We start from the raw sequence: 112,701 nt of genomic DNA on the forward strand, positions 1-112,701 counted from the left end.
AAAAAACTCTTTTTTCTTTTTCTTTTTCTTTTTCTTTTTTCTTTTCTTGAAAAGGGAGAAATTTTTCCTTCTCTTTTTTCCTCCCAAACGCACTCCAATTATAATCTCACAAATAATTATATTTATATTATATAGTGCTGCTTGCTTGATGAATGATAATTATTTTCTATAGTTTCTATCACTGTTGTATTTTCCATAGTCTTTTAATTTTGAATATTAGACGTTTAAATTATGGCAAAAATACAAAATTTACGAGGTAGGTAGTTTCGGAATTTAAATATAAATTGTAAATATTGGCATGGCTCCATAGTTGATGCATTTTTTTTAGATGCGAGGTTCAAATACTCTTCTCATATTTGTTCTGTTAATGACAAATAAAATATATATATTTAACAATTATATGATCGTGTAATAGAATGTGTTGGTAGATTTGATTAATGGATTTGTGAAAAATTCATTTGTTTTTATTTATTATTATATTGTGATAATGTAATTGGTATTTATTATTATATTGCGATAATGTAATTGGTTGAGTATATAGTGATTCATTATTGATGGAAGAATTTGTGTGAAATACTATAATTAATTCTATAGTACCTCATTATTCATAAAATGATATGTTGCTATAGCATATCATTTATCATCTACTTACATTAAGTATGAGATATGTAATTTGAAATTATCATTATAATAATAAAAAAAAAGATTATCTATAGTATGTTTTGCATTATAGTTCATATATCTCATTATATATATTTATTGTTTTGTTTTAGCTTTCTTTCATTCATAAACTAATTTTCAAATTTCTCATTGATAATAAAATTGCTATTCTTAAATAATTTGCTATCACAATTTATACCTTTCCTATTTTCCATAATTATAGGCTTTCACGTGGCTGATTAGTACAGAAGACAGTAACTGCATGTGATCCAGGTGGTTGTATCTTCTTTATTTTAAAGTTTGTTTTTATTGTAATTTGTTTTTGTCTGTTTTGTCTGCCTTTGACCACCTAAGTTGAGATTGGTTAGAAAAAAAAAGGAAAAAAAAATATACAAAAAAATATTCAATGAAATTCAATAGTGGTTTCACTTTCACATATTATTTTCAAGATATGATTTACTTTTATATTTGTCTATTTTAATAGCCGGTAATAAAAAATATATGCCCTATAAAATGTATTTTGTTATATATATATATATATATATATATATATATATATTTTTTTTTTTTTGAAACCAGAAACATAACCAAAACACAAACATAAGTGAGATTGAAGTTTTCAAGCTTGGGTCGACCACAAGTAATGTTTAAGTATGTGTGAGATTAGATACCTTTCAAATAATACAACTTATAAATGTGGGGACGTCTACCTTCCAATCCAAGTACTGAATTTGAGTACGAGGATATTATATTTTATTGTTAATTAAAGTGTGGTAATATATTATAATATAATAATCAATTAATTGGGTAAGTAACAATTAAGAGGTAGTATTTTGGATGTTTATGAATATATTAGTTAATCAATTTACGTAACTATATACGTAGATACATTTATATAGTTAACTTATTATAAGATTAGGAACTGCAACATCTTTTTGCCTCTCTTTCATCTTTCGATGAAAGAAAGAATAATCTTGTATCTCAAATGATTGGGTATAAAGGGGACGTAGTTGGTTAATTAGGTTAAAAGCGTGAAAGTTATAAAAAAACAAATATAATTCCCTTGGAACCCATTCAACTCGAGTGAAGACAAAGGATAATGAAATTTTATGATTAAGGACAAAGTCTAAAAATATAACAAGTACTACTCTAAGCTATATACAAGTCTCATGATGTAGGAGGGGGACTTTTTAAAAAATTAAGGACGCGGGTGATTAAGCTAAGATCAGCCTATATGTGAAGCTTCTATATCTTATTTATAGCCTTGTATTTTTTTTTTGAGATAGCGGAGATGAAATTTCTCTCAGAGAAAAAAAAATTATACTTAAACTCATCCAATCAATATTATGATTCGAAAATCCTATGCCTATGCACACTATTCTCATTTACTATGATTGCATATGTTTGTTGTTTAGTTTCAGTTTTATTTCCTACGCAAATCCATCTTCAAATTGCTCATTAATAATAGGATGAATATTCTCTGCTCTCCCAAAAAAGAAAAATAAATAAAATAATGATAATAATAGAATGAATATTTAAGCATTGTATATGGAATTAAATACCGTTCAAGTAATAAAATTTTTCAAATTAGGAATTTAAACTTGAGGATATTAAATATTGGTAGAATATTTTAATAAAGTTCATTTATTTATTAGTAATATTTTAGCTAAGAAAAGTAAGGCTAGCTATTATGATATGATATATACAGTTTACTCTTTCATATTTTTTTATTTATGAATTGTTCACGTCGCTAATCAATATAGTTATGGAAGACAGTGATCTGCATGTAATCCAATTTGCTATATCTCTCTTATTCGAATGAAAGTTTGTTAGTTTTTTTTCCCTCCTCAAATTGGTATATATATATGTCTCACCTATCAAATAAAGCAATGTGTGTTGATTTATAAATCAAAGCTAAAGGAAAAATATTATTTTTGTATTTTATTTTTATTTTGACAAAGGTACAACTTTAACAATGTATTTAATATTATATTATTAAAAAAAGAAAAGAAAAGTTTCTTTAACAGCTAACATTTATGAATGATTATCTGCAAAAAGAAATTAAAACGATGAATGATAATTATCTTCTGTAGTTTCTATCTTTTTTCCATAGTTTTTTTAAGACTTTAAGTCTAGTACTAGATGTCTAAATTGTGGCAAAAAATTTAAATATAATAGGTCATTGGAAAAGTTTAAATATTATATACTTTTAAACTTTAAAGTTTAAAGTTTAAATATAATAAGTTTAAAGTTTAAATACAAAGAAAACAAAATGTTTATTTAACATTTACTTAGCAACCTGTACAAAATAAATTAAAGTTTATACAATCTGACTAATAAAGAAATAGGCTGGAAAATAAATTTTATTTTTTTATTTGAAAATGAAAAGTATAGCTCAAACACAGCTTAAAACAACTTATCAGGTATAGTTAAAAGTCATGAGTGAAATTACGGGAAATAAAGTGAAATTTGTTGTGATTAAATTAGGTTTTTTTATAATAAAATTAGGTATTTGATATAATCCTCAAAAGAATTTAGGCATTTGGCAGAATCTTTTGAATACATTTTATTTACTTAAATTAAAGTACGACTCCTAATAACTTGTAGTTAATCTTTCAGTTTTTAATTTACGAATCTTTCACGTGGCTCAATCACTTATAATTACTCTTTTTGTTTTTAATTTATGAATCTTCAACGATGATTGATCAAAATAGTTACGAGGAAGACAGTATTCTACATGTAGTCCAGGTGGTTGTATCTCTTTCGATGTTTAATTATTATTGTTATTTTGTTTTTTCAATATCTTTAAAAGAGTGTCTGCACCACTCACCTCAAGTTGACAAACCTCTCTCTCTATATATATATATATTAATCAAGGTAATGCATGGAAATCAACCGTGGTGTTCACGTAACATTTTCGAGATATTTTTATTTTGGTGAAGGTTGCTACTTACAGAAAAAGAAAGGAAAATGTTTAAGGTATGCGTGGAATTTAGCTCGAGGGTATTGGGTGTTTGACATGATCTTTTGAAGATATTTAATTTACTTAAATTAAAATAGCTATTTGCTAATATCCTATGTAATCTTCTACGTATCTGATTAATACAGTTATGGAAGAAAATGAAATCTAAATGTAACCAAATGGTTGTCTATGCCTTATTTTAATGAAAGTTTGTTAATTTGTTAAGGAAAATGTTTAGAGTTTGTTAATTTTAAAAAAACCTCCCATCCATGGGGGTACACGCACGACTAACAAGGTTTATTTTTATTTTTGTTGACATAAAACAAGGTTTATTTAACATTCTACTTAAAAGAAAAGAAAATAAAAGAAAATGTTTATTTAACATTTATTCAGCAATCAGTACAAAATTCAAAATTTTGCAATCTCTGTGATTTTGGAACTGAAGGGTCCAACTCGTGGCGTTGGAAGCACGTTCTGTGTTGATTTGTTTGAGACAATTTGGATTTGATGATAAAATATCGGCTCATCCAAGGAAAGGATACAAATTCACGGGTTCATGGATTTCAATATTCGACCACTGCCAGTAGATCAAGGAACCAGCGAAGTCCAGCCGAAGTGCACGTGGGTCGGAGCCCAAGCGCCACAAGGTTGCCGATTTCCGAAGCCCCAATGCTCCGAAACTATAAACTACGAATGCCCATTGCAGCCAATTCACTGTTCACTCAACAACCACTTCATCAATTCTCGTCTCGCTCCTCTGGGTCCCCGAAAATGGCGAGTAACGAGAGCAGCAAACCAGAAAATGAAGATCAATTGAAGGCCATATTCGAGCAGAAACGGACCCTTCGATCCAGCGTTCGAAAAGCCCTCAGAGCCATGGATCCCTCCCTCAGATCCCAGGAAGGTACCAATTGCTTGCTTATCTTCGTCCATTAACTTTGCTCCGATGGAAATGTCAGTTCGAGTAACATCGTTTTGATATGATTCTGAATCAATGTTTCCCCTCTTTCATTGGCCTTTCTACTTGTTTCTTAGACAATGCGATTCAGAATATTATTTTGGAAGCTCCGTGGTTTAAATCTAGTCAGAGATTGTGTGCTTATGTTAGTTGCAGTGCCTTGAGAGAAGTTGATACGTCGAGACTGTTATCAGAGATTCTGCAACACCAACCAAAAGGTGTGTTCTTATTAGCACTTATTACATATAAGATATCTGAAATTCCAAGGGATCCATTGGGAAACTTGACGCAATCAAATTAGTAAGACTCAACAAAAGATTTTATGTTTAAAAGTTTACATTGAATAAGAAATACACACATGATAAGTATTTCAGTGAAGTTCTTTAGTTAAATTTAACTAATTAATGTGATAAAATACGAGTGATTGATTGATGTATTGGTTCCGGATGCAGAATACATATGTGGAAGTGTTGTTACTTGTGATGCTAGCAACTTCTATTTTCTCTTTTGAACAAGAAACTGGTAGTTATTGATTCTGTCATGCTTCTAGCTGAGCTTTGTTAATGTTGACATTTTGCCTTTTTTTTAAAATTTTTTTTATCTGAAGATGGTTATTCGAAGAAGATTTATGTCCCACGTGTGGAGGACAAGAACAGTCACATGCGGATGTTCAATATTTCACGTATGGATGATCTTATTGCAAACTCAATGAATATCTTAGAACCAGCTCCAGTGGACGGTGATGGAAATGAACGTGAAGATGGTAACTAGACACTCTACCCCTCGTTTCGCTCTCTCTCTCTCTCTCCCTCTCTCTCGTCTTTCATTTTCTATCAGTCCCCAGCTTAAAGAACATGCTTGTGATTTTTATGATTAATGTACAATCTACTCTATATTGCATTGGGAAAGTGATATGCACTTGACTTATATAGCACTAGCATAGAGATAGCTTCTTAAAATATAACCATTTATATTCATAACATCACTGATATATATTCTTTCATGCTTAAAAAGGAATAGTTTTTCATTAAAGAAAGAACATTACTGATATACTATCTTTTTTGGTTTGGTCTCCCCTAATGCAATTGGATGGCTTTGCAAATAACTCCAGATCATTGTCTTCTTACCACTTGGGACCAGAAATATTTTCTGTTTATCACCAGCAAAAAGCCTGGTTATTCTTTATTGTCTTCGATGGTGTCAATAGATCTATTAATGTCCAATGTGAGCCTGTTTAAAAAAGAAAAAAAAAATTCATTGTGAGCCAAAACTTAACTATCCGCGATTTGTATGTTTGATAGATTCCATAGAATCATTGCCCTCTGAATACTTGTCTTTAGTGCTTTTCTGTATTTTCTTCGAGCTTAAAGACGGGTCATGGAACTGTTATTTCATTCTTCTAATGTTTTTTGAAACCCAGAAGTCTTTAACTTATTTTGTTGAACTCCTTTTATAGCCTTGTTAAGTTTTCCTGGAAGACTCATTCTACTGATATCATATAAACCACGGCTGTTTAAGCTTAGAAATAATTGGTCTAACATAGTTGTTTATGATAGAAATGAAGAGCACAAATAAGGAAGGTGTTCAGCATACCTCGACCATTGAACTAGGCTGTACCATGACCATCTTATCTGTTATCCACATGCCAATAGAAAAACATGAAATTTTATGTCATTTTCCCCTCAGGGTGGTAGTGCTTAGCCATAAGTCGGCTTCTGCACTGCATATATTATAACAGAACTCTTTTGGTGATATCTACCAAATGTTATCGTTAACCATATTATCTCTTTTCTCTTCTTCTTTTTCTATCTTCGAATAAAAGAAATGGTTTAGCATAATCTCTCTCTGCATCTTGAATGTAACAACGCTCATATTTAAACATCCGTCTTTTGCAGTTATGCAGACAAATGACCCCATTGATTTATTCCTCTTACCAGGTGAGATTTTCATTACCTAATTGTTGATTGTTCCAGTTGATTTGTAGTTATAAGCCAACATAAAATCACTTATCAATATGTTGATGATTGCTACCAGGTCTAGCATTTGATAAATCAGGAAGGCGCCTAGGCCGAGGAGGAGGGTATGGATTTGCATTTAGCCTTTTTGAGGTTTCTTTTTGCCACTGTTATTACTGAACTTCTAACATATTTGGAGCTGATTTGTGAAATTGAAACAATCTGTATAACCTACTACGTCCTACTCCAAACTAATCTTACCCTATAATTGTTTCGAAAATAGGTACTATGATACTTTCCTAAAGAACTACCAAGAGCTTGCGAAAGTGCGGAATTGGAAGCAGCCCCTCCTTGGTATGTGTTTAAACTCTCTCTTGTAGTAGAACCTTGCCTTAGTTTCTTTTTTTGGCTTACGTTGTTCTCTGCGACCTCACTTAACTCAGTTGGCATGATTTTGCAGTTGCACTGTCCTATTCAGTGCAGATAATTGATGAAGGAGTTATACCACTCACTCCAAATGACGTTTCAGTAGATGCTCTTGTATCACCATCTGGTGAGATTCCCACCAGCTCGGCTGGACTGGACAAGTAATTTCTTTCATCCGAAAAGTCTAAGGATCGCTAGTTGTTCCAATTTTTTCTCTGGTTTCTTACTTCCTACTCGTCGTATCTTCGCAGAATAAGAGTGTGATATTAGACTCAGAGAATCAATCCTGAACGATGCCTTATTTGATGAAATCCTTGACAAGCTGGAGCTCGGAATCCTCGAAGCTGTTACATTATGCGTACGCCTTTCCCCTCTCTGCTTTTCAGATAAGGCATCACGAGGAAGTTATGGTTCCTCTAGCTTCCAACTGTGATATAACTCTGAATGACATGTAAGTTAGTTGATTTGTATACGCATGCTTTAGGCAGCATCGAGGAAACTATGATGTATTATTGACTATAAAAAGACTTTTTTTTGGTTGTTTTCAAACAAATAACTGGTCATCTGCAAATACTTTCATCATCTGGAATAAACGCGTTGGTGGTGTTCAGAAAATGAAGGTGCACTTGCTCTTAAGAGTTGTTGGTCATTTGTAGACAAAGGGGTCTTTGATGCTTATGTTTAAAAGTTCTTTAAGTTTCCTTTAGCTTTAAAGTTCAAAGTTAGTTAGTAATGCGTCGGCCTATCAGTCCTTATCCATGTTCCTGTCTGCTGGTAAAAGAGTTATTCGTTGTTGTTTGTTTCCTTTTTCTCTTATTTTTAATAAAGAAAAATATAATTATAATTATGTTCGGTGACTATTTTTCATTTTTTGTTCATGTATTTTTATTGAAAGAATACACGGAAATATGTTTGGGGATCATTTTGTTGTTTCTTATTTTCTACCCTTGTAAATTAAGAAAAAGTAAAAGTTTTATGTGTTAATTATATTTTAAAATTAAATATTCAAAATGTTTACGTTATATATATATATTTTAATGTTTGTCATGCATTTTATAAGTTAATAACGATAAAATAATACTTTTATTGAAAATGGAAACAAAAAAATAAATTTCTTGATTGTGTTTCCAAATTGTTTACACAATTTTGAAAATGTTTCTTAAATAAGAAAGGAGAAACAAGAACATTACTAAATGTACCCTATAAAATCGAGCCTAAATTTCCAACGTGGATTTGCTTATCATTGTGGTATTAAAGACATGTTGACATTTATATCGACATTTTCATGTATCAATGGGTTATACAAAGACATCGACTCGAAGAGTAAACATTTACATAATATTACATAAAAATCGACAAATTATGAAAAATATAACAAAATATCACTAATTTATATATAATATTAATATTCATTACTTTTAACTTATGTAGAAATGACAAAATGCGTATGCGTTAATTTAAATATTTTCTTACAATTTTTTTTTAATTTTTATAATTGGAAATATCAATTGATATCGATTACAATTTTTTTTTTAATTTTTATAATTGGAAATATCAATTGATATCGATATTGAGAGGTTGAAAGTATAATTTCTCATCCTCTTATTTATTGTACTAAAAAATATGTTATAAAATCGAAACTTGTCAACTTTAGACGGAGTGAGCCCGATAACTCTCTGCAGGTATATGTCTGAGGAATTATTTTCATGAAAATAGTTATTTTTAGTATTCATTTAACCGCGAATATGGTTTTTGTTGTACTTCTAAAAAGGAAGCAATGCTCCACCCTATATGTTGTGCTAAAAAATAAAATTCTCCTTTTAAAAAATTTAAAACTTTTTTTTTTTAAAAATATATAGTAAACTTCTTGCTGATATGCTTTCGGAAGGTTTTACGTTTTAAGAAAACAGTTTTTAAATCTTAATCAATTTTATTTTTTCTAAATCAGATTTTCAGAAACTATTGTTTACTTAATTTTGTTTTCAATATTGTTTACTTCGTAATTAATTCATAAAGTTGACTTGTATTTTATTATGTTTTAAAAATTGTAGGGATTTCTAGATGAACTCGTCACAGAGGGAGAGTTCTTTACGTAGGAACACAATGTTGATTAAATATCATGTGTACATTAATATATAAAATTTATAATATGTTTGATTGGCGTGTCTTTGTAACTAAACTTGGTATAATTCTTGGTGGTGCATAAAAACGAAGATGATCCATTGCCACAAAATTGACTGATTAAATGTGTAATCAATATCAAATTAACAACATATCCTTTGAATTGTTTGTTTATAAGTTTGTTATAATTATTTTATATAGTTTTTAACCCATATGACAATATTTAATTTTTCTCATTCATGAACCAATTGGCAGCTTAATTTCAAGCTTGATAGTAACATATATGTGAATTTAATCACCTTGACCTGGCCTCTGGGGACCTCTGCCAATGAAATTGCTTATCAAGCTAATGAATGACCATGTCATGAGTGGTTGGCCTGTTGAATTAGCAAAAAGGGGAGGGAAAAATTTTGATTTTCTTCTTAAATAAAAAATACAAACTTGGACAAGAGATGTAAAAAAGTTGGGATTTAACTGGGTCAATCCGTAAAGCTCCCCACCTACTTCCTTAAAATTTAGTTTCTTTCTCCAGAAAAATGGAAAACTTGGCTTTATGTCTCCAAACCCAACTAACCTTCACAATTTTTCTGGATTAAGACTTTGATAATCTTGATTTTTAGCTTTTATTATTTGTAAAGTCAGCTTAAGGAGGCTCCCAGACAGATTAGTTTTGTCTATATCATAATAATTTTTCCATTGACATGTTGCTTGAGGAAAAAGAGTTGAAGATGTCAGCTAATCCAGGAGGAGGAGTATTTAAGAGGACTCTGTACTGCTCTTAAACCACCTTCATTAGCAAGCTTGAGCTAACCAGACAAAACTGCTTGGCCACCATGATTGCTTTCACAAGCTTACCTTTGAACATGCTTGGTTGCTTCATTATATTGCTGCTTCTTCCTTCTCTTTGTTTGTCAGCTGACCCCGATCCGTTGCAGGACTTCTGCGTTCGTGATTTAAATGCGACCATATCAGTCAATGGTTTCCCTTGCAAGCCAGTATCAGATGTTACTTCGGATGATTTCTTCTTTGATGGATTGATCAAAGAGCCTGACACAAATAATGCCTTCGGTTTCGGGGCCACACAAGGAAACGTTCTCGCATTTCCAGGACTCAATACACTCGGGCTATCCATGAACCGTGTCGACTTTGCTCCTGGAGGAGTAAATGCACCTCACTCGCATCCTCGTGCCTCTGAAAGCGGCGTCATTATTAAGGGGAAAGTTCTTGTTGGGTTTGTGACAACAGATGGTGTGTATCATTACAAGGTTTTGACTGCAGGGCAGATGTTTATCATTCCCAGAGGACTTGTTCATCTCCAGTATAATGTTGGAAGCAGCAAAGCAACTCTGCTCACAGCTTTCAACAGTCAGTTACCGGGGGTTGTGGTTGCATCTCGAACTTTGTTTGCTTCGAATCCTTCGATCCCTGTCGAAATTTTGAGCAAAGCTTTCCAAGTCGATGAAGGTGTTATCAACACCATAAAGTCCAAGTTTGCTTAGTTTCATTCTCTGGTTCTGTTCTTTTCTTCCTTGTCATTATGTTTGCACTTGCACAATAATCTCATTCACAGTCCTGTTATGTGAGTGAATGAGCTCTACTGCTAGAAGGAAGGCATGTGATAATATTTTATATTCTTCATTTATTGTTGATACTCTCTCTTCTTTCTGTTGTTCCATGAAATGTCAAGATATTACAACAGATGTTAAATAATCAAATAATCTAATTTATTTGCTCATTCATCAAGTTTATTCATGGCAGCAAATAAAATATCTTGTTGTTTTATTTAGAGAAAGTTCTCGACTGTCTGTGTCTTGTATGAAACTATGCTCAAACCGCACTGATCATAGTTACGATTAAACAGAACTTCCCAATTTTTTGTTGTGTACAAAAAGTCTGCAAAATAATGTGAAAAAAATGGAAACTGTATGAATTTAAAGAAACCAGAATTCTTCTGTTACTCAATTTAAGAGCAGTAAGGGAAGCTTAGTATGTTCTCTCCAGTACAACTGCAGTACACATTACTAGTTAGTAAGACACAAATTGGAAGTAGGTTCAGTTTCTGCAGATAATACAAGTATTTGATACCAAATGATCAAACGTATAGAATATATCTAATGAACTAAATAAGGGAGCCAAATTAATCTTGACATTTGATTATAAGATGCCTATAGAGGTCTAAGATGTTCTTTCAAAACTTCCACCAATCTGCATATGTAACCATTCAGGTTGTGCACCTTGAGTATATTCTCTTGCTGCTTGTGAACCATATAATATTCCTGCTGTATCGTATGGTTGATTGACAATCTGAAAACATCAGATGAGAGAGTTAGGAAATAAGAATCTGTTTTTTCTTCCTTTGTTTCCTGTTTGTTTATACATATAATACATGAAAGCCCAGTCTACATAATACTCGAAAATAGTTCGGAATAGTCTCCCTTTTTCTCATTTCAAAGTTTCAACAATAGTATTTGAATGTCAAAATCTAACCCACATGGAAGTTCTTCTGGAAAGTGACAAGTATTAGATGGAGTGCCAAGAACAAGAAAGCATGAGAGTTCACTAAAGCAACCATTTATTGTAGCAATTTATACCATCAACCATGACTCTCTTTAATCCCTTCTTTCTTTTCCTCCATTCATGTGGGGAATAGGAAGGAGTTTTGGAGGTCCTAAAAGGAAAAGAGATTTCAGTTTAAAACCTCTGGTACTCTTTTATCCAACCAGAAAGGTTTTGGATGAAGCAATTTTAACTAAGAGATGAAACCCTTCCACTATTTTCTACAGCATATCTCTCCATCACCAAGACTATGGTTTAGTGCAATACAAACAAAGTTGGTCAGAAGTATAACAAAGACTACTGCAATACCAACATGAAACTACACCGTGGAAACGGGCACCTAATACCTTAATTAACTAAATATATCATATGCCGTCATGCAGACAAGAAAACACCTTTAGTGGAAAAAATTTAAACGTAGAGGATATCAGACTAACAGCAAGCCAAATTCCTGTGACAGATGGCTCAACTATGTCTATTTCCTAAGTTATTTAGAAATCTAGAGGTTTGAGGGTGGTTTTATATGCCCGCTTAAATAATTTTGACACGTAAAAGGAAATGAGAATCAGACTTACATTTTTTACAGTAAAACCTTCAATGCCAGAGCTTATGTTCATCCTGGAATTCACAGCTTCAAGCTTCATGGAGAGGAACTACAAATTTGAGCAAAATATTCAAAGCTCAAATTAAATAAGGAAAAAGTTCGAAAAGGAAAAAGAAAAAAGAACACATCAATGAGAGTAAGTACCTCGACCTGCCGTTGCAATGATTGGATATAATTTATTATCTCATCGAGGACAAGTGCTTTTCCAATAACCTAATGGGTAGAAAGTATGCATACATTTGCAAGGAAGATATCAATGAAAATAAGTTATAATTTGAACTTGATTTTTCAATATGATTGCATCCAAACTCATCATTTGTAGCCGCAATTCAAATAGCTTGAAGAAAATTGCAAAATCCACCCTGAACTATTAGGATAATCACAATTTAATCTCTAGATTTCTATTTGATCAATTTGATCCTTAAACATGAATGATTGTTGCGATGTAGTATGTCTTCTTCCTGGGGTTAGATAAATGTAATTTCATAGTTAGAGAACTTTGCTCTCGTCTTTTACTTCTCTTAATTTTATTAGCTACTCCCGACCTATTCTCTTTGTTTTCTCCATCTAAATCCTTAAATTTAATTTTAGCTTTGGTCAAGGACTGGAAGTAAGAGAGAAAATGAGTTTGGGGGGTATACAGACCATAAATCTCTCTTCTTCTTGCACAGTTTGGGTCGTAGGAAGAATGAAGGATGTAACAGATTTAAAGGAGAGCTTATTGGATATAATGGTGGGGGCTATATTACAACTATCCTTCATGTTTAGGAGTAAAATTGATCAATCCCTCCACTCTCTCACTTCTACATCTTACATCTATTAAATTTATCATTTTTTTTTTCTGTTGTGGAACTGCAAACTGAGAGAGAAGGGGAGAGAAAGAGAAGTCCTCTTTGTCACATAAGCTCCTTCAATAAGTTTTCGGGTGTTTAACAGTAGAAATGGCAGGAGCTAAATTCCAATAATTGTTCATCTTTAAAATTGATCAAATTAAAAGTTCGAAACTAAATTGCACCTACTCTATCTAGTTTAGGTTGTTTTTGCAATTTCTCTTGATAGTTGCTTGCAGAAAAAATAACAGATAAAGAGTACCTTGTTACAACCTGGAACCAAGTCCTGCAAAATTTTCATCCTCTCACTGATCTTCTCTCTTCTTGCCTGCACAAATGGGTATAGTAAGACAAACAGGCAGCAATTAAGAGGAAGTAGGAAGGCATAATGGACAGATGAACAATCCAAATCTCCACCAGAAACTTGAAGCTGTTAGTCAGAATGCTAAGAACCGTGGCTGATAAATGATTGAGATATTCAAATCTCCAATAACTGAGAAAAGTGCATTACTCTTTCTGCTAAACTATGACTATCAGTAGCTTGGCCCCTTCTTGCTCTCACATGGATGTAATCTTTTGGTGGTTCAGAAGGTTTCGGGCTTTGATCGATCGGTTTTTTACTATCCGCCGAGATAGGTTCTACTTCAGCTTTTAAACCACCATTTTCATCTCTGGATTCCAATACTTTCATCCGTTTACCATTTGAGTTACTCTGTACGAAATGAGAAGTACAACATCAAGTGGCGATCAGTACCTCAATTTACCAGGTATGCAAAGTCAATATAAGGTAAATTCATTAAATATGCAAGACTAAGTGCTTTAATGTAGTTAGACAGCATCTAAACATATGATCAGCCGTCCAAGTTTTGAAAACCTGCATACATTATTATTAGGGGACTATCTTGGTAGTTAGTCTTTGCACAGAGCAATGATAAAAATGGGTAATCAAGATTCGCAGCTGTTTTCTCTTCCTTGGAACCTCCTCCCATTCAAAAAGAGAGAAAGAATTTCACCTTTTAAAAGTGAAAACCGAACTCACACTGTACAAATTGGACCAATGTGATTTTTGTTTCTTTATATCCGAAATAGACCAAAACTGAGTCAACGTAGCCAAATTGAGAGCAAAAGGATCGAGGAATAAAACCAAGTACAGAAAAAAAAAAAAATCTAAAACCAACCAATTGATTAGCACTGCTGGTGGAAACCATTTTGGAAGACTCGTCCTCCGAGCTCACGTCCTTCCTCTTCCTCCCACCGCCGACACTCTGCTCCGTCACCGTCGATTCCTCCATTGACCCGTCGCGATTGGTGGAAGTCTCGAGAAACCCACCAAGATTGTGACCCAAACTACCCATCCGGAGCCCCAATGCACTTCCGGCTTGCTCCCCGACGAAAGGCCAAATCGCGGCCAAGCTGTAGGCAGATGGGTTCGCAGCGGAGAAGGACGATTCATTTACAAGTGGAGGATCCATTTCCGGCGACCGGAGTCCCACAGAAGCAGGAATTGGGTAGGGATCAGAATCCGATTACAAATGTGGGAACCCAGAGAGAAGGGAGAGGCTTGAGTTTGAGCTATGGGTGCGGAGTTACCAAATTCGAGTGGAAGGTTTAGGTAGCTGAGAGGTTATTTATGAAGGTGTTTGGGGGTGGGAAGGGGGTAGCCTTTTCAGCAGCAGTGGAGAACAGAACACTGTGCTCTCTCTATCAATAACCTGTAATTTTTGACCCAACGAAGAGTGAAAAGATGGAAGCTTTATGAGGCCAAAAACGATTAGACAACCAAACCACCCTTTCATCTCACTACTTTCACATTTTTCTTGTAACAATTTTTTATAAAATAAATATTACAACCAGAAATATAATCAACCATTTTAGGTTGGGATCCGGCTGACAACCATCTTAATTGGAATATATACCATGAGTTCCGAGTGTTACAATTGAATGTTTGAATTTCTTCTCGTCAAACAATGGATAATGCACCTATTATCTTTTTTTAAGAGGGTAGTTTAGAGGATTGAGAAATCTTTAGAGACTATTTATTTTTTAGAAAGGTAGACGTTGATATCTACAGGTGTTTGTTTGAAATTTTATGTCTGTCGTCCTCAGAAAGTCACTTTTATTTTGTAGGAAATTTTTTTAGAATGTTCGGAAATATTTGGATTTATTTTATTGGAGATGTGCTAAATTTAAATAATGTTTTAAAAATGTCCGAATATTCATATAATTTATACATTTATTTAAATGGTTAGATTCCCATTAGACAAACAGTCGTTTTTAATTGTGGAGGTGGGATGCAGCGGAAAATTGGCATGTGAGTTAGGATCAAAATTTCTTGACTCTTTGCCTAAAATGTGTTTGTGTTCGTGATTGAGCCTTGACGATTAAGATCTAGGAAGTAAAGAAGTCCCATGGGTACGCAAATGTCTCGCCACGTGAACCTGGAGTCCGTGGAAAAAAAAAAGATTTAGCTCACATTTTTTTTTTCCAAATCATTACATTTAAACATTAACTAGAAGTCCTAATTACTTAAAGTGAATCCTTATCAGATAAATGAATATTAGTGAGAACAACACATTTCTTAAATATCATAGGAATACTTGTAAAAGAAATCATAGGAGTAGACTAATAAAGATAAACTAAGTAGGAAAATGAACGGGTGATCACTCATTGTATGGATGTGTATGGTCAAGATCTTTTCAATTTAGAATATCTAGAGTTGTAAGACAACATAGTAGGTCGACGTCAAAGATGTTCAAGACGAGAAATTATAAAATCTCCATAAAAAAGAAATTGCGTCTTGAACTAAAATAAGTGATATGTACCTTATTTGAGTCAAGTGTTGCGAGGACATGAATTCCGTGCTTCTTATCTAGGCGCTGAGAGAGAGCTTTCAAGTCTGAGAAATATCCATCGCGGCCTAACTTAGATTATAGAGAGAATGAAGTTAAGGGCACTGTCAAAGGCCTAACTTGGTTAGCACATAAATGAATATTGAGCCAAGCAGAAGTAAATGATACCCAGAAAGGGTGTTTTCAGAATGCCTTACCAAGCTTTATTACCCCACTTCCCTTTTCCAGCTTCATTACCCTCTCTTTTTTTGCTCTTGAGAGTGACCAATTCCTCTCTTTCCCCTTCTTTTCCTTCTGCAAAACGTGTTTATTCTCACTTCTTTTACCCTTCTTTTTCTTTCTTTTTACCAAAAAATCCCTTCTCTAGCCCAAGGCTGGATTCTCGAGTGGTAGCTCGAGTTTTTATGGTTTCAAATGAATTCTGTTGTTTGTTATCATGATTTGAAATCGTAGGTCAAATTTTTATGACTAAAACGATCGAATTTTGCAAGATTTCATAGGATGTAATTTAAGTAAAATTATTAATTATTTACGTATGTAGGGTTCGAGCAATTATGGCTTTCGTCAAAGGAGTGAGGAATTAGAACGAAGCTTGAATACTGATGGCCACAATTCTTAGCTGTTATCGATCTCCAAGATGTCTTTGATTGAATCTTCACACCCGATCCATCGTCTGAAGTTCCTACATACACTCTCGAAAATTGAAACAGTCAGTTTCACGGTGTGTGTGATTGGCGAGTCTGTCGTTTCCATGGTTTCCCTTAATCCTATCTTATTTTAACTTTTAAGTAATAAATTAAGATTAAAACCTTATATCATTATTTTTTCCTCCTTTTTAAGTGAATATCCAAATAAAGACATAAACGAGATATTTTCAAATTGCATAATCTAAAATCATTTCTTGAACTTCCTTAATAAGAGACTGAGTTATTGTCTGGTATCGAGATGAACCTATTGGCTTGGATAATTGAATAGAGTTATATTTACGTTAGTCATAGTTAAAAGAAATATAGCTTCATAGTCAACAATAACAATGAATAACGGAATAAAGAGGGGTCTTTGATATATCACAATAATTGGCAAGTGTCTCAATCAACTTAAAATCGAACTATTTGGCAACCTTGTGAAAATAGTAATACAAGTGAAAGGTGTTGATATTGAAAGTGGCTTTATAAGGGTTTTAAGTAAAAATGGTAAAAGTTCATTTTTAGGTAAAGTTTCCAAATAAAGCAAAATCATTATCATTCCAAATTAGATAATAATAGACTTTAAAATTTAGACCAAAGTCAGAAAGTTGGTTTTGCACTTGTTTTCTATTAGGAAACTTCCAATTTAATGTTATAAAAATAAACGCAAGCTTTTTATTCATTAGTGATCTTTCCCCATCAAACTTGTGTTGTCTGCTACTTGTCACTCTATTTTCATCTTACAATATTCCCAACAAATTCCAAACACCAACCATTTTTTGGTATCTTCAGGCCCAGCCCATGTTAGGCCCACCTTCACTTTTAAATTGGGTTCAGTAGTAACTGTATGGCCCAGAAGTCCAGCCCAATTCCAATATTTAGGCTGTTTAGAAGTGTTTTTTTGAAAACCCTTCAATATATATATATAGACATTTTACTTTTTTTTCTTAGAAAACTATTTTTATTTTTTATTTCTGAATTTTAATCTAAACTTTCAACATCATGTAATTAAATCATGAATTTAAACAAGTGATGAAATCAATTATTTTTAAAAAATAAAACATAGAAGAAGTTTAAACTATTTTAGACCCCGTTTACTTACTAGTAAATTAGGATAATAAGGTCAGCATGAGCATAACTCAAACGATAATTGACATATACTCTTCTCCTCGAAGTCGGAGGTTTAGAGTCAGAATGTTATTTTCTTTATGCTGTTTATTACAAATTCTAATATTTTATAATGAAATTATATTAACTAATAAAATTTGTATAACTTTTCATTAAAAGAAAATTTGTTAATAGTATAAATAAATAAAGAGAGTAAAATTATAAAATAAGTAATTATAAATTTATAGGTCTCATTAACAAAAGAGAGAAAGAATAAAAATGGTAAAGTAGTTATTGAAAAGATCTACAATCCACAGGAAATGCGAATGAAATAAAATTACCCTTTTTAAAGAGAGTGACTCCTAAGTTTGAGATAAACGCCGTTAAATTCTAACGAAGAAAATGAATATTTTTGATCATAGTCTTTCATTCCTTGGAAGAAATTTGAAAATGGTTAGGTTTGGGAGTGAGGAGCAGGAAGGTAAGGGGTGAGTCAGGGTCCTTGGGTGGGCCGTGGGCATAAACATAGGAATTAGGATAGGGTGAATAATTGGAGGGTACCCTATGCCTTATTATTATTATTTTTTTTACTACGAGAATTCGATACGAGAATTAGAATTTGTTGGAGGTGAATGCTCAACTTACACGTGACGTGTTATGGTTGGATGTTCAACGATACACGTGTCACCCCTCGTCAGTGTGTACTTACCTCGGTCATGTTTTCTCATGCCGAGCCGACCTTATTTAACGGTCGAGCCGACCAAATGCATTACTTGGACCACTTCGACTCAGCCTGTTCACCGATAGACTCCGTGACATCACGCCGTACTTCACGACAATCTTAAAGAGCCATTGAGGCATTGTCGGGAATGTTGTCGGGGACTTTACCTGTAAATAGAACCATTCCACTCCGTTTCAAGGTACACGATTAATCCAATTCTATTTTGCAGGTCTTCTGCATGACATCTGGAGCTCTCTGTTCACCTCGTCCTAGCCAATCCGAAGTTTGCGGACTTGGTCGACTTCTTATCTAACTAATATTTTGATCACACATATGTACCTTAATTAATTGATATATATTCAAGTTTGCGGGTCCCAATACCTATTCCCTAGGAATAGTAACAATCAAAATTCAAAACTTACTATTCCCACAACCTAGAGGTTGTAGGGTGCTCTCTTCCTTTTCAATTTTCAGTATCATTGACTGTTGCTTTGGAATCTTCTTTCAAACATATTATTTACCAATTACAATCACTCTTCTTCTTTTAGGAAAAAAAATGGTTATATAATAGTTAAATTATAATCTATAAGATCTTTTAGTAGTGTCTCCTTAGACCATGTTCTAAAACAAAAATGTCTAATTCTAGTTATAAACTTTTAAAATGATGTCTATTTGAATCTATATCTAAAAAAGTTGAATATTGGATACTCGTGAACTAAAAAGATATAAAAAAAAACAAGCTCAAGAGGCATGCACATTAAAATAAAAAAAATTATTAAATACAAATTAAAGTTTGAATCTATTATAAATTTGTATTATAAAAAGAAAAGAAGCTATTTTCAAATGAGCTCCCAAATAACCAATTTTGAAAACAGATTACATTTTTTCTTAACAAGCATAAAAAAAACATGTTTTTGAGAAGAAAACAAAAGCAATTCCAAAAAAAGAAAAAAAAAGTCTTATCATCTGCTGCACACCCTTGTGTCCTAATTCTGAATAAGAGAATATAAATCCAAAACCCCAATATTAATGAGGTGGGCCTTCCCCTATGCAATCATTTTCGTCTGAAAATGAAAGTGAACATGAATCTCATCTGCTTCAGCTCAGCCATGGCCATGCCCTTCCATCCTCTGTTTCACCCATAGCTTTTCTCTTCTCATCAAATCAAATGTGCAGGTAGGTTTTTAAGCAACCATCGCCAAACAAGCTTCGAACTCGAAATATGAACATCAATGGCGGAATTTTAAGCAGACAAAAGAAAAAGAAGATGGAGGTTAGAGAAAGATAGAGGAAGAAACAAAAAGCAGAGTGCTTCTGCTCTGCTTAAACATAATCAATGTTTCTAATTGGCCCTTTGAACAGTGGTTTTGAAGAGCAGAATGTAAAGCTTTTGAGCCATGGAAAAATACAGAAATCCACCCACTGAATGCGTCACAAATGACCCAAAACTCTTCCCCACAATACAGTGCCACGCCGGCCCGTAAACCCCATCGAATTCCTGCCCAAATCAGCTGAACAAATCTAAGTAAAAACAACCCTCCATCCAATTCAAAAACAAAAACTAGGGATTTGTATTGTACCTTCTTGAGAGTTAAGGCGAGGGATTTGGAAGTGAACTTCTCCATACTGTCGTGGACCCTTTTGGCGCAATCGACGGCGTGGATCTGCATAAACGGCGGCATATCGGCGGAAACCAATCTGACCCCATTGTTGGCGAACACGTCCGCAAGCTGAAGAATCGGCGAGCCTCCGATGGATCTTCTTGTGCCGCTGCGCGATGAAGACAGGGAAATGGAGAGGCGGCGGGTGAGATGTTGGTGTTCCTGCAGGAGCTGTTTCATTTGCCTTTCTTTGGCGGTGATACAGTTGATCATGCGTTCGAAATTTTCATCGGAATCATTGAATCTCTCATGGGGGTGTACGCGGACTTTCTGCACGGTTCTGGGGCCGACCATTTGGGGCTGAGAATCAACTTTTGACAAGTTCAAGTTGTGTAGGGCTGTGTTGGGGAGAGGGTGATCCAGTTTTGGGTGAGGAGCGGCGGCGGCGGCGGCGGCGGCGGCGGGGCCTGATAGTGAGAAGTGGTGGTGGTGGTGGTGGTGTGGAGTTTTTTGATGAGAAGCCATGGAATTGGATGGGAAGTGTGGTGTGGGGGAGATGAGGAGAGGAGATCTGGGGAACTGTTGGTGGTCAATCTTTGGCTAAAGCTGCTGCTTCTGCAGACAAAGAGGCCTGTATTCATCCTGACCACTCAGAATTTATTACTTTACTCATTTACTCTTGTGGTTGAATTTGTAATTATATTTTTGGTTTCTTAAGTTTACTATGGTCAGAGGTGTCTAGTCTAGTCTAAGGAAGTTGTTGGTCCTTTGGAATTCCACATTTTCAAAAATTTTCAAATTCTATTGTACCCATCAAAATCTAACTTAAAACTTCACCGAATAAGATGAATGGATGAGGATGATGTCGAGGACCGACGTGAATTGAATTCTGGCAAGTTATTGCGGTCTGAAAAATGAGTAGAATACTCCGACGCTCATATTAGTTTTAAGTTCGAGTTAGGCATACTTGATTGAGTGAATGAATGTGTATTTATAGAGGATGAAGGGTAGTTACCCATCTCGTCAAATGTATAACTGTTTTCCAAATAGGTGAACTACTCCTTCCTGTTGACAAGGGTGGCTCGCGACTCGCCTCCCAACAATTAACAGTCTTTTCAACTCAGTTTGAAGTTAAATGGGTTTGTTTTATAGATTTTGGTCACACATGTGATTAAAAGGAATAGAAGGATAATAAAATTCCATAGCTCATGGGATATTTTTATCATCAATAATAATTACATGTGTGTTTTGTATATATTGGCTAAAATTCATCTCAAAGCCATGAAATAAATGGAGATAAGCTAGAAATTCGTTATTAACTCATTTTCACAACATAAAGAAGACAAGTTATTCATTTGGAAGTCGCTATAAAATTTGCTAGGTAGCTAAAACCATTGATCAGAAAATTCATAAGTATCCTCCTTTTTTTTTTCTCGTGTAAAGAAGAATTTCATAATTATCTCATATGAGTTATCATATTAAGGGTTAATGAAGGGAAGTCGCCGATTTAGAATGGTGCCTACGAGTAGGACGAGTAAGATCAATCCACAATTTACAAATTTCTAACTGCTTTTAGACAATTTCAAAATCGAACCTACTGTTCACAGAGAAACCAGAAACCATTTGCCTGAAATGCAATTCCACTAATAGTTAGCAACATATCGTGATCGAATATCATGTAAGAAATTACCAAGAAATGGCAAAGCATGTATGAAAAATCTTAAAGAAATGGCTAAGCTTCAATCTAAACTGTAACATGAAGTCAACAAAGTATGGTTCAGACTAAGGACATTCAATCCCATTGAAATTCCTCATGTATACAACGTCAACTCTTATATCATATTTCCAGTTTTACACTAGTGCTACACTGAACAAAAGAAAAAAAGAAGCATTGGTAGGATGATGTTAAGAGTTATCCCAAACGCCAATATGCTGCTGGGTGCATCATCGAACCTAATTTTCACAGGAGTATAGCTATACATCATGAAACTAGTCTTAGACCTCACTTTGCTCCGCTGAACCAGGAAGTCGAGAATCAAAAGGATCTAGTCAATGCTAATTTCAGGGATGACCTCTAATTCCATGGGCTAGGTTGCCGAGCATCTCTGAGAACCGAAGTGCCCCCAGATGCTGCAGGAGAAGGTGAGGATGCAATGTAGTTGGTTCCAGATACAGATACCGTGGGCACAGTTGGAGGATGCCCAGATTGCCCGGTCGGAGGAAGGCATGATGGACTCCCGGTAATGCCAAAATTTGCTCGAGATGGGTGTGAACCCTACATATATAATGTTATTTGTGTCCCACTTCACTAGTAGAATTGTAAAAACTGATGTGCATTGGATTTTAACACAAGGCACAAAGAAAAGGAGATAATATAAGCCAAAATTTTCCGATACAGTTCCTTAGGAGACATCCAGACTGCTTCCAGACATAATTCACAAAGAATTCTCATAATGAATTCTAAAGCACCATTAAATATTATTTATGTCTCACTCATCACATTTCTAATAAAATATGTTGAATTTATGTTTATATTTTTTTTTCCTTCATTCCAGATTATGCTACAGCTACTTATTAACAGTGTAATATGTCATGGAAGTTGTTTTCATCAGTACACTGTTACCCTAAACTAGACTAATCCCATATTAATAGCATAACATGTCATGGAAGCGGTAATCAAATTCCTGTAAGTTAGAGTGAGAAATATTACCACATTGGGTTGGACGTGGGAAGGCCTTCTAAGAGGAGACTCTGAGGATGGTGACATACTGCTAGTCCGAAGCATCTGGCGAGAATGAACATTATGGTTCAACAGATCATCAGCCTCTCCACCTTCAGTATCTCCACTAGCATTCACTTCCGAGCCAATCCTAGGAGCAAGTTGCCTGGTCATTGACCCAGTATCAGCTGAGGCGTCAACTTGAAGGGGAGCAGAAGGGCGAATTGCTGTCCCTAGCACACTACTTCGCCTTTCTAACTCCTCTTCTACATGCAAAATCTGTCAACCACCACAGAGAAAATGGCCTAGTTCACTTCTCAATCCGATAGGAAGTTATGGGGATTTAGTGCCAGAGGTCAGGGTAGGGAAGGGGACAAAGTGGAAGAATCAGGAATATACCTGTTTTAGCACTTGCACAAGATTATGTTTTTTTTCATTCAAAACTTTTAACTTCTCCTCAACTTCCTTTTTCCTATTCTCCTTGCCATCCAACAAATCCTCCTCCTTGTTTGCCTAGCACAGTAACACACATAAATGGAGAAGGTAAAAAGCAATAAATGGAGAAAAATGTATTAAAAATATTATTGAATACAGAAATGCTGAAGAAAAAGAAAATTCAAGGTTGGCATTCAGGCATTCGATCCCTATATTGACTACAAACAAGCTTCAAAGGTCTTCCTTCAATGCCTCAGTTAAAGAAAACAGGAACCCATTTTCAATATGCAACATTCTTTATTTTACTTTCATTAATCTTTTCTTTCTTCTAACTACAAGAAACTCAACAAAATGTACAACATTTGCATATAATTTGCAGTAGATGTCAAACAGCCCCAAATATCAAAAAGCCTCGTGAAATAGCAACTCTATTTTCCATCCTCATACAATTCTGAAACCAATTGACACTTGTAGTTGTAACAAAACTAACTCTCCAATTGAACATTTTGTCAAGCATAACACAACCGCACCAAAATTCAGGAAGAGCAAACCAAACTCTATTACAACTTCATTAAAATTCGAAACCGGGTAAGACCAACGAGACTTCAAAACCCGAAACATATACGATATGAACAGACAACAGACAAATTGAAAATCGATAGAGCTTGTCATAACCCATACCTCCTTATTAGGGTTTTCTAATACAGCAGGATTTTCATCTTTTGCATGCGTCCCACCATTCTCCACTGGATCAAAACCTTTCTCAGTAAAACAAGGCCTCGAGCCATTCACAGAATGAAACCCATCAGCCGATTTTCCCGTACAATCATCACCAATGTCCGACTTCTTTCTCTCCTTTGAATCCCCAGAAGATCTTTCACCACCAACACCGACTCTTTCAATTTCCAGCGGAGCCTCAGGCGCAGACCCATTACTTCTGGGTCCTTCACTGTCTGGTTTAACAACAGAATTCGAATTACGATTAGGGTTAGTGGAGGTGGAGACTTTAGCGGGAGCAGGAGAGGAGGGCGCGAGGATGCGAGAGAGGGCTTTGGAACGACGCTGCAAAAGGGATTTGAAGTCTCTGATAGAGATGTTGTGGGTTGGCATAAGCCATCGACGAGGAACATCCGGGACCCGGTGGAGGTTCCCTCTGTAAAGGGATATGGCCACCATGGATTCTTCTCGAGCTCTGATGCTCGGATCCCGTTTACGACCTCCCTCCGATTTCATAAGTCTACAATTTTATCAGTAACCAAAAGTCATAAATAAGGGAATCCCTATGGATTTCTGAAAAGTGACTCCCTGCGGCAGCGACCCACAATTTCTTCATTGGATTTTTAGGATCGTTATTATCGTTTGGGTTTATAATTTACACTGCTACTTCCTATTCCTAAATTCATATAAACTTTTTTTTTTTTTTTTTGAACTTCATACAAAAATTTGCTACATATTTTTACTACCAAAACTTCTTTGATATTTAACAATGTCGTGCGGGGTAAAACCAACTTGCCATGTGGCAAACATTTCTGAAATGGACCAGATCGTCAAGCCTAAATGAAAAATTCAGGCACTCCCACCATCTACGCACCTTAACGACGAGATTGATTGAACGCAATCAACACCACCATCAGGTTGGTCATTCCATGACATAAAGCAAGAATCCAAGAGCCACTTACCATGTTCCGTCTGCAGGTATAGTCTATAAAAGGACAAATGACTACTACACTTTGGTATATTTTAATTCCTTCTGAATATCTATAATAACTTTCGAGTTCTACTACTAACTTAGGTATTATTGATCTCTCTATTTTGCTAGTGACTCACATCTCAGAAGGGATAAGTCATTTAAAATTTATGCATGAGTAAATAATATTGTAATCTTCGTCAGTGTTAAGTAATTAACCTAACTCAGTAGTAATTGACACTTATTTTATTTTATTATTATTATTCATTGGGGTTGGAGGTTAAATCTATTTGAAAATAGGAAGCAATGGTAACCATTTGAAAAATGAGGGAAGTAAAGATGGAAAAATAAAGCCAAGAAATTGATGCAGTGCTATTGCCACAATTTTGCAAACACTTTGACCACTAAAGACTAAATATCACTCTATTCGTTATCTTCACCAAACGCATTAACTCAATGCATTTTCCCATTCACCACCAAACTTTTATCTATTTCCATCTCATTGAGCTTCTATCAAAATTGTTTGCATTGTGTATGAATCTCTTGATTTCTTTTATTTTTATTTTTATTTTTTTTAATTTTTAACGTTGCTAAGTTTAGTCTTTTCATGTTCATTACATATACGGTGTTTACACTTTTCTGAACTTCTTTTAAAAATTTGACTTAATTAATTATAATCTAGATTATATTATAGCTTAATTATAATTTTAAATTAACTATTAATAAATATATTTATTTACATAGAACATTCGTACAAAAATTTCAAAAAATCTAAAAACAAATGGCAGTAGGTCCATTTTTGAATCACTGATTATTACCAACATCATCACAGGAAGGAAAAAGAAAAAAAAAAGAAAAGAAAAATTGACAATTACTAGTAAAGTGGTTCCTCCAAAAGATTGAGGAAGTCAAAGAAGATCTTGTCATCTTGATGTAACAAAGTTTCTATGAATGTGCTTTCACCAGAAGATGGAGCTTCAATCTCAATATTTTCAGCCAAACAATCCATTGCTTCGAGTCTGTTGTATTGGTATGCAGAAACCTCTCTGTTCACCTCTCCCTTTGGTATCTCATTTTCTGTTTGGTAACCGTTTTGATTGAGTGGAAACTCAACTATGTTTTCGAGTTCTCGAGGCTCGGAAGTTAAAAATGCGTCTTCGAGAAGAAAATCCTGCCAACTGAAGGCCGAGGAAGATGTTCTAGAACTAGTAGAAGAAGATGATGAAGATGGTGGCAAAGAACCTTGAGCATAGAAATGGGGTTGAATTGGTTCATTGTAAGTGCAATGTGAGGCTTCTGTCACCAGCTGCATTGCTTGCAGCTGAGCAAGAAGATCCAAAGAATGGTTGTTATTTAACTGGTGGACATTGCCATTCATGAACTTGTCAAGGACAGGCTCGGTTTCGGGCAAAAGCATTGCCGGTGGCGAAAAAGCGGCGTTGATGCCTTTGAAGAGCTGCTGTGCTGAATTTGGATGTTGTTCTGGTTTCATAAAGGCTGCAGTTTTCAAGTCTCTACTGAGAGACCCAATTCTCTTGGTGGATCTTGGGAGGCCACCAATGTTCCCATAATCAGCTAAGATTTGAGAGAATGGCTTGTGAGTAACCGGATCGATTCCCATTTCAGAGAGCTTCTTTCGCAGTTTCGTGTTCCAGTAGTTCTTCACATCGTTATCTGTCCTTCCAGGAAGTTGCTGAGCTATTATAGACCATCTGCACTCACACACGAGAAACACAGACCGGCGAGATCAGTCATTAGTCCTGTATCAGTGAAAACCGATGATCATGAAACATTTGGAAGCGTTCAAACGAAACCGGAAACACAACTTAATGATACGTTGAGAAACCAAGGGGAAGTTGCATATTTTACAGGCTGCAGACCAATTTACCTGCTACCAATTGCAGCGTGAAGCCTGACAATCAACTCTTCTTCTTGGGGTGTGAAGTTATGATGCTTAAGATCAGGCCTCAGGTAATTGGTCCATCTAAGTCTGCAGCTCTTCCCACATCTCCTTAGTCCTGTGAAAGAACTCAAACACAGCATCCAAATTCACAGGAGAGTGGATTCATAAGCATCAATGCAAAACTCCAAATGGAACTTTATAAATATATGAATCAACCAAATCATCAGAAGTTTCAAGTTTTTTAACCTGCTTTCTTTGGAGCAGAGGTCCAGTTGCTGGTCCCATGCTTCGAGACGTATGCGAGTATTTTTGCGTCTTCTTCTGCAGTCCAGAGACCCCTTTTGAGGTTTAACTTGTCACAGGAAGGAACTCTCACCATGTTTATCAGTTCATTTGGAATCACTTCGAAAAATGTAAAGAGAAGAAAATTTATGTAGTGAATGAGGAGATGAAATCAAAGCAACTGAGTCCTTTTGACTCGAAAATTTTCTTTTGAAAATGGTCCTTAAAGGGAATTGGAGGAAGAAATGATATTGTTTAAGAGGTATGATAAGTGTGGAGGCAAGAAAAGCATGGACCTGCTCCCATTAATAAACTAGATCAGCATGATGGGTGCCGCATCTGCATCAACAATACAGTATAAGAAGAAATTAGAAATAACGATCTCTCTTTTTCTCTTCCTGGCTCTCCACCATATTCACATGCTCGGCTTCAAGAACATTTCGGTCAGGTTCGAATCCGGTGAGTTATTTGGTTAAGCATTCTTTTAATTGCTCATATTTAAAAAGTTAGTCATGTCAAAGGAAATGAACTTCTCCTTAGTTCTTTTTTGATGATCACAAGGTAGACAGAGTGATTATTTTAAGCACAAAGCTCAACTCATTGAAGAAGTTTAAAACCTGAAAGCCACTCAAGATTGCAACCATAGAAGCATGCAGTTCAAGAATTAAAACTAAATCCCAATGTGAAACTGCAGGCTGATGAACTGATCCTGTAAAATGGAATCGATTTGTGAGACTTGAAAATTTGATACAAGATTTTTCTTAAGAATCCGTTCATCTTCATCACACTTTAATGCTTGCTCCTACAGATGGACTGTACTAAAGCTGTTGCTCATACTTAACATGCACTTTCTGGTTTAGAAAAGAAATGACAGAGGAAAATAGAGGAAATATGTGAACAAAAAGTAGTTGGGGAAGCTAATAAGTCTCCAATACCAGAAAAACAACCCCAAGAGCTGTTGGTTTTGGCTCTCTGTCTTGAGCCAAAAGCAGTCATAAAGCACGTGGCTTGTGAGATAATTCTCACATTGATGCCTACAAACAGTCCTCTTTGATTCTATCTTTCACCAAGCTTCAGTCAACTGAATCCAACCAAACTCGTGAATTTTCATTTTTGAAGAGAAATAGAAACCTTTATAGCAGATGTTTATGCCATGGGGACGCCTTTAGATTTCAAATTTGTTGTCAACTCTTAACCGTGGAAAGAGAGAAAAAGGAACTCCTGAGAAAATCCCAGGATTAATGCAAGAAGTCTAAACCTCCTATAAAGGCTGCTGAGTTTCATCTTTTAGTGCTCTCGATACGTTATTTGAGTGCTCTTGATATGTTGGCTCCATACCTTTTCAAGTTTTCCATCTGGTTCTCAACCTCAGCTAGACATCACAACAAAAAGGCATATCATTACAACTCTACTGTTTCTTAGAGCTTATCGACACGGTTCAAGTGACTCCGTGTATTAGTTCTCCGTGTATTAGTTCTCGTACTATTGAAATGATTTTATCAATCATCATTGATCAGTTCATTTACTCCGATCTCTCATTCAAAATATTTCCTCTCCTTCCTCAACCAACGTGCCTTCTATCAACAAATCAAGTAGTTTAGACAGAAGATCAATTTAGATAACTTCAGAACATATAAAGATTAAAAATCTGTACAACAAACAAAATACAAGGATGGCATCTTACACAACATCAGAAAGACAAATGCACAAATGCTAAAAATTAGCTAATCATTTGAGGGAGGATGGTTGCATTACAATAGAGACCAATATCTGCAAGTAATTAAAACAGACCCATCCAACCCATTATGTAGAGGGGCGATTCAAAGTCAGTATCACAGTAGATAAAAGCTTATACATCTAAAAGCCAACTCTTTCGGTTACAATATTAGTCAAAAGGTTATTGTACACTGATGGGTAAAGCTATAGAAACACCAAACAAATTCCCCTTCCATCTCTATTGTTGGGTTTTCATTGAATGTGGACATTACTAAAAAATGGACTCCCTACTCTATCAACTCATCATAATCCTTTTGCTCCTTGCTGCAGATACTGCACCAAGGCGACTGCTTGAATTAGCCTGGGGAAGAACTCCGGTGCTAATATCTTCTGCAGGCTTACCACAAAATTTATAGTTTACTATCGTACACTTGGATTCGGCTTGACGAGAGAAAACTATAGCGATTGCTATCAAGCAAGTAAATGAAGGATACTAGAAATCGTCTGTATCATCTTTCATTTCTGTGCTTGGGGCATCGTCAAAACCAGAGCCGGGAGCAAGCTCGTTTAGGTCAAGAAACCGTCTCTCTCTTGCACCATCGGTTTCGTCTTGGTCTGGGCTATTCGATTTCTCAGGAGGATGGTTTTGCTCCTCTATATTCTCTGCATAAACCTCATCAGGCTGATCAACTTTCATCTCGTGGTCCTCGTCTTCTTCTTCGTCATCATCATTCTCATTCTCAGACCCTTGACTTTCAACCAAATAATCCCCATTCTCACTAGCATCTGTGTGCTCATCAGATGCATTAGTCTTTTTAACTTTTTTATTCTCTGGTTCAGATTCTGACAGATCATACTGTCCATAATTTATTCTGCTTCGAGTCGCCCTTTTACTACGTCTCAGACCTGACTGAATCTCACCAACAGACCTTAACTTTGTTTCCCTCCTCGTACGTCCTGGCATTTTTCTTACTTTTCTTGGCTGGTCGCTATCTTCACTGATACTCAAGGACTCTTCTTCTTCTTCCTCCTCTTCATCATTTTCTTCCTCATAGTGATACTCCTCATCTCCTTCAGAGCTACTGGATGTTTTCCTCCTCTGCTTACGTTTTCTTAGATACTCCTCATCATACACTGCTTCACCAACTATGTCATCATCACTATCAAAGTCTGCATCATTATCTGATAATGCTTCCACATAATCCTTTTCTGAATACCGTTGCGGCCTTTGTCTTCGTCTGTTGCTAAATGTTAGGTCAAGAAATAAGGACATGGAAATACTTTAGGGCAATAGAAACATAAAGCTTGCATTTTCTATACCTGCGATCCAACTGTGGATCGGACATGTGGTCTTCTTCGGCATCATCATCATAATCAGGTGACTTGGGAGACAGTGGACTAAAATTGGAATTTTGAGATGCATATGATGGACCGCTCCATTTTCCGTTCACAGAAGGTTCGAGCTTTACAGTAGCTTCTCTTCTATGATTTGGTTCTGGAGATGACTGCTTACGCCTGACATAAGAACAGCGATAAGGTAATGCAAGATAAAGATATTATATAGCCTTGAGAAAGATGATGCTCCCAAAGTAAAGGAGAAAGATAATCAGATATTAAATCCGTACTTGGTTGTCTTGATAGCCTCATTGATTGATCGGTCATAATCATCTGCAAAATGATTCGAAGTAACATTCTTTACAATGCAAAATAATATTGGGATAACAACATCAGGATCGTTGATAATTCCCCACAGTTTGTCGTATTAATATCAGTTTTAGACATAAAGGCCATTCATAGTAAGTCATCTCATTCATTCTAATAACAAGTCATTAGTAAAAGAAAGCCGTTTTATTAGCTCCAGAACTGTCTGATGTCAAAGAAAACAATTTATGAATATACCACAGCTTTGAAGGCTTAATAACAGACTAGAAATAGGATGAAAAGAAACAGTAGGATATAGATAGCAGCTACAAGATATTTAGTTGTAAATGTTAAAAATAGAGGAAAATATAAACCAACGTTTGAAAAGGCTCCATCAAGAAGACGACAATGAGCTCAGGAACAACAAAAACAAATAAAATGCGTGTGCTCTTTTTTCCCTTGCAGTTGGAGGGAGGGGGGGGGGGGGGGGGGGGGGGGGGGGGGTAATACAGTAGCTTTACGTTCTTCAATAAATTTTTGCTAAAAAAAAAAAGAACTAATGTTCAACTTCAAAGAAATGGGGAAAAAATGAAGGAAATATGTTTCCGAACTTGATTTTGTTTCTTCAGTTCTTAGAAACTGAACACTGACAACACGTATCAGTTGAGTTTTTTTCTTTAATTGAAAATGAAAATGCAGCTAAATTTGTAAGAAACCCCACAAAAAGCTACAAGCAAAAGGAAAGAACAAAGATACAAAGATACAAAGATCAAACTAAATTTTGCATACCAAAAGTATATGTGACAGGTTTTCTGTCACGAAGCGAGCGCCCTGGAGCAAGCCCATCTACAAGTGCAAAATTATCCAAGAGGAGAGCTTGCCTATGCTGTTTTTTCAGCAACCTTTCTTTTCTCTGTTAAAAGAAATTAGTGCAGCACTTAGCAAGGTTGTTGGTTATATGCAATAACGGGCGACCTAAGCAAAGATCTGAGAATAAAATTAAAATAAGACATTCTGATTAGGAAGACCAGATATCCTGATAAACAGACAAACCGAGTACCTTGTGAACCTTCTCAATCTCAGGAAGCATATCAATCTTCAACTTTTTCCCAAGTGAAGCCTCGGTTCGATTTTTACTTGTAAAAAGCTTTTCCTGCAGCATCATAGAGAGAAGTTCTAACAAGAGATTGGATCACGGAGTTCAAAGATCCAGTATGAGGCAGTGGCCAGAAAATTGCTATATTTCCCAAGCCAAATGAAAAATAAAATAAAATAAAATGGAAAGTCATACAGAAAAGAAACAGAAAAGGGGGAAAAAAATCAAAGGGTGACAGAAACTTTTCATACATATCTCAGCCCATTTATATCAGTTACCTAAACTTCTAATGAACAAGCATCCGCCCCTCTTCATGGACCCACCTATAACAAGCTAACTTTTTTACAGCAAAAGCTACCCACGGTCAAAGAGTTTGAAAGTTTTTATTGCACAAAACAACCGTTAGATGGTATTAACAAGAACAGAAAAAGTAAGGGACAAAGCTCTTCCAATTAAAAAAAAAGGAATAATACCAAGAAGTTAGTAATGGATAATCACATCATCAACTTGGTGATTTTCTATTCTAAAGAAGTCTAGAAACATATTCTGCAAACAACTTTTTCCCCTCTTTCCCTCTGTCGTTGCATTATTCCAAGCTTCTTTTTCTTCAAAGAATAATCACCAATTTGACCTCGTAGTTAACTAAACAATGAAGAAAATAGTAGTACATATATTCTAAGAACTTAGTGTATGAAATATATTCAAAGAAACAGCTAAATATGTAACCAAAGGAAACAGAAAATTGCTATAGAATTTCCAGGTCTTCAATTCTGTTCTTTGGAAACAAATTTTAAAATGATTATTGCCAAAAAGATCTTAAATTTCTAACTTTGAAATTTCTAATTTTGCACACCTTTATCAGTGATCCAGAGCAACCACAGGGGCCACAGTCCATAAATATATTGCACGAGGATCGATCTACAAAGAACCCAACCTATAAACCAGAGTTTTCTTTCAACTAGAACTAAAACACTAAAACAAGTTCTTAAACATAAAGATACATTCTTTTCGAATTATAGTTGCTTTTTGAAAATTTTCACTCAGTTACATCTTAATACCAACGAGTTGAAGAAATATCATTCGAGCAGGGAAACCAGAACCAGAAGGCAAGGATACATCAAAACAAAATACCTCAAAATACAACTATGAATAAAGAAAACACCTCAATTTTTTTTAATCCCACCAAATTTCTTAGAATTTGACTCTCCCTCTCTCTATATACATAAATAACAAATATATGCTTACCCACTTTGGATGGTTAATTCCCACTCAATGTTTTCCCACTTTGTCAACATAAGATTAATGTTCAGTGATATGATCTTGAACTATATTTAGGTATATTGAACTAATTGGATTGAGTTTGGGAGAATCTTCTATAACTAAAGTCCATAACTCTAACACACAGAAAATACAGAAAACACAGATTGACAAATCTTTTTCCTTGGGGGGTGGGGGGGTTTGAAATGTTTTCCATGGGATGCATATGCAAGGATGAATATTTTAGTGACTCACTGATACATCTTGAAATTCATCAAAATTGGTTGCAACTGTTTCCCACTGGTATGTTATACAAGGAAGGACCTGTGAACCTTTGGCCTTGGCTTTTTTCAACTCAACTTTCCTAATCTCACGGTACAAACGGTGACCAATTATGGGATCATCCTCATACCTGCAATATCAGTTGCCACATGGTCAACACATAGAATAAACACATTAAAAAAATTCAGGATCTTTTGTACCATAAAAAATATGCCAAAACATGAAGAGGTTAAAAGAAACTTAACTACATTACCAGAAATAAGTTCCATGTGAATCTCCACCAATTCGTTCTTTACGAAATGCTGAAAGTTGAACTCCATGTTTTAGTGAATTTTCAATATAGCTCCGGATATCTTCTTGCTGCAACATTTATCTCTTGTCAAACTTCAGCAGTACTAAAAATTTATAACTGACTATAGGACAAGCACATTAAATAGCTATGATGCCGGAAATGTAGGATCATAAAATGATATGTTCAAATAATCAAAAGAGCAAAAAATGAATAACTATGCTTTAAACACTGATCATTTGAGAGCTTGGAGAAAAGGGCAAAAAAGGGCAATAAAACTTGATGTTATTTGCTGTCCTGATCTATTTGAAAAGACAAAGAATCCTGCCATATATATAACTAAAAATTTCTCCTAAAAGATCAGAAAGAAAAATGTCATGGTTCTCAAGTGAGCTCTCACTCTGGAACTACCATGTTGCTGGTAGGATGTTGCTTCCTAGCAGTGCAGCAAACATAAAATAACTCTAAACCAACAAATAAATACTTTCCAAGGTACTGTCACACACTATGTCAACTTCACAAAAGCAAGTGTATAATAACCAGGACCATCAAAAAGGTAAGGTATTTATTAAGAAGACAGTACCTCAACTCGAATGTCACATAGTGCTTTCAAGATGACCACACGAATCCCAGGATCAAGAGTTTTATAAACTTCAACTTCAACTCTGAAAACTCACAGTGATTAGACACATGAGATAGAAGCACATTATGTTTATGGGCAGAAAATCCATGGTACTCACCCATGTGAAGCAACAATAGGCAGATCGCCTTCAGCAACCTGCACAAAAAACCAAGGACTGCGCGTTAGATTGGAAGCTGGAACAATAGGATTCTATCACAGCCACCATACAGGAATATACAGCTAAATACAAAAAATAGGGTAGATACCCAGTGCCACCAGTCTCGCAATTTTCTGCACAATACAGTCACCCATGTATCACGAGTAAGGGCCATTCTTGTAATAGGAGGAATCGCCTGAAGAACACATAAAGTCAGAGTTACAGGCAGCTTATTACAGTGAAAATATAACAGTAATAACATACACGAGTTTCTTTTTTGGAGCAAGAGAAACAATTCTCAAATGAACTAGCAACATATTTAAGTCAGCACTAGAAGTCTTTGTAACAAGGTTAACAGAGAAGTGCAGTAAACAACTTGATCTAAGGATAAAATATTTCATTGAATATCACAGAAAAACAAGCTGCAAAAATAAAACAAAAAGGTAACTTTTTCAGATAGAAGCAATGTGATGCTTAGTAAAGGAAATAAGTACATCTCAAAGATGTAATAATTTTGATAAATTGACTGATTTGATCTTTCTAGCAAATAAATGAGGATGAATAATAGGCCAGCTAAACCTCCACCTATATAATAAAAGTCAAGAAAACTAAAGTTCATTTCTTTTGATGGTGGGAGACTTGAACACAAGACCTGAAATAAGAGTTTTAAGCATGCATGTCAATGGGTCATGAGCCCCACTCCAACAATTAAAGTCATTTCTAAAACCTAAAACTAGAATGAGCGGCTAGAGCTTACTAAACTTTATTGGAAAGGAATCTAAATATTGAAATATCACCTAGCAGGCTAGCAGCCAAACAAGAAAGGAAAAGGTTTAATTCACCTCACACATTAAAACTAAGTGCAGCTGTGAGCAAGTTATTAATTGACATTGTTTACCACTCAAGACGACTTCTTTCCTTTATTTATTTAAAAAAAAAAAACAAAAGAGAAAAAGAACCACACAAGCCAATCATGGAAGATTATCCCGAAACAATCGGACAAATACACACACAAAGACAAGAGGCATGATTCCATTTGATGCACCAATTGTTCAATCTCCAAAATCTTGGAGAAGCTGTAATTCTTCAACACATCAGAAGCTTGCAACAAAAAATGGGATAACTTGTCATCTACAATACACATCCACTCGACAGTTTCAAAATTTTTAAAAATTTACAAGGCACATGAGAGCATTTTACCAACCAAGTCTAATCATTAGCATAAAAGCAAACAACAACGTAACACTTAAAAGTTGTTTATAATCAAACAAACGTTGATCATCAAAAATAAAATGCCAAAATCCAAAGAAGAAAATCCAACAATCTCATAAGTCATACCTGACTAGTCAAAACACTTCTTTGTGCAAAAGATTAATTTTCATCATAAATAGTTCAAACACATTTCAGCCAACACACACACACACACACACACACACACAAAAACTCTTTCTGCAAATCTCAGAAAACTCAAAAGTTTAACACAAACGAATAATTAAAGAGAAGAGAATCTTAAAGCAACTCTAAGGACTAAGGAGGAAAAGGAACCATCTCTAAGCACATAATTCTTTACCGGAGGAGAACCTGCTATTGAATGTCTAACTATTAATCACAGAATCTTGGAGTTTCTTGAGCTTAAAATCTAAATTAGGTGCAACTCTTATATGAGAAAGGAATAAATTGGGTTAACTTTTCTTTCAAATAAATTCTTGGTTCGGTAGTGTTGCAGCCAGAATAAATTGAGAAACCAACACTTAGAACTCCCACCAAACTTCAAATTATCAGAACTTTTAAATGATATGGACAAATTAAAGAGCACTTAAAAAAACTTGAATCCAAAAATGACAACGATAAGGGGAGCAACTGAAAAGTCAGCTAAGCTACAATGATGTGCACCCAAAGCAAAAAATGACCAACAGAGTGTGGATATGGAACCACATTATTTACAAACCCATCGCATTTTTCAATCAGAGAAGCAACTCAAACCACAAACTCAGCACAAACTTTGCAGTTCAAATTCAAGTTCCAACCTTTAGCAATGGAATGTGTATGTCACTCAAAGTGTCGTTGGGAGTAATCAAGGCCGTCTCGAACTCCTCTACTGTGAACTCACAATGAATATTCAATAGTGGCCAAAAGACCTGCAGCTCGCAAAAGCAAAAATTGAAGTCTCAAAACGCAACAATATGCAAAATTTTGTTAACGGAGATTAAACCCCCAAAGCTTACATGCAAGAAATTGAGTACGGACGCTAGTTCCCACTTCGACCGGAGGTTCCAACGCGGCAACTGAGAGGGCGACGGCTCCTCAACCAGCGTGGTCACGATCTTGCTGCATTGCTGCTGCTGAGGCGACTCGTCGTTTTGCTGCTCCTTTTTCGGCTTCGGCTTCCGCTCGACGACTGTCTGAGCCGCCAAGAGCCGCTCCGCCGCCCGAATGGTGCAAGCCCGCGAGGGTCGGTTTCTCCTCGCCGTGGGCTGCTCACTGTTAATCGTGGTCGTGGTCGTGGGCTCGTTCTCGGCAATAAGGTCATCGTTAGCGGTATTGGGGTTGGGGTTGTCGATGTGGGAGAGCGGCTCAGGGGAGGATCGGTCGCAGGGGATCGGAGGAGGCGAAGAATCTTGCGACATGGTCGGCGAGATCACGAACGACAAAGCAAGTTTTAAAGCAGGATGATTACATGTAAAAGATCCCCAGTTGGGTATATTTGCATTTGAAATAGGAATGAAATTAGTAAGAACAAAAAGGGTCAGTTTTATTTGTTAACTGAGAAACCAGGAAAACAAAGACGAAGATGATGGAGGACCAAAGGTCCAAACCATCATTCAAAAAGAAAAGGTTAGGTTTTTGTATATCTATTCTAAACAACGTATTTACTTTCTTTCTTCCCTTTTTTCCCCCCCACTTTATACTGACTACGAATTGGGGGAATTTTATCAAAGAGAAGAAACTGAAAGTTGGGAGAGAAACAAAAATGGAGGAAGATGGAAGAGAGAGAGATAGAAGAGAAGGACACTACCTGGAAATTGGACACACAGCCTATGGATTTATTTTTAACCTTCCAGTAAATATGTTTTCCTTAATCAGTGTTTCAAACAGCCCCCTTCAATAAATCTATCATAAAGATCGAATTTTTATGTTCACCAAGAGCCAAACGGATTTATGTTTTTTGTGTAAGGACGTAAAAGAAAAGGGAAATAAGATAATTTTAGGGTTTTCCTTCCCCCCACCTCTAGTCTTTTGATGCCATTGGTAGGTTACTGTTTGAATGTCCTTTCTTCACCCATGAAACTTGTTGATCCAACAAAGTTGAAGACTTTGGCTTTGCTTCAAAAATTAAAAAATCAATTTTATTTTTCTCTCAGGGATTTCTGAATATCATTTGCAATTTAAATGGTCAATATGGCTCTGGATTTTTCTATATTTGCCTTCAACTTTTTGTGGGTATTTTATTTTGTAGTGTAAAGTTTGAAATCTGTACTGTTAATAAGGAGTTCAGATGCTTAATAACTCTTCTGAGCAAAAAGCCAGCTGTTTCCTTTAGTAAAGTAAATGAGTCAACTTTGTGCTAAATTATGGCTCCAGTTTTTTAAAATCAAAAGGGATTAGGATTTACTTAAGCAAGATGAATTTAATATGCCTTTGTTTTGGAGATTCTTCCCTTTATGTTGGAATTATATTTGCTTGAATATAGGAGGTGCTCCATAGCAGTCAGATTTTGCTGTTTCTAAATCTGCAATCGTTGAAGGATGTCACCAAACAATTTTAAAATTTCATTGGAGTTTCATCATGAAGAGCAATGAAAGCCCAATACCCACAAATTGAATCAGCTTTCATCATAAATCATGAGTTTAAATCAAGCTTTCTACATGATTATCCTTTACTTCTTTGTTCCAAAATAATTAAACTGGTTTCTCTTTCACACCCATGAATGATCTTACGGAGAGGTACACTTCAAAAGGATTGTGCAAAGTGTGTTAAATGCCATTTTCAGGATCAGTTGCCATGGCCACATCTGTTGGTTTCAATCAATGCTGATGAATTTTGGTTCCAACGATTGACTATTTCGTTGTTATCGAAGTTTCTCATTTGCTTTTTGTTTTTCTAAAGAGGTTCGAGGTAAAATTATATGTCTTAACTAATTGAACGTTCACTTTCATTTGGTATTATCGAAGTTTTCCATTTGTTTTTTGTCTTTTTAACGAGGTTCGAGATAAAATTATGTCTTAACTAATTGAACTTTCACTTCTCATTGGTGGTACAAGATCTGGAGTCTTATTTTTTTTTTTTACTTTAATTTTTGTGGCTCTGAGTTATTTTGGCAGTCAATCATTCACTCTCTTTCGTTTGTCATTTTGTGGATAATGTACAATGTGAAAGTAACTCGTCCATAGGAAACAAATGGAATTTGATTGTGAAACTTTTATAAACGGTTGCTTTATTTACCCATCACCTCGTGCAGATTTCATATTCATGTATAGTATGCATAATACATATACACATTTGTATAAGGTCAGACTTCTTCACGTTATCAGGCAGTAGAGTCGCCAACTATGTACTTTAGACGGTAAAACGGGGAAGGAAGACGTGGGGCTCGAAGAACAACCCGAGCCGTGTAGTGAACAGGCTCTGCCGATATTCATTTCTTCCCCTCATATTACAACTAGAAGACTGCCGTAGCTTGAAGCTTTTCTTATCTTCTGTTCAACTCAGTGAATAAATGGTAAAGAATCCCAGAAGAATAGCCGTTATATTTTGGTCTATTGAATTGGAAGAATGAATCTCCTTTCTCTTGCAATTGACCAACACACTGACCCTCTATCTTCCATCAAGTGAACTAAGAGCTTTCATATCCTCCATAGAGTCATCCATATCGGCTGATTCTTGAACCGCGACAGCAGATGTTGTAGGATGGATCATTGCTACAGTAGTTGGCGAAGATGGTTTAGCTTTTGCTTTCAAGATAGGAGTGTTCCTCTTGGTCGAACAGATGGCGGGACCTGAAACCAAAGCTGGAACATGAAACCGTAGGAGGTTCAACTTCAATGACTTTATAAAAGAGGAGGGAACATAATGGGTTTAAACGGTTCCTTGTGCTAATGTTCTAAAAATTACTGTCAACAAAACCTTCTATATATATATATATTATTAAATTCAAATAATATACTGCACAGAGTAACTATTAAGCATATAAATAATCCACACTATAACTTTCTTATATATAAAGTAGCTATAAAAACAAACATAAAGAAGAAAAAAAAAAAACAAAAGGGGAAAAGGAGCTAAAATGAGGAATAAAGGACGTGGTAGGGAGTGTATATAAACGATATAAGAAAAAGGATCACGAGGTCTGAGAAGAACTAAAAAGATTTTTACCTTAACGAGTAAGACCACTGACCGCCTGACATGGTGTCGAGCTAAGGGTCAAAGGTGTGCTCAAATGTGAGCCCCAATAGGCCTAGGCTCTCCTTCAAACTAGTCAGCAGACAAGAAGTTGAAGATGAGTGACTGAATGATGAGTATAATATAATCATGCATGTGCAGCACTTGAATATAAATCCATTAGGAATTTAGCGAAGACGGGCATTAATCTTCATAGCTATCCTGCCAACTAAAATTTTAACTCGTACCTGCCGTTGGTTTGGGAGTGAGCTGAGATAGTGGCATATGCATAACAGTAGATGTGGCAAATTTGATATATGATAGCTTCTATTGGACGCACGGCGTAGTTCCTTTTTCTAATTTCTTTTAAACTCATCAATGATCTCATCAGGCAGGTCCAGAAAGATTGAAAACAGTAATATCTACTAATAAGGTTACAGAATAAGATATCCTGCAGCTAAAGTAAGAGACATCAAAATCTCGAACATAAATCCATAGAATATGTGATAAATCAATCCATAAGTTGACCATAGGGTCAATAGCTCAACCACCTCCTTCTCACTCCAAAAAATGGCAAACTAAACTCGGGTTTTGGGATTCTAGTATAAATGCAACTCTTGAAAATCTGAAGGACAAAACCAAGATACCTAAAGGAGTATATTCTCGAACGTATTAGAAACTACAATCTTATTACCATGACAATTGAATCTCGAAAGATAGAAAATGGTTATAAATATCTGAAGAAGATTCAAGGATAATATTATCCTGCACTAAAGTAAATGACATCAGAATACCAAAACAGAATTCTATAAGTTAAACAACAAATCAGTAGCTCAACCACCTCTTCCACAGTTGAAAAAGAGCAAACTAAAATATAAAGGGAGGAAAACAAGTAGAAGTAAAAATGGAACTCTTGGAAATCTCAAGGATAAGCCGAGTTACCTAGAAGTACACAAAATTAAAACCTTCTTTTTCTTTAATGCATCTACGAATTTAACGATACTCTCAAACTTAGAAGGGAAGGAAATAGAGAGCAACATCTTTCACGAACTAGCTCAAGAGCAAAGAACTAGTTCAACCATATAGAAGTATAGAGCAAAGAACTAGTTCAACAAGATAACAAATCCTCAGTGAATATGTGGAGACTAATTTTCTGTTTGCCGGGGGAGAAGGGAAGGAAATAGAGAGCAACATCTTTCACGAAATAAAGGCATAAAGGTGATTTTGACAAAATGAATAGGAAAACTGCATAGTAAAGGGGCTGAGAGAGAACGGCTCCAAACTGTGGTGACCACCTATCTACGAGTTTTCTTGCCACCAAATCTGGTGATTATCCTTTGGATTGAAAACATTTCCACAAGAAGTATTAACAAGTTCCAAATTTCTTAAGGAAACCTCATATTGAATCTAAAATTCAATTATGACCCATTGTTATGCTCAAAATCCAGTTAGAAGTATTAAATTTTTTGTGCCAGTCCAAGTGATTAGTGCATAATAATGATAGTAACAGAAAGTTTTATTTCATCACATATGGATAAAAGTAATTATAGAGTTACCAATATTCGTCGTGTTTACTGATGTAACAAACAACAAAAGAGAGATAGAACTATTGCTTTGCGACCATTGGAGATTAGTCATTTCAATTCCTTATTCTAAGCTCCTAGTACAGCCCGTAGGTTTCCTTATCTTCCCTCCCCTGGACCCCTGGCGGTCTTCCATCGTTAACTGTTTCTATAAAACCCTCCTATTCCTCATCTAAATCTAAAAGCGCACTATAAACCACCATGCAAAGTTAACGAAGAAAATATTTCATAGTATTTTCTCAGCAGCAGAAGAAGTTACAGCAAAGTCAGAGACGCTGACATATGTCTGTTGTGAGAAAGACGGAAAGGGAAGACATTATAAATATAAAGAGAAATTTTAATCAATAAATCCTCTCTCAGTTTGAGTACTGTGAGGTTAAAGAGCACTAACTTACTAATAAAGCGGCTCAGAAGCAACAAATGTGTATTATTCTCACACTACAACCATGTACATACAATATCTTCTACGTACAAGATACTCTAGGAGCAAGTTTAAGTTGCCACAAGAATCGGCTAACGTATCTAGTATAATTAGCCTGCAGGTTGAAAGAACACGAAGCAGTAGCACTAGTGCTTCAATTTGCGGATTTCACACAAGATCCTGCAAAGATAACTGAAAGCAATGGATCAGTGATGGTAATTCCCACTTGGGGAGAAGGGAAAAAAAACTCAACTTTTCCCATTTGGAGCATTGATATTGTGTTAGGTTTAAATAATGTTCAGTTTTGCAACCTGAACAACTTTTTAATTACACAAATTTTTCTTTGTTTATATATTAGACTGAGCTAAGGAGGAAAAATAAAATCGATCATCCAAATCAAACAAGGCCATCACAAGCAAAATCCAATCCTTTCCGATTCTCCAGTATATTGATGCCCTCTCTAAACCAGGCCACATTGTACATTCGTATATTGCTATTTTTCTTGGGAGGTAATAGTGCCTTCATCTCTAAGCCATACCAAATCACACAACAAGAGGAAACCTAATTCAATCCTTTCCTCCCCCTTAAGAATGTTAAATCATTTTTTCTTATTTGTACTGAAAACTTAGAAATAGATGATTGTGCAATATGCCTCAGGCATGTTGACACAAGAGTTGTTTGCCCTTCAGGCGTAATAAATCAACCTACAACAATGTAAGAAAGGAAGAATAAGGGCATATTGGCAATTACCTTGCTAGCAGTGACCAGAAAAAACCTCCGCATTTCACTTTGTATGCACCATGTGGTATTTATTCCTTTATCCACTTGAAGAATGTTGCAGCCTTCTAAAAACCACTTGATCGTAGAAACTTCTTCTCCAGAAAAATAATCCGAGGGCTGCCCAAGAGCCCAGAAGGGTGGCAAGAGCCATAATCAGAAATGATAACATGAAGCAGTTTGTTCCAGTACAAGTGTCTCCTTCACCTGATGCTTCCTTGTCATATATATACCCAACAACTCTAACTGAAAATAAATAAGATCCAATAGGGCTCGCTATTGTAATAGCATTGAATATAGTACCCATGTGTACAACACCAAATATTTCAGAAGTAATTGTTGGCATTAGTGACCACTGAGAACCATAACAAACACCCACTATCACCGAACCAGCAAAAAGAGCACCTGGCAGGCCAGAAGCAATCACTACATGTCCAATGCTCATGATTGTCAGAGTGAGGAACATGAATAACGGCCTAGCCCATCCTCTTGCATGTAGAAAATAATCTGATACATATCCAGCTCCAAAACGACCAAAAAAGTTCCAGATGCTCCACAATGAAACCAAAGTACTTATCTCCAAGCTTGTGTAACCAAGAGATAATCCTATCTGGCTGATATTATTCACTGTAGCTAATCCTGTTCCCATGCCGCAAGCCGTTGCAAAAAACAAAATCCAAAAGTCTATGGTGTATAAAGCTTGCAAGAGGTTAAGGTTTTCTTCAGATTCCCTTGGCCATTCATTGTCAAAATCCATGATCGCTTGATTGGAGTGACCAATCAGTTGGTCACTCTCGGTAAGAGAAGAGAGCAAAATATTAGTGGATTCTGTCTGCTGGGCTCTGATTGCAATATATAGAGGAGATGCAAGCAACATCAAAAGTAGAACAAATGCAGCAACGTGTAGAGGGAATTGGAAGGTGAAAATATGCTCTAGAACTATCTTGAACATAAGGTAAATAGCAACTAGCAGAGTGATTATGGATAGGGTATTGAGATGCTCTTTCTCAATTCCATCATTTGTATTGTGAATTCTCACAAACCACATGAACAATAAGGAATTAAGGGTGGGTAGCAGTGCCAACATCAGAATAAACGAAGTAGGCTGTTCATCAAATATAGTCTCGTATACTTGAATCAATATTGCTCCACTCAAACCAAGAAACCCCTGACAAAAAAAAACAAAATTATATTGGGTCCAAATAAAATCCAATAATTTTCAGGTGAGATCCCCAAGGATCCAATACCATACCAAGTAAGACCTCACTCAAATTCGAATTTGATTTCAAAAGAATAGTAGGACAAATGAAAGTACGACCTACAAAATATTGCGAGCATCACCTAAGATGATATAATTCTTCTTCTTTAAAGGTTAATAAAAGATTTGAAGGTCAACAAACTAGCAATCCAACTTCAGGTGCTCAAAATAATGGTTCTAAGCTCTTTTTTCAGAACAAATTTATGAGAAAATAAAATATGAAAGCTATGTATTGGACACAACCCATCATAGTTTTCTTCAGAAAACATAATTCAAAACTTCATACTCATCGCTACTCCGTATGTAATTGAACTTCCTCAATCTGATTTGCAGACGAAACGAACTCCATAGATCAGGGCTGAACGTCATAATTACGTATTCAAGATATATAAATGAAATAATGTCCAAGTTTATCGAAAACCATAGTCATGTCGATTGAATTTCAACGTCGATAAGTTTTACCTTCATGATTCCGACAATCGTCCCACTATAACTGGGAAAATTACGAACGCCAGTGACAACGTTACCCGTGTTGAAGAAGCTCTGAGCATGAGCAGCCACCAACATGAAAAGGCACATAGCGGGAACCGGCGGCCGAGGGAAGAGCCCAGCAACGGCAGCCCAGATAAGGAAATAACCCAAGAAGCACTGAATTGCACCGGCCAAGTGGACAATCCACGGTCCACGACGACCGCCATCAGCGGCGGCGTAGTAGTAGAGAAAGCCTGAAAGGACGCCGCAATTGACACCGATGTCCTTGAAAACAGAAACAATGTCCAAAGTGGACTGATCGTAGCGCTGAGTGGACTTGAGGGTTTGCGAGTAGATGGAGAAGGTGTAGAGAGACCCACTGGTGCATTGAATCCATACGCTAGCAACTGTTGATACCCATTTGTTGTTTAATCTGGGCGTCTCCATTTCCAATTCCGTTGAATTGCATTTGCTTTGTGCTGTTCATGTTCCGGTTCCTCTTCCTCCTCCATGTTCGTCGCGTGACACTTGTCAATCTCTCGAACTCTCGATTCACAATCTGATTCTGCCCGAGTCATCTCCGCATCGTCTGATTCGACCGAGTTCGTAAAATTTCCCGCGGGTAACTGTGCCATGGGGGACACACAAATTTTCCCTTTCAACCGATGGTGGGATCAATATCAAGATGTGAATCATCTTGTCTGCTCTGAATTCGAGAACGAGGAAAACGACAAAAAATAAACAAGAAAAATATGTAGTTTCTTTTTTCGAAAAATATGTAGTTTTTTTTTTTTTAAAAAATCAAATTTGTGACATTCTAAAAAACTAATATTTTTTAAATACATATACAAATATATATATATATATATTTTAAATACATATAATATCTTTTTCATCCACCATAATGTTCCCTTAGTTATAATTAAGAGTATGATTTTAATGTCTTATATATACAACAATTTTATTTTTTTAGTATATATATTTATACAATAGTAAGTTTGTATTTTTTAATTCAGCTATCCTGAATTAAAGTTTAGTTTTAAGTTTAAAACAATGAGATGGATACAATTTTATGATAAATTATGTAATATAAAAATTAAATTCGAATTTTTAAAATTATAGCAACAAAATTAAAAATAAGTCCAAATTACAAAAATCTAGCTAAAATCAACTCAAATCACGTCACCAGATTTGTAATTTAACCATGGTAGAAATACTATAAAACTATATTTAGCTCCTATTTTTTTAGTACATTATGTGTTTGAGGTGGGAGATCGGTAGAAGGTCGAACTCACAACCTCTTAATTATAAATATATGTAATTACTGTTGGAATAGGCTCGCTCTAACATATTTAACTCCTATTTCTCGAACTCAATATCAAATTCTTTATATTTCTTAAATATTATTCGCTTCAACTCTCAAAATATTATCATTGTTAAATTATAAGTTTAGCTCCATATATTTTTTTTTCTTTTTTGAGTACTTAGCTCCAAATTTTTTATACATTGTTAACCTCTATCTATTATTAAATTTATAAACTTTGTCATGATAATTGACATCTACTCCTTCCATCTTCAAATCCTGTACCCCAATTTATTGAACTTAACAAAAAAAAATCAAAACTTTAAAAACATATTTTACATCTTAATTACTTAATTTTAAAAAAAGCTGTGAAAATTTTCATTAATAAAAATCTTCACCGATTTAACAACTCAAACCTTGAATCGCTCAATCATCCAATACCTCACACCTTACAAACAACAGACTAAAAATATTAATTCCGAAGAAGAATAAGAAAATTCTATGAAAAAAAAAATCCTTTAAAAAAAATTATATGAACAAACAACCAATTTCACTCAACGCTTCAGATTTCATCTAATCTTTGAGCCTTCTCTGCACAAGAGATTGATAGAATCTCCTGGTCCGGAAGAACAGAACAACAGCAACAAGAAAACCCAAGAAAGCCACAGCAGCCATGACCAGAAAAGATGTCATAAAGCAATGTTTGCCGGAGCAAGAGTTGTCTCCGGCGGAGGCTCCGGCTTCTCTGTCATATGTGTACCCAATAACTCTAACAGATAGAATATAAGATGCAATCGGACTGGCTACAGTGATGGTATTGAAAATGGTACCCATATTCCTAATTCCAAATATCTCCGCCGTAATCGCCGGCATCAGCGACCACTGAGAGCCGTAACAGATCCCCACGATCACCGATCCCACGTACAAATTCCCAGGGAATCCTGAAGCTATGATGATATGGCCGATGCTCATGGTCAGCAAGGCCGCCGCCATTAAAAATGGCCGCGCCAAGCCTAGTTGCCGGAGGAGAAGATCAGAAGCATAGCCGGGCCCTAGACGGCCAAGGAAATTCCATATGCTCCACAGTGAAACGAATGCGTTGATTTCGACTGTTCCGTAACCCAAAGATTGGCCCAATTGATTCATGTTGTTTATGGTGGCTAAACCAGAACCCATCCCGCACATCATCGCAAAAGATAGTAGCCAGAAGTTCACTGTGCCGATTGCCTCGATTATATTCATTTCTCCGTCTGAAACAATCGCCAGCTGATCATCGCTCTGAACTTCACTAGGAATTTGACGGTATTCGACGGAATCGTCGGCGTTTTGAAGGAAAACGGAGTCCTCTGTTCGTGCTCTGATTGCGATTCCGAGAGGGGAGGCGATTAGGGTTAGGAGTAGAACGAAGGTGAAGATGCGAGCCCAGATTGGTAAAGTGAGGGCGTTGTTCAAAATGATGAGAATAGTGAGATAAGCGGAGATTATGAGAGCAATTGTTGAGAAGGAGTTCAAATGGTTTGATTCGTTTCCGGTCTCTGTTTTGTCGATTACGACGAAGGCCATGAGAAGAAGAGTCGAAAGCGCCGGCAAGATCGACAGCAGCACAAGATTGTTGGGAATGACAAATATTAAAACTTTTTGTTGTCCCACATCGGAAGAATAACCTTTTGGGAAGTTGGTTTATAAGCATTGACTCAGTATTGAACTTATAAACTTGGTGTGAGAAAAGTCAAGACTAAGGCCCACACGTGCGCCGTCGTCGGGCTCGAGCCAAATAAATTTTTATTTTTTATTTTTTAAAAATTCAATTCTATTTTAGACTACCGCGTCACTATAAAAAGCTCACTCCCCTTCCATTTCAGATCATCACATTCATCTCAATCTCCACTCAATTCCTTCACTTTTCCACCTCTCTCAACTATCTTAACTGAGCACGAGATTGATTCCACTCCTATTTTGACGAGTGCACGTCTGAATTGGAGGTTGTGTTAACCTTGGGGAGCATACCGGCAGTAAAACGATTTAGCACCGAGGTCGTGCCGATTTTGCTTTGAAGGTAGTGATTCCGCCCACGGCACAACGTTTTTTACCTCCTGGTTCCTATTTTGTCCTTTATTGTCCAACAGTTGAAAGCAAAATCCTACTAATGGCTGCTATCCGATCTGGGAAGGTCCTACCGGACTTGTCAAAATTGGAATCACTCGACGGATCCAACTATCGCCGATGGTCACAGAAGTTATTGATCTTCTTTGAGCAGTTGGAGATCGACTACATTATCACTGCTGCTCAGCCCGCCGCCGTTACTACCGCTGCCACCACTACCGCTGCAGCTGCTGTAACTGCAACTACCGTCACCGCAACCGTCACTGATCCGCCTGCCGTTGCTGCTGCCACCGTTTCAGTTTCTGCTGCTGTTCCCGGGACGTCTACTACCATCGAAGCTGACAAATTCGAGAAAGACAACAAAACGGTCCGTGGGCATCTTCTCAACCATATGAACGACTCTCTCTTTGATCTCTTTGTAGTCCAAAAATCTGCAAAGGTCATTTGGGACACGTTAGAATCTAGATATGGTAGGGACGACGCTGGCAGAAGGAAGTACGTCGTCGGTAAATGGCTTTAATTTCAAATGTCGGACGACAAACCGGTGATGGATCAGGTTCATGAGTACGAAAACCTAGTGGCAAGTGTGTTGTCTGAAGGCATGAAGATGTGCGAGATTCTTCAGGCCAATGTGTTGCTCGAGAAATTCCCTCCTTCCTGGAGTGATTATCGCAACCACTTGAAACATAAGAAGAAGGACCTGACTCTGCAAGAGCTGATCAGTCACGTGCGCACGGAGGAGGCCAACAGGCTAAAGGATAAGCTCTCTTCTCAATCTCTATATTCAGTTAAAGCTAATTTAGTTGAATCTTCTAGTGCTTCCAAAGACAGGTTCAAGAATAAAGGGAAGACAATTGCAAGGGATAGAGCTGAAAAGAACAAATGTCTCCAACCTAAAAATCATGGTGGAAGAATCGAGAAATCCAAACTGATCTACTATGTCTGTGGAAAAGTCGGGCACAAATCCTATCAGTGCACTCAGAGGAAAGATAGGAAAGATCAAAGGGCTACTCCACAAGCCAACCTTACAGAGACGGATGACATCATTGCCGCTGTGGTTGTGGAAGCGAATCTAGTAGAGAACAAATCCGACTGGATTCTTGACACATGAGCATCTAGACATTTCTGCTCGAACCGTGACCTCTTCCATGACTTCCAGGACTCTGCCGACGGTGAATGTGTTTTCATGGGAAACTCTGCCACAGCTGGAGTACTTGGGAAAGAGAAGGTTCTCTTGAAACTCACATCTGGCAAAACTTTATCATTAAGTAATGTGTTGTATGTTCCTTCCCTGCGTAGGAATCTGGTGTCAGGAGGTCTACTGAACCGAGCCGGACTTAGGATTGTGTTTGAGGCCGACAATGCTATTATCACCAAAAATGGTGACTTTGTTGGTAAAGGCTATTTAGCAGATGGTTTGTTTGTTCTCAACACTACTTCTTCAAATGAAATTAATTCTAGTTCTGCTTACATTGTTGAGTCTCTTGATGTGTGGCATGGTAGATTAGGGCATGTGAATATTGCATCAATTAAAAGGCTTAGGACTCTAAATTTAATTAATGCTTCCGATCTGCCTGAAACTACAAAGTGTCATGTCTGTGTAGAAGCAAAGTTTGCTAAAAAACCTTTTAAACATGTCACTGCAAGGTGTACTGAACTCCTAGAATTAATTCATTCTGATTTAGCTGATTTCAAAAACACAACTAGCAGAGGTGGAAAAAAATACTATATTTCTTTTGTTGATGATTTTTCTCGATATACGAAAATATATCTCCTAAAATCTAAAGATGAAGCTAGTAGTATGTTTTTGAAATTCAAAGCTGAAGTAGAAAACCAATTAGACAAGAAAATAAAAAGGATAAGATCAGATAGGGGTGGTGAATATAGTGATAATTCGCTTAGAGATTTTTGTGAATCAAGTGGAATTGTACATGAATTTACTGCTCCATATTCACCTCAACAGAATGGAATAGCTGAACGGAAAAATAGAACTTTAAAAGAAATGATAAATGCAATGCTATTAAGTTCTGGTCTATCTGGTGATATGTGGGGGGAAGCTGCACTTTCTGCATGTTTTATTCTTAACAGGGTACCTCACAAAAGGCTAGATAAGACACCATACGAGCTCTGGAAAGGGTATTCGCCAAACCTGAGCTACGTGAAGGTGTGGGGGTTCTTAGCAAAGGTGGCATATCCAGCATTCAAAAAACCTACGGTTGGATCTAAAACTTTTGATTGTGTTTTCATTGGTTATGCTCAAAATAGCTTTGCATATAGGTTCATGAGCTTGAATGACAAATCAATATGTGAATATAGAGATGCTATATTTTTTGAAAACATCTTCCCTATGATTAGAACTGATGGTGAATTTGGTGGGACATCAAAAAACTACATGTATATCGTTGCCCTCTACTTCTGTTGATATGCTAGACTCTGAAACTAGATCTAATGATACAATAGATTTTGAACCTAGGAGAAGTAAAAGGCAAAAGGTTAGTAAAAGTTTTGGACCTGACTTTCTAACTTCCTATATGGTAGAAAACTTTGACAAGATAGATGATCAGTTCGCTTGCATGTATTTGATAGACGAAGATCCTAAAACCTACCAAGAAGCTATAAATGCCTTAGATTCTAGCCTATGGAAAGAAGCTATTAAAAGTGAGCTAGACTCCATAGTTATGAATCAAACCTGGGAATTGATAGATTTACCTGTAGGAAACAAACCTATTAAGTGTAAATGGATCTTTAAAAGAAAAATGAGACCAGATGGTACGATAGAAAAATACAAAGCTAGACTAGCAGTTGTAGGTTACACACAAAAGTATGGCATTGATTACTTCGATACGTACTCTCCTGTAACCAAAATTGCTACGATTAGATCTTTGATAACTTTGGCTGCTATTCAAGGCTTAGTAATATATCAGATGGATGTAAAAACAACTTTCCTCAATGGTGATTTAGAAGAGGAGATTTACATGACACAACCTGAAGGTTTTCTAGCTACTGGTCAAGAAAATAAAGTTTGCAAGCTAAAAAAATCTCTCTATGGCCTAAAACAAGCTCCTAAACAATGGTATGAAAAATTTAATGGCACTTTGGTAAACAATGGTTATAAAGTAAATTGCTCTGATACATGTGTTTACTCAAAGTTGTTTGGAGCTGATTGTGTGATAATATGCCTGTATGTTGATGACATGCTCATTTTTGGTTCAAACTTAGATATCATTAATGAGACCAAGTTACTCCTTTCTTCACATTTTGAAATGAAAGATTTAGGAGAGGCTGATGTAATACTTGGTGTACAAATAAGGAAAAATGATCATGGATATTCCTTATGTCAATCACACTACATTGAGAGAATGCTGAAAAAATTTGATCACTTTGATAGTTTATCTGTAAGAACACCTTATGATGCCAGCATGAGTCTTAAAAAGAATCAGGGCGAGAGTGTATCTCAATCCGAATATGCAAAGATTATAGGTAGTGTTATGTTTCTAATGAATTATACTAGACCTGATATTGCATATGCGGTGAGTAGATTAAGTAGATACACTCATAACCCAGGTAAAAATCACTGGACTGCTCTACATCGATTGCTAAGGTATCTTAGGGGTACAATGGATTATTGTTTGCATTTTAACGAGTTTCCTGCTGTGCTAGAAGGATATTGTGATGCAAACTGAGTTACAGATAATGATGAAGTGAGTTCCACCAGCGGGTATGTGTTTACTTTTGGCGGTGGAGCTATCTCATGGAAATCAGCAAAACAGACATGTATTGCTCGCTCTACCATGGAATCTGAGTTCATAGCACTTGAACTGGCAGGTCAAGAGGCTGAATGGCTGAGAAGTCTTCTTGGAGATGTGCCACTGTGGGGGAAGTCCGTACCTGTATCCATACATTGTGACTCACAAGCTGCCACAGGGATTGCAAAAAACAGTGTGTACAATGGCAAGAGACGTCACATTCGCCTAAGACATGGAGCTGTGAAACAGCTGTTGAAAGATGGAATTATATCCTTGGAGTATGTGAGGTCCGAGAGGAACTTAGCAGATCCTCTCACTAAAGGCCAAACAAGGAGAGTAATTCTGGAGTCCTCAGGATGTATGGGACTCAAGCCATGATGTTTTCTCACTAGCATGAATCCATAGCCCTTCTCTTGGGTGGTCCATGTATGGACTTGATGGATGTAGTGAGCAGATGTGAATCCATAGCCCTTCTTTGGGTGGTTCATGAATGGACTTGATGGATATGATGAAACACTATGAATCCATAGCCCTTTTTGGGTGGTCTATGCGTGGACTTAATGGATAATATTCAAAGTCTTCATAGCTCAGTTTTGAGTGGTTTATCTATGATAGATTTGATGAAGCAACAAACGTGACTGTGAAGGTAAGGCCACCTTCTATGAAAGAGTAGAGTTGATGAGTCTCTTTCTAGAGCTTTCACGATGACCCAAGGTGTATGTGCATGACCATTAAAAGCACTTGACAACTATCGCGGAATCAAAATCGAGGATTCACACGTGTTGTGGGGGTCTCAACTATAAATACTGAAAGTTCAAGAGGTAACTCACTTTCATTACTTAGGTTGTTGCTCTACTTCACTATGCATTAATTCAAATCGAAAGATATTAATGCTTAAGTTATTTATCCTTTGCTCAGTTACTACATCCTTCTTCTTACTCATTACTTTTACTATGTTGTCATTCGTGGGGGATTGTTGGGAATGACAAATATTAAAACCTTTTGTTGTCCCACATCGGAAGAATAACCTTTGGGAAGTTGGTTTATAAGCATTGACTCAGTATTGGGCTTATAAACTTGGTGTGAGGAAAGCCAAGACCAAGGCCCACACGTGTGCCGTCGTCGGGCTCGAGCCTGATTTGTTGGATACTTAGATAGTTGGCACAACGTTTTTTACCTCCTGGTTCCTTCTTTGTCCAACAAAGATAAGCTACTGGGTCTCTGTTGCAGAATGTATTGGAGAATTGGATCAGTACTGCTCCATAAGACCTGCAAATCCCTGTACGGGGAAATCAATTCAATTTTCAGATACTGCAATCGGAGAAAAATTCGGATTGGGGAATTTTCAGAGAGACCTTGAGAATGCCGACGATTGTGGCACTGTAGAGCTGGAAGTTATGGACGCCGGTAACCACGTTGGCGGTGTTGAAGAACACCTGGGCATGGACGGCTAAAAACATGAAGAAGCACATCGCCGGCACCGGTGGCCGGGGGATTAAGCCGGAGACCGCAGCCCATATGAAAATGTATCCGGCGAAGCACTGGATTGCTCCGACGGTGTGGATGATCCATGATCTGCGGGGGCGATTGTTGGAGGCGACGGCGGAGTAGAGGAGGACGGCGAGAACTCCGGCGGTGGCGCCGACGTCCTGAAGACGGAAACAGTGTCGAGAGTGGACTGATCGTAGGCCTGGGTTGATTTGAGGGCGGAGGAGTAGATTCCGAAGGTGTATGATGGGCCGCAGATGCATTGGATCCATATGCTGGCAACCGTGGCGATCCATCTGTTACTCAGAGAATGAACTTCCATTTCAACTTCGAATTCAGAAACTGTAATCTCCTCCTCTTACGAGTTGAAAAATGGAATCTCTGAAGGGATCTTCACTGAAAATGAGTTCAAGTTATACGTTCAGTTCAGGTACTCCCAGAAGTTCTAATAAATCACCAAGTCTTTTTTTGGTTTGTTTGAGACGTCTGGGTCTTTTCTTAAAAATCAGTTATTCGAGCAATTTCAGTGAACCTGAAATTATCTTCTTTAACCTGCTCTCCGTCACAAAGAAAGAAAAACTTTCTTTGCTGATAAAAAAAAATGAAACTTTTAATTTTTGGAAAATAATATGCCACAGTAATTTTGTTCTCGTATTTATAAAATGTTTCACAACTAAGTGAGAAATGAAAAATAGAATTTTTTTTTTTAAGATTGATGAACTATAAATGATGTTGAAGATAATATCTAGTAGTGAAGTATTTTTTTTTTAATCTCTATCCCAAACAAATAAACATTTTTTAGAACAAAAAATTTACAACCTCAATTTTTTTTTCCTTCTCATAACTAAAATTTACGAATAAAAAGTATAAAGAAAATTGGAAGAGAATAAGTACGATATTATTGTAATTTACAAAATAATAAGTAAAGTATAAAAAATTTGGACCGTAATTAGTTAGCAATCAAGATTTATAAACCTAGAAATTAAAGAAAAAACTACGTCCTAAATTCTAATCCCACAAATTTGTTAATAAATCCTAGATCTTAACAAGTAAAAAGGGAAAGAAATTCCGTTAGAGGGATGTTATAAAGATTTGTCGACATCTACAATCTTTTCATCCATGCTGGCAATCACATGGGGTTATAAGATTTAAAATAAAATATATCAGAATATTTAAATATAAGGAGGCATTGAAGTCGAAGTATAATATAATAATTAAAAACTATTCCACGTTGTAAAACATATTATATACACCTTGCTTCAAATAAAATATACAAGGTAAGCTTCACGTGATATAATTAGAATATGATAATTCTAAATGATTTGTGACGAAAATGTCCTTAGTTTTTTAATGACTACGAAAAGTTATCTTATATGGTTAATGATTTATATATTTGATTTGATGTTAGCTACGTCACTACAAAGTGTGGATTAGATGACATCCCTTTGACATTTGTTTCTAAAAATTGTTTTTCAATTATGTGATTTATATAATGTAAATTTTGAAAATTATATTTTTCTATTTTTAGTGTTTGATTTTAAATTAAAAATTTTAAAAGATAGAATTATATTTTTTGGAAAAAAATACAAATTACAAACTCATTTTTTTAATTAAAATAAAATATGTATAATATAATATGTCATAAATTATATAATAGTACAAAAATGGGTTATTATTTTAGTTTTTGTATTTTTAATTTTGATTTATTTTAGTTCATTTTAATCCTATACTTTTAAAAGGTTTTTTTAGTCTCTCTAGTCTTGGTCTTTATATTTTTAAAATTATAATTTTAGTTTCTACTCTCAAAAATTTAACACAAATTCGTAATTTACCAAGCTCCCCTGAATCGCTATAAATTTATCGTTAACATCAGAGAAGTACAGGAATTTTAATAAAAATATGAAGAACCTAACATTTATGGCTAATTTAGTAATGCTCCAAATTATTATTTCTCGTTTCAATTTTATTAAGAAACTTAAATCATTTAACAACTAAAAGAAACAATAAAAACTTATTCCTATTTCCAATTTGTTCCAAAACACAAATAAAAATGTTGTTTTGCCATTCTTGGATGGGCCATGAAATTCTCCTTTTTCTTTTCAAAAAATGATAAATGAAAACAAGAAAAGAGGAGGTTACCGAACATATCTTTAACGACTCAAATTAACATAATGTTTACAAAGTATACGCACTAAGAATAACGAATTGTAAAACCTTAATAAACAGATTTCTTTACACTCGGCAGAATCCTCCAAGAATTCTATTAAACCTACAAGCAATATCTGATCCTCTTTCTCTCTTGTTCCTTTCCTTTAACTGAGGCGTTCAACTCTTCTTTGAAAAGCCAGCCGGTAAAATCTCCTAGTCCGAAAGAAGAGAGCAGCAGCAACAAGAAAGCCCAAGAAAGCCACGGCGGCCATGACCAGAAAAGATACCACAAAGCAGTGTGTGCCGGAGCAGGAGCCATGTTTTCCGGCGGCTTCTCGGTCGTAAATGTAACCGATGACTCTAACAGAGAAAATGTAAGACCCCAGAGGGCTGGCTATGGCTATGGTGTTGAAAATAGTACCCATATGCTCTAAACCAAATATCTCTGAAGTGATTGTGGGCATCAGTCCCCACTGTGAGCCGTAGCATATGCCAACAAGAACTGAACCCACGTACAGATTTCCAGAGAAACCAGAGGCGATCACGATGTGGCCACCACTCATTATGAGCAGAGTAATTGCCATTAACAATGGCCTCGCCCAGCCATATGAGTGGAGAAGGAAATCAGAGGTGTAACCAGCTCCAAAACGTCCAAGAAAGTTCCATATGCTCCACAAGGAAACGAAGGTTTTTGTCTCTGTTACTGTGTAACCAAGAGATTGTCCAAGTTGGCTCATGTTGTTTATGGTGGCCAATCCGGAACCCATTCCACACACCATGGCAAAGAACAGCAGCCAGAAGTTTATAGAACGTATAGCTTCCAGGACATTCATGGCTCGAGGGGCCCTGGAGTTTGAAACAGCAATTTGCTGGCTCTCATCACTTGCCAATTCATGATATTCCAGAGGTTCGTCAAGAACAGGACTTTTTTCAGTGTAGGGTGAAGGAGATGACCCTCCAAAGTCCTCCCTCTGAGCATTAATGGAGATTCCAAGAGGAGCAGCAAGGAGAATCAAGAGTATGGAGAATGTCAAAAGACGAGTCCAAGATGAAAGGGGGAAAGTGTTTTCCAGAATGATGACAATCATTAGATAAAAAGCAAGTATCACAGCAAGTGCAGACAATGAGTTCAAATGCTTCATCTCATTACTAGTCTCGGTTTTGTCGATTCTAACAAACCACATGACCAGGAGGGAAAGAAGTGTGGGCAAAACAGCCAGCATGAGGAGAAGATTGCTTGGTTCTCCATTACAGAATGTGTTATAAACTTGGATTAACAGTGCTCCACTAAGACCAAGATATCCCTATTCAACAAAAATGAGACACCAAATTCAACACGATCAATTCATAAATAGCATATTCCAGACCCAAAATCTGGGGAAAATCCTTGGAATCTGCTCTCAGATTCATCAAGGCAAGCACTACCATGTCAAATAAAAACCTTGATACTATTCAGATGGTGGGATCCCCAGTTTCCCACAGAACAAAAACTGGATTAGACGTGGTGATTAAAAGTTATGGTTAAACTATCACTAAACCAAAAGCTTAAGCTAATAGACTAAGGCATGTGATTAGAAATGAGTACAAAATCCAACAAGTGAATATCCATATTAATTAAGAAGTAAGTAACATCAGGTTGAACACAACTTTTTGATACTTGGTAAACTAACTTTGGATTAGGTTTTACTTTTAAGTTAGGTTTAATCTAATACATTAGGGCATAAAATAGAATATGGACCCTTGGGTTGTTCCTTTTTGTTGCGTTGCTTAATATACACAAGTTTCTTATCAAAGAATATGACAGAGAAGAACAGGGCAGGAAAGAAAGAAAATGAAAATGGATTCCATGACTCATTTCATTTCTAAGCTCCAAAATGAAATCTCTTGTGAAGTATGCGGCCAACTAAACAGTTCATCTCTGTAACCTAAACTCCAATTCCAAAACTCCCTTAGAAAGAAAAACAAGGGTTCCGAAACGATGGGGAATTCGAGATAAAATCCAGAGCCCCAACAATCGGCATATACTTTTTAAATTTGAGATTCACAATCAAGAGAACTAAGGTTTGTGTCAATACCTTCATGATTCCGACAATTGTTCCGCTATAGTGCGCAAAATTGTGCACGCCAGTGACCACGTTCGCCGTATTGAAAAACGTCTGCGCATGCGCAGCAAGAAACATAAAGAAGCACATCGCGGGGACGGGCGGGCGATCGATCACTCCGGAGACCGCCGCCCAGATAAAAATATATCCGACGAACCACTGAATCGCTCCCCCGGCGTGCACGATCCATGGGCCAGACAGAAAGCGAGCCGGGGAGCTACGACGGGGGGTGGCGGGAGTGACGGCGGTGTAAAGAAAGCCAGAAACAACGCCGGCGTTGGCGCCGATGTCCTTGAAAACGGAAACGGTGTCGAGGGTGGATTGATCGTAGCCCTGGGTGGATTTGAGAGCCGCGGAGTAGATGCTGAAGGTGTAGGATGCGCCGGAGACGCACTGGATCCAGATACTGAGGGCCGTAGCAATCCATTTATTGCTCATAAACCCTATACCTGTACCTTCCATCTCCGTCCGCGAATTTCTTCTTCTTCTTCTCTGATTCTCCTTCTTCCCTGTAACCAAATTCGGATCATTCCCGTTTTGTAGCCCTGATATTTCTTCCGGAAGAATTCAGGATCGGCGTTAATTTGCTAATGTGGGTCACGTTTGGCGGTTGTCAATATCATATCTGTTTTCTTACTTTTTCCGGTAATCTTGGTGAAATCAATCCTATCCATCTTCTTCCAAACTCTCGACAGAACATAATTAAATAACTTAACTCAATTGGGTTCTCTTCTTATCCTTCAAAATCTTCATTAACTAAATTTGTTCTCTTTAGTTTCCGCATAATATTGAATTTAGTTTTGAAATTTTTAATTTTATCTCTAACATTTATTTCAATTTGTCACGTCATTTAGTTAGAAGTAACAAATCATTTTTTATGTTTTCTATTGGGTGGTTGTTGATTGTGTCAAGGTTCAATGAGAGATGTGACATTTTTTAGGTAAAAAATAGTATAGATACGATTTATGAGATTTAATTCGATCATAAAGTCTAAGTTAAACTTTTAAAACTCATTTCAAATTACGTGGGGAGATAGGAAATATCGATGTGTTAACATCTTTCCGTGTCTGTTCTTGAAGCTCAACTATAAGGTGACTTGTAAGCTCGTTAAAATTCCACTTGGTCAAAGGTAGTGTCATACTCCAATCTTAAGTAGTTGATAGTCCATCTTTGTGTAACAGATCTTCGACAGCATAATTGAACTATCAAACGTTGTTATCACTCGAGTCTTTATAAATAAAAGCATCATTCTGATTCAATATACACAATTTGAACATTGACTTGAGATTTTAGATTGACTTCTTATTGATTCGAGCGTCGGAATGTTTGCTTCTTTTGTATAGGTCTTTCTCCACTAAACTTGCTTTGCAAGCTCAACCGTACCAAATTCTACCAATCTCTCAACTAGGTCGGAATTCACCCTAAACAAAATTGAACATTTAAAAATTACAAACTAAATTGAAACTATATACAAACTTGTTAATTTAAAATCCAACAAATAATAGGGTGAAAATAGGATTAGAAAATTTAAATAACATAAAAAAGAATTAAATTAAAAAAACATTGAAAAATAAGGACATTCCTCGCTTTACCATAGTTATATTAGTTTCATCCACGTAAAGGAATTAGAGCATAATTAACATATTTTAAAAATTATTGTTCAAATTGTCACTTATATTTGAAATTTAATATTCTGAAAAAAAAAACTATCATCTAAGTGTAAACTCAAAGTTCAACTCACATGCGATAAAAAAAAAAGTCCAAATCAATGAGTAATCTTCTTTATGTCATCACCAATAATTAAAATATATATATATATATATATATATATATTTCTACGCTATTTTTTTGTTTATAAAAAAATTAATAGTGAGAAGGAAAAGACGCGTAAATATATGTGAGTATTTTCTAAATCAATAACCATAGTTAACCCTTTGAGATATATGAATAATTTCCACTAAAGCATGAAAAGTTTATTTATTCAAGCCATAAATAATTTTTTAAAAATATTAAAAATATATATATAAATACTGACTTTATGTTATAAAACGAGTTATTAAGCTAATAAGTACAACGGCATAGAAACTTAAATGAGTCAGGTTAGGTTAAGCTGTATTGATTGACAAAGTGAAATTGAAGCGGTAAGTTAAAAGACAAGAAAAGCTTATGGCTGGTAAGTTGAATTGAAGTTGTAAGCATCATTTGAGGTCCACATCTATGGGATATAGTAAGTGTTGATTTACAAATTATATTTTAAAACAAATCAGAGTGGCGCAGCGGAAGCGTGGTAGGCCCATAACCCACAGGTCTCAAGATCAAAACTTGGCTCTGATAAATTTAATAATTTTGTTTTAATTTACCAACCTTTAAAACACATAATTGGAATATAATCCTTTAAACACAAAATTCAGTTAAAGTACTCCAAATCAATAAAATATATATATCAACTTGAGTAGCTTAATAGTTAAAGCATCAGAAATCAAAGTAATTAGGTTTTTTTTTTTTATAATATTCATATTCACAGTCACACTTCATGAAAAGTATTATATATACCATTTATTTTGAAGGGACCATTGCATTTTAGAGTAGACTATATTTATAAATAATTTTCACAATAATACTTAAGTTACCCAATCAAAGTTTCCAAAATGAATAGGGCACACAATGGGCGAGTTACCAAAACTGGGCCCAAGCAGAGGCCAAAATGGGCCTAGACCTACAAATGGGCTCAATCGAAAATACCACGCAATGGGCCAGTAGCCGCATCGAATTCAAGCCCAAGCGTTTTTTCAAACAAGAAAACTTATTTTTAATAGAAAAAGGCAATCGATTTTGCAAATTTTAAAATACATCCCTGACTGAAAGTTTATAGGCTAGATTTATTCTTAATTTAAAAAATATAATATATTCTTTTCATTGAATTAAAAAAAAAAGTGAGTAGAGCACACTTTAGCGAAGAAACTAGATTAATATGCAAGCAATAAAGGGGATTATAAAAATGAAAGGGGGGGCGAGGCACGGGAAGGCACGCGCAGAGCACGTGTGATGCGATTCCGACACACGCAGTCAAATCTGGACAAAGACTGACGTGGCACCACCGCACGTGATGACAAGGTACGGACGGCATGAACTAAGCCTTCTTCCCCTCTCCCCGACCATTTTCTATTTTTGTAATTGTTTTTGTTATTCACTAACGTTAAAAAAGTCTCCGTCCAAACCAAAATGAGTAACCACTTAATCTCCACGCTCTTCTCTTGCGAGTGGGTTTTCTTTTTCCTTCTTCTTTTCGAATTATTATTATTTTTAAGTTTAAATATATTTTATATTCATGGATTCATCTCAAAACAAATTGGCAACGAAGGGAGTAACTCATGTCCTATGTAAGGTCTCTTTTCTTTTCAATGTGGGATCCTTATCACTGTATTTTTCTAAATGTCCGTTTTGATCTGTATACTTTTAAAAAGTGACTAATTTAATTATCTAATTTGACACGAATGATATACATAATTGAAACTCTTAAAATACAACTATATTGCAAAAAGAAATTAGATAAAAATGAAAATAAAGAAATCAAAATGGTCACTTTTTAAAAGTATAATAACCAAAACAAAAGTTTTTTTTTTAGAGTAAATAGACTTAAATAAACAAAAATTGAAAATTTATGGACCAAAATGGACATTTTAGAATCACATAGACGAAAAATGAACAAAAACAAAAAATACAAGTACCAAAATAATATTTAAATTTTATTAATGAAAGACAAGTTTATTTCTTTGTTTCTTCAAGATTAAAATATATGGTAACTCCTTTTCTTTCAAGAGTTGAGGTTTGGACAATTCTTATCGTTGGGATGCACATAATTAATCGTTTAATAGAAATGAAGGGGTCAAAATGAACATAGTTCAATGGTATTTGACATATCTCCAACCAAGAGATTGTGAATTCGATCCTCATCCTCACATGTTGTACTAAAAAAAATTTAGAAATTAAGAGAGAAACTAAATATATGGGTAATATCCTGAAATTGGATATATAGATGGGAAAGTTTGATGTCTATTGTAATAAATAATTTTCTTTTTTGAACGTGGGAGCTCACATTCCCTCTATTAATTAAAACAAAACTTTAAGTAATAGATTTAGAACCCTTGACTAAGATCTACAATCCTAATAGTAGGGGAGATAAAAGGGAAACTTGGGGAAGTTGGGAAATATGGGGAGAGGAAAATTTGTTCTAACAAATGAAATCAAAAGAAAAGATATTTTGTCACACAAATAATAAACAAATTCAAAATGTTTTTTTTTTATTAATACCATGTCTACCATCAATATTATAAAACTAATAAAGAAAATCTAGAGACCAAATATATACCAACATATATACACAAACGACCAACTTGAGAATAATTTCCTTTAAAAAAAAAAAAAAAACTTGAGAATAATTTAATAATGGATATAGTTGTTATATACAATATATTAAAGTTTGAAATTTTAAAGGAAAGAAACATAAAAATCAAAGATATTTGGAGAAATTTAAATCTGTAATTTTTAAAACAACTAAATTCATTTAAACATGGAAGTAAAGACAACATAGATACATGCCTTAATTAAGCAGCTAGCTTAGATTGGAACCATTTAAACATAGCAGAAAACAAATCTAAACACAATAAACATTATAATATGATTTTTCTCTCATTTTTTTGGGACAAAGTACGTAGACGATTTCTAAAGTATTAAAAGCAATTAATCAAACAACTTATCCCGTTCTCATTTAGAAATTCATTTGATATATATATATGTATGCATATTTTAGAAAGAAAAGTTTGATTTAAATTATATAATTGGAGTTGTTTCGTTAAACAATAGAGTAGGTGTGCCATGGCAGAGAAATCAACAAATGTAGTTAATTAGAGGCAAACACATCATTTAGATCTGCACCAAAAAGCTTTATTAATTAATTGAAAATTAATACAACCACCCAAATTCAATGTAACTTAATTGTTTAAGACACTTATTTCTATTAAAAAGTTGTGAGTTTGAATTTTCCACTCCACGTTTACTAAAAAGAATTAGACGTTAAATAATTTTAGGGTATTAATTAATTACTATATCGTGATGAACTGATTTTACTTGAATCTACGGTGTTAAGGACAACGATACCCTTGTATCTCCAAATATCTTCTCACAGTTTCCAGACCAAGGCTCCAGACACAATATAATTCTACGAGGCTCATCACTCCTTTATTATTTGACACTCAAGAATTCACCAGTAGAACTGAGATCTGACCATGGCTCTCGTTGGTAGGGTTTTACAAACCCAACACATAGAAGTTGAAAAAAGTTGGTTTTTATTAGTTGAGTCTACATGTTGATTTATGTTGGAGAGTGAAGAATTAGGGCAGGCGCTCCAATGGAGGAAACCTAGGGTTTTGGGCGTTAGGTATAACGTCTCCATCACAGTGTGTGTGTGTGGGCAACCAATCCATTTCTGAATCAATCAAATTAGCTTCAGCTTCCATTAAAAAAACCTTCGAACTCTTTTTTTTTTTTTTAATAAATAAATAAATAATAGTTTCAGAGTCCAGAGAGAGAGAGAGAGAGAGAGAGAGAGAGAGAGAGAGAGAGAGAGAGAAGACTTTGGGGGATTGGAGATTTCTTCATAAGCTTCGATTGTTGTTCATTGGTTCCTTCCGGATGCCAAATCTCTCATCCTCCACTTTCATGGGCGTCGTCGCTACCGGAACTTCTTCTGCTTCTGCGTTGTATGGACGGCGCCGCCGCCGCCTCTCTTGATTTCTCCTCCTCATCCCACGGAGAATTACAAGCTCATGATGAAGCGCCGGCGGCGGCGGCGGCGGAGTCCGAGTCCCTGTCCCTATCCCGCGTTCCGCTCGCCGACGCTCCTATTCTTCTGCTTATTAAGTTCCACGGGGCGCTGCGATCGGAGCTCGCGGATTTACGGCGCGTGACGGCGGCGGCGGCGGAGCGTGGGAGTTACGGGGGCGAGTTCGTGTCGGGATTGATACGGCGGGTGGAGTTTCTGAAACTTGCTTACAAATATCATTGCGCCGCCGAAGATGAGGTACGCTGTGGATGCCTCTACTTTCATTCCATCGATGATCAATGCAAGAGAAGTTTTAACTGCTCAATTATGCTTACATTAACATTCATCTTGGTTCAGTTCTCATTTTCATACCTGAATAGTTAAAGTTACTCCATTTTAGTTAATTAGCTCATTTCTATTTTAGTTTTTCAATATTTAAAAATATCTACTTTAATTTCTAAATTTAATTTTGATTAATATTTTACTTTTGAGAAGTATAAATAGAGATGATATCTAACAAAAAAAAAAACTATTTATCTTTATTATCTTTTAATTGTATTCATTTGCATGTTAGAACTCTCTTCTTTGTCGAGTAAATCTTTCTAAATGTGATTTGCATTATTCCTCTCATTGGATATTGTACTGTCATTTTATTATATGAGTGAGGTGGAGGAAGGTCGGCTTCCCCATCCCCACAAATTGAGTTCACAAAGAATTGTTCCTCATTTATTCTTTTTAGAAATCTGGTTAATTTTCTACTGTCTTATCTAAATTCTTAAATCCTCGCAGAGAATATCCATTTATAAAGAGAAATTTTAGGACTTACTAATTCAAACAAACATGTATAACTTCTTACTTTTGTCCAAATATCTTATAAAAAAAGTTTGTCTAAATAAACTAAAATCCTCAATCCCATGCATGCCTCAAATGGGGATTCTCTGCCATTTTGGATAGGTCCTTACGAGGAAAAATAACCCGACTCCCTAAATATGTATAGTGTAGCTTCAAATATATAACATGATGCAAATATGTATTCAATCGCATATGTTGGTTGAGTCATGGGTGAGAATTGAGCCTAATAATATTAAGCTGCAAAATAATAGTAAAGATTAAAATTTAAAAGTTCAATAACTAATATATATATTTGTTTTAAAAGTTAAGAATTATAATATAAATTTTGAAAGAGACTTCGACTATATAGGGTGACGAGCAAATATGAGCGAATATTTGAACTATATAGCCTGGTGGGATGAGTATTAGTGATAATTATTAGGTTGTAAAATAATAAGGATAAAAATAATAATTAATTCAAAAACTAAAGTATGTATTTTAAAGCCGTCAAAATAATAGTTTTTTTCTCTAATTTTAAATACTAAAATACATATTTTTAAATTGAAGAGTTGAAATAAAATAAATTTTAAAGTTTCGAGAAAAATGAGATTTCTCTGAAGAACTGGAAATAATCACAGAAACGGGCCAATTGGGAAATTCACTTTATTATTATTATTATTTTTTGCAATTCACTTTATTTTTTCTGCGTAACAAACGGATAATTTTAAAAAAAAGAGAGTTTTCTGTTGAGCGTTTTTCTTTCTTTCTTTTTTTTTTTTTTTTGGAAGTAACTTATATGTTGAATTATCTTAGGTTTAATAATTTTGCTTGGTATACTAAAGAAAAAAAAACTTTTCAAATGATGTCCTTTTATTTTCGGTCATATCGATTACACTTTTTTTTTCTGCGTTAAAACATAAAATTTATAAAACTGATTGATTTTTATTTCCTTTACTTGTTTCTCAAACAAGATTGTATGAGTGTTTAACAACTATTTGAATATAGATTTGATTTTATAAGAAACCCATATTTTGTTTAATAACTATTTGTTCTTTGAATAATGTGTTATCCTTGTCAAATTCTAAAAACTTTACGGAAAGTAGTAGTTCCAAAAATAATTTTAAATAGCGAAAGCAAAAAGAAAAAGGTAAAAACATAACATAATTGGGAGAAGATAATCTAAATAACAACCAGTTTTATGGTGATTAAATGGCAGGTTGTGTTCCCAGCTCTTGATCTACACACAAAAAATGTAGTCTCCACATATTCCCTGGAGCATGAGAGCATAGATGGTCTTTTTACTTCCATTTTTGAACACTGTGATGAGATCAATGTAGAAAATAAAGATATTTCCCAGCCATTTCAAGAACTAGTTTTCTGTTTGGGCACCATTCAAACTACCATTTGCCAACATATGATCAAAGAAGAAGAACAGGTATTCTAATTCCTTCATCCTCTGTCCAAATTCATAAAATATATATCAAACACTCACAAACTTTATGGCAATTCGTCGATATATTATGAGTTGCAGGTTTTTCCATTGTTGATGAAACAATTCTCTGCAAGAGAACAAGCATCCCTCGTATGGCAATTCATTTGCAGTGTACCAATGACACTACTGCAGGAGTTTCTGCCATGGATGATGTCTTTTCTTGCATTAGAGGAACGACTAGAAGTCACAAACTGCCTAAGAGACGTAGTGCCGAACGAAAAACTACTGCAAGAGGTAGCCATGAACCGAGTTTCCCATCTTGCTGCTACCAAAAGCATCACCGTTAACAAAGCTCATATTTTTCCTTGTGAAGGTGATAATGTCTTGGCTTGGGAGCAATGAGAAACCTTGTAAAGAAGTAGAACCAGAAGACATAAAGTGTGTTTCCAACTCTCAGGACAGTGGACAGAACCCTGTTGATAGCCTCCACCTGTGGCATGGTGCCATTATGAAGGATCTGAAGGAAGTTCTAAAATGCCTATTTCAAGTGAAGAGTTGCACTGAAACAGCTCTTTCTAACCTTGATTCCTTAGTTGTCCAAATAAAGTTCCTGGCTGATGTGATTCTTTTCTATAGGTAACTAAAGTTATCTTCAGCCACTTTACACTTTATATGACTTTACCTGTTTCTGATGAGGCTTTCTGATTCGCAGAAAGGCGCTGGAGAAATTTTTTCATCCTGTATTCAATCGACATTCCGATGCCTCCCCAATCTCCTCCGACCAATTGTTTCTTAATGACAGTCATATTGAAGGCTTACAACGGCTGCTGCAGCAAGGTGCACAAGATACTATACCTTTGAGCAATTTCTTGGAGAAATTATGCTGGGACGTGGAGTCGTTCATTGTACAAGTCAGCAAACAATTCACTTTTCAGGAAACAGAAGTATATAAACTTAGCCCAAGACTTCACTTTTTTTTTCTATTAGTTATACTTAGATTATGAACATTGATCAATGACTTCAACTCAGTTCTGATGCTTGCTTCTTGCAGTTAAATAGCCACTTAACAATTCTACTTTCCAAAATGCATAACCTTTGTAACTCTTTTTCAGGTACTTCCAGTGATCAGAAAGAGCTGCAATCATAAAACACAACAGCAGCTCCTGTACATGAGCCTTCGTACCTTGCCGCTTGGGCTATTGAAGTGTATTGTAACTTGGTTTTCAGCTCACTTATCTGAGGGAGAATTAAGATCTATACCTCACGTCACACCAAAGGGATATTTCGGTGTAAATGATTCACTTGTTTCCCTCTTGCATGAGTGGTTTCGAATTGGCTACTTAGGCAAAACATCGGTAGAACAGTTCGGAAACGATTTGCAGAAAATTTTCCAGACCAGAAGCTATTTTTTGCATGAAGTGGAACAAGTGAAGGAAGCTGTTGGAACTTCATCCTTGAGCTCAAATATTCACTCTTATAAGGGGTCAAACTCTGAGCAAATGGAACTACTTTCTACCAACAACAAGAGCTTCACGTCACCTTCTTCATTTGGTGTTTCTCATACTGCTTCAGTGTTTGAAACATCTTATTCTAGTGGAATCAATCTGCAGATACATTTTCCAGGAACAACGAAGGTACCGTGTCCCTATACCAAGCATCTCTACGAAGAACGCCCGCATTCTGCTCTTAATCAGCCAAAGCCAATAGATCTCATTTTTCTCTTCCACAAAGCTCTCAAGAAAGAATTGGACTACTTTGTTCTTGGTTCAGCTCAGCTGGTTGAAAATGTTGGGATTCTGACAGAGTTTATAAGGCGATTCAAGTTGGTAAAATATTTATATCAAATCCATACGGATGCTGAGGACCAGATTGCTTTTCCAGCTTTGGAGAAGAAGGGAAAGTTCCAAAATATTAGCGGTTCCTACACCATGGATCACAAACTAGAAGTACACCAATTCAGTAGAATATCCTTCACTCTTCATGAAATGTCTGAACTGCACGCTCCAATTTTTTATGCACATGCCAACCGAAAAATATTTAGTCACCAACAGCTCTGTCTGGAACTCCATGATATGTGCAAATCTCTACATAAGTCACTCTCTGACCACGTCAATCGTGAAGAAATCGAGCTTTGGCCCCTCTTTAGAGAATTTTTCACGATTGAAGAGCAAGAAAATCTTATAGGGGCTATACTTGGAAGAACAAAAGCCGAAATTTTGCAAGACATGATACCTTGGCAAATGGCATATTTGACACCAGACGACCAGCATGACATGATGTCTATGTTCCATCAGGTAACAAGAAATACAATGTTTAATGAATGGTTAAGAGAATGGTGGAAAGGTTATGACCATGACCCTAAGAAGGTGGCAGCAGAGGTTACAACTATTACTCCCTCATTGACATCAGATCCCTTGGAAATCATCTCAAAATACCTATCCAAGGAAGCAACTGATGTATGTGAAGAAAATATTTTTGGCAAAACCATCAGCTCAGCACAGAAGGAATGGCAAAGTCAAGCTACTGATGTTGACACGACAGTTAAGTTCAATTTGAATGATGAAACAAAAGATCTTGATGGCAATCAACAGAATGAGACATTATCAGAATGCACAAAACTCTCTTCTCAAGGAGTTGAGAGCAAGGGTGCTGATGTTATTATAGACGATATGACCGAAACGGAACGACCTAAAGAAGGTAAGAAATTGAGCCAACACGACCACCTTCTTACAATTAGTCAAGGAGATCTGGAGGCAGTAATAAGAAGGGTATCCAGAGACTCATCCTTAGACTCCAAAAGTAAATCATATTTGATACAGAATTTACTCATGAGGTTGGTAAGAGTGTTCATTCAATTTCAATTAGTGGCAGGAGAGTGAGTACCCCTTTCCCCAAAAAGAGTAAAACAAAGCTTTAGAAAACAACCAATCCATAACTAGATACGCTGAATTCTCCTATGGTCTCTTTATTTGCTGATGAAATTTGACTCAAAGTTAACTATTTTGATATTGTCTCAGCCGTTGGATTGCAACCCACCAAGTTTCCCAATTAGAGACAAATGTCACAACAGAGAGCCAAGGATTTTCAGGCCAATATCCATCTTATAGGGATTCCTTGAAGATATCATTTGGTTGCAAACATTACAAAAGAAACTGCAAGCTTCTAGCTCCATGTTGCAACCAACTATATACATGCATACATTGTCATGACGAGGTTACCGATCACTCATTGGATAGGTACGAATGCAATACAACCTATAAGATCGCAATTTGCTTCTTATTTCTTCAGTAGAAAAGGGATCCTTACATTCTATCATTTTGACATTCATCTTCAGGAAATCCATCACAAAGATGATGTGCATGAAGTGCTTGATAGTTCAGCCCATTGGCAAGACATGTTCAACTGTCTCTTGTGGTAATTTGTCAATGGGAAAATACTTCTGCAAGATCTGCAAATTATTTGACGATTCGAGGTAAGTTTATCTTATTGACATTATTGATTTTGTTTGGTATCATAAAATAGGATCAAATAGGTTCCTTCTCATTGTAATACATCATCTCCAATACTATCACTTCCACCAACTTCATTCGTATGCAACTATATATCCATAGTCCTAACACAAAGCAACCGGTATTCTATGTTATCTACATTAAAATTTGCTCTGAAATCTGAATTTAACCATTCTCATGTCATAGAACACACCTTTCAAAAAGTACAACTAGTAAAATTTTCTACTTTATTAGCCTTTACAATTGTCTCAGCTATATTTTATCCTTCATAGTTCATAGCTACCTGTTTAGGTGTAGGATCACATGAAATGACTTACATCTGCCATCTTGTTACATTTGGGCTAGATCATTAAAGCTTGGAGTTTTTGATTTAGAATTTGTTGAACAGAGACATCTACCACTGTCCATACTGTAACCTATGCCGAGTGGGGAAGGGATTGGGCATTGACTACTTCCATTGCATGAACTGCAATGCCTGTATGTCTCGTGCACTTTCAGTTCATGTGTGCAGAGAGAAGTGTCTAGAAGACAACTGCCCAATTTGCCATGAATACATTTTCACATCCACGCTTCCAGTAAAGTCCCTTCCATGTGGCCATTTGATGCACTCGACATGCTTTCAGGTACCCTCTCTGTCTCATAGGTTTTCTTGTTCTTTCCAATGGGAAATGTCTTACGATGAAATATTTAATGAACTTTCTAACATTCTGCTGTCCATAGGAATACACCTACTCTCATTATACCTGTCCTATCTGTAGCAAGTCGCTGGGAGACATGCAGGTTGGTTACAAGCTACGGCTTAAAAAGTATTGTAAAGCTAGCTTCTGCCCCAACAGATGGGGTTTGAGATCTTTCTTCTTCTACCAAAAGGCATACTGTTTAGCTTTTCCTTGAACTTAAAAACCCTTTTGTCATGCAGGTGTACTTCGAGATGCTGGATGCATTATTGGCTGAAGAGAAAATTCCAGATGAGTATTCTGGGAAAACTCAGGTTTGTCTTGTGTCCAACTTCATTCCAAACTTATCCATTAAAAATCTACAAACTCCTGGAGATGGAGCCCCGACCTAAACCCATGTAATCAATCGACCTAGATTATACAGATGAATGTGAATAATCTTAATCTAATGCTTCAGTTCAGAAATTTTTAGTTGATTGATAAGAATGGGACCTAACAATAAACTTTGGAATACCCTTTCCATGATGCTCTAGCTTTTCAGATGTTTCACTAGAATGTGTACTGACAGAAAGATGGAATGGCAGGTAATACTGTGTAATGACTGTGAGAAGCGTGGAACGGCTCCATTCCACTGGTTGTACCATAAATGCCCCTATTGCGGTTCGTATAATTCTAGGGTTTTGTAATTCCACTATGGATTTTGAATAATCGATCGATTCTTTCCAAGCACACTTGTAGAAGGGTGAGCTTGTCTGGAGTGAGACATAAACAGATTAAATGAAATAAAACATGGCCTGGTCGTCATGTACAAACCATCGAAGGAGATGGGGGTGGAGTTGCAATATTTTAAGCAGACCTAAAGCTTTTATCCCAACGTATAGTTGTCAGTCTCTGAAAACAAATATTTCCATAAAACTTGCAAGCTACAGCATTAAACAAGTTTCACTTAATATGGAAAAATACAAGTATGCAGTACACTCGCATTTTTTTATGCACAAATGAAGCTTCAATAATTGCTTTGAATAGATAAATCTGAAATTAAGACTTGGGGACAGGCAGTTAAATGTTGAGGCATATTTATTTCTGCAATCTCATACTATGAGCCGCAGCATGCATAACCATGCCCAAAAAGCACAATCAAAGCCAAAACATGAGTATTTGAAACTAAATTTTATGGGAAAAAACTATTTCACTGGTTAAAAAGGATGTTATTGAACATCCAAAGCATTACAAACCTCCAATCTTCATTCATAAGCAGTCAACTAATATTGATGAAAAAGCATTTACGATCTTAGATTAGACCTTTTTTGGTTTAATTTGTTATCATTAGATACAAAGGCATTGACAGACTACCTTTTTGGCTTTTTCAACGACTTGAAATAATTGCCAACGTTGATTTTATATGTATAGGGAAAATGAGAGATTTCCAATAAACCTAGGCAACGCCAAATGCAGAATAAGGAAACTAGAAGTTTAGTTCATTTGATCACCATATCTGGAGACAAAATAATTTCACTTAAAGTGACCATAGCAGAGGCCCGAGTGACTTCAATTGGAACTATACAACACCTAAAAACTGCAGAAAATTAAACGAGGAAGATTATAGCATCTAGCATTGTCTCTAACTAGACTCTGTCTCAATTGTTCGCTATATTGGTCTTCTCAACAACCAGAAATCCTTACTCTTATGATACAGCTATAAAACCTCCTAAGTAAGATATCACAAAAAAAACACCCATTCAATACTGTTCTGTACCTTCTCTAACAACCTTATTAAAGGATTGAAGCTAAGAACGAATTCCAGAGGCAGAAACTTGGGTGCTCTATCTCACTTTTGGCTCTCCAATCATCTGGCTCCCTCAATTTAGAAGAAAATCTATCATACTTACACTATTCTCCTCGAGGACCAGATCTTCTCCAAAAATTCGTTGATTGTATCAGAAAACTCAGATTTATGTTATGACCCGATCAAAATTTTTCTTTTGAAACCAATATTACACGTTGTACTGTCTGAATTCCGTGGATGTAAATTGGCTGAATTCCGTGGATGTAAATTGGCAAGTCTTCCCTATAAACACCTCCTTGCCAAGGCAGAAATCAAATGCAAACCGCGTTCCACCAGTACGGCTAATGAGACAGTTCCAAAATATCATTAATTTACAGCTTCAAAGAAAAGAACCTGCGGTTGCAAGTGTCCTCTTTCGCACATGGTAAGAACATCAGCCCAGTCACCAATTACCTAGGCATGAGCACAGGTTATCACATGAGAGGAACTACAGCTGCATCCCCCTCCACCCCACCAGGAAAAAAGACACATGCACACATGCACACTGAAAAAGTAAAATGAGGCAGAGGAGAGTAAGAACTTACCTTAACAGTTCTATCATCGTACATTATCCAGCATTTCTTGTCATTACTGTAGGCAAAGCAATGATAGTGTTGACCATAATAGCAAACCTACATAGTTGGGTGTATATTAGAGAAATGATTATTCAATAAACTGAAGACTTCATATTTTGGCAAATTCATAATTAACAGACCATATTTAAAATGACACGCAGACCAAAATCTATTCCAGAAGCACCAGTACTACCTACTCTCCATGTTAGAGGATAATGGTCAATGTTGCTTTCTTAGTAAGACAATGTCTATACTTATAGGCAAAAGAGAATTTGCAGTAGTTTTTTTACAGTAAATCTTGCTCCAAAAAGACCGTTTATTATGGTCCAATACAGTGAAAGCCTTAACTTCTGAATTTTGGTTTGAAAGAAACCAAAGGATCTTTGAAGACAAGAAAAGGGATTGGCTTGAATGCTTTAATCTAGCTAAGTCTAAAGTATCTCAATGGTGTTCGATGTCACCCCTTTTTAAAGATTATTCTTCCAGTAGCATATACTTCTTAGGATGCTTCTTATTTCAATAAATGGACTATCTTACTCCCACTGAAGTTTGTATCTTCGAACATTTTTGTTCCATTTTCGTAGATCAATGAAAAGTTCGTACCTTGTTAAAAAAAATGTTAGATTACTTGTTTGGTGCATTTAGGATATTTGGAGATGCTAAATTATTGATTTCCTAAATTATTGATTTCAAGTTGCAGGATACACTTAATGAATAACAAAATATAGATAAACATGTTAAGAAGAACATTCTAGTTAAAAATTAAGAAAGAATAATAATGAAGTTAAAATGCATCAAATTTGAACAGTATCCATGGCCCATCTTTACAGAAAAGTAGTACAGGGTCAAGGGGGAAAATGGTTTGAAAAACACCACAAACGTCCTTATTAAAAATAAATGCAAGAAACCCAGGTGTTCAGAATGTCTATGAATGCCTAGAAATACTCAAAACCCAGGGTTATGATGTGTTTCAAACAACGATGAGTGTTAGGAAATCCAAGGTCATGGTGAATAAGGAATTAAAATATCATACCCATGAAAGCTCTCCAAACTATTAAAAGAAACAGGCTCCCAATAAAACACTGTGACGTGTACAAATAATTTCAACTCTAAGAGTACATACACAGATACAAATTAACAAAGAGGAGCACATACCACCGATACCAAATTATGGGTATTCTTTGGATCTAGACCCCGATAAAGAACACTGATGTCTATCTCAGTACTTAGAGCAGCTAATGTTGCTGTGATGTCGTCAGCACTCTCACAGGTGTTCTGCCAGCCCAAGACTGCAATACCAAAATTATAAACAAGTAACATGTCATAAATACATCAAGGGTAATGCAAGGGAGGGAAGCAGGCTGCGTAGGAGGAGTCTGATGAAAACTATTTGAACTCACCTGTGGTGAACACATGTGGTGGTGCAGAAAGAAAGTGATGAATGTAATTGAGCTTTCCACAACCACCAACATCCAAGTCACAAGCAAGCTGATGATTCATTTCAACAACATTTAGAAGTTCATCGAAGGAACTTTCAGTACACATAACCTGAATAGTGAAGAAAATTGAATTAGATAAACGGTGTTCATTAAAAGAATACCATCGGTAAAAGAATGATCTTCAACAACAGAGTAATGTGGATGTGTTACCTTCATTGTTCGAAGGGCACTAGCATTTATATTGTGGAAGAACGAAGTGTACTTCAAATGTCTAGATTCCAGGCCACAACTATAGCAATTCATTCGTTCAAAAATGTCCATTCCAAAGATGGAATGGACCAAACAAGTGTCACTTGCACAGTCCCAAGATCCCATGCAATTGCTTTCTACTGATTCTGTATCAGAAACGCTCGAACTAGGAGTCAATGACTGGTGTAGGCAATCAAATATGACTGCCAGCACCTCAGAGGCATCATTCATCTGGCCCTATACAACCACCAAAATTTGGTTATAGCTTTTCTCATAATGAGTACAAAGTAGAGTAGATGTCCTTTCTTTTCTTTTCTTTTTTTTTTCTTGGAGTAGTAGGCGTCAAAAACCAGAGGCATGCAAAACTACCTCTTGGAAGAAATTACTATCCGGACAGAGATTGCTTAGAGCTATTCTCAAAGAAGTGGGGGCAACTGCTTCTCTTCTAACATCTGCAGATGCCATGCTCAAGGCAGCAAAGATTTCATATAATGCACAAACAACACAGGGATCCCCAACATGAACATGCTCAGTCATAGATCTCCTCAGGAACTCTTCCCGAAACCGTCTTAAATGCCATAAGGACTGAGCTCATGGAGAAAAAAGCAACATTTTAGAATGCATGCAAGAAAGAGCAACAAAGAACTAGCAAAGTGAAGTGATTTGCAATCTTATTTTGTAACGCACCCACCTGAATAATCACATTCAGAAAGCAATTATATTCACCAACTTCATTCTTAAGTCCTGTCCCAAACATATCTGCTCCCTGCACATTTTCTACATTGAGTTCATTCGATGGAACGCCATTACTATCTACTTTACCACAACTAATCAATGGTATCCTGGAACTTGAAATCAAGGGTAATTTCTGCTGTTCTTGAAACGTATCTGAGAAAACATTAAAACTACAATTAGAAAGCATTACAGGTTGAAGCAAATAAAGACTAAAACCTAAAAAGTTACAATACCTTTTATGGTATTCTTTAATTATTAAAAACTTTATAGTGTGATAATTTTGGGACAGAATCATACCCCGAATCCAAAGAACTAGAGTAGGAAAACCAGCCAAAATTTCTGGCATCAGGACGAGGACCAAACACCACTAAGTAGCATGGTTAGAATACCAATTTGGTCCTCCTATACTTCAGGACTTGTTCTAAGTTGCTACATTTTCAAATATTCAAATTTAGTCTCTCTACTTTCAATAAATCTTAAATATTAGTCCTCATTGTCCATTTAAAGTTACTTTTATCTGACTTGGCAAAATAATAATACTAATTTCATTAAATAAAAGGCACAATGTGGATATGTTTTCCAATTTTCTAGAGGGATGACTTCTAGGGACTAAATTGTTTTAGCAAAACTTAACCATAAACTAACGGACGGGGACCAATTTCAAGGTTTATTGAAAGTATGAGACTAAATTGGACATTTGAAAGTATGAGGACAATCCCAAAGCATAGGAACCAAGATGTTATTTTAACCTAAAAACATAGACCATGGCTCTATCAAAGCAATAATAGAGACACAATGGAGCTATATTACATTCAAAAACAGAGGAGCACATCCATGATCCACAAGCAAAAATTGTAGGAAAAAGGTATCCCATAAAAATTATGGTTTTTTAAACAGTTCTTCCTGCCAAACCAAATCAAAATCACAAGAGTGACGCAATGACTAAGAGAGAAAAGAGAGAAGACACGAGAGGAACCTAACCAAGGCTCTGGCGTACGGCCTTTTTAAGATCAGCTTGAAATCTTTCCTCATCATCCTCTACATGATGTTGTCTCAAAGTCTTTTTACTATTATCTTCAGAAAGTGGATTAACTGATTGAATCAAAATAAAAGAACAATGATCAGTCCAGTATAAACCCCCCCCCCCCCCCCCAAAAAAAAGAACAATGATTTCACAGATTTACACAGACATGCAAATGATCGCGTATAAAAAGCAAATTTTAATGATATTCTGAAGTTGAAGCTTGAATCGTTGCTGAAGTCTATGTTTTATTGGGAAGAGGTTCGTTTGCGAAGAAAATTGGAGCTGCTTTCTGATTGGAAGTTGGAGTTCAACTCACTTTTTTGCGAAGTTCAGAATCTCTCGGCTTGATTTTCCAATTATCACACAAGATGGTTGTTTGGTCTCATGGCTTCCTATGCTCTAGAAGTTTTATTGGCAGCTTTCTTCCCAGTTTTAAGGATCCTGCAAACTTTTTTATCTTGCCTCACAACCAAGCTTGATGGTTTTTATTGTTTGTTTACTCTGTATTCCTGTTTTCTTGCTTATTTTTCTTTTGGCTACTTTCACTCCCATCGGGAGTTTATTTCCTGAAACATTGTATTCCTTTTCATTAAATCAATGAGAAGTTTGTATCTTGTTGTTCAAAAAAAAAAGCAAATTTTAATGATTACAAATACTTTTCATATCTTCAGTGAGTTAGAAAGAGAATATTACTAGTACAAACATATCATGCAAGGAGAAATTGACAATAGACCTGAATTAAAAGAATATATATTTTTATCAATGAAATTTGTTTTGGGGAAAAAGTAGCTCCGTTAAATTAAAATTAGAATCCTACATCTTTCATGGCAAAGAGACTTAAGGGGGAAAATCCAAGAGGAAACAAAACATTAGAACTGGTGACATTTGGTCGATGAAAAAACGTCCGTCATGAAATTGGATTTCGATTATTGACAGTTTCTACTTAATACACCCAGCATTATTCTGTATGAATCATTTAAAAAGGATACAGCCAAAGACAAGTCCATCACCCACAATCCCCATTCATCGATTGAGGAGAAAATGAATACTGTATTTTGAAATGGAATAATATGCACTCACCACTATCTGCTAGGAAATTGCTATGATATCTAACTGTCTCATTCAATCGGCTGTCAAAGGCTGCATTATCCTTATCAGATGGTGAAGGCTGATTTCCATCTACTGGTTTAATAGAAACCTTGTGCCGTCTACCTTTCCTTCCCTTCCGTCTATCAGAAGACGACAGACAATTCTCTAGAACTCCAACATTGGATACACCTGCTAAAGAAAAAGAGAATGATGAAACCAACATTGAAACCATAAAAGCTTGCTACCAAGTAACTTCCCATTAGTGCATACCACTAATCTTTTGATCACCTGAAGGAGCATGTGACATTGCAGGACCGTTCCTAGACAAGTCGGGAACCAAATCATTTTCTGCCAATTGATCCTAAAATAGCAATTTATAAGATCCTCTTAAGTATTTTATCAACTTTGTACGTTGAGTATATGTAAAACCAGGGAGTTTCTCCATAATTCATTTAAATAACCAAAAAGGAGAAGAATATATATAACAATAGAGACAGAGTAAAGAACATTTACCACCACAGAGAGCTTAAAATGCTCATCAGCACCCTCAACATCAGGGACAAGTCCCAAGAGATTATCATGTATTGCCACAGCAACTTTCTTCTCTGGATTTGTCTGGGCAGATTTCTTTTGTAGTTCAGCCAGATGCTTTTGTTTGGCCTCATTCTCAATTCGCCTTTGATACTCCAAAGTCTCTTCTAGCTTTCTTTCATCGGCTTCCAGCTCAATTTTGCGTCTAAACTCTTCCTCCTGTAGTCTTAAAGCATTACCATTCTCAAAAACAGCAATATCCACCTCTGCTGCATCACCATCAGATGCAACTTGAAAGGGACTGCAGCAGAAAATTGACCAGACATTCATCAAAACAGAAAATTAGCTAGAAAGTTATAGACCTTCTGATATTATAATAAAATTTTTTTTTAAAAAAAAAAAGACACAACAAAACAAAACAAAAAAAAACAAAAATGCCTATAAACGATTAAGATATCCTGCCAGTCGGGAAGTTAACAGTAACACTTACTCTCCATCTACATCTTCATCATGAAGCGCATCCTGCTCAGGACCACTGACTACCTGCAGAAGTAAAAAGTAATAAAATATCATTAGGCACCAAAAACAACTAAGTTACAAAACAAAAATTATTAATCTAAACTTCAAGTAGAAAAATGACAGACAACCTTAGAGTCCTTGGCTTTCCTAAACTCCTTGTTCCTTTTCTTTTCCTTCGGCTTTTCATGTGCATGTCTCAGATTATCACTTCCTCCTCTCATACCCTTTTTTGAATCCAGTGCTAGTTCAGCTAAAAATGCTTCTCTTGCAGCATCAGACTTCTTCGTGGCATCTTTTTCAGCTAAATCTTCTAAATGTGCCTGAAAAATAAAGTTTTGTATTATAATTTGTCATTTTAGTCCCAAAAGGCATAAGGAATATGGGAAAATTTTAACCTATTTGATACAGACCCTCAAGTATGAGTTCACAAGAGGCAACAATATTGATTGATAATCATGTGCAGAAACAGGTTCCAGCTTAAGTTCCAACTGTTGCATTCCAGTAACATTTCGCATGATGCGTGCATCAATTTTGCTAATCTGCATGATCAAATAAAATAAGCAAATAGCAAATATTTCAACATTTTATATGTAAAGCATCCATAATTGATAAATAAACCTCGATAGATAACTGTTCTTTCTGTCTCTGGATGGCAACTTCGATACAAGTATCAACTTGATGCAAATAATCCTTAGTCCTCCAATCTTCATCTTCACCAGATTCCAGATCACATAACTGAGAAGGCATGCTGGAAAAAGTTTCCCCATATCCATATTGATTAACATTCAAAGCTTCTGCTTCTTTCAAAACATTAGTTATAGCATCTAACTCAAACCTACTGAGAAACATAACGTCATTTTCAACATCAATAAGCTCTTCTCTTCGTTTCCTCAGGACTGACTCATAACTCTTGGGGATAAATTCAGTCACAGCTTCCCTCTTCTTGCCCTCTTCAAGGCAAAGATCCTCTAATAACTGCAATGCTTCCTCATAGCTCAAATGCTCACATTTTCTCTCACAAAGGCTCTGTAGATGCAGAAATTCCTTTTCAAGCATTTGAAGAATTTCCATTCCTTGCTGTATCTTTTCTTCCTTTGTTTGTGCCCATGATGATAACTGTTCCCCACTAGAAAGACCTGCATATATCCATGATAGAAAAGGATCAGCATCAGAAAAAACCCCATTTGCAGTAACATCCTTAGCAGTTGGAACTGGAATATGATCTGTGGCTGCAGCCTGACCATTGGCATGAGTGAAATCAGATGACAGAAAACACTCATTGAGGAGGAGCAGTGACGCATCTTCATTGAGAACAATCTTCTCTTTGACCTCAACAGATTGTTTATCGTTCTTTGAATCTTCAATTTGACCGGTACTTTTATCAACGTATCTACCAAAACCACAAGAATGAGATAGTTCTTGCAAGAACTTGAAGATTTTCCTAAGCTGAGAAGCACCAAGAAAGCAGATGCATAGTGGTGTTTGGTCCAGTCCCTGGTTCAGAAGATGATATCCAGAAAGACCTTGTAACTCATCCATTGTAAACTGTATAACCTTGTTTAGATGGCTTGCAGCAAGATATTTATGTCTAATAAGTAACTCAAATATCGCATGAATTTTCTCAAGAAGCTTTGTTCGCTCTGAATCATCAGATACTGGAAAGCTATCAGATAAGGAGTATGATGTCACAGAACCTTGGTTTTCATGACAGGCCTTAAATCCATTGTTGCCAACTTTCTCGTAAACATTGCACTCGTTTAAACCATTCCCATAATTGTGTTTCTCTGGGGAAGAATCCCATGCATCTTTGAAACAGTCATCACTGTCAGAATGATGCTGCAAGCAGATATCTTCAACCAACTCAGAATCCTTGCATTTTGTTTGATCTGTGAGCATTTTAGCTGCAGCTGAAACATCCAGTGCTTTCCAAGAGCAATTAAGAAGCATTTCAGCCCACTCATTGTCAACATTCTGTGGCAAGATAGACTGCATTTTCGGCAAAAGGTTACCCATGTGCTCCTGAACCACATGGTGCATATGAGATTCCGAATCCACAAATTTCTCATCACATCTGCAGCAAACCCAAAATTTCCATGTTTTATTGGCATCACAAAAGGATAAAGCTTCTGAAATAACTTCATTCGCTGAAGCATCCTTTGAAGAACTAATATGAGTGTTAAGATCACTTATCTTGATCTTAAGGAAATCTTTCTTCGATTCCATACTCATGGAATTCCAAAAAGAATGAACCCAATCCCTCCTTTCAGCTGAAGATCCATGTTTCCGTAAATTTCCATGTTTCCGCCGTTCACCGACTCTTGTACCAGACCCTGACGATGAATCCAGGGTCCGATCAGCTTTGCCTCCTTCATTTTGCATTTGAGGTGTATCAGACTTCTGTTGCAAAAGCCTTGCAGCAGCAACACGGACTTCAATCTCCTTCCTCCGCTCCTCAGGCGTTTTAGTTGCCTTCTTAATTTCGTTTGCCCTTCTAGCCTGAACCAACCTGACCTCCATGGGGTCTTCTGTCACTCTTCTAATCGGAATCAACCTAAACTTCTCCTCCCCGTTACCCAAGTTCTTCATCCAAGATGATATGGAGTAGATATTTGACTTTTGAATTAACTGCCTTAATTCAGTCTGCACATGGGCAATTCGTGCTTCTGCAGTAGGTATCTTCTGATTCTTTTCATCCTGCAAGCTCTCCTTAGCGGGATCAATTGGATTTTCAATGCCAAGGGCCCGTTCACACTCTTGCACCACCTCCTCGTACTCCTTCGCATCATTGGCAACCTCGTACAACAAATTTGCATAGAAATGGGAAAACTCAATCGAGCTTGGTGAGAGCTCGACTGCTTTACGAGCAGACTCAATCGCATTCTTCAAATGCCGCTGCTTTGTATTCAGGTCATCAATAATCGATGCTACTTTTACACAAATAGTGCCCTGAACCCGATGAATCAATGCAGAGTGAACAGAGTTCTCGTTTCGCGAGCTCAACTCCTTCATAAGCCTGAGTGCCTTAGTGTGATTCCCACGCCGAAGCGCCGTAAGAGCCCGCTCGCATTCGAGCTTAATTGTAGAATAAGACAAGCCGTCCGATTCATTACCAAACACCGACTCGATCCTATTTTGGTTGTGATTACTTGACTTATCGGGAACCGAGCTTTGGTCGGAGTTCGCTACACTTGGAACATCAACGGCGACTCCTCGAGCCGCCGGAGATTGTTTGGAACGCGGATCAACAATTTTCTTCTTACGCCCCATCAATAAACTCTACAGCAATCCAATCGACATGCATATATAAAACCTGTATACACGTCTCTACGATACAACAACGATAAGCAAGAGTAAATAAACTTACTCGCGGATTGAAGCAAAGAGAAGATGGGGGAAGAGGATAAACAGAAAGTCCTAGACGTACGGTTGCCGGAGGCGGATAATGGGGGGAGATTGCCGTCGCCGGAGACGAAGATGAATCATCGAAGAAATCAAAAGGGGCAAAATGGATTAGGCGGGGAAGGCAGTAGAGTGTTCGCTCTGTGTGTCACACACAGACACCTACCCTCGGAAGCGGGGAGGGAGGGGCTGATATTTGATGAGAGAGAGAAGAGAGAGAGAGTAAAAAAAAAAAAGCAAATGAGAAGAAAGAAGATTAATCAGAGAAAATATGTTTATTTATATCCTTTGGAATCCGGATTATGATGTAACCCTCCATTAATACTTGATTAGTCTTGAAGCACAAGTAAATAAATTTTGTGCCATGGCTTTCACTCTTTTTTTTTTTTTATATAGATATATTTATGAGAAAAAAAAATGGATGAATGATTTTTATAAATTCTACTTTTAGTGTAATGTTAGCATGTATTAATGTTTTTTTTTAAAATTCATAATTTATTTGGATTTAAGACGAGGTCATGATCAAAATGGAGGTGATTGAAGTTTGATTTTGATTTCAACTTTTCTAAACATAGACTTCAACCAACGAGGTCAATAACATATCGCATGTTTAATACAATTAATTAATTTAGATTTTTAGACTTGGTTTTGAAACTAGAATTCCATCATTTCTCTCTCTTTTTTCTAATTTTATAGAACAAGAAATGGAAATGATGTTTTTATTATTATAAAATATGTATTATTTGTATACCCACCTTGTTGTTTGTGACGTGAGCGTTGCATGATAGAAAGACAAAAAAAATTGTTCACATTCCAATAAGAGGTCACTTTTAAAAAAGTAAAGCTTGCCAAATTCCACTCTAGAAAGTTGTGAGAGAGCCTTTTGAGTTTTTAACATCATTGTTGTGCTTATAACTTGAATATGGAGATTTCTACTCATAAAGACAAATACATACAGATGGACCTGATCCAGCAAGTAACCTAAAAACAATCCATGCTCTGCAACAAAATTTGAATTTTGGCCCATAAAGAGGAGAAATTTAGAGTGCGAGTTAGAGGAACTACTACAACAAATGCATCCTCTCCACATATGATTGGTGCAACCATCTACTAAGAGGCTCACCACACCCCACAAAGCATCCAGAATTGCCATTTTCAGTGAAGAAAGGGAAGCTAAAAATGTTCAGCAGGTCCTGCACTGCCTGCCTCACTAGAGAAGATCCAGTGACTCTACTTCGCCGACCCCAACCGGTCACGATATCGATTCGACTGGGACTGACACCGGAATGAAGCATTTGCTGGCGAAACCAAGCAAGAGTCCTAGACAAAGCTGTCACCGCGGTGCCTTCCGACATAACGTGCAAGTTAATGAGCCAATAACAGTTGCTTTTCTCCTTCACGGCATCTGGATAGACATTCTTTTGCATAGCAGCCTCCCAGACGCATCCTGCCTCCTCCTTGAGTCCTGATTTATGAAGAAAATCTACAACTGCATCCACAAGTCCCCGCTTGCTCTCTCTGTCTTCGCTGTGCATGAGGTCCAAAAATGTGTTCATGTGATCTCTTACATTTTGACCATTAGGTCCAGCCGATGGCAACGACACCAGGAATGTGTGTGCTGGGTGACCTGTTATTTGCATCAGCTCGCAACAAAACCCCATGTCGTTTGTCGACTGTGCATCAGTGCAACAACTGAGAAGCAAGGTATAGGTTTGTAGAGAAGGTTTTAGACCAAAATGCAGCATGGACTGTAACAACTGATAGGCATCTGATAGTTGGTGTACCCTAAGAAAGGCGCTAAGCAAGGAATTGCAGGTAGGCACATTCGGCTTTAAACCAGCATTAAGCATAACATGATACCATTCCCATGCCTTTTGAACATTACCAGACTTTCCCCACAAGTCCACCAATAGACCATAAACAGGCTCATCAGGTACCCAGTTCTTCTTTTGCATCTCAATAAATATAGATTCTGCCTCCTCGAGGAAACCACAATGGCCTAATACTTCCATAACTATGCAGTAAGTCACTTTATCTGGCTCAAAGCCTGATTGTTGCATATCACGGTAAAGCTTCAATGCAATCTCGTAATTCCTTGCTTTCGCTTGAAGAGCAATCATGATATTGTAGGTGACCAAATTAGGAACACAACCCTGATCAACCATCCTACAGAACAGCCTATGAGCAGCATTTAAATGTCCAGCTTTTCCCAAGCAGTTGATCATAACACTGTAAGTAAATGTGTCGGGAGTGAGGCCAGCCTCCTGCATCCTCTCATACATGCCCATGGCAATATCAAGAAAGCCAGACTTCGCATGAATGTCAATGAGCGTGCAGTAGGTGACTCGATCAGGTTCACATCCTGCTTCTTGCATTTGTTTGAATACATCAACAGCTTCTTGCAAATAGTTTGCACGACCATAACTATGAATTATACGATTATATGTTACAACATTAGGCTGGCAGCCATCCTTGACCATCTGATCAAGCAATTTATTTATAGCACCAAATTGTTTGGCACGGCCAAGGAGACCAATCATAGTAGTATAAGTGTGCCCATCATGCCTAAACCTAGGCAGACGCTTTAACCAATTAAAAAAACCAAGAGCAACAGAGTAGTCATCAAGCCGCTTCAGAACTTGGTTTGCCTGGTAAACGTCTATTGAACAGTTCAATTTTCCAAGAGCCTCTTCAGCAGTCGGGCCCCATTTAAGTTGCTGCAATATGCAAAAAACACTTTCCACAGCATGAGAGGTACTCGAAAGCTGCATAGTCGTTGGTGCCATCCCCATTGAACTTTTAATATTATCAGGAAGTTTGTTCAAATTCTTAGAAGAATTTGTGAACTCTGAGCCCATGGTCTGTGCATTGGAATGAAAATGTGATGTAAAGCTGTTCAAATGAATCCTTGATCTTTGTGGTAAGATCCTTTTATCACATTTGTCTGATGACATATTATGAAATACCACAGGCTTTCGTGTCCTGGCCTCGGGGACTTGCTTCAACCCTTTAACATAATTGGATTTCTCGGACTTGCACTTTGGCCCATGATGGCTACTACTACTTTGAGGCTTAGAATCTACAGGGATGTCAACGGATGGCTTGGAATGAACACTAGAAATGTTTTCTCTTCTTAAATGTTTGACTTTTGATGGTTTAACAGACGTAATGGACCGGGCAGGATCGACCATGCAATTTTTAGACGAGCTAAATGTTCCACCATAGTCAGATAAGGGGACTTTAAAATTCACGAAGTCAGAGAATAAGTTCACAGCCACAATACCTGCCTTAACAAACTGATCTGCAATCTTTGGTGAAGTGCACTCATCATCCAGAACAGTGTTAAGGCCACTGGCGTATCTAACACATTCTGGTCCTCTCTGGGGACTGGGGCCAGTGTTTGTAACTGGTCGTACGGCAATTGAGAGATCAACCTTGTCAGTTTTGTGAGACACTATCACTTTTGCTGCATCTTCTGCAATTAAAGTTCCTAATCTAGCTGAACTATTGGGCCTGGCTACCAAGGTGGATGGCTTTGATGAGGGCAAGATTTCAATTCTAGCATTTTGTCTCTGGGAAACACAAGTTTCGTCTTCAGAGCATGTGCATGAAGATCCATCTGCTCCATTACATCGTGATCCACTAAGAAAAAACGACCTAGCACTGCTTGAAAGGCTGCCAATCTGCTTTGCCCGCAACATAATCTGCAATTACCAATTACAGCACACAACTTTCATAAAAGAGTTGCAAAATTAGCCACTTGCCGTCATAAAATAATGCAACTTTCAATTTGAAAACTACACACTACTCCTAGCCCTCCAGCGAATTTTCCCTCTAACAGAGCAACCATAAAAGACCAATCATCATTACCAAACACAATTTTTAGAAAAAACATGAAAACCCCAAATACGAGCTCAACAAAGCCTTTCATAACCCACTATTTATTGACCGTCAAAATTCATTCTAGGAAAAATAAAATTCAACAAATGTAATCCAACTTAATTGAAAACAAATGTGAACAAACCGGTCAAAAATCATCCTAAGAACCGAGATAAATCAAAACCCTTCCGCGTCGAAGAAATAAACAGGAAAACCCATATACGCGATTCAAAAAACATGACCGAACACGGCAGAGAAAGTAGTAACCGTAACCAGCCATGAAGGAACCATAAAGTAGATAGCAAATCAGCTCATTCTCCATAAGTTAAGAATGCAGAGAAAGATAGAGAGAGCGGAACCTGAAACTTGAATGAGCGAGTTGGATTAGAGCTGAGGAGTGAAAGGGAGGCGGCTCAGCTGCTTCACCTATCTCTGCATTTCGCCTCTCCCCGCGTGAAGCTTCTTTTTTTTTTTTTTTCCTACTAAGTTGGACGAAGAATAGGGGGCGGGTTAAGGCCGTGAGGTAAGCCCTGATGTGGTGTATACACTTTCATCAAATGGACACGTGTCGATGGATTGGCGATTCTCATGTGACGGCCGGGTATCATTTAATCAAAACTCTGTTTCTAATTTACGCGGTTGGTTCTGGAGGAAAGACGATTTTTCGAATTGGGATTCTATATGGTATCCGCTTGTCCACGTAATTACTGTGAGACCACAACCCTCGAATTATTAAAACGTGTGTCCCAAGTCAGCATAAATATAAATATGAGTGGGAAGGAAGTTTTGTTATATTTGGTATATTTTTTTAATTTCTCATCTTTCAGCATTTAATAGTGTAATAAATTATGAATATATTGTCAACGAACTAAAAGATGTGTTGTAAATATTAAATTTAGAGGTCTATAATTAATTTCCATAGATTACATGCTCCGTTTTACTATAATTTCATTTCATGTGGTACCATTTTTCATTTACATTATTGTTGTAGCATAGCACTTCAATATCAAGCAAATCAATTGAGATTTACATTGTCCCTACTCTCTTGTTTTCATCTATATTTTTTTTCTTTTAGTTTTTAACATGTTATTAGTGTTGATACATAAATTTAGTCTATCATAATTAATAATTTTGTATCGATCTTATAAAATAAAAGAATTCGACGAAACCTACAGAGATTAATTATATGGTGCTGGCCACACACCTCCAATGACTTAAGTTGGATTCAAGATTTCGTGTGAAACATAATACTAAATAGGGTTCTACTGAGTATTGGGTTTGGTCAGTGGAATATTTTTTCATTTAAAATTTTATTAAATGAGAGTAATTCAAATTCTTTATATATCAGAATATCTACCTGCAACATACAAGTAGTTGGCTATCGAGTTGTTTACAAAAGTATAATATAAGAAAGAGTATACTGTTGATATAAGATGAGTTCAAGCTGAGTCTATGCTAATTGGCTCGGCCCATGACCAACCAAGGTATATTCGCCCGAACTATAAGCCGACTAAATGAAGTTGGTCGAGCGGACCAGTCGACCAGCTAACCAGCCAACCAGCCAACCAAGGATGTCGGTCTTATGGTTGGCTGGCTAACTAGCTAATGTGGGCCTTGTTTTTGGGTCGGGCCAACTTATTGAGTCTCGACCTCTGAGTTCTCAAATGATCGGTTGATATTCGAACGTGACTTTGTCATAGTTTGATGATCGAATATGTATTCTCAGTATTGTTGTACTTCTTATATAACATATTAGCATGCATTTTTACATTTTTATTTCTTATTTAAAGTATTTCTAAATTAGTTTATATATCATGTCTTACTAATTTTTTCCAATACCATTACTTTTAAATATAGCATTATGAAAGATGTAAATTCCAACACTCCGTACTTAAAAAAAAAAAGTTACAAATGCCACGACAAGTAAGCTTATATTTAAGTTGTCAATTAACTTAAACATTAAAATATTAATAACGTTTCTATAGACTAAAGATTCATGAATGTCTAGTGTCACAACCTTAATATAATATATTAACAATCACCATGTATGGCTAGAATTCAGACTTCCAATGACTTTTTTTTGTCGATAATGAACTACACCCAAATCAACCATCAAATAGTCTAGGTTGGTAAATAGCGATTAATATATATTAATGTGATAATAAAACTGATTCACATGTCATTAATGATAACAACCATTTTTTACCCTTATTATTTATTAAAGTTGTCAACACCCATTTATGACAAGACTATTAGTATTATTAAAATCGATAAGTTAAAAAATATAAAAATGAAAATGATATTTTAGAAAATAAAAAATGAAATCTAATAAATTATGCTCTTCCAAAAGTTACCCCAAGTTCGGATATAAAAAGGAGTCAGAAGGAGAGTAGAGAAGTCGAATCATCCAAGGGCTATGACAATGCATCAACACGGAAAAGCTCATACGGACGCGCACATACTATCACCGCCTACATGCATGGGCCATTAAGAACCCTATACGACGGCGTAATGTTCAAAGTCAAATATTTCTTGTTGCTCAAGCACACATTAGGGCTAAAACTAAAAGTAACGGCGTTTGATCATTTTCCGCCTGCGGCCCAATTTCGGCCCAAAACTCCCAACGACAGACTCCTTTGATTTAGGCTAAATATACATTTTACTTCGTAAGGTTTCGTTATTTTTCAATTTAGTCTCGTTTAGAAACTTTCAATTTATTTATTTACATTTTTCTAATTATACTTTGCTTTTTAATAAATGTTAAAGTCGACTGATGATAGAATATGAAGTATGATATTTAAAAGAGAAAATTGAATTTTACGTTCACCTCTTAAAATGTGATGAAATATTTTAATTTTCTTTTAATTTTAAACGATCTAATTTTTCATATAGATTTCTGCTCAACTAACTCGGTACAATGAAAAGTGTGAAAACGTACACACTTAACATGTGCAAGTTCGAATCTCACCCTCTTTACTTTACCAAAAATATTTTTTCTAACTTTCGGCTTGGAATACTGAGCAATGACCCGCAGGAATTAGAAAGTGTATATTTTTATTTAAAATGATTTTACAGGACACTGAAAACATACAAACTTCCAATTTTTTTGTCCATAAAAGAAGGTATCTTTTATCTTTCCATAAAGGCAATTAGGAAATAAAGTATTCTAAACTTTTATAAACTCTTTATATCAACTAGTATTTACTGGTCCCTTTTTTTTTTTTTGGTTATTTGCCGGTGGATTTGCTTTTATGGAAAAGTTTAATCAAATTGTCTGAATTACATTGTTTTGGAAAAGGAATGAGTGTAAAAAATATAAAGCTTACAAAAACTGAAAAGGCATTGAGTTGTCTTATTTGTTAATAAATAGTATTATAATATACTTTATTAAAGTAACTATGTGTGTGCAGTGTGCACTTTTGTCCAGTAGATGAAGCATGGACAATTAACAACTCCATATTGGAGGTAAAGAAATATATGGCCTATATGGCACGTCAGCAGGTGATCTAACGTAAATTTTAACACGAGTTTAGTTGGAACTTGTAAATAGAGAATTTCGCACGGACATGGTGCTCGACCGTGTACACTTCAAAACTTAAGTTGGTACTTAGTTAAACCTGGTGTCGAACCAGATTTATATAAATACAAGAGGTTGCATACATTTGAGAATGTTGAGCCTTCACATCTTACAAGGGAATTATTAACAAGTGGTGGCATCCATACCTATGACTTACCAAATATTCAGTAACAAGAAAAAAATATCCATTAGCAAAATTGATATTTTAGTGACTGTTAGGAGATTTCATCCCAAACAAAATAATTTTTAGGTCGGAGTCAAGTTGAGTTGTGCTTCTGGACACGTTGACTCTTCTTCTTTGTTCTCGTTTATATCCTAATCGAGGTCTAATCACACGCGCCATAATGGTGAGGATTATGTATTTGCAGTTGATTTTATCTCTAACAACATGAATAGAGTGATTTTCATTAGAATGATAAAGATTTGAGTATTGCACATATATACCCATCTATATAATAATTGCAGAGTACTATCCATACCATCAAACTACACCCTTTTCCTGTTAAAAACTCAACCATGGTAATGGACTTGTTGAAATCTTCAATTTTATCCAAAAAGGAAAAATGTAACTAGAATTTCAACAATGTTACTAAAAAATGAAAAAGACAAAACATAAATAAATAAATAAATTAATTAATTAATTAAAGTTGTCCATAATTGTAACTTCACAATCTTGGTTTAGGTAGCCTAAAACTCTTACATGATTATGCATTGGTGTCTTTAATTTATAGGGAAGGGAGCAATTATAATTATGTTTGAAAAAGTTAAAAAGTAGGGTTGGAAAAAAGTGAAAGAATGAGGTGTGTTTGTATCATAAAGCACTTTAAGGCAAAGTAGGCCAGCTTGGCATGCAATAATAAACAACTAACAGGTAGGCAAAGCCATGAGTTTTCTTTGGCCTTTTCTGGGTCCAATCACACACCAACTAAATTCATTAAGGTTGAGGCCAATTCCCATACCCCTTTATGTTATTAAAATATTTCAATTTTGTCACTTTCAATTGCTTTTACTAAAGAGGAGATGGGAAAAAAAAAAAAGCTTGTTTATTTTTTTGGGTAAATTTTAAAGAAAATTATTAGTTTTAATGATCATCTACTAGTCTATATCATAGTTTTACCTGTTACAAAAGGTGAACATCTCTATTCTAAAATATACACATAAGTTCTCAAGTCACCCAGCTATATTTTTATTATTTAAAGCGAGGTTATAGTATTTCATTAATTTGTTTAGTACGATATGTGAATGTGAATATTCAAACTCGCGACTTTCTTTTTATAAAAAAATAGATACCTTAACTAGTTGAATTATGTTTAAGTTTGCGAATGTTTTAATTGAATTAATTAGAATTGGTATGCCTTAATTAAATTCATAATCAATAGTGTTGCATTGGAGTGAATGGATAATAGTTTAGAGTACATTAGAATTAATATAGTTAATTAGGGTTAAAATATTAGTTTGGTCTCCCTACTTTCAACTAGTTCGATTTACTCTCTATATTTTTTAAATATTCATTTTGGTCCCATACTTTTAAAAAATAATTATTTTGGTTCCTTAATTTTATTTTTAACCACATTTTTTCTATCACAATTACAACACGTCACTACAATCAATATATTTCTTACATTACATTATACTAAATAGTTTACGTTATGTGTAAAATTTATGTTAAAATTTTACAAAGATGAACTAAAATGATCACTGTTATTGATTTTGGGGTTCAAGTGGTGGATAATCTTGGGACTTATCTCGGTCTTCCATCCTGTTTTTCTCGAAGAAAGGGGAAAGATTTTAGTTTGGTCAAAGAAAGGGTCTGGAAGACGATCCAAAGGTGGAGAGGTAATTTGTTTTCGGCTGTTGAAAAGAGGTTTTGATCAAAAGTGTTGTCCAGGCGATCTCGACCTATGCTATGAGCTGCTTTAAACTTCCCAAGAACTTTTGTAAAGATATGACAAAGCCCTTTGTGAGGTTCTGGTAGGGTACAACGAATGATTCTCGGAAGCTTCATTGGAGAAGTTGGGAGAAGTTGTGCATGCCAAAGGAAAATGGGGGCTAAACTTCCACTATCTTGAGAGTTTTAATTTTTGGCAAAGCAAGCGTGGCATTTGTTCAAATTTCCTAACCTCTTGGTCTCAAGGTTTTTAAAAGGTTCTTATTTCCCAGACTCCGATATTTTAGATGCTAGCTCTAGCGCCTCGTCATCGTATCTTTGGAAAGGTTTGGTTTGGGGTCGTGCTCTTCTTATCCAAGGTCTTCGAGTCCAGATAGGCAATGGTCAGTCCACTGCTTTCTTCAAAGATAGGTGGATCCCTCGTGAGAACACATTCAAAATCCTTTCCTCATTCTCTGATGAAGAGGAGTATCTAGTTTCTGATTTTATAACTCCATCAAAGCAATGGGACGTAGGGAAACTAAGAGGTTTGGTGAACATTGAAGACCTTCAAGCTATCCTTTCTACTCCGATTAGAAATGACTAATGAACCAGATTCGTGGGTGTGGCACTTTGACAGGAATGACACTTACTCTGTTAAATGTGGGTATAAGCTAACAATGAATACAAGATTTGGGAATGCTTCTGCAAGCAACGAAAGGAGCGAAGCCTGGTGGAAATTCTGTTGGAAGCTAAAAATTCCTCTCAAAATTAAGATCTTTATTTGGAGGGTTTTTAGTGATTGTATTCCTACGATGGGGAATTTATTGAAGAAAGGGGTGGACGTGAGTTCGAAATGTCAAGTATGTGGAAAGTAGGTTGAAACAACAGATCATATTCTTTTTTATTGTAAAAGAGCGAGGGAAGTATGAAGTTTATTGTTACCTCAAGCTGTCGCTCATCGAGATTTCAATCAGTCAGTCCAAAGTAGGTTGGTGTATCTGATGGAGTAGCTTTCTGAGGCGGAATTTGAATTGGTTGGAGTTGGAGCTTGGGCCATCTGGAACGATAGGAACGCTGTTAGATTTAACAAATTTGTCCCAGAAGTTAAGAGCAAATGCGAAAGGATTCTGACATTTGTGAAGGATTTCAAGGAAAGTAGCAGTCTTTGCCATGGATCGATTCCCACTTATTCGCCTCAAGTCAGCTCTGATAGCGACTCCCTGTCTGTTTGGTCTCCTCCCTCAATTGGGTGGGTGAAGATAAATGTGGATGCTGCATGTAAGGAAACTTTGTTTAGAACTGAAATTGGTGTTGTTGCCAGAGATGAAAGGGGTCAAATTATTGCGGCTGTTTCTCGAAGGGTAGAAGCTTACCACGATCCATTGATGGTCGAATCCTGGCTTTGCTCGAAGGTTTCCATATGGTGATGATGTTGAATTTCCAGTTGGTGCAGTTTGAGTCCGATTCCTTCCATCTGGTTAATCTAATTCTTGGAGGCTCTGAAACTCAAACTGATTCCAATGTTTGGATAAAGGATATTCGAAATTTGGCAAAGAATTTCCCTAATTTCAAGTTAATCCATGTGAGACGTCTCGCAAACAGGGCTGCCCATAAACTTTTGTTTATTGGTCCTCTGCTTTTCCAGATTAGCTTCGTCAAGAAGCGATGCACAATTTGTTGGTTTTCTTTGATACTGTTTAAGTTTTAATGAAGTCCCGACAAAAATGAATATTTTCAAATTACATAAACAAAAGTTAAAAGACTTAAAACGATCAAGAACATTTTCTTAAAATATTGCCACTAAAATGAAGCAAAAGCAAGTTGAAAGAAGAAGGACTAAAATAATATTTTAATGTTATTTAAATTAGCATGAGTTCGCATTTCCGAATGGCAATTGTGATTAATTTATGCGGGAAGGAGGGTTGTGATTGGCGGAGGCAAAGGCATGCGACGCCCCAACGAAGGACAAAGGATCAGAGAGCGCGTGCTGTCGTACCACGGTCCGTGTACGGAAGATACGTGTTGTGATACGGACACGTGATAATCCCCTGCTTTTATTTGTCTCTTTCCCACGCTCGTCCGACCGAACCACCTTCTCCCACCAAATCAAAGGAGACCGCGTGGCCACTGGGTCCGGCTCGGTTCCCTTTATTTTACCAAAATTTTAAATGAAAAATATAATCTTATTCAACATTTTCAAATTGTTGTACTAAATAAAACAGCTTCAAATATGTGTTTGATATGAAGTGTTTCCCTTTATGTTTTTGTAATATATAAATCATAAAAGTAGTGATAAAAATATTACATTATGATATTACATAATTTATAATATATTGTGTTACACGTATTTTGATTTTAATAAAACTTAAATGAGTTATGTAAAATAATATATTTTATCAAAATTTTATATTTTTTTAGTGTAATTGTGGATTTACAATTTCAAATTTAAAATTTCGAGGAGTATAAAAATAAATAAATAAATAAAATAAAAGTTTAAATTCAAATCTTAACCGGTGGGTATTCTCTCAATGGCCAAAAAGTCTTAAATTACTCATTTCTTTAACTTTAAAGTTGAATTTAATCTTCATTTTTTGCCGTTCCTAAAATAATTCGTATTAATATTGTAGGTGATTTGCTGGTAAAACTACCATATTCTTATCATTGTCTTTGAATTACCATATTATTTATAATGTACATGTTGATAAAGATTCAAATCATTCATCCTTATTATTAAAAAATCATTAAATCATACAATTAACTTTTCAAACTTGTCAAACTAATAGTTTAATTATGTTATTTGATGTATACTTAACTAAATAAAAACTATGTAAGGTTAATTTAAGGGTTAACGTGTAAATATGATTTGATTACTTGAAACTTTAAAAATTTTGAAAATTGGGCATGTTTTTCAAATTAAATAGATTAGATATATGATGTAAGAAGACCATTTTGAGTTGAATATGAAAGCGTGTTGTTGGTTGTCCATGTCGTCAATTATTGACCGCTTTTTCAAACCACAGGTACACCTATTTTATTTTATTAATTTTTTATTATTGGAAAAGGTGCACCTATTTTTATTTTTTATAAATACTATAGTGACTCATATCTCACCGTTTCCACTCCACAGGTAATATCAACATTTATTTGAAAAAGGAAAAAGAAAAACCCATTATAAGAAATTTAGTGCCACTATGATATTTAAGTAGCATTTTGTGGTGTTCCAAACTTAAAAAAAAAAAAATTAATTAATTACATCAGTTTTAGTACAACAAATGAAAATTGCTGAGTAGTTTGCAGTTAGTTGACTCTAATCTTATCTTATCATGGGTTATCGTTCAGTATTTTAAGATTTTGATAAATTTTTCGTTTTTATTTGTAAACAAAATAAAAAGAAAAAGAGAGGGACTAGTAATCTTAAATTAAACATAATATAAAGCAAAAGATTATTGCATAAATAAAATTTCCTCATCCCATAAAGAACTTGCACCATGAAGAATATGGTGTTCAACACTTTGATACTTAAATTGGTATTTAGATCAAAGAAGTCTAGCGAAGTTATGCTTAAAGAATATAGAAGACATGATTCATGGGTCTCCGAGTTCCATATCCTTCCCTAAGGTGGTGCGTGAGTTGTCCCGTGCTTCCGAACTGAAGTGTTTGATAAAAATGCCTCGATTATAAGTGGTAATTTTTTTATGATTTAATATATAAAGTAACTCAATTTCTACTATTATTATGATATTTCAATTCGATTGGATAGAAGTACGTGGTCGAACGCTCACCCATAAGAAAAAGATATGTTATGGAAATTTGACTGCGCATTAAATGGAGTCCCATTTTTTGGCATTTAATTTTGGAAGAGGAAAATGAAGCGAGAGAGGGAGACAGAGGAGGGTGGGAAGGTATAATAATGATGTAGCACCGCCCCGATTGTGATCTGTGAGTGGCATTTTCAAAAAGCCCTAAAAATTGCATTGGAAATTGAAGAGCGGCCTTTTGATTAAAATATATCATAACTATCTTAGTAAAAAAAAATTCCTAACTTTGTAACTTTTAACTGGTAGCATTTCAAATTTTGATCGTTGATCGTATTAATTTTTGTAATCATGCGACTTTGTAAAAAAATACGAAACTTTAATTTTTCTTATATTTTATTATTTTCGTTAATTTGAATATATGTCACTATAAAATCAAAGATCATAGTTTTATTTTACCCTCGTCAAAACAATTTCATACTTCCTATGTGAAATGTTCAACCATCTAGAATAATGTAGAGTCAAAATAACATAGCAAATTCTATTACTTTGTCAAGCAAAAACTCTTTCCTCTTTAATTCTACCCAAAGAAATAAGTCCCTTACTTCGGCCTTTTAACTTTTAAGTGGGTGCACCAATTTAGAAGCGAATTGATGATTTTTTCAAACCAAACAAAATATATAGAACTAATTAGACTGGCCTAGCAGGTAAATTACATAAACAAAAAACAGTTATTGGATTTGAGAATGAGACTGCATTATGAACATATTGTGTCGATTGGGAGAGGATGACAGATTGCTCGAATATCCGCACATAAATTAAAAATTTGATGGAGCATCGAAACATCTCCCTTATATACTTGAACTATGTTCGTATTGACAAAAAAGAAAGAAAGAAAAACATTTGGGGAAAGCAAGTTGACGGTGTCAAAGACTTATTTTGTATTCATAAAGTTATATTTGTGACAATGACATGCATCTAAGGTGATCCCATTTGTAAATAGTTGTTGAATTTGAAGGATTAGGTGCAACCACAAATATGTATGAAAATAGATTACCTAACATCAAATTGGCATGACCCATTCCTATTTTCTAACCCATATCAATCTAATAATTTATCAATTAAAAAAACTACGTGGTTCTCAATAATAAATTTGATCTAATAATAATACGATATCTTAGACACAAATGTCTATTGTCTGTTGGCACGACTATACCAATTAAATAATTGTCAAGTTCAGGACAACACATACGTTTCATATATCTCTACAATACTATAATATTGTCTACTTTGTACATAAATTTTTATAATTTTACTTTTAATTTAATAAAAAAGTATGATTCTATGATATTTTCATTTTATAATAAATGCGATACATCGGTCAAACTCCCAACAATAATGATATCAACCAACCCAAGAATTTTCATACTCAAAGTTTCTAGCGAATTGTTGAGTAGGACAACTATAGAATAAGTGAAGGGTAATATAGCAAATTAAAGTTGATGGTGATACTTTGCAAAATATAAACAAAGTTTTAATTGTGAGGCAGATGCGTGTGGAATGAAGAGCTACCCAAAGGATGAGGATAAGGTGTGCTTGTAAACAAGCAAGCATGTGCGGTTCATTATTTTTAGCTCTACCTCTATCCTATCTATCACCCTTCTCCATAAATTATAATATATATAACACTTAAATTAAAAAAAATATATATAATAAAAGAAAAAAAAACAACAGAAAATTCAATATCATGACTAGATGAATCCAAAAGACACTTGATACCATGGTTATTATTATCATTAATTTTACAACATTTTAATAAAATTGGATATATAATCTCTTGACACAGCTCTTCATTTTCTTTGAATTATGGTTCAGAGACAAAGGATGATGGAAGAAAAGAAAGACGACGATGGAGATACAGCGGAGATCGATTCGAACACTTTTCTATAACGGGGTGGTGTCATAAGAGGTAAGATTTATCCATTAATTGACAAGTCCGCTTCAATGACATTGAATTAGGTTGAGATAAAAGATGATTTCTAGGCTAAAAATTATTTATATTTTTAATTCTTTGAACAATTTTCTTAAATGCGTGTCAAACGTAATTCTTACTGACCTTATTTCTTATTTATGCAGTATTTCTCTGTTTAAAAAAAAACACACACATTTTGTTGCAAAATCCCTTCAATTTCTCCTGCTCTATCTCTCACAGTGATTGTGAGATTCCTCATCTCTGTGTCTCTATAATTTTCCTTCTCTTTCTGTGAGTCTTTAGAAGTCAGAGTGGTCATATATTTTCTTTGTTTCCCTCATTCTCTTTCTCCCTCAAATTCTCTCTCACTCAACCCCTCACGTTCTCCATTTTCTTCTGCTCTCTCTCTCCTCCATTCCCTCTATAAACTGAACACCCATAACGAAACTCGAATCGCCCATCCGCAACCGCAACCACAACGATTATTCATCATCCTCTCGCTCCACTAAACCACTTCCTTCCATCTTTCTAAGTGTTTCTCCGGATTTAATTTCTCATCCAAGCGATTCCTGAATGGAGCTCTTATTCCGCCGTCCAGTTCCCGAATCGACTGTTCATCTTTTGCCGGTGAGAACAGAGAAATAAGGTCGAGTTTCCTTGGATTGTAATTCCTTAAACCGGAGATACCAAGGCGGAAGAAATCTCTCTCTCTCTCTCTCCCTCCCTCCTCTTGCTAGCGCCGCTGCAGAGTGCAGACCTAACATCTGCCATTGGTGGGTCTCGGATAGCAGCGATTGGTATTTTCTTCCCACTCATTTTACAACGAATTCTTGTTTAGGGCTTCGGCTTAATAATCTTGAATTTTTTTTTAATTATTGTTTGCTTTATTTTTTTACACTCTTATTATCGTTTTATTTGTAAATTATAAGAATAATATTTTAATCGTTTCACTCGTGCACAAGCGTGTGAGACTAGACCTCTGATCCAACTGCGTGAATTTAAATAAATTAAATTATCTTTTATTATTATTGTTTTTTTGAAATTATCTTTTAGCTTTTTGAGAACGAGTAATATGCCTTTTCGTGCTTCGGGGGTGAATGGAAAATGGAAATTTTGGCTACATTAAAAAGACAAAATAAAGTGTACAAGTTTTGTTTTCTTTCAAAAACTAATAGTAATTTTTGTTTTCTATTGTGAGTGTAAAAGTTATCTTCATTCTATAATTAATACGACATTTTTTTTACTACAACTAATTCAACTTATGTTTTAGTATCACAAATATTATTATTTTATATTTTTACTTTTATATATATATAGTGTTAATTTTGATTATGCATAAAAATATTTATTTTGATATTTATATTTTAAATTTTATCGATTTAATTTTTCTTTTATTTTGAAAACTTTCATTTTATGCATGTATTTTTAAAAGGTGACACCTGTGTTTCTTTCATTTTTCTTTTTTATCTCATTCATTCAATGAAATATAGTTATAGTTTTGTATTAAAGAGTTTCGTGTATAGAATTTGTGTTAGAATCTTTTAAATGAGAATTAAAATAGCCATTTTCTAAAAGTTTGGACTTTTTAAAAACAATTGAACAAAAATGAACCAAAACTGATGGACCAAAATAGTATTTCTAATAAATTGTATTATGGATAATTTGTTTAGGTACTTTTTTTAATATTATTTCCACTTAAGGAAGAAGGCTGATCAATGTGTTTTCCACTCTGCACGCAATTGAATATAAAGAACTTCTTAAGGATTAAAGTTGATCCTTTTTGTTGATTTTTTTTATAAAAAATCTTTTGACGGTTTCGGTATGAATATTTTCTTTTGAATTTTTTTATGGCTTGAAATGAATTTCTTTTGAATATTTTCTTATGATCATGGAGTTCAAGCAAAAATGGGCCAAAACAAATTGATTTTCTTTTTAGTTTGACTAATTTATACTTTTAACTTTTAAGTCAGATTTGATTAGGTGTGAAACTGGTTACATTTTTTTCTTGATTCTAATAATTTTGATGATTTATAGAGTTAAATATCACTTAGATAGATAGAAAGAAAAGAAATAGTGAATACATCAAAATGGCTTATATTGAATGGATAGATTAGTGGCACTTTTCTTCTCTTTTCTTTTCTTTTAAAAAGCTGGCAAGCTTTGGACTTTTGATAAAGAGCATTTATGGGGGCTTGATTAGTATTTTAAGTCACTCTACTACTACTCTAAACACTATATACAGCTACTCTCTGGCTCCTGCGAATTTGTGATTCTGGGAAGGTGGTGTAGGCTTCTCATTTTCTCTTCCAAATCTTTCTACGTTGATCAACTTCAAATTCTCTCAACCTATTCTAGCTTGGTTACCTGTTCTATTTCTATTTCGGTAACGCTGGGAAACACTTTCTTGCCTTCTATACGGTTGTTTGAAGTGTTCGGTGACCATTTTATGTTTCTGGGCAGAGTAAATTAGGGATTCTGATTACACGTTAAAACTTGACAGGAAAATGGGAGACAAAGATGAGAAGCCTGAGGTTTTGGAGGCTGTATTGAAGGAAACTGTGGACTTGGTAACAGATCTATTCTAAACAATTCATTTACCTCTGCTTGTTATTCTGTGTGAATGATTCGAAATTCCCTTGCACTCACTTTCAAAATCATGTGAATGCAGGAAAACATACCCATCGAGGAGGTTTTTGATAATCTGAGATGTAGTAAAGAGGGTCTTACCACAGCGGCTGCTGAGGAACGACTTGTAATTTTTGGTCACAACAAGCTTGAGGAGAAGAAGGTAACTAACGTCTCACCTCTAATGTTAATCGTCTTGTTATCTAGTAATTAAGTGCTAATCATGTTTTGCCTCTCGTCCTAATATTTTTCTAGGAAAGTAAAATCTTGAAGTTTTTGGGGTTTATGTGGAATCCCCTCTCATGGGTAATGGAAGCTGCTGCTATTATGGCCATTGCACTCGCAAATGGGGGAGTAAGTGCTCGGCTTTTTGGTTCGTATGGTCATTTCTCTCAGTAACTTCCATCTTGGTATATTTCTAGAGAATTGTCCCCTTATGTCCTTCTTGTACAAAGATTACATAATACATTCTTGCACAGGGAAAGCCTCCTGACTGGCAAGATTTTGTTGGTATTATCTCCCTGTTGCTTATCAACTCAACCATCAGTTTTATTGAGGAAAACAACGCTGGTAATGCTGCCGCTGCTCTAATGGCTAGTTTAGCTCCCCAAGCCAAGGTAATAAAATTGGCCAAATCCTTCATTATTTTTAGTGAAAGTACAACCAGATATGCAAGTGATTGCTTCTTCTCCTCCTCTTTGGACAAGGTGTTATATTCCTGATTTTTTTGGTTCTTTTGGCTGTATGTTGATAAAAGATTCTTCGAGATGGAAGGTGGAGTGTGCAAGATGCTTCAGTTTTAGTTCCTGGTGATGTTATAAGCATCAAACTTGGGGATATAATTCCAGCTGATGCTCGTCTTCTAGAGGGGGATCCATTGAAAATTGATCAGGTCAGATAACGTTTGCTGACTTCTTAGATATATTTTGTCATTATGTGATTGTTTTCCCCGAAAACTCAAAAGTTTTCTGAATTTATTTTTCGAACTTTGCAGTCTGCTCTTACAGGCGAGTCCCTTCCTGTTACGAAAGGTCCTGGGGATGGGATATACTCTGGTTCCACTTGCAAACAAGGGGAAATTGAAGCAGTGGTCATCGCCACTGGTGTGCATACTTTCTTTGGGAAGGCTGCTCACCTTGTTGACACCACTAATCAAGTGGGCCACTTCCAAAAGGTAAGGTCTTTGGTATATTATATTCTATGTGGGCATTTTAAGTATCGAGTAAGGGTATGTTTTGAAGTCATGTTTAGAAACATAAAATTAAATAACAGTTTTTTTCTTAAAAATATTTTTAATAATGCTGAAAGCTTGTTTGGTAGGATAGTAAGAACGATTTTTCAGAACGAAAACAGTAGAAAACAAAAAAGTATTGTGTTGTTTTTGTGTTCTCTCTTTAGCTTTGTTAAATTTACTGCTCATATATCATCATGAATATTTTTTTAAATTAATTTTGAGAAGAATAAACGAAGACCCAATAATAGAAGATATTTTTCCAAAAAGTTTCTGAAATTACAAACAATAGAAAACAGTTTAAGAAGGGTAATTCATAGAACCGTTTCTCCCATACCACACCTAATTTCCCTCCTTTTCCCTGTCATGTAGGTTTTAACTGCAATAGGGAACTTCTGCATATGTTCAATTGCTGTGGGGATGATTACAGAAATTATTGTCATGTACCCAATTCAAGATCGGGAATATCGTCCTGGAATCGATAATCTTCTCGTGCTTCTGATTGGAGGAATTCCAATTGCCATGCCCACAGTCCTCTCTGTAACAATGGCTATTGGCTCCCATAGGTTATCCCAGCAGGTTTGCTAGGATTCCTGGATTTCCTGTTTAGAGTAATTCAACTATGAGAAAATGAATGATTGAGATATTGTAAAATTTAATTGTAGGGTGCTATCACTAAGAGGATGACTGCAATTGAAGAGATGGCAGGTATGGATGTGCTTTGCAGTGACAAGACTGGAACTCTGACATTAAACAAGCTAACCGTTGACAAAAATCTTGTTGAGGTCAGTAAGCAAACGTAGCTTTGTTCTGCTTATTAACATACATATTACATGCCTATCGTTCAACCTACTAACCCTTGGGTAGTCGTTCTAAATGTGGGATATCTGACTTGAAAATTTTAGGTTTTTGCTAAAGGAGTGGATGTGGATACTGTGGTTTTAATGGCAGCCCGGGCATCAAGAACAGAGAATCAAGATGCTATTGATACTGCTATTGTTGGGATGCTTGCTGATCCGAAAGAGGTTTCACTAGCTTGAACATATTTTGTTTTTCCCTGCAATAGGATTCAACTGCAAGTATTCATATTATATGCAAACTCTAAGTCTAAGTTTAATTTTTTTTATCTATTTTCTTTCTTCCGATAGGCTCGTGCTGGTATCCAAGAAGTACATTTCCTTCCTTTTAACCCTACTGATAAGCGGACTGCATTGACTTACATAGACCATGAAGGTAAAATGCATAGGGTCAGCAAAGGTGCACCAGAGCAGGTATATAGATTTGCCTTTTTAGCTTGTATTAATGTGTTTTCCTCCTGAAATGAAAGAACAAAATGATTAGTCTCAACTCCCAAAACTGTTTCTCTGTTGACTATGATCCTAGATTCTGAACCTTGCACACAATAAATCGGAAATTGAGCGGAAAGTTCATGCTGTGATTGATAAGTTTGCGGAGCGAGGTTTACGTTCTCTTGCTGTGGCATACCAGGTAATGTACTTCCACGTTTTACCTTCTAAACGTGATCAACATTCAACAAAACAAGTAGGGTCTCGATGGATGACTGTTCTTTGTAATTATTATTATTTTTATCATATATTTTAGCGCTGGTCTTGTTGTCAATGTACACAGGAAGTTCCAGATGGTAGGAAAGAGAGTGCTGGAGGGCCATGGCAGTTTATTGGCCTTCTACCACTGTTCGACCCACCAAGACATGATAGTGCGGAGACTATAAGGAGGGCCTTAAATCTTGGAGTGAACGTGAAGATGATTACTGGTATCTATTTTTTGGTAGCTAAGCTGTTTTTGTAGAGAAAGTACTGAGAAATATCACAATCTCTGAACCTGCAATGCTTGCAAATAGGTTTTTTCTAAAAACTTTTAATAGCCAATTTCCCCTGTTTTTTGTATTCTTTGAATTTACTTTGGATGGAGTGTCAAGACGTTGCCTCTTTGTTTAATTGGTTTGAAGAGTACAATAAGAAATGAACGAACATGAGATAACTGTTAGGCAATGGATATGTGGATTCCCTCCTCCATACGAGGAAAACCCAAAAAACATGTCTTCACTGTTCTCGTGTTTGCCATCATGGACATGGCCCATGGGAGTAGTATGCCCTAGTTTATGTGCTTCTGACCCTCTTTGCTTTTTAGGCGACCAGCTGGCGATAGGAAAGGAAACAGGACGTCGCTTGGGGATGGGAACCAACATGTATCCCTCTTCTGCTTTATTAGGTCAGGACAAGGATGAGTCCATTGCTGCTTTACCTGTTGATGAACTGATAGAAAAAGCTGATGGCTTTGCTGGTGTTTTTCCTGGTATAATTTCTATCTCCAAACGTGTTTCCTTCTTTTCTAAGATATAGAGTTCTTGAAGTTGCTACATATACTGATTACTCACGCTTGTATTGATTCTATTCATTGGTTGGAACTGTTTGATTCAGAGCACAAATATGAGATTGTAAAGCGCCTGCAGGCAAGGAAACATATCTGTGGGATGACTGGTGATGGAGTAAATGATGCTCCAGCCCTTAAGAAAGCAGACATAGGGATAGCTGTTGCTGATGCTACTGATGCTGCTCGTAGTGCTTCAGACATAGTCCTTACGGAACCTGGTCTCAGTGTTATCATTAGTGCTGTTTTGACCAGCCGAGCAATCTTCCAAAGGATGAAAAATTACACTGTAAGCAGTGCTTTGAATAATCACTTCATATCTCATGATTTAGATTGCTGCATTCTCACTTGAAAAGATATTATTGATATTTCTTCAACTTCTTGGAACGACACTTCCATAAATTTTACGCGTATGTTGTTGTATTGTAGTAACATTTTTTTTTTAATTAAGGAAGAGGTATGTGATATACTTACTGAACTTCTGTATCTGGCAGATATATGCAGTTTCAATCACTATTCGTATAGTGGTAAGTAAATGGTGGTGCTACATTCAATTGCCTGCCATCTCTGTATTATTATTATTATTTTTTTCAGTCTATTCATTCAAGTATTATATGACATCATGATCTGAAATATTTTCATCTTCTATGTTGCTTGTCTGTTATGTCAACAGCTAGGTTTCATGTTGCTGGCTCTCATATGGAAATTTGACTTCCCACCTTTTATGGTGCTCATCATTGCCATTCTCAACGATGGTTTGTTTTTTTCTTTTCTTTTGACGACCATTAGCATCTCATACACAATGTGTCTTGTCCCTGAGTGAATCTACACTCTAGATTTAAGAAAGAAATATTGCAAGTTGCCAATAAATGATTTCTCCTCGTTAAGATGTGTGAAATTAGCAATTTTATTCAAGGCCATAGATATTAGTTATTACAGCTTCTGGTTAGAATATGAATTCCGTAAAAGATAAAGTTACTGATGTGTTGCAGAGCAAAGTGAGAAGCTTTATATTTCTGAACTTTTAACTACTGAGAAAGTTATTTTGATTAATTGTCAAAACTTTGTGATAACTAGGTACCATAATGACAATATCGAAGGATAGAGTGAAGCCATCTCCTTTGCCTGATAGCTGGAAGCTGGCGGAAATTTTCACAACTGGCATCATACTCGGAGGCTATTTGGCAATGATGACTGTTATCTTCTTTTGGGTAGCCTATAAAACAGACTTCTTTCCAGTAAGATAGCTGCATCTTATTCATTGGAAGATGCGCATTAGAACTCTATGAACTTTTTTGCCTTGACAGGCAACCAATGTTGCTATCTTGTTAGTTATTTTTATAACTACTTGTGACCTTCGCTTTCGGGCTCATTTTTTCAGCGAGTTTTTGGGGTAGCAACTCTCGAGAAAACTGCTCACGATGACATTAGGAAACTTGCCTCAGCAGTGTATTTGCAAGTAAGCACTATTAGTCAGGCTCTCATATTTGTTACACGCTCGCGAAGTTGGTCGTACGTGGAACGTCCTGGGTTATTACTGGTCGTGGCTTTCCTGGTTGCACAGCTGGTAAGTGGACTATACCAACCATTAAACTTCAGTACAGCTTTTCATACTGTTCTATGCCAAGCTTCTGATTTGTACTGAAACTGGTTTTTCTTTCTGATCAACAGATTGCTACTTTAATTGCGGTTTATGCAAATTGGAAGTTTGCTGCCATTGAAGGAATTGGATGGGGTTGGGCCGGTGTTATTTGGCTATACAACATCATCTTTTACATCCCACTAGATCTCATAAAGTTCTTTACACGATATGCTTTGAGTGGGAGGGCTTGGGATCTTGTTATTGAACAAAGGGTACTTCTACTTCGCTCCCTCCACCGAGCTACTTACTGATGATTTCTTATTAATTATGTTGTGATCGAGTCGTTTCACTGGATGTAGATTGCGTTTACGAGGCAAAAGGACTTCGGGAAGGAACAGCGGGAGCTACAATGGGCTCATGCACAAAGAACATTACATGGACTGCAAGCGCCGGATGCCAAAATGTTCCATGACCGAACTCACTTCACCGAGCTCAATCAGATGGCCGAAGAAGCCAAAAGGAGAGCTGAAATTGCAAGGTATGAACTGAATCAGAATGTGAAGAAGAAATTGTTTGAGATTTAAAATAGAAGGGCTGAGTTTTGGTTGTTGGCGTATTTGTTTCAGGTTGAGGGAACTACACACTCTGAAAGGCCATGTTGAATCAGTGGTGAGGCTGAAAGGACTTGACATCGACACGATTCAGCAAGCTTACACTGTTTGACAAAAGTCTCTGTTTGGTAACTCTCACTGTAAATTAATGGCAGCGATTGTGTTAGTTTTGCTTCTGCAAAGAAAACAAAGATTTTTAAGTATTCTATTTGGTACTCGTCCCCAAAAGTAGAATATACAACTTTTTAAATATTCCTCCTCCTCCCTTTTGTGGCTTTAAATTTATTCCAAGCACAGGTCATTAATAGCTTATTTTGCACTATGAGATCCAAACATTTTAAAGGTTAGAGACCAAGCTAAATATCAAGAACTAAACTATATAATTACCCGAAATGACAGTTGGAATTTTGTTTTTATTTGTTTACTCTTTTAATTGATTCAGAATAAAAATTAGAGGAAAAAAATGAATGATCTTCGAGAGAGTGGGGAAGGGCCATATAATTGTTGAAGAATAAGGGAAGGTGAGATCAGAAAAAGGCCAACTGAAATTAAGGATGAGTTACTCAGGTGAGCTTATCATCTTCATCAAACTCTTCTCGATGACAATTTTTTATGAATACTATTCCATAATTTAGGACCTTGATCATCGGTAAAAGTTAATTGACTAATTCATCAATTTAATGCTTACCTAGCACCACAAATTTGATGCAATGGAAAGGTGGTTTATAACTTGCCATAGAAGTTCAAATTTTCATCTCCATAGCAAATTGATTGATGATGCTTCGAAAATAGGTGATATTATTTTGATTTGCAGGACCCGAACGACTAATTTTGAGGTGGCAAGGATAATAAGATTGAAATTGTTAATGCACTTTTCTAGAACAAAAGGGATTCAACAAAATCTGTAAAATAGAAAGATTAAATCAGGATTTTATATGAAGTATACCGACAAACCTTCTTTTCCTAAATAGAGGAAAAAACTAAGTTCATCGTAATATTCAGAGTTTTTTCATAATAGAAGTAATTTTAAATGCAAAACATGTAACTTAATTTTAAATGCAGAACATGGAACTTGATTTGAGAATGACAATGACACCATTTCTATTTCAATTGTGAAAGATTGAGAAATTTAACCAAATCATCTGACTTAAATTGCTTTGGATAGCTACGTGATGAACATTTTAAGTTTGAATTGAGTTGATGACACAATGGAAAAAAAGGTTGAATAAATTCTTCAGGTAGAAAACAAAAGACATATATAGCTAACGAATATTCAGCATGGAATACATGTCATTACATTACAAGAAAAACTGAAAAAGACAACCCATGAAAATACGAATTCTATTTTCTTAATTTGGTTCAACTAACGACCAACGTGCTAATGTGGGCATGTATAGAGGCATATATGCAAATCGAGATGGGATGACGGAATAATAACAAAAATTTATTATCCTTTTTTTAACAATAAGTTCAAGGGGTAAAAATTTATATTACGAAAGTTAGATGAAATCAAAGCAATTACTTTTTTAATAAAAAAAATCTAAGAATTAAAATACACATTTTAAAAATTCCTAGATAAACCCTTCCTAGTTATAACCATGCATATTCATATTTCATAAAATACGACATTGACATAAGAAGAAGAGAAGAATCAATATTTCTATTATATCGTACAGAATCGACAAAATTGGTTAAATGCTTAGCTATTAATTTAAAGAATCTTTATGAAATTTTTAATTTTTCTTGAAATATCCGTTAGATACCAAAATTTTATTGATATTTAAAACTGCAGTTATAAGCAAGTTTTGCAAGTGTTCACTCTATCCATCCATAGGTCAAATAACAGTGGTTAGATTTTCCCATCAAAATTTGTGGTTCCAAAGCTTCAAATTGATAGCATTAAACCAAACACAAAACTCCAGATTCTCCTCTTTGTAATATTTCTATTGCTGTTATTTTTGTGTGAACCAAATTCATATAAGGAAGGCCCTTCACAGAACCTCGTTTTGGAACAATTGGCCTTCCACTCTCATGCCTCCAATACATTCAAATTTTGTTCTTTACAAGAACTTGAAGCCAAAAGAAAAAAAAAGAAGGTAGATTTTAAAATTTCCATGAAATCCCAAATTCAAAATCTACACTATAATAAGTATTAAGGATGCTTCTCTTGGGACTTATTGTAGCAACAAATTTTCCAGTATCTAAACACTCATTTTCTCTTGTTGTTTTGAAATCAAGTGAATTTCAGAGGGATTTTGAGGTGCCCCTTTATACTTGTACCAATTAGCACAAACCAAAAAGTAACCCAAATTGACGAACTCAATCCCGGTAATGAAGTAATAGAAGTAGTCCAATCTGCCCTTGTTGAGATCCTCCGGCAGCCAATCTCCAGACCCAGATCTGGTGCTCATCCGATGAACCACCGTAATCAAAAGCCCACTCAAATAGCTGCCTCCGGCAATGGCGCAGAAGAACATCGACCCTCCAATGCTCCTCATGTTCTCCGGAAATTGCTTGTAATAGAATTCCAATTGGCTCACCGCCCCGAACCCATCAGCCAGCCCGGCCAGCGTCAGCTGAGGAATCAGCCACGACGCGGACAAGGCCGAAATCGCGCCCTTCCGCGGCTCGAAGCCTAGGGTCGGCCTCGTGAGCGCCACCACTCTGCGGCGCGCCTCGACCAGCGCCGACACGAGCGCTGTGAGCGCCGCGAGGAAAATGCCGATCCCCTGCCTCTGCAGAATGGTGATGCCGCTTTCTTTTGCGGTCAGTTTGTGGAGGAGAGGGACCAGGAATCGGTCGTAGATGGGCAGCCAGATGCTGAGGCTTAGCATTGAGAAGACGGTGTAGGAGGCGGCCGGGATTGTGAAGCTCCCCAGGCGTCTGTTTGATTGAAGGGCTTGAAATACTGCGTATGTTTGTTGTTGGGATTGAGCCGTGAAGTATAGAACTCCTGTTACCCATATTGGTATCACTCTCACTACACATTTTACTTCTTCCACTTGCTGCACGCTGCAGAGTTTCCATGGCTCTGCTGCTGATCCATCCTCCTTAATTCTGTCCTCTGCTGTTATGATTGCTGCTTTGTTCAGAAATCTGTATGAGAACAGGGACATGGGTTTATGAGACATTTTTAGAACATGGGTATCTCCTAAATACAAAATTCAAAATTCGAAATTCGAAGAACCTATTAGACACATTTTAAAGTTCAAAAACCAAATTTGTACTTCAATATATCATAACCTTTTGAAAGCTTTTGTTATAACGATAATCTCTCCTTGTCTCTTCACTTTAAAAAGCTTTAGTACTGATGGAGATATTGTCTTTGATACGAATCTTCCGTACCAATGGAGATGTTGTCTTGATACGAATCTTCTTCTGTTAGGATATTGTTTGCATAGTGGTATTTAAACATGGTAGTAACCTTTTCTCATTTTCTCTAATAATCACTTTGGAGTTAATCCATCCGTTTAAATTTTTGGGTTTAGTGATAGTTTTGAGAATAAGAGAAAAGAGTTTCATGGGTTACCTGAACTGATCTGAATAGGAAAGTTTGGAGTTAATGGAGCCAGGAGGAATGTAGTTAAAGAGGGAAACCCATGGTTGGTCTGGTTGCTTGAGTTTGCGTTTCTTGATTGCAACAACAAAAACTTGGGCGACGCTGGTCATTGGGCTGCCAGTGGCTTTCACTTTCACGTAAATTTTAGAGCCCACGAAGAAGAGCAGACAAGCAATGAGCATAAGAAGCGCAGGAATTCCCAACCCCAGAGCCCAGCTCACACTCGTTTGGACATACACAATCACTGTCAATGACACCATCATCGCAAACGTGTAGGTGAAAACATACCAATTGAAGAAACTATTGATCCCTTTCTTCCCAGCCTCCGTATGGGATTGAATTGGTCCGCCCCAAACGCCAAATTACACGGCCGGATTCCCCCAGCTCCGACCACCATCAGCCCAAATCCGGCCATCAGAAACGCCATCTGCCCCGCCGTTGCCCCTTTGCAGAGCTCCCCTGTGCAACGGGGCGGATGCAAGTTCTTCAACGCCGCTGTCAGGTGAATCACAAGCAACCCCTTCAACCAAAAACAAACATTCAAGGCTCCATTGGGAGATGGGGACGTGGGAATTGGAAAAAAGGTTCAAACTTTGTACCAAGAAAGAGGCCACGGTTGCAAATCCCAAGGTCTTGTAGCGCCCAAAGTAAGTGTCGCAGAGGAAAGCTCCGATTATGGTGACCAAATTGGTGCTGCCATTGAAGATATTGAGCAAGGTCCCGGCCGTGATGCTCTTCATGTTGAAGACTGAAGTTAAATAAATCAAGAGGTTCGCCAAGGTTCCAATGGCTCCCAGCTTCTCAAAAGTCTCATTCCCTGAAACCACAGAGCTGCATAAATTGTAAACTTCATAAACAGAATACAAAACACACGAAACAGAGCTTCCTCTGGCTTACCTATGACAAAGGGCATGGCCTTCCACCCTCTGTAATGTAACTCAGTCTCTCCATCATAAATTTTCTGAACCGCTGCCTCATTTTTCTCCATGGTTTCTCTGTGTTCGGTGCTGGCAGTGCCCAGTAAGGTGTATTTATCCCATTTTTATGGATGAAGATGAAGTTTAAGCGAGGGAGGGGTAAACGTAGAAATTTCAGAGGCAAGGAGGCTATTTTATGGAAAAAATCTTGCCATTATAATTTCAACCTACAAAATAGTCATATCTATTATAAATTTTTGTTTACGTAGAATCCTTAAATATCCCTCAAAATCATGGTTCTTTCTTTTTTTTGTTTCGCTCATTAATTTTGGTCGGGTCAGACCAGACGTGGATTTGAGCTTTTTTCAGCTCTCAATTGGCTTTTGGGTTTGAAGTTTGAACCAAAAGAAAAGAGATTAGAATACAAAATTGGGGCTCTGTTTTTTGATCAGAATGTGACGGTGTCGTTTGTGAAATGTAAACGAGTGACAGTGGTTGTCCGCATCGAGGCCTAAACAAAACTAGAGCGTGGCGCTGCCGTGGGAAAATTGGACCACGCCACTGCCGACCCAACAACACTACTTCAATCGTTTGTTTCAGTCACTAAATATGTTATATGTGGACATTTTCATGCCTACAAATTTTGTGTGGTTCATTTCCCATTTCTTTTCTTTTCAAAAGATTTCAACAATTATACCTTTTTTCCATCTCACTGTCCCCTTCCAAATCTAGTATTTATGACTAATTTGTCTAACCGACTTATACTATCATTCAAATTCTATCTATTCAAGAGTAACAACTAAAGTAAATGTAAGCGTCATTCAAAATTTAAGTACGTAATTGGTCCATGGACTTTTATGGTTGCTTCTAAAGTATCCAACTTTGACAAATGTATGATAAATCTCTAATCTTTTTTATTTTTTCTGACAAAGTTGAGTGTATTACAAGGAAAAACAAGGATCTTACAACTTGAGATCAAAACATAGAAAGAATAAAAAGACTCGTAAAAAAGGAGACAAAAACACGGATAAAAATACAACAACAACACAACCAAAAAAGATAAATGGCAAAAGAAACACCACAAATGAGAATAACTCAAATATATAAATTTCAAGTAGACCCTATCAACGGTCGAGAGTTAGAACAAACGCTATCCCGCCAAGTCGTGACATGAGCAAAAACATCACTTTATACAATAGGTAAGATAACTGGGTCAAATGAGAAGCATTCCCATGAATCCTGAAATTACGTTCTCCCCCAATATGAGAAAAGAGTCAGCCCAAGCAAACCTCCGTACTCTACATCTTGACAAATGATATTTAATAATGCGACGAATCCATGCTAATTTTATATTAGATAAATATGGTGTGAGGAGTCTATTGATATAATCATACCACTCTAAACAAATTTACCCAAAAATATGGTTTATAGTCTCAATCTCGTGAGAACAAATAAAACACGAGATTGGAATAGAATTTTATGTTTAATAACTTTGAAAATGTCTAATAAATCAATGGTTATATTTAATAAATTCTGTGAATTAAAAAGGAATAGGTTAGAAAAAAGAAGATAGGGCTAAATTTATAATTTAAATTGGAAATAAGTAGCATTAATTATTTAGGCATCTGGGACACTCATACAAGTACAACAATTTAATTGAACTAATAAATATATAAAGATAGTAATAACTATAAGGAAAAAATGAGGGCAGGGGTGTTCCAGTAAAATGACATAAAAAAGGCGAAAGTGCAGAAGATGACGTGTGAAATTGAACTGAACCACGCGCAGGAGAATAAAACTTTTGCGGATACTCGCCCCGGGGTTGAACTCCGTTGTCGGATGGAGTAGAAACATCAAATTGGACGGTGAAGGAAGCGAGTTATTTGATGCCCGCGGCTGGAAGCCTAATTTCTGACCATTCAACACAATTTAATTTATGCTCCACGACCCTCAATCAATCATTGCCACACGATTGTTCTAGAAAAATATTGACCGTAGATCTAGCACGCTACCACCCAACATGTATATGAGCACGTGCCAGGGAATATGTGCCAACATCATATCATATCTCGCCACTAATTTCACAAGTTTCAGTTCGCCAAAATTTAATTAAAATAAATAACATATTTTTACTAAGTCAATTAGTGAAAATATCTTCTAAAAAATAGATTAAAATATTTATTTTTATTATTATCAAAGTGAGATTAAGATCTATAAAACAAACCTTTCTTCTCGTAGTCAGTTATTTTAAGTTACATTACTTGAGAAATTCTATTTTCTTTATCAATTTCTACTTCATTATTAAAAAAATATATGTCAAGAATATTCCATATTTAAATAAACATTTGAATAATTTTATAATATATATTGAATATTATCAACAATATTTTTCAATTCAAGCTTGTTTAAAAGAGTAGAAAAAGTAGGAAGGCTGAACTTTTATACATATATTTGTATTTTTCTAAGAATATAATCAATAATTCATGGCATTGAAAGAATGTATTTAGCTAAGAGTAGGAAAAGTATTTCCTAAAAAGGGTAAAATGACGTCTATTGGTCCCACCTCACATATCAACTAATTGATCAATCAAATTTTTTTTGATAGCGAAACTATGCTGATCAAATGGCCAATGTAGGCACATTTTGGTACGTGTTAAATAAAAAGAAAATAGTACTAACTAAAAATAATAATAAAGAATGGTAATAAAAAGAGAATATAATTTTTGTCATTTTTTAAGTTTAGGTACAATTCAATAAAATCTTATATAGGTAAAAGAAAAGAATTATTTTTAGCAAAGATAAGTTTGAGAAGGCACGACTATGCCCAAATAAGGATTCACTTTTTTAAAAATAGAAAAGAAAAAAAATAAAGGGCTGGATAAATTTGAAAGTATATGCATATATATAAAAAAAGTGCAGTGCTATTGGTTTACGTACTTACTTTAAAAAGCTTGAAAGTTGAGGTTTAATGGCGTAAAATTAGTGGATTGCCCTTTTTGCCCCTCAAAACTTTAAACCGGTTGACCACCGAGAATGAACCATTGTTAGCTTAGGTTGACGATGACCTATCTCTTATTAACCACAATTAAATGTTTGATAGTCAAGAGAGATATAAAAATAGAATTACTTTTTAAACACTATTCAGCATAGAAATAAGTTATCACCGTATAAATTTAGTAATATAAAAAATCTTTTTTGATTTAAATTAAATAATCTAGATTTTTTTAATACAACAAGTGAGATATTGAGGATATGAACTTATGATCTAGTCAGAATCAAGTGTCAATTACCGTTAAGTTAAATTTATGTTGACAGATATTTTAGACTATTATATCTTATAAATTTACATAGTAGGTCATATCTATTTTCTTTTTTAATAATTATGTAGGTCATATATATTTTTTTAATAATTGAAATCTATCTCCAAAATATCTAGTACTATGAAAAATAATTATCTTCCTAAATATTGTTCATTTTATTTTAAATTTATATAGAAAATTTTGTAATACTTCCATTGAATAAACTTATGAGTTTGATCCATAAACCAAGGCTTGTTTAGTAGATTTTGAAACTTCAAAAAAATATCTAATAGTTCTTACATTTTCAATTTTAGATCTAATAAGAGTCTGAATTTTTTAATTTTTATCTAACACATCTATAATTTAATAGTCTATTTTTAAAGTTCAAGAACTTAACAAACACAAAAAATTTAAAGTTGAAAGACCTATCTAATATATTTTAAAATTTATCAAAATTTAAAATTTAAAGACCTATCTAATATATTTTAAAATTTTTATTAGACATAAATGTGAAAAGTTTAAAGACAATTTTATAATTTTACAATTTACAAAATATATATATATATATATATATATCAATTTGTTCAAACTTATTTTTATACATAGTCAAGTCCATTTCCTATAAAAATCTGGATCCGCCACTATTAGTATCTCTCACCGACACTATCAAACTTTTGACAAGTAAGAGAAAGAAATTCAAACATAAACATAATTTTTCTATTCTTAAAAAATTTAGAGAGGAATCCAATTGATCAACATGAAGAGAAGATGACAATTGTATTAGGACATAGGTACCACATCCATTATTCACTTTTGATATTATAAATATTTTTTATTTCTAGTAAACTCCACTCCATTTTTAATACGATGCTCATAT

At 35.8% G+C, this 112,701-nt stretch overlaps 15 protein-coding genes and 1 pseudogene across 34 annotated transcripts; 5 read left to right on the forward strand and 11 right to left on the reverse strand.

Annotated features, from left to right (window-relative positions):
• The first annotated feature begins 4,038 nt into the window (after positions 1-4,038).
• Positions 4,039-7,597, forward strand: 5-FCL (5-formyltetrahydrofolate cycloligase). Of its 3 annotated transcripts, none has more exons than XM_022279801.2 (8): positions 4,041-4,526; positions 4,658-4,798; positions 5,188-5,343; positions 6,476-6,517; positions 6,615-6,660; positions 6,819-6,889; positions 6,996-7,088; positions 7,213-7,597. In XM_022279801.2, the coding sequence occupies exons 1-8, from the start codon at positions 4,130-4,132 to the stop codon at positions 7,215-7,217; spliced, it is 951 nt and encodes a 316-aa protein (XP_022135493.1). In that variant the 5' UTR covers positions 4,041-4,129; the 3' UTR covers positions 7,218-7,597. The 3 variants fall into 3 exon arrangements, 2 of the variants coding, with proteins under 2 accessions (XP_022135493.1, XP_022135492.1); XM_022279800.2 differs by having other exon boundaries at positions 4,043-4,526; positions 6,996-7,122; XR_015791211.1 differs by lacking the exon at positions 7,213-7,597 and having other exon boundaries at positions 4,039-4,526; positions 6,615-6,688; positions 6,996-7,122.
• A 1,810-nt stretch (positions 7,598-9,407) lies between these two features.
• Positions 9,408-10,817, forward strand: LOC111007185 (germin-like protein subfamily T member 2). Its single transcript, XM_022279451.2, has one exon. The coding sequence runs from the start codon at positions 9,916-9,918 to the stop codon at positions 10,579-10,581; it is 666 nt and encodes a 221-aa protein (XP_022135143.1). The 5' UTR covers positions 9,408-9,915; the 3' UTR covers positions 10,582-10,817.
• A 171-nt stretch (positions 10,818-10,988) lies between these two features.
• LOC111007184 (basic helix-loop-helix (bHLH) DNA-binding superfamily protein) lies at positions 10,989-14,815 on the reverse strand. Its single transcript, XM_022279450.2, has 6 exons — positions 14,251-14,815; positions 13,584-13,784; positions 13,335-13,400; positions 12,387-12,455; positions 12,214-12,291; positions 10,989-11,386 (listed from the first exon to the last, which is right to left on the reverse strand). Exons 1-6 carry the CDS (start codon positions 14,542-14,544, stop codon positions 11,258-11,260), a joined length of 837 nt encoding a protein of 278 aa, XP_022135142.1. The 5' UTR covers positions 14,545-14,815; the 3' UTR covers positions 10,989-11,257.
• Positions 14,816-19,728: 4,913 nt separating this feature from the next.
• Positions 19,729-20,604, reverse strand: LOC111007260 (uncharacterized). Its single transcript, XM_022279560.2, has 2 exons — positions 20,016-20,604; positions 19,729-19,933 (listed from the first exon to the last, which is right to left on the reverse strand). Exons 1-2 carry the CDS (start codon positions 20,559-20,561, stop codon positions 19,778-19,780), a joined length of 702 nt encoding a protein of 233 aa, XP_022135252.1. The 5' UTR covers positions 20,562-20,604; the 3' UTR covers positions 19,729-19,777.
• Positions 20,605-21,812: 1,208 nt separating this feature from the next.
• On the reverse strand, positions 21,813-24,548 carry LOC111007396 (tRNA (Ile)-lysidine synthase). Its single transcript, XM_022279749.2, has 4 exons — positions 23,872-24,548; positions 23,155-23,268; positions 22,747-23,034; positions 21,813-22,311 (listed from the first exon to the last, which is right to left on the reverse strand). Exons 1-4 carry the CDS (start codon positions 24,421-24,423, stop codon positions 22,111-22,113), a joined length of 1,155 nt encoding a protein of 384 aa, XP_022135441.1. The 5' UTR covers positions 24,424-24,548; the 3' UTR covers positions 21,813-22,110.
• Positions 24,549-25,690: 1,142 nt separating this feature from the next.
• On the reverse strand, positions 25,691-27,586 carry LOC111007328 (myb-related protein 308). Its single transcript, XM_022279661.2, has 3 exons — positions 27,027-27,586; positions 26,766-26,895; positions 25,691-26,589 (listed from the first exon to the last, which is right to left on the reverse strand). The coding sequence occupies exons 1-3, from the start codon at positions 27,157-27,159 to the stop codon at positions 25,752-25,754; spliced, it is 1,101 nt and encodes a 366-aa protein (XP_022135353.1). The 5' UTR covers positions 27,160-27,586; the 3' UTR covers positions 25,691-25,751.
• Positions 27,587-28,754: 1,168 nt separating this feature from the next.
• On the reverse strand, positions 28,755-37,287 carry LOC111007059 (DDT domain superfamily). Of its 2 annotated transcripts, none has more exons than XM_022279231.2 (12): positions 36,348-37,287; positions 36,150-36,260; positions 34,232-34,318; positions 34,084-34,121; positions 33,927-34,008; positions 33,308-33,414; positions 33,028-33,184; positions 31,480-31,572; positions 31,209-31,332; positions 30,404-30,446; positions 30,099-30,293; positions 28,755-30,022 (listed from the first exon to the last, which is right to left on the reverse strand). In XM_022279231.2, exons 1-12 carry the CDS (start codon positions 36,747-36,749, stop codon positions 29,272-29,274), a joined length of 2,190 nt encoding a protein of 729 aa, XP_022134923.1. In that variant the 5' UTR covers positions 36,750-37,287; the 3' UTR covers positions 28,755-29,271. The 2 variants fall into 2 exon arrangements, with proteins under 2 accessions (XP_022134923.1, XP_022134924.1); XM_022279232.2 differs by having other exon boundaries at positions 28,755-30,016; positions 36,348-37,285.
• A 1,239-nt stretch (positions 37,288-38,526) lies between these two features.
• On the reverse strand, positions 38,527-44,675 carry LOC111007132 (protein NUCLEAR FUSION DEFECTIVE 4). 6 transcript variants are annotated; one of them, XM_088125850.1, is made up of 5 exons: positions 44,003-44,675; positions 42,256-43,450; positions 39,750-41,697; positions 39,496-39,594; positions 38,527-39,119 (listed from the first exon to the last, which is right to left on the reverse strand). In XM_088125850.1, exons 1-2 carry the CDS (start codon positions 44,456-44,458, stop codon positions 42,323-42,325), a joined length of 1,584 nt encoding a protein of 527 aa, XP_087981976.1. In that variant the 5' UTR covers positions 44,459-44,675; the 3' UTR covers positions 38,527-39,119; positions 39,496-39,594; positions 39,750-41,697; positions 42,256-42,322. The 6 variants fall into 6 exon arrangements, with proteins under 6 accessions (XP_087981976.1, XP_022135044.1, XP_022135047.1 ...); XM_022279352.2 differs by having other exon boundaries at positions 38,527-39,131; XM_022279355.2 differs by having other exon boundaries at positions 38,527-39,131; positions 39,496-39,952.
• Positions 44,676-45,786: 1,111 nt separating this feature from the next.
• LOC111006908 (protein NUCLEAR FUSION DEFECTIVE 4-like) lies at positions 45,787-53,020 on the reverse strand (annotated as a pseudogene). The gene is made up of 3 exons (XR_015791185.1): positions 52,519-53,020; positions 52,365-52,442; positions 45,787-46,918 (listed from the first exon to the last, which is right to left on the reverse strand). The product of XR_015791185.1 is annotated as a protein NUCLEAR FUSION DEFECTIVE 4-like (transcript).
• Positions 53,021-54,786: 1,766 nt separating this feature from the next.
• LOC111007401 (Nodulin-like / Major Facilitator Superfamily protein) lies at positions 54,787-57,599 on the reverse strand. The gene is made up of 2 exons (XM_022279753.2): positions 56,875-57,599; positions 54,787-56,103 (listed from the first exon to the last, which is right to left on the reverse strand). The coding sequence occupies exons 1-2, from the start codon at positions 57,361-57,363 to the stop codon at positions 54,964-54,966; spliced, it is 1,629 nt and encodes a 542-aa protein (XP_022135445.1). The 5' UTR covers positions 57,364-57,599; the 3' UTR covers positions 54,787-54,963.
• Positions 57,600-62,493: 4,894 nt separating this feature from the next.
• On the forward strand, positions 62,494-70,045 carry LOC111006895 (zinc finger protein BRUTUS-like At1g74770). 2 transcript variants are annotated; one of them, XM_022278994.2, is made up of 12 exons: positions 62,498-62,980; positions 64,770-64,988; positions 65,085-65,279; positions 65,359-65,621; positions 65,698-65,929; positions 66,098-67,818; positions 68,003-68,221; positions 68,320-68,457; positions 68,883-69,117; positions 69,215-69,274; positions 69,414-69,485; positions 69,756-70,045. In XM_022278994.2, exons 1-12 carry the CDS (start codon positions 62,663-62,665, stop codon positions 69,855-69,857), a joined length of 3,774 nt encoding a protein of 1,257 aa, XP_022134686.1. In that variant the 5' UTR covers positions 62,498-62,662; the 3' UTR covers positions 69,858-70,045. The 2 variants fall into 2 exon arrangements, with proteins under 2 accessions (XP_022134687.1, XP_022134686.1); XM_022278995.2 differs by lacking the exons at positions 69,215-69,274; positions 69,414-69,485; positions 69,756-70,045 and having other exon boundaries at positions 62,494-62,980; positions 68,869-68,965.
• A 583-nt stretch (positions 70,046-70,628) lies between these two features.
• LOC111007268 (uncharacterized) lies at positions 70,629-80,791 on the reverse strand. Of its 7 annotated transcripts, none has more exons than XM_088124984.1 (16): positions 80,582-80,790; positions 77,776-80,481; positions 77,568-77,696; positions 77,286-77,477; positions 77,129-77,181; positions 76,621-76,939; positions 76,378-76,468; positions 76,099-76,299; positions 74,976-75,086; positions 73,951-74,147; positions 73,629-73,844; positions 73,221-73,496; positions 72,972-73,119; positions 72,727-72,860; positions 71,542-71,628; positions 70,629-71,410 (listed from the first exon to the last, which is right to left on the reverse strand). In XM_088124984.1, exons 2-16 carry the CDS (start codon positions 80,422-80,424, stop codon positions 71,324-71,326), a joined length of 4,890 nt encoding a protein of 1,629 aa, XP_087981110.1. In that variant the 5' UTR covers positions 80,425-80,481; positions 80,582-80,790; the 3' UTR covers positions 70,629-71,323. The 7 variants fall into 7 exon arrangements, with proteins under 7 accessions (XP_087981110.1, XP_087981109.1, XP_087981113.1 ...); XM_088124983.1 differs by having other exon boundaries at positions 77,776-80,433; positions 80,522-80,790; XM_088124987.1 differs by having other exon boundaries at positions 77,776-78,293; positions 78,399-80,790.
• Positions 80,792-81,437: 646 nt separating this feature from the next.
• Positions 81,438-84,956, reverse strand: LOC111007135 (pentatricopeptide repeat-containing protein At1g18900). Its single transcript, XM_022279358.2, has 2 exons — positions 84,795-84,956; positions 81,438-84,260 (listed from the first exon to the last, which is right to left on the reverse strand). The coding sequence occupies exon 2, from the start codon at positions 84,255-84,257 to the stop codon at positions 81,621-81,623; it is 2,637 nt and encodes an 878-aa protein (XP_022135050.1). The 5' UTR covers positions 84,258-84,260; positions 84,795-84,956; the 3' UTR covers positions 81,438-81,620.
• A 5,522-nt stretch (positions 84,957-90,478) lies between these two features.
• Positions 90,479-91,309, forward strand: LOC148210541 (uncharacterized). Its single transcript, XM_088126092.1, has 2 exons — positions 90,479-90,742; positions 90,893-91,309. The coding sequence occupies exons 1-2, from the start codon at positions 90,479-90,481 to the stop codon at positions 91,307-91,309; spliced, it is 681 nt and encodes a 226-aa protein (XP_087982218.1).
• A 4,227-nt stretch (positions 91,310-95,536) lies between these two features.
• LOC111007151 (ATPase 11, plasma membrane-type) lies at positions 95,537-104,301 on the forward strand. 4 transcript variants are annotated; one of them, XM_022279384.2, is made up of 22 exons: positions 95,537-95,606; positions 98,110-98,176; positions 98,278-98,397; positions 98,490-98,588; positions 98,714-98,851; positions 98,992-99,126; positions 99,229-99,408; positions 99,838-100,044; positions 100,131-100,250; positions 100,371-100,490; positions 100,614-100,736; positions 100,849-100,953; positions 101,095-101,239; positions 101,617-101,781; positions 101,907-102,145; positions 102,351-102,383; positions 102,530-102,611; positions 102,934-103,094; positions 103,238-103,423; positions 103,528-103,710; positions 103,798-103,976; positions 104,065-104,301. In XM_022279384.2, exons 2-22 carry the CDS (start codon positions 98,114-98,116, stop codon positions 104,159-104,161), a joined length of 2,880 nt encoding a protein of 959 aa, XP_022135076.1. In that variant the 5' UTR covers positions 95,537-95,606; positions 98,110-98,113; the 3' UTR covers positions 104,162-104,301. The 4 variants fall into 4 exon arrangements, with proteins under 4 accessions (XP_022135076.1, XP_087982187.1, XP_022135075.1 ...); XM_088126061.1 differs by lacking the exon at positions 95,537-95,606 and adding an exon at positions 95,798-96,406; XM_022279383.2 differs by lacking the exon at positions 95,537-95,606 and adding an exon at positions 97,783-97,992.
• A 1,671-nt stretch (positions 104,302-105,972) lies between these two features.
• Positions 105,973-108,851, reverse strand: LOC111006949 (protein NRT1/ PTR FAMILY 2.11). Its single transcript, XM_088126085.1, is given in 5 exon segments — positions 105,973-107,145; positions 107,579-107,939; positions 107,942-108,128; positions 108,208-108,425; positions 108,506-108,851. Coding segments are annotated over 5 exon segments (1,752 nt in total). The 5' UTR covers positions 108,597-108,851; the 3' UTR covers positions 105,973-106,250.
• Positions 108,852-112,701: the final 3,850 nt, after the last annotated feature.

Source organism: Momordica charantia (assembly GCF_013281855.1).
Source record: "Momordica charantia cultivar OHB3-1 chromosome 6 unlocalized genomic scaffold, Mcharantia_2.0 BLBB01000006.1, whole genome shotgun sequence".
Classification (NCBI taxonomy): Eukaryota; Viridiplantae; Streptophyta; class Magnoliopsida; order Cucurbitales; family Cucurbitaceae; genus Momordica; species Momordica charantia.

Excerpts from the sequence above, each read along its gene's own strand:
- 5-FCL (XM_022279800.2), top strand. The coding sequence starts at position 4,130 with ATGATAAAATATCGGCTCATCCAAGGAAAGGATACAAATTCACGGGTT. Across the intron at positions 5,344-6,475 it reads TGGAAATGAACGTGAAGATG|TTATGCAGACAAATGACCCC; the intron begins GTAACTAGACAC and ends CGTCTTTTGCAG. Across the intron at positions 6,890-6,995 it reads TTGGAAGCAGCCCCTCCTTG|TTGCACTGTCCTATTCAGTG; the intron begins GTATGTGTTTAA and ends ATGATTTTGCAG.
- LOC111007185 (XM_022279451.2), top strand. The coding sequence starts at position 9,916 with ATGATTGCTTTCACAAGCTTACCTTTGAACATGCTTGGTTGCTTCATT.
- LOC111007184 (XM_022279450.2), bottom strand. The coding sequence starts at position 14,544 with ATGGATCCTCCACTTGTAAATGAATCGTCCTTCTCCGCTGCGAACCCA. Across the intron at positions 13,785-14,250 it reads CCAGCAGTGCTAATCAATTG|AGTAACTCAAATGGTAAACG; the intron begins GTTGGTTTTAGA and ends CATTTCGTACAG. Across the intron at positions 12,292-12,386 it reads CATTGCAACGGCAGGTCGAG|TTCCTCTCCATGAAGCTTGA; the intron begins GTACTTACTCTC and ends TCAAATTTGTAG.
- LOC111007260 (XM_022279560.2), bottom strand. The coding sequence starts at position 20,561 with ATGGCTTCTCATCAAAAAACTCCACACCACCACCACCACCACCACTTC. Across the intron at positions 19,934-20,015 it reads TCGCCTTAACTCTCAAGAAG|GAATTCGATGGGGTTTACGG; the intron begins GTACAATACAAA and ends TGATTTGGGCAG.
- LOC111007396 (XM_022279749.2), bottom strand. The coding sequence starts at position 24,423 with ATGAAATCGGAGGGAGGTCGTAAACGGGATCCGAGCATCAGAGCTCGA. Across the intron at positions 23,269-23,871 it reads TAGAAAACCCTAATAAGGAG|GCAAACAAGGAGGAGGATTT; the intron begins GTATGGGTTATG and ends TTACTGTGCTAG. Across the intron at positions 22,312-22,746 it reads CCCACGTCCAACCCAATGTG|GGTTCACACCCATCTCGAGC; the intron begins GTAATATTTCTC and ends TTATATATGTAG.
- LOC111007328 (XM_022279661.2), bottom strand. The coding sequence starts at position 27,159 with ATGGTGAGAGTTCCTTCCTGTGACAAGTTAAACCTCAAAAGGGGTCTC. Across the intron at positions 26,896-27,026 it reads CTCTGCTCCAAAGAAAGCAG|GACTAAGGAGATGTGGGAAG; the intron begins GTTAAAAAACTT and ends GTTCTTTCACAG. Across the intron at positions 26,590-26,765 it reads CACGCTGCAATTGGTAGCAG|ATGGTCTATAATAGCTCAGC; the intron begins GTAAATTGGTCT and ends GTGTGAGTGCAG.
- LOC111007059 (XM_022279231.2), bottom strand. The coding sequence starts at position 36,749 with ATGTCGCAAGATTCTTCGCCTCCTCCGATCCCCTGCGACCGATCCTCC. Across the intron at positions 34,319-36,149 it reads TACACATTCCATTGCTAAAG|GCGATTCCTCCTATTACAAG; the intron begins GTTGGAACTTGA and ends TGTGTTCTTCAG. Across the intron at positions 34,122-34,231 it reads TGCGAGACTGGTGGCACTGG|GTTGCTGAAGGCGATCTGCC; the intron begins GTATCTACCCTA and ends TTTTTTGTGCAG.
- LOC111007132 (XM_022279355.2), bottom strand. The coding sequence starts at position 44,458 with ATGGAGACGCCCAGATTAAACAACAAATGGGTATCAACAGTTGCTAGC. Across the intron at positions 43,451-44,002 it reads CGATTGTCGGAATCATGAAG|GGGTTTCTTGGTTTGAGTGG; the intron begins GTAAAACTTATC and ends TTTTTTTGTCAG.
- LOC111007401 (XM_022279753.2), bottom strand. The coding sequence starts at position 57,363 with ATGGAAGGTACAGGTATAGGGTTTATGAGCAATAAATGGATTGCTACG. Across the intron at positions 56,104-56,874 it reads CAATTGTCGGAATCATGAAG|GGATATCTTGGTCTTAGTGG; the intron begins GTATTGACACAA and ends TTTGTTGAATAG.
- LOC111006895 (XM_022278994.2), top strand. The coding sequence starts at position 62,663 with ATGGACGGCGCCGCCGCCGCCTCTCTTGATTTCTCCTCCTCATCCCAC. Across the intron at positions 62,981-64,769 it reads ATTGCGCCGCCGAAGATGAG|GTTGTGTTCCCAGCTCTTGA; the intron begins GTACGCTGTGGA and ends ATTAAATGGCAG. Across the intron at positions 65,930-66,097 it reads TCACTTTTCAGGAAACAGAA|GTACTTCCAGTGATCAGAAA; the intron begins GTATATAAACTT and ends ACTCTTTTTCAG.
- LOC111007268 (XM_088124984.1), bottom strand. The coding sequence starts at position 80,424 with ATGGGGCGTAAGAAGAAAATTGTTGATCCGCGTTCCAAACAATCTCCG. Across the intron at positions 77,182-77,285 it reads GGAAAGCCAAGGACTCTAAG|GTAGTCAGTGGTCCTGAGCA; the intron begins GTTGTCTGTCAT and ends TTACTTCTGCAG. Across the intron at positions 73,497-73,628 it reads ATAGTAATTTCTTCCAAGAG|GGCCAGATGAATGATGCCTC; the intron begins GTAGTTTTGCAT and ends GTGGTTGTATAG.
- LOC111007135 (XM_022279358.2), bottom strand. The coding sequence starts at position 84,257 with ATGTTGCGGGCAAAGCAGATTGGCAGCCTTTCAAGCAGTGCTAGGTCG.
- LOC148210541 (XM_088126092.1), top strand. The coding sequence starts at position 90,479 with ATGACTAATGAACCAGATTCGTGGGTGTGGCACTTTGACAGGAATGAC. Across the intron at positions 90,743-90,892 it reads ACGTGAGTTCGAAATGTCAA|CTTTCTGAGGCGGAATTTGA; the intron begins GTATGTGGAAAG and ends CTGATGGAGTAG.
- LOC111007151 (XM_022279384.2), top strand. The coding sequence starts at position 98,114 with ATGGGAGACAAAGATGAGAAGCCTGAGGTTTTGGAGGCTGTATTGAAG. Across the intron at positions 100,491-100,613 it reads TGCTTGCTGATCCGAAAGAG|GCTCGTGCTGGTATCCAAGA; the intron begins GTTTCACTAGCT and ends TTCTTCCGATAG. Across the intron at positions 100,737-100,848 it reads GCAAAGGTGCACCAGAGCAG|ATTCTGAACCTTGCACACAA; the intron begins GTATATAGATTT and ends CTATGATCCTAG.